The 142,604-nt window shown below is 48.6% G+C and overlaps 3 protein-coding genes and 1 long non-coding RNA gene across 9 annotated transcripts; 2 read left to right on the top strand and 2 right to left on the bottom strand.

The window, feature by feature from the left end:
- Nucleotides 1-47,299: 47,299 nt before the first annotated feature.
- On the bottom strand, nucleotides 47,300-53,140 carry GALP (galanin like peptide). Of its 2 annotated transcripts, XM_069458253.1 has the most exons (5): nucleotides 53,057-53,140; nucleotides 50,588-50,636; nucleotides 49,710-49,790; nucleotides 48,793-48,870; nucleotides 47,300-47,355 (listed from the first exon to the last, which is right to left on the bottom strand). In XM_069458253.1, exons 1-5 carry the CDS (start codon nucleotides 53,138-53,140, stop codon nucleotides 47,300-47,302), a joined length of 348 nt encoding a protein of 115 aa, XP_069314354.1. The 2 variants fall into 2 exon arrangements, with proteins under 2 accessions (XP_069314354.1, XP_069314355.1); XM_069458254.1 differs by lacking the exons at nucleotides 47,300-47,355; nucleotides 48,793-48,870; nucleotides 50,588-50,636 and having other exon boundaries at nucleotides 49,728-49,790.
- Nucleotides 53,141-61,762: 8,622 nt separating this feature from the next.
- Nucleotides 61,763-74,491, bottom strand: ZNF444 (zinc finger protein 444). 3 transcript variants are annotated; one of them, XM_069456878.1, is made up of 4 exons: nucleotides 74,358-74,491; nucleotides 67,969-68,296; nucleotides 66,945-67,053; nucleotides 61,763-65,456 (listed from the first exon to the last, which is right to left on the bottom strand). In XM_069456878.1, the coding sequence occupies exons 2-4, from the start codon at nucleotides 68,272-68,274 to the stop codon at nucleotides 64,873-64,875; spliced, it is 999 nt and encodes a 332-aa protein (XP_069312979.1). In that variant the 5' UTR covers nucleotides 68,275-68,296; nucleotides 74,358-74,491; the 3' UTR covers nucleotides 61,763-64,872. The 3 variants fall into 3 exon arrangements, with proteins under 3 accessions (XP_069312979.1, XP_069312981.1, XP_069312980.1); XM_069456880.1 differs by having other exon boundaries at nucleotides 61,763-65,453; XM_069456879.1 differs by lacking the exon at nucleotides 74,358-74,491 and adding an exon at nucleotides 73,999-74,044.
- A 10,081-nt stretch (nucleotides 74,492-84,572) lies between these two features.
- On the top strand, nucleotides 84,573-114,488 carry ZNF787 (zinc finger protein 787). Of its 2 annotated transcripts, none has more exons than XM_069457225.1 (3): nucleotides 84,573-84,945; nucleotides 99,477-99,565; nucleotides 112,757-114,488. In XM_069457225.1, exons 2-3 carry the CDS (start codon nucleotides 99,487-99,489, stop codon nucleotides 113,824-113,826), a joined length of 1,149 nt encoding a protein of 382 aa, XP_069313326.1. In that variant the 5' UTR covers nucleotides 84,573-84,945; nucleotides 99,477-99,486; the 3' UTR covers nucleotides 113,827-114,488. The 2 variants fall into 2 exon arrangements, with proteins under 2 accessions (XP_069313326.1, XP_069313327.1); XM_069457226.1 differs by lacking the exon at nucleotides 84,573-84,945 and adding an exon at nucleotides 95,160-95,171.
- Nucleotides 114,489-114,795: 307 nt separating this feature from the next.
- Nucleotides 114,796-122,512, top strand: LOC138374688 (uncharacterized). Of its 2 annotated transcripts, none has more exons than XR_011231397.1 (3): nucleotides 114,796-115,047; nucleotides 116,089-116,227; nucleotides 118,711-122,512. It is a non-coding gene; the product is annotated as an uncharacterized lncRNA (long non-coding RNA). The 2 variants fall into 2 exon arrangements; XR_011231396.1 differs by having other exon boundaries at nucleotides 116,086-116,227.
- The last annotated feature ends 20,092 nt before the right edge of the window (nucleotides 122,513-142,604 follow it).

Below are 142,604 nucleotides of genomic sequence, written 5' to 3'. Positions count from 1 at the left end.
TAAGAGCAAGGGTAACTCCATGATAGGCTAGGCTTCCTGGATGTGAGAAGCTAACAGCCTAGTTCTGCTTCTGTATATATGGCTTGCTGGCTTGGTGCTTAGCGTAAGTGGAGCCATGGCAGGCTTCACTAAAGTAAAGGAAAACAAGGTCCCGGGGAGGTAACCACAAGTTACTTCCTGATAAAGGGTTGGAGAGTCCAGGGGCCCTCCAACCAACTAAGTAGATAAGAAGGGCAAGACATGATCAGCGCATGAACGGCTAGTGCAGGGCGTGTGTTCCCAGTATCGCTTGTAACCAAAAACTAGAAGGTATGCAACAACAGCCCCCCCTCCCCCGTCGGAGACCCTCCTCTTCCTCTAAATGACGTTAACTACAACTGGCGCCAGCGAGAAAAGCCCGAAGCTTAGAGTCAACCAATCAGGAGCCAACGCAATCAGCCACTTCTAAAAGAACAAATAAACTAAAGGGGGATGGAGTGCAGACCAGTATGTCGTGTGCAGACTAACGTGTCGTGTGAAAACTAGCATACCAAAAAGTATAAAAGCTTAACCTTTACCCCAGGGCAGGGTCCTAGTTCGTGGAGAGGCCACTGCGTTGGTGCTCTGGGACTTGGACCCTAGCTCGAGCTAGAGAATAAACTCCTTTGCCTTTTTGCAGCCTCAATGACTCTGCCTCTCTGTTCCTGGGGCCAAGGGGAACTGGCTCTAACACTATCAGAGAACCATGTGCTTCTTACTGATTTGGTGATTTTTTGAGATTTTTCTTCTTGTTAAAATCATGTTCATTCTTAATCTTCGGACCCCAGAGCTATTCCATTCCATAAGTATTCAGCAGGAAAATGAATCAGACAAAGGAACTAAAAAGAATTAGTGATGAAATAAATTTAAAATGAAAAACATGACATCCTTAAATTACAAGAGAATTCACGGAACCCACTTTCGCAACTAAATGTATGTTAATTAGAAAATAATGATATGGACATTTTATAAGAAAATATGCTTTACCAGTGAGAACCTGGCAGTGACAGGAAAAGTCTAAACATGAAAATAAACTAAAAGGAAAGAGAACTATTTATACAGTGTCCCTCAATAAAAGCACCAAGATAATTAATTGGCAGTTTCTACCATTATTTTAACTATTAGATTAGCTAAAATGATTTTCTCAATTAATCACCTCTAGGTAGTTAATGGAGTTCTCTGCATTTAGTTTTGTTGAATTACCAGTAAGGATCACCCATCAGTTACGTAAGTAATATGGTAATTTAAAATACTGTAATAAAAATTTGGATTTCACACACCTGAATCCACAATTTGACTTAGGTCCATGGTCCATGATGCTTTGAGACATTTTAGGCCAACTGTGAAGTTACAGAGAACACAGTCCACACAAGAGCAAACTCACTTCTGACACCAAGTGCAAGTTCATGGATTCCCCAGATCACCTTTAGATTTGATAATTCACTGGAATAACTCATGGAACTCCCTGAAACTGTCATTTCCACGGTTACAATTATTACATGGAATGAGGCGGAGAAGGTTGGCTACAGCTGAGCAGGCAGAGCAAGCAGTTACGGTGGCTGGTTGACAAATATCTCAGGGCCTCGGGGCAAAGGGGATATGCCTGGTTGTGTGGTACGTGGCCCTGTGTGGATTTAGAACAGCAGAATATTGGCTTCGTGTGTGAGTTTGAAAAGGAGCTGTCTGGGGCCTGGGTCTGGGTGGATAAAGTTTCCTGTGAAAGGTGACTTCCAGGAAGCCCATTTCTACTGCTAAACATCTCCCAGCCCTGGGGGAGGCTGTCTGTGTCCTGTGTGGGAGGCCACAGTATCAACTGCAAGAACACAGAAAACAAGACAAGGTAGTAAATACAATTGACTCTGTGATAAGTAGATGCCAAGTAGACAAGTACAGAATCTGAGGAAACTCAGTTAGAACAGAGTTTATCAGGAAAAAAAAGCAAGCTCAAGTCCCCAGACCGTACTTTCTCCTTTTAAAAACTCCTTGCCTTTTTTGTCCCTTTTTCATTGCCTTTCCTGAATCTCTATCCGTAGACAAGTCTGTGCAATGGCAGGTCCCCAGTGAAGCCCTGGGTTGACACGACAGGAGGGAGGGAGGACCTACAGAGAAGAGAGAGCTCTGGCTGTCAGAGGTGTCCTTTAGATGCTGGTGCAGGACCCACACCTGTCCTGTGCTCGAGGCAGCGGGGAGCCCTGCAGTCTCAGGAGTGTCCCCAGGGCCTGTCTTGGTGTGGAGCTCCTCCCTCAGTTGGCTCCTCCATGTCCACAGGGCATGCCCAAGTCTAGTTTCTTCCCTGGGACTGGACCAATGTTTGTGTCATTCTCCTGAGTTTCAGACTCTCAGGAGATTCTGATTTTAAGTGGATTTGGATTTTGTCAGAGGGTAACACTGATTTGTCCCTTTTGCACAGGAATTTTCAGGTATTTTTTTACTTCCTGAGGTGAAGTAACTGGTACATACATCCCACTTTCCTTCTGAGTTGAGCTTTTCAAAGAACTTGCTCCTTCTCTGGCAGGAATGGATTTTTCCATGAGTTCACCACTTAGTGAAACACTCGGATTTATCAGGTGCAGGAGATGGAACCGAATACATTGTTTCTTTCCAGCAACATGTGGTTAATACAAGTGTGTACAGAATGCTGCATATCACAGTGAAACCATCCTGCTTATTGAAGCTCACTGTGCCCATGTCGGTCCTCCCCTCACCCAACAAAGAAACCTCATAGCCATGAGGGTCAACATCAGAAAGATAAGCGGCTCCTTCTAAAGTTTTTTTTTTTTTTTATGATGAACTTTATTTATTTATTCTTTTATTGTAGACAGAGGCTCTTGGTCTTACTCAGGCTGCTCTCAAACTCCTGACCTCAGATGACCCTCCCAGAGTGTGTGGATTAAGGTGTGAACCACGGTGCATCTGGCCATGTTTTTGTATAGTCATTTTGAGGGTGAAGAGTGAAAAAACAACTGGTTGCTGTGAAAAAGCATACAATTTACACATTCCTGATAAGCTTTTGAGATTTCTTATTTTTTATCCAGATAAAGCAAAGCCTGAGCTGAGTGTAATCACGGGTCACCACCAGAAAGGGGCTGACACTTGGAAAACACACAGAAATTAGGGTTGAAATCTTCACCAACCACCAACTGAGATCATGAAAAAGAGCAATAGCAATGTGAAAGAGGGAGGAGAGGGTGTAGAAAGATACAAAGGTGCTGGCCAGGATGAGGATGCTCTTGGTGGCTCTAGACTCAGGGCAGACTCTGGGGGAGACATTGCTTCTGTGAATGTGTTGGAGCCGCTGCTTGTGCCTGTACAGGATGAAAATCATAGAAGCGCTGGCCCAGATTATGAGCACAGAAAACGAAACTTCAGGGAATACTATTAATGCTGTATAGACCAAGCCACTGATTTTCTCATCGTCTACAACACAACAGATTCCCAAATCTCTTTTCCTTGTGATGTTTTTGCTGCCCCATTTGCCTGAAACATACAACCCATACACAGGAAAGAAAACATTTTCCACAAAGTTTAGGATCCAACAAGAGGAAATGGAAACACCAACATACTTTGTAGCTTTTACCTTAAGATCCTTCCACCTGGAGTTCATGGGGCTGATTGTGATGGCCTGGAAGACACTCAAGAGACAGATTGTGCCAATGGACACACCCCTGCCCACTCTCTGGACATACTCAAGAAGGTTGCATTTAAAACCATTAACAAAATGTTTCAACCCAAATACTACCATTGTCTGGGGAACTGCTTTAGAGAGAAGGACCATTGAGTTGGCTATAGTCAGGTGCATGAGAATCAAATCTGTGTGCTTCAGCTTGCATCTAGTGTAGGAAAGGAAGAGATAATGGTAAAGAAGAGAGAAATTGCCCACGAATCCAACTGTAGTCAGTGACAAGAACATCATTCCTATAGCCAAGTCCCTGGAGGCTATTTCCTCATTCAGGACGTTTTTCTTCAAATTGTAGCAAAAATCCTTCCTCTGATCAGAAAGGCTCATTGTAGAGTTTTGACACCAGGAATAACTTTGGTGGTCTGTTCTAGTGGGCTTGCCAGGATCTTTAAGGAGTAGAAGGAGATAAGAGGAATTTCCAATATATTTCATGGAGAGTCACCTCTAGGAATGAGGCGATGGTCTGTGGAAGCAATGGCAAGTGAGAGCAAATGGAAAGAAAGCAAAACACAACACATTCTTTTTTTTTTTTTTTTTTTTTTGTTGAGACAGAGTCTCACTTTGTTGCCCAGGCTAGAGTGAGTGCCGTGGTGTCAGCTTAGCTCACAGCAACCTCAGACTCCTGGGCTTAAGGGATCCTACTGCCTCAGCCTCCCAAGTAGCTGGGACTACAGGCATGCGCCACTATGCCCGGCTAATTTTTTCTATATAGATTTTTAGTTGTCCATATAATGTCTTTCTATTTTTAGTAGAGACGGGGTCTCGCTCAGGCTGGTCTCGAACTCCTGACCTTGAGCAATCCACCCGCCTCGGCCTCCCAGAGTGCTAGGATTACAGGCGTGAGCCACCGCGCCCGGCCCACAACACATTCTTATACCCTGAAGTTTTTCTAGATATGTTGGAAAAAAGAAAAACTTCAGTCATCACTCACAGCATAAAACACATTAATTCTGAGTGGATTACTGATGTAAATGTTAAGATAAATAATGAAAGTCTTAGGGAAAAATATTTCCGTGGTCTAAGAATAAGAAAATGTTTCCTGTGAAAAAGAAAAATATTAAACATATGAATGAAATAATACATTATATTAAAATTAAGAATTGTCTCTTAAAAAGACACACTTACATATATACAAAGAAAAAGTAAAAGAGAGAGAAACAGACACACAGAGAGAATGCTCATGCAGAGAGTGTGAGAGGCAGAGACAGAGTGAGAGAGGTTTGTATCCGTCCAGAGAACTTTACACCCCGCCCAACTGAATGGAAAACAGGTAAAATGTTACAATTGAAAGATCAAGAAAGAAGTTATTCAATAGACAATGAATATTTGAAAAGTATGCAATGTCTTCAGTAATCAAGAAAATGTATATAAAACAGCTATCAGGAGCTGTCTTACAACAAACAGAAAGCTAAAATAAAAACAAGAAATATAGAGGTTTGCAAGGATATGAACAAACCAAGAGCTCACACACTGCTGGTGGGTGTTGAAAAGGGTAAAAGCATTTTTAAACACTGTTTGGTATTGTCTGCATAAGCTTACCAGATTCCAAAGAATGTCGCAATAATTTCCCTTCTATGAGTTTACTCAACATACATTCCAACATGTTGTCAACAAGAGACAAGCTGCGCACTTTATATAGTGGCACTATTCTTACTCATAATAGAACAAAACCCAAACCACCCACATGCCCATGAGCACTAGAATAACTCAGTTGACTGTCTCCTATTTAGGTAACAGGATCCTGTAAAGTAATCCTAATGAATACCTTCAATAACATATAATAATAGAGATATGTTCAAGAAGTAACTCTTATGAATTATATGCAAAAGAGAAATATGAAGGAATTCCTGTTGATCTCATTTATATAAGATGCTAAACAGACAAAAGTTATGTAATCTCTTAAATATTACAGTAGATGTAAACCTATATCCCAACAGTACCACTTCTACAAATATACCAAACAGAATTATTTAGTCTTTGGGGTGGTGACTTAGAGGGGGCAGAAGGAGGCTTCTGGGGGTCCTGACAATATTCAGTTGCCTGATCTATGTGTTGCATGAAGAGTTTTGTCCACTGGTGAAATTTCAGTGAGTGTGGCTTATAATGTGTGAAGAGCATTTCATTTTAAAAAAATATATACAATTGAAAAAAAGTAACAGAAGTATCTGGGGAAAATGTTGCTTATGAATTAGAACTGCCACTTGTGTTTGCACAGGATGAAACTTAAGTAGCCACAGGCACAGATCATGAGCTCCAACAAGAAACATGAGGAAATGGTAGCAATATTGTTTACATTGACTCTTTGATTTTGTCATAAAACTCATCACAACAGTATTCTAAATCTGTGTGTGTGATTATTTTTCTCCTCAATTTTTTAATCAAAAACCAAGAAAATTTATATTTATCAACATATACAGGGTCCAGTAGAGGAAAATGGAAAATCCAGTATGGTTGGGAGAATTTATTTTAAGTTCTACATCCCTGGACTTCCTTCGGCTTGTCACCATGGCTTGAGACACTAGAACACAGGTGGTGTCTGTGGTCATACCGTCCCAATTCTGTGAGGATAGAAAAAACATTTGAATCCAAGTCAATAAAAACACTCTTCAACCAAAAATATGCCAGAGTCTTGGTGCTGCATACAGAGGTATCTTGCAGATTACTTTAGAAAGAATGAGCAAGAGGCTGCTCTGTATTCAGGTGCTTGACAGTCTAATCTGTGGTCCTCAAGCAGCAACCAGTTAAGTAAAAAAAAGGGTGATAGTAAGAAAGAGAGAAATTCCCTAATTCCAACTATGTTCTGTGATGAGTAGAACATTATTACTGCCAAATACCTGGAGGCCATTCTGCCAGGTGCCAGGTACTGACATTCATGTGGAGAGTAAGAACATCCTGCAAGGGAACAAGAGATGTGGGCCACAGGGTTCATATCCACTGAAATGAGAAGTATTTATTTAAAGATTTTTTTTCTTAAGAGATCTCTTACAGTTGAATATATAATCTTTGAATAGCATGTATAATATACATTATTCACTGCTATAATGCCTTACATATAGCATCTTCTTTAATTTCAGAAGTGCATGATATTTTCATGGGTATTACTTTTCTAAAAAGACAAGTAAAAATTACATACAGGGACTGTAAATGATCTAACATCACAAACGGCTTAGAGTCACAGTGGAGCGGTTTGCCTGACTAGGCTGGTTGCAAGGACAGTATCCTGATGACTGTGCTGTGCTCACAAGCCACGTCAGCTCTGTTTTCATATAATCCAGACCTAGAATTAGCTTTGTTCATATACCATTCCATTCAATTTTACATACCGATAGTTCAATTTACATCATTTGTATTTTATTTTACAATTTTGAGCAAAACAAGTTTTCATTTATGTGTAACTATTGGCTGTATAGTTCAATATCAACTATGAATAAAGCCTTCTAGATCCTACTAATGTGTAGATGCACTAACCACAGGACAATCCTAAAGGAATCTGTAACATATACAGATCAGGTTTCCTGAATGCAAGATTGGTTCAATATTATTTTGGTGGTAGAAAGACTGAATTGCTGACACAAGAGGAAGATAGAAATTATTGAACAATGTTTCTGTGTCCTTAAACAGTGATGCATGAAAACTGTTAACATGTAACAAAATAGTGTAGAATAGAAACTGAATTATTACCAATTTCTGATTGGTTACTCATCAATATGTTAATGTACTAGTTAAGTAAAACTATTAGTAAGGAAGCCAAATTTGTGAAACAAATTGTAATACAAGAGGCATATGTAAAATGGAATTTGGAGAACATAAAATCTTAAGCATCATAGACGTTGAAATTATAATGAAATTAATTTTTTCATCTCAATAGAAAAAAAACCTCTGCAAAACAAGAAACTACTAGCCCAATTAAAAAATGGGCTAAAGATGTGAATAGACATTTCTCCAAAGAAGCAATTCAAATAACTGAGAGGTATATAGTAATATGCTCAGTGCCACTAATCATGTAGGAAATAGAAATCAAAACCACCATGAAGTATCACCACACGTCTGTCATAGTGGGTATGGGATTAGCAACTGCCAAATACAACTGTGTGGTGAGGATGTGCAGAAATTGGAACCCTTGTACACTGTTGGTGGGAACTCAAAACAGTGCAGCCTATGTGTAAAACAGTATGAATTTTCTTCAAAAACTTAAATGAAAAACTACCATCTGACCCAGTCCTATATCTGAGTATTTATGCAAGAAACTAAAATCAGATTGTCAAAGACATATTAGACCTCCCATATTCATTGCAGAATGTTCAGAATAACCAAGATGTGCAAACAACCAAAGTGTCCATTGAAGGATGAGTGGATGAAGAATATGTGGTGTGTACACACTATGCAATATTACTGAGCCTGAGAAAAGAAGGAAATTCTGCAATAGCTGACAAGATGAAGGAAGGATATTATGCTAAGTGAAATAAAGTAGTCACAGGACAAATCTGCATGATCTCTCTTATCTGTGTGATCCAAATAATTGACCTCATGGAAGCAGAGAGTGGAATGGAGGCTGCTAGGAGCTGGGGAGGGGTTAATTAGGGGTTGCTTATTAATGGGCATAATGTCCCAGGTAAGCAAAATGAAAACCTTCCAACATCTGCTATACAACATTGGACCTATAGTGAACAATGCCAGATTGTGCACCTAAAATTTTGTGAGGTGGGTACATCTCATGTTAAGAGCCGTTACCATAATAAAATAATAATATATTAAAAGAGTTATGTAGAATATCTGTAAGAAAATAACACAGGCTGCATTTGACCCTGATGACTGTTGTCTGCAAGGCTTAATAATAATATAGTATCGTTTACTCAACTGTTTCTTCCCTACCTTCAAGAAGGAGAGCAGCCTCACCCCAATCTCTAGAGCTCAGATGTAATCAGTGGAGCACAATTACCGTCTTTGTTATGTGCATGATATGTACAGAGTTACATAATTAAAAAACACATTTCTTATCACAGAAATGGTTTCAGACACAAGGTTTTTGCCCTGGCTGAGGTAATTCTCACATTTTCATGATCCTCTTTATTGTTCTATAAACATAAAGGCATTACAAATACATGGCTAATAAGACAATGAATTTAGTCTATAATGTAAGTAAGGCTATATGAATGACAGATATATTTATTACCACAATCCTTAAACACCTATATCTTGCATAATTATCAGTCAGAATATTTACCAACAATCACCCTCAGTGAGGAGTCCATTAAATTTCATTAGGAATCATCAGAGATTGACATAAGGTCCAGGACTCTGAACTCTCTTTATTGAATCAGCTTGTAACAAAGGAATTATGCCTCCCCCTGGTCTAACTTTACCACTGGTCTGTTTCTACCACACAGGAATTCCATTGCCAGACATAAGCATTTACTCAGCCCTTCTACCTTTGCAGACTCTGCCTCTGAGACAGCTGAAATACACAGACACTCACCTCTCCCTTTCCCACCACCAGGATGGCTGGCTCAGGGTGCAGGTCACAGCAGCCAGCATTGTGTGGGACTGAGGCAGCCAGACCTGAGATAAAGGTTTGTGATTCTGTGACCTCCCCTCCCCTGCCCTCACAACTGCAATTATCATCTCACCTGTAGCAGCAATGACAGTGCAAACTTGGGGGAATTCAATAACTTTTCTGGAAAGCTTTTTCTCAGTTGCTAATTACCAAAGGCAATTACAACTTCCTGTGAATGTCTCCAAAGAGACTGTGAGGTGAGTGGCGGAGGTTCTTACTTTTTCATGATCCCTGCAGGCTGCAAGGAGCAGGAAATATTGAGGTTTGATGTGTGAGGTCCTAGCAGAGAACCATGTGTTTCTCACTGATTTGGTGCTTTTCTCAGATTTTCCTCTTGTTAAAATCAAGTTCGTTCTTAATCTTCAGACCCCAAAGCTGCTCCATTCCATAAGTGTTCAGCAGGAAAATGAATCAGACAAAGGAACTAAATAGAATTAGGGATGAAATAAATTTAAAATGAAAAACATGACATCAATAAATCACAGTAGAATTCACTGAACTGACTTTCATAACTAAATATAAGTTAATTAGAAAATAATGATATGCAACACCTAAGTGCATATATACTATTAACATTTATTGGGCTTCGGGCAGATGTGGGCAGGGGAGGGGATGGGTGTATACATACATAATGAGTGCAATGTGCACCGTCTGGGGGATGCACACGCTTCAAGCTCTGACTTGGGGGGAGGGGGTACAAGGGCAATATACATAACCTAAACATTTACACCCCATAATATGCTGAAATAAAAAAAAGAAAATAATGATACGGACATTTTATAAGAAAATATGCTTTACCAGTGAGAACCTGGCAGTGATGGGAAAAGTCTAAACAGAAAAATAACCTAAAAGGAAAGAGAAATATTTATAACAGTGCCCCTCAATTAAAGCACCAAGGTGGTTAATTGGCAGATGCTAACATTATTTTAACTATTAGATGTGCCAAAATTATTTTCTCAATTAAACACCACTAGGTAGCTACTGGACTTCTCTACATTTGGTTTTGTTGAATTTCCAGTAAGGATCACCCATCAGTTACCTAAGTAATATGATAATTTAAAATATTGTAATAAAAATTTGGATTTGACACACCCAAATCCACAATTTGAGTTAGGTCCAGGGTCCATGCTGCTGTGAGAGGTTTTAGGCAAACTGAGAAGTTACAAAAACACAGTCCACACAACAGCAAACTCAGGTCTGGCACCAAGCGCAAGTCCATGGATTCCCCAAATCACCTTTAGATTCGATAATTGACTAGAAGAACTCATGGAACTTCCTCAAACTGTGATGCTCAAGATTACAATTATCACATGCAATGAGGTGGGGAAGGTTGGCTACAGCTGGTTTAGCACCAGAGCCTCATCAGCAATCTCCATGTGTTCAGAATTGAGTGATCCATCCACCCCAGGGCAGCCTCATCAAAACATGGAACACTTTACCTGTAGTGCGCACGGCTATAGGAGCAAATTATCTCCACATGACAAGCATGTCCCCCTATTTCATTTTCAACACAATAACAAGGGATGGGTGTCATTCGAAGGACATAAAGTGTATCCCGTTTATGCAGACAGCAGCTGTTCAGGGTAAAGGGATACAGTGACTTGATTTTCTGAAGGGCCCAAAGCTAAATAGAAATAAACATAAATCTAAACCCAAACACATCAGGAACCATTCAGCGAGCACAAGTGACCTGTGAACATTTGACCTAATGCTTTAGCAGGTGGAGGGGCCACTCTCTGAGTCATTGACCTGGAATTGGGTTGACACTGCCCACTCCAAACACAGAACCTACACATTGTAGGGACATCAGGAACAGCTGAGACACATGCCCTGCCTTCACCAGGTAGCCTTCTGGTCCTGTTTCACATGTCGTTGGGATGATGCCTTGAAAATCGCCTGTGGAGGGGAAGGAGAGAAACAGGGAGCTCAGTGAGGACGACACTCTGATCATCCAGGAGAGAGACGATTGCGGCTGACCTGTGAGTGCTGGTAGCTGCCATGGGGGAACCATCAGATTCCGATTTTTCTTCAGGTTTTTAGAGAATAGCCTTTTCTTTTTCATACAGATTTAGAGGTATAGTTGCTATACAATAGGTCACACATATCCAAAGGGCACAATTTGATACAATGTGGAATACACTTCAGCAATAGAAAGGGACCATAGATCACACACAGGAACATGGATGAATCTCAGAATGATTATGAAGGGGGAGAGGGCACATAAAGAAGGGAAGCATGCTGTGTGCTTCTATTCATTCAACATTCTGGAAGATTCTATCACTGATCTATAGTGACAGAGAAAAGAGTTGATTGCCCGGATGGAATTGGGGTGAGGAAGGGACGATGGAGGGTGTGAGGAAATCGTGAGGGGAGTGAATGTGCCCACAGTCTCCATCATGGTGGAGATTTCATGTGCACCCACAGGTGTCAAAACCTAGACTCCACATCTAGGGGCAGGCACTAGAGAGGAGGTGGTTGGTTGCACAGCACCATGAACGTGTTAAATGCCATTGAATTGTAGACATAAAATGCTTAATTTTATGCTGTATGACTTTCATGTCAATAAAGTAAATAAATTAGTTAAGGTACAGGATTTGTTGACAATTTACAAAATAAATAATAGCAATAAAATTACTGATTCTGACAGACAGAAAGTGGTGTGTGAGAGAAAAGAAGAAATCAAGGATAACTTCAAAAGTCTTTTGAACTGATCATCTGGGAGGCTGGAGCCACCCTGAACTGCGACGGGGAAAGACAGTGTCAGTTTGGGTGTGTAGAGAGTGAGATGTCTGTGAGACGACCCAGCCCTGAGATCAAAAACAAACCCCAACCTCAGAGCCAGGAAGAATTGTGGTTGGATACAAATTCTTTAAAAAGCCTTCTTTTATTATTATTATTTATTTTTTAAATAGACAAAATCGTATACATATATGGTGTACGACATGCTATACCTATACATTGTGGAATGGCTAAATCAAGGTAATTATCGTATCCATCAACTCACATATTCTGTATGTGTGTGATGAGAACACTTAAACCCTACTGTCTAGCAAATTTCAAACATTCAATACATTGTTGTTAACTATACTCACCATGCTGTAGAACAGATTTCTGGTACTCGTTCCTCCTTCCTAAGTGAAACTTTGTGCCCTTTCACCAACATCTCCCCAGTGCTCAGTGTACTGCAGCCCCATGTGACCACCTTCTGCTCTACTTCTCTGAGTCGAACTGTTCTAGGTTCCATGTGACAATAAGGTCACGTGGTGTTTGTCTTTCTGAGCCTGGCCTATGTCAGGGGCCTGTTGAGCAGTAGTGGGAGGCAGAACTTCCTGGTGCTGACTTGGACACCCTGTTACCTTCTCCACGTGTGGAATCCCCCAGTGAGAGGACGCGTTGCCTGCGTTCCCCACAGGGACACTGTTGGTCTCACAGGGGACTCTGTGTGTGAATCAGGTGGTGAGTAGATGTCACTGCACGTGTGTGAGGATGCCTATTATAGCCATCGACCATTTGACCTTTTATCCTAATTTCTGATGCTCACAGAATCTGAAATTACAAGACTGAAACAAATGGGCATTTCCTCATCCTCCCATAAAATCCCTGGGCTCCTAATTTCCCACATCTAAACCCAGCTTCTGTCTCCTGCCTTAGAGAGAATTCAGAGCTTGGGACTTACCTAGAAAAGTGACTGACAGACAACTTAGGGAGGGTGACAATATTAAAGAAGACTTTATTACTCATGTTTCCTGGTAGAAGCTGACCCCGCCACGCCACCTGGGCCCCCAGGAACCTTAGGCTGTGGTCAGAAGGCAGACGCAGGAGAGAGGGGAAGCCCAGGATGAGCCTCACTGGGGTCTCAAAGGGAAGCCAAGCAGGCAGAGCAAGCAGTTCGGGTCGGCTGGTTGACAAGTGTCTGAGGGCCTCGGGGCAAAGGGGCTGATCCTGGTTGTGTGGCACGTGGCCCTGTGTGGATTTAGAACAGCAGGATATTGGCTTTGTGTGTGAGTTTGAGAAGGAGCTGTCTGGGGCCTGGGTCTGGGTGGGTAAAGTTTCCTGTGAAAGGCGACTTCCAGGAAGCCCATTTCTACTACTAAACATGTCCCAGCCCTGGGGGAGGCCGTCTGTGTCCTGTGTGGGAGGCCACAGTGTCAGCTGCAAGAACACAGAAAACAAGACAAGGTAGGAAATATAATTGACTCTGTGATAAATAGATGCCAAATAGACAAATACAGAACCTGAGGAAACTCAGTTAGAACAGAGTTTATCAGGAAAAAAAAAGCAAGCTCAAGTCCTCGGACTGTACATTCTCCTTTTAAAAACTCCTTGCCTTTTTTGTCCCTTTTTCATGCCTTTCCTGAATCTCTATCCGTAGACAGGTCTGTGCAATGGCAGGTCCCCAGTGAAGCCCTGGATTGACACGACAGGAGGGAGGGAGGACCTACAGAGAAGAGAGAGCTCTGGCTGTCAGAGGTGTCCTTTAGATGCTGGTGCAGGACACACACCTACCTGTCCTGCGCTCAAGGGAGGAGGAGCCCTGCAGTCTCAGGAGTGTCCCCAGGGCTTGTCTGGGTGTGGAGCTCCTCCCTCAGGTGGCTCCTCCATGTCCAGGGACAGGCCCAAGCCTACTTTCTTCCCTGGGACTGGGCCAATGTTTGTGTCATCCTCCTGAGTTTCAGAATCTCAGGAGATTCTGACTTCAAGTGGATTTGGACTTTGTCAGAGGGTAACACTCATTTGCCTTTTTTGCAAAGCAATTTCCCATTATTTCTTTATTCCGTGAGGTGAAGTAACTGGTACATAGGGCTCACTTTCCTTTTGAGTTGAGCTTTTCAAAGAACTTGGTTCCTTCTGTGGCAAAAATGGATTTTTGCATGAGTTCAGCATTTACTAAAACACTTGGATTTTTCAGGGATAGGAGATGGAAACAAATACATTCACTTTCCTTCCAGCAACACGTGATTCACAGAGTGTGTAGAGAATACTGCTAAGCCATCCTGGTTATTAACGCTCACTGTGCCCATGTAGGTCCTCCCCTAACCCAATGAAGAAACCTCATAGCCATTAGGGTCACCTTCAGAAACACATGTGGCTCCTCCTTGAGGTTTTTTTCTTTCTTTCTTTTTTATTTTTTTTTTTGAGACAGAGTCTCACCCTTTTGACCAGGCTAGAGTGTCGTGGCGTCAGCCTTGCTCACAGCAACCTCAAACTCCTGGGCTCAAGCAATCCTCCCGCCTCAGCCTCCCAAGTAGCTGGAACTACAGGCATGCACCACCATGCCCGGCTAATTTTTCTCTATATATATATTTTTAGAGAGAATAACTTCATATTCCATATAATTTCTTGCTATCTTTTTAGTAGAGACGGGGTCTTGCTCTTGCTGAGGCTGGTCTCGAACTCCTGAGCTCAAACAATCCACCCGCCTCGGCCTCCCAGAGTGCCAGGATTACAGGCGTGAGCCACCGCGCCTGGCCTGCTCCTTGAGTTTTGTATACACTGTTTGAGGGAGATGAGTGAATAAACTACTGGTCATTTTGAAAAGCCTACAATTTAAACATTTCTGATTAGATTTGGGGATGTTTTATTCCTTACCCAGATGAAGCAGAGCCTGGATTGAGTGAGATCACGGCTCACCACCAAAAAAGGGCTGACTGTTGGAAAACACACAGAAATTAGGTCAGTGATGTTCACCAACCACAGACTGTGATCATGAAAAAGAGCAACAGAAGCGTGAAAGAGGGAGGAGAGGGTGTAGAAAGATACAAAGGTGCTGGCCAGGACGAAGATGCTCTTGGTGGCTCTAGACTCAGGGGAGCCTCTGGGGGAGACACTGGTTCTGTGAATGTGTTGGAGCCGCTGCTTGTGCCTGTACAGGATGAAAATCATAGAAGCGCTGGCCCAGATTATGAGCACAGAAAATGAAACTTCAGGGAATACTATTAATGCTGTATAGACCAAGCCATTGATATTCTCATTGTCTACAACAGAACAGTGTCTCAAATACCTTTTCTTTGTGATGTTTTTGTTGACCCATTTGCCTGAAACATACAACCCATACACAGGAAAAAAAACATTTACCACAAAGTTTAGGATCCAACAAACAGAAATAGAGACACCAACATACTTTGGAGCTTTTACCTTAAGATCCTTCCACCTGGAATTCATGGGGCTGATTGTGATGGCCTGGAAGACACTCAAGAGACAGATGGAGCCAATGGACACACTCCTGCCCACTCTTTGGACATAGAGAATAAGGTCGCATTTAACATCATTAAAGAAATGTTTCAACCCAAATGCTGCCATTGTCTGAGGAACTGCTTTAGAGAGAAGCACCAAGGAGTTCGCTATAGTCAGGTGGTTAAGAATCAAGTCTGTGTTCCTCAACCTGCATCCAGTGTAGGAAAGGAAGAGATAATGGTAAAGAAGAGAAGAATTGCCCATGATTCCAACTGTAGTCAGTGACAAGAACATCATTCCTATTGCCAAGTCTCGAGGGGTTACTCTGTCATTCGACATGTTTTTCTTCAAATTGTGGCAACAGTCCTTCCTCTGATCAGAAGGGTTCATTGTAGAGTTTTGAGAGCAAGAATAACTTTGGTGGTCTGTTCTAGTGGGATTGCCAGAATCTTTAAGGGGCAGAAGGAGATAAGAGGAATTTCCAATGTATTTCAGGCAGAGTCAGCTCTAGGAATCAGGTGGTGACCTGGAGAAGCAATGGCAAGTGACAGCAAATGGAAAGACACCAAAACACAACACATTCCTCATACCCTGAATTTCAGTCTAGATATGTTGGAAAAAAGAAAAGCTAAATCATTACTCACAGTATACAATACATGAATTCCTAATGGGTTGCTGATCTACACGTTAAATCAATAATAGAATTTTAGGAGAAAAATAATATTTCTGTGGTCTAAGAATAAGAAAATGTTTCCTGTGAAATGTAAACACATTAGCTGTATGAATGAAATAATAAATTATGATAAAATGAAGAATTCTCTCATGAAAACACACACATACATATATACAAGGAAAGAGAAACAGAGACAGAAACAGAGTGAGAAATGTTTGTATCCATCCAGAGAACTCTTAAACACCACACAAGTGAATTGAATGCAGGCAAAATGTTCCAGTTGAAACACCAAGAACGAAGCTGTCCATGGATAATGAATATGTGAAAAGTAACCAATGTCGTTAGAAATCAGGAAAATGTATATAAAACCACCACCAGGAACCGTCATACAATAACCAGAAAGCTCAAATGAAAGCTACAAGAAATACTGAGGTTGGCAAGGATGTGCACAAACCAAGAGCTCACACCCTGCTGGTAGCTGTTGAAAGCTACAGACATTTTGAAAAACTGTTTGGCAGTGTCTGCATAAGCTTACCAGGTGCCAAATAATGTTGCAATTATTTCCTTTCTATGAATTTACTCAACATACATTCCAATATGTTGTCAGCAAGAGATAAGCTGCACACTTTATATAGTGGAACTATTCTTACTCATAATGGCACCAAATCCAAACCACCCACATGCCCAGTAGCAGTAGAATGACTCAATTACCTGTTTGATATTTAGACAATACGATCCTATAAAGCAATGCTAATGAATACCACCAATCATGTATAACAATAAGGACATGTTCAGAAAAGTTATCTAATCTCTTAAATGTTACAGTAGATGTAAACCTATGTCCCAACAGTTCCCTTCTACAAATATACCCAACAGAACTATAGATAGAACTTAGAAGGGGCAGAAGGAGGCTTCTGAGAGTCCTGACAATATTCAGTTGCCTGATGTATGTGTTCCATAAAGAGTTTTGTCCACTGGTGAAATTTCAGTGAGTGGTGGTTTATGACCTGTGAGGAGCATTTCACTTTTTAAAAATATATATGACTGATAAAATTAACAGAACTATCTGGGGAAAATTTTGCTGCTAATAATGTTAGAAATGCCACTTATGTCTGTACAGGATAAAACTTAAGGAGCCACAGGCACAGATTATGAGCTCCAACAAAATCATCAGGCAATAGTAGCAATATTGTATACATTGACTCTTTGATTTTGTCATGAAATTTGTCACAACAGTCTTCTAAATCTGTGTATGTGGGTGTGTGTGTGTGTGTGATGGTTTTACTCCTCAATTTTAAAATCAAAAACCAAGAAAATTTATATTTATCAGCATATACAGGGTCCAGTAGAGGAAAATGGAAAATCCAGAATGCTTGGGAGAATTTATTTTAAGTTCTACATCCCTGAGGTTCCTTCAGCTCATCAGGATGGTTTTGGACGCTTGAACACAGGTGGTGTCTGTGGTCATACACTGCCAACTCCGTGAGGATAGGAAAAAAAGGTTGAATCCAAGTCATTGAAAACACTCATTGACCAAAACTTTGCCACAGTCATCATGCTGCCTACAGACGTGCATTTTGCAGATAGCTTTACAAAGAATGGGCAAGAGGTGGCTATGTAATCAGGTCCTTGACAGTCTGATTTGTGGTCCTCAAGCGGCACCCAGTTAAGTAAAAGAAGGCGTGATGGTAACAAAGAGAGAAATTCCCTAGGATTCCAACTACATCCTGAGAGTAGTAGAACATTATTACTGCCAAGTCCCTGGAGGCCATTCTGCCAGGTCCCAAGTACTGACATTCATGTTGAGAACCAGATCATCCTGCAAGGAAACACGAGATGTGGGCTATATTTTCCATATCCACTGAAATGAGAAATATATATTTAACGTTTTGTTTTCTCAAGAGACTTCTTAGAGTTGAATGTATAAACTTTGAATAGCACTTACAACACATGAATCACTGTTATAATGCCATGTGTACGTTACCTTCTTTGATTTCATAAGTGCATGATATTTCCGTGGGCATAAATTTTTTATAAAGACAACTAAAAGTTAGATACAGGTACAGCGAAGGATCTAACATCAACAACTGCTTAGAGTTGGAGTGGAGCCTTAAACCTGGCCTCACTGGTTGCAGGTAAAGTATCCTGATGACTGTGCTGTGCTAACGACCCATATCAGCTCTGTTTTCATATAATCCAGACCTAGAGTTAGTTTTGTTTATATACTATTCCATTTAATTTTACATACCAATAGTTCAGGTTACATCATTTGTATTTTATTTTACAATTTTGATCAAAACAAGTTTTCATTTTTGTGTAACTATTTGCTATATAGGTCAATATCAACTATGAATAAAGCCTTTGAGAGCCTAATAATGTGTAGATGCACTAATCACAGAACAATCCTAAAGGAATGGGTGTCATACACGGATTGGATTTCATGAATACAAGAATGGCTCAATATTATTGTGGTGGTAGAAAGATTCATTTCCTGACACAATAGGAGGACACATCATGGTGCCTACAATAGAAATTATTGAACAATGATGCATGAACACTGTTAACATGTAACATGATCCTTAAACAATGATGCATGAACACTGTTACATGTAACAAAATAATGCAGTATACAAACTGAATTGTTACTAATTTCTGATTAGTTACTCATCAATATGTTAGTGTACTAGTTAAGTAAAACCATTAGTAGTGAAGCCAAATTTGTGAAACAAATTGAAATACAAGAGACATATGTAAAATGGAATTCGGAGTACATAAAATCTTAAGCATCATAGATGCTGAAATTATAGTGAAATTAATTTCTACATCTCAATAGAAAAAAATAAAACCTATAAAGCAAGAAACTAGTACCCCACTTCAAATATGGGCTAAAGACCTGAATGGACATTTCTGCAAAGAAGAAATACAAATAACTGAGAGGTATATATTAATATGCTCAGTGCCACTAATCACATAGGAAATACCTATCAAAATGCCAGTGAAGTATCACCACACATCTGCCATAGTGGGTATCAGCAGCAATCAAAGATAACTGTGTGTGGAGGATGTGGAGAAATTGGAACCCTTGTACACTGTTGCTGGGAACTCAGAGTGCTGCAGCCTCTCTGAAAAACAATATGAATGTTCTTCAAAAAGTTAAATAAAGAACTACCATGGGACCCAACAGTTCCATTTCTTAGTATTTATGCAAGAAATTAAAATCAGGTTGTCAAAGACATATTGGAATTCTCTTGTTCATTGCACCATATGCACAATAGCCAAGATGTGCAAACAAGCTAAGTGTCCATTGAAGGATGAGTGGATGAAGAAAATGTGGTGTGTACACACAGTGCAATATTACTCAGCCTGAGAAAAGAAGGAAATTCTGCAATAGCTGAGAAGATGAAGGAAGGGTATTATGCTAAGTGAAATAAAGCAGCCACAGGACAAATCTGCATGATCTCACTTACCTGTGTGATCTGACACTATCGACCTCACAGAAGCAGAGAGTGGAATGGAAGCTGCTAGGAGCTGTGGAGGGTGCAGAGGGGTTAAGGTGGGTTGTTTTATTAATGGTCATAAAGTCCCAGGTAAGCAAAATGAAAACCTTTTAATAGCTACTGTACAACGTTGTACCTACAGTGAACAACGCCACATTGTACACTTAAAATTTTGTGAAGTGGGTAAATCTCATGTTAAAAGTTGTTAGTATAATAAGATAACAGCATTTTAAAAGAGTTATGACAATGTCTTTAAGCCAAAGTAAATAACACAGACTGCATTTGACCCTGACAACTCTTGTCTGCAACGGTTAATAATAATAAAGTTACCTTTTCCTCAACTATTGCTTCCCTAACGTCAATGAGAGCAGCCTCACCGGCATCACTAGAAATCAGATGTTCTCAGTGGAGCATAATTACTGTCTTTGTCATGTGCATGATATGTACAGTGTTACATTATTTAAAAACATATTTTTTATCCCAGAATCAATTTTAGATATATGCTTTTTGCACCTGCTGAGGTAATTCTCAGAGTTTCATCGTCCTCTATATCACTCAATAAGCGTGAAGGCATTATAGGTATATGGCTAATAATACAGTGAATTTAATCTATAATGTATGTAAGCTTATATGGATAATGGATATATTTATTGTCACACTCATTAAACACCTATATCATGTATAATTATCACTGGGAATATTCACCAACAGTCACCCTCAGTGAGGATTTCATTAAATTTCGTTAGGAATCATCAGAGATCGGCATAAGGTCCAGGACCCTCAAATTTCTTTATTGGCTCAGCTTATAACTAATGAATTACTCCTTCCCCTGGTCTAGCTTTGCCACTGTTTCTGTTTCTACCACACAGGAATTCCATTGACAGACATAAGCACTTACTCAGATATTTTATCTTTGCGGACTCTGCCTCTGAGACGGCTGAAATACACAGACACTCACCTGAACCTTTCCCACCAGCAGGATGGCTGGCTCAGGGTGCAGGTCACAGCAGCCAGCATTGCATGGCTCTGAGGCAGCCAGATCCTGAGATAAAGGTTTGTGATTCTGTGATCTCCCCTCCCCTGCCCTCACAACTGCAATTATCATCTCACCTGTAGCAGCAATGATAGTGCAGACAGGGGGATTCAGTAAGTATCCTGGAAAACTTTTTCTCAGGTGCTAATTACCACCAGCCAATTACAAGGTCTTGTGAGTTTCTCCAAAGAGACTGTGAAGTGTGGCGGAGGCTCTTACTTTTTCATGATCCCTGAAGGCCGCAAGGAGCAGGAAATATTGAGATTTAATGTGTGAGAAACTAGCAGACAAGTATGTGTGTCTCACTGATTTTATGCTTGTGTGAGATTTTCTTCTTGTTAAAATCAAGTTCATTCTTAATCTTCGGACCGCAAAGGTGCTCCATTGTTTAACTGTTCACCAAGAGAAGGAATCACACAAAGGAATGCCAAAGCATTAGTGATGAAATAAGTGTAAAATGAAAAACATGACATCAATAAATTACAATAGAATTCACGGAAGTCACTTTCATAACTAAATGTAGGTCACTTTGAAAGTAATGATATGGACAATTTATAGGAAAACATACGTTACCAATGAGAACCTGGAAGGGAAGGGAAAAGTCCAAACAGGCAAGTTACCTAAAAAGGAAGAGCGATATTTATAACAGTGTCTCTCAATAACATTTCTAGAAAACTTTTTCTCAGTTGCTAATTACCAAAGGCAATTACAACTTCTTGTGAGTGTCTCCGAAGAGACTGTGAGGTCTGTGGCGGAGGCTCTTACTTTTTCATGATCCCTGAAGGCTGCAAGAAGCAGGAAATATTGAGGTTTGAGGTGTGAGGAACTAGCAGAGAACCGTATGTGTCTCAATGGATTGTATGCTTGTCTGACATTTTCTTTTTGTTAAAATTAAGTTCATTCTTTTTTTTTTTTTTTTTTTTTTTGAGACAGAGTCTCGCTCTGTTGCCAGGGCTAGAGTGAGTGCCGTGGCATCAGCCTAGCTCACAGCAACCTCAAACTCCTGGGCTCAAGCGATCCTCCTGCCTCAGCCTCCCGAGTAGCTGGGACTACAGGCATGCACCACCATGCCCGGCTCATTTTTTCTATATATATTTTTAGTTGTCCATATAATTTCTTTCTATTTTTAGTAGAGACGGGGTCTTGCTCTTGCTCAGGCTGGTCTCGAACTCCTGATCTCCAGCGATCCACCCGCCTCGGCCTCCCAGAGTGCTAGGATTACAGGCGTGAGCCACCGCGCCCGGCCTAAGTTCATTCTTAATCTTCAGACCCCGAAGCTGATCCATTGTTTAAGGAGTCAGCAGGAAAATGAATCAGACACAGGAACTAAAAAGAATTAGTGATAAAATAAGTGTAAAAAGAAAAACATGACATGAATAAATTATAATAAAATTCACTGAACTCACTTTCATAACTAAATGTAAATTAGTTTGAAAATAATGATATGGACATTTTCTAGAAATACATACTTTACCAATGAGAGCCTGGCAGTGAAGGGAAAAGTCTAAAGAGGAAACTAACCTAAAAGGGAAGAGAGATATTTATAACACTGTTTCTCAATTAAAGCACCTAAATGGTTTAATTGGCAGATTCTACCATTACTTTAACTATTAGGTAAACCGAAATGATGTTCTCAATTAAACATTATTAGGTGGTTACTGGAGTTCTCCACATTTATTCTTGTTGAATTTCCAGTAAGGGTCACCCATCAGTTACCTAATATTGAAATTTAATGTATTATAATAAAAATTTGGATTTCTGACACCCAAGACAACAATTTGACCTAGGTCCATGGTCCATTCTGCTTTGAGAGGTTTTAGGCCAACTGAGAAGTAACAGAGAACACAGTCCACACAAGAGCAAACTCAGTTGTGACACCGAGTGCAAGTTCATGGAGTCCCCAAATCACCTTTAGATTCGATAATTGACTAGAAGAACTCATGGAACTGCCTGAAACTGTGATGCTCAAGATTACAGTTGTTATATGGAATGAGGTGGGGAAAGTTGGCTACAGCTGGTTTAGCACCAGAGCCTCATCAGCAATCTCCATGTGTTCAGAAGCGACTGATCCATCCACCACAGGGGCAGCCTCATTGAAACATGGAATGTTTTACCTGTAGTGCGCACTTGCCAAGCACGTCCCCTTATTTCATTCCTAACACAATAACCGGGAGTGGGTGTCTTTTGAAGGACAAAAAGTGGATCCCGTTTATAGAGGCAACAGCTGTTCAGGGTAAAGGGATACAGTGACTTGACTTGCTCAAGGGCCCAAAGCTAAATGGAAATAAACATAAACCTAAACTCAAACCCATCAGGACCCATCCTGTGAGCACAAGTGACCTGTGAACCTTTGACCCACTGAACTAGCAGGTAGATGGGACACTCTCTGAGTCACTGTCCCGGAATCAGGTTGACACCACCCACTGCTAACACAGAAGTACATATTGTAGGGACATCAGGAGCAGCTCAGACACATCCCCTGCCTTCACCAGGTAGCCTTCTGGATCTGTTTCACATGTTGTTGGGATGATGCCTTGAAAATCGTGTGTGGAGGGGAAGGAGAGAAACAGGGAGCTCAGTGAGGACGACACTCTGATCATTCAAGAGAGAGACGATGGAGGCTAACCTGTGAGTGCTGGTAGCTCATGTAGGGGGACCATCAGATTTTGGTATTTCTCAGGTTTTTAGAGAATAGCCTTTTCTTTTTCTTACATTTTTAGAGGAATAGTTGATTTAACATAAATCACACGTATCCAAGGGGCAGAATTTTAATAAAATGTGGAATATTACTAAGCTATTAAAAGGGACCCTTCATCATACACAGGAACACGGATAAATCTCAGAATGATTATGAAGATGGAGATGGCAGATAAAGGAGGAATGCATGCTGTGCGATTGTATTCATACAACATTCTAGAAAATTCTATCACTGATCAGTAGTGACAGAGAACATAGGTGATTGCCTGGAATGGAATTGGGGAGAGGAAGGGATGACAGACTGTGTGAGGATACCTTGGGGGGAGTGAATGTGCACATAGACTCGATCATGGTGGAGATTTCATGTGTGCCCACAGACATCAAAACCTGGACTCCACATGGAGGGGCAGGCACTAGAGTGAGAAGGTGGTTAGTTACACGACACTGTGACTGAGCTAAATGCCACTGATTTATCCAGAGAAAAAGGTTAATTTTATGTTGTGTGAATTTCACCTCACGAAAATAAATTAGTTAAGGTATAGGATTTGTTGGAAATTTACAAGATAAATAATAACAATGAAATTACTTGTTTTGACAGACAGAAAGTGGCGTGTGAGAGAAAAGAAGAAATCAAGGATAACTCTAAAAGTGTTTTGGACTGAATATCTGGGAGGCTGGAGCAACCCTGAACTGTGATAGGGAAAGACAGTGTCAGTTTGGGTGTGTAGAGATTGAGATGTCTGTGAGAGTTCCTAGCGCACAGATCAAGAAGAAACCCCAACCTCAGAGGAGGAAAGGATTGTGGATGGAATCAGATTCTTAGAGAAGCCTTCATTTGATATTTCTTGTTACTATGATTAATTTTTTAACTTGACAAATCCATGTTGTATACATGTATGGTACACAGCATGATGTTTTCCTATATGTATACACTGTGTAATGGCTAAATCGAGCTAATTATCATATGTATCAATGATCATATGTATGAAAGACCCCAGTGCTCTGGGGCGTGAGAGATTTAGTGTCTGGATATCGACCTACAAATGAGATTTCAGAGTCTGTGGAGGGGAGGAAGTCTGTGAGCTCGTACTCAACCTCCTCGGTGAATGAGACAGAGAAACTGGTCAAAAGAATCAAAGTAGAGAGAAGAATGGTCTCCCCTTTCCCCAGGTCCTCTTGCTCCACAGAGTGGGTGGGGGAAATGGGGAGATGTAGGCCAGAGATTGCATTGGATGCAGGATGAATATGTTCCAGAGATGACGTAGAGCATGGTGACCATAGTTAATGCAGGTGGTCCCCAAATTCTGATGGTTCCGATTTTGATTTTTTGCAGTTGTGATGGTGTTTCAGCTGTGTATGTTAATGATAAATACCCATGCAACCATTTTGCTTTTCATTATCCATACAGTATTCATAAGATTACATGAGATAGTCAACACTTTATTATAAAGTAGTCTTCGTGTTAGATGATTTTGCCCAACTGTGGGCTAATGTAAGTGTTCTGGAAACATTTAAGGTGGGCTAGGCTAAGCTATGAAGTCAGCTAGATTACATAATGTTGAATGCATTTTGAATTCCTATATTTTTAACTTGCAATGAGTTTTGGGGGATTTATTTATTTATTTATTTATTCTGTTGCCCGGGCTAGAGTGCCGTGGCGTCAGCCTAGCTCATAGCAACCTCAAACTGCTGAGCTTGATCCTTCTGCCTCAGCCTCCTGAGTAGCTGGGACTACAGGCATATGCCTCCATGCCTGGCTAATTTTTTCTATATATTTTTAGTTGTCCAGCTAATTTCTTTCTATTTTTTTTTTTTTTTTTAGTAGAGACGGGGTCTCCCTCTTGCTCAGGCTGGTCTGGAACTCCTGAGCTCAAAACGATCCACCCGCCTCGGCCTCCCAGAGTGCTAGGATTACAGGCGTGAGTCACCGCGCCCGGCCAGTTTATTGTGATTTAACCCCATTTTAAGTCAAGAAGCATCTTACTGTATTTTATAGTTGAAATTTGCTAACATGGTAGATCTGAAGGTTTCTCACCACATACCAAAAAACAAATACATAAATAAAAGAAAAGAAAAAAAAGTAAAGGAAAAAAGTGGTAACTATTAATATAGGAGGTGAAGGATATGATAATTAGCTTAATTGTGGTGACTGTTTCACAATCCACGTGGTGACCTCAGTTGTTAGTGATGGATTGAGAAAGCCAGAGCAGGAAATCAAGTCGGAAAGGGAAAAGTCAAATAGTCTCTCTTTGCAGACAACATTATCTTATGTAAAAAAGCTCTAAAAGCTCCACCAAAGTACTCTTAGAACTGATAAAAGAATTCAGTAAAGTTGCAGGTACAAAATTAACATACAAGAATTAGTACTATTTTTACACACCAACAATGAACTAGCACAAAAAAAAATCAAGAAGGCAATCTCATTTACAGTAGCTACAAAAAATAAGATAAAATCCTAGGAATAAATTTCACAAAAAAGGTGAAAGATCTCTACAAGGAAAATTATAAAATACTGATGAAAGAAATTGAAGAGGACACCAAAAAATGGAAAGACATCTCATGTTTATGAATTAGAAAACGTAATGTGTGAAAGTGACCATAGTACCAAAGCAATCTATGGAGTCAATGCAATCCCCATCAAAACACCATATTCTTCAAAGAAATATTAATAGAGGCCGGGTGTGGTGATTCACGCCTGTAATCCTAGCACTCTGGGAGGCCGAGGCGGGAGGATCGCTCGAGGTCAGGAGTTTGAGACCAGCCTGAGCAAGAGCAAGACCCCGTCTCTACTAAAAAATAGAAAGAAATTATCTGGACAACTAAAAATATATAGAAAAAATTAGCCGGGCATGGTGGCACATGCCTGTCATCCCAGCTACTCGGGAGGCTGAGGCAGAAGGATTGCTTAAGCCTAGGAGTTTGAGGTTGCTGTGAGCTAGGCTGACACCATGGCACTCTAGGCCCGGGCAACAGAGCAAGACTCAGTTTCAAAAAATATATATATTAATAGAAGAGCAACCCTAAAGCTCATACAGAACTACAGAATACCTTACATAGCCAAAGAAATCCTGAACAAAAAGAACGAATCTGGAGACTTCACATTATCTGACTTCAAATTATGCTACAGAGCTATCGTAACCCAAACAGCATGGTACTGGCATAAAAACAGACACATAGGCCAATGGAATAGAATAGAGAACCCAAAAAGAAGTCAACTGACTTGCAGACAATTCATTTTTGACAAAGGCATACAGAACATTCAGTGGGGAAAGGACAGTCTCTTCAATAAATGGTGCTGGAAAATGTGGATATTCATACGTAGGAAAATAAAACTAGAGCCCTATCTCTTACCATACACAAAAGGCAACTCAAAATGAATTAAAGACATAAATATAAGACTTGAAACTATAAAATTACTTAATGAAAACAGGCAATCGAGGCAGTGCAAGCCTGTAGTCCCAGCTAGTTGGGAAGCTGTGATTGGAGGATCACGTGAGTTCAGGAGTTCAAGACCAGCCTGGACAACATATCCAGACCCCAATATCAAAAAACAAGACAGAAAAATGGGAAGATGAGCTGAATAGACATCTCTCAAAAGAAGACATACCAATGGCCAACAGGTATATGAGAAAATGCTCAACATAACTAATCATTAGGAAAATAGGTATCAAAATCCTATGGATGGGAGGCCGAGGTGGGTGGATCACTTGAGGTCAGGAGTTCGAGACCAGCCTGAGCAAGAGTGAGACCCTGTCTCTACTAACAATAGAAAGAAATTATCTGGCCAACTAAAACTATATATAGAAAAAATTAGCTGGGCATGGTGGAGTATGCCTGTAGTCCCAGCTACTTGGGAGGCTGAGGCAGGAGGATCGCTTAAGCCCAGGAGTTTGAGGTTGCTATGAGCTAGGCTGACGCCACAGCACTCACTCTAGCCCGGGCAACAAAGAGAGACTCTGTCTCAAAAAAAAAAACCAAAAAACAAAACAAAACAAAACAAAAAAACCATATGGAGATATCATCTTAACCCAGAAAGAATGGCTCTTCTCAAAACAAAAAAGATAACAAATGCTAGCAAGGACATGGAGAAAAGAGAACTTATACACCATTGGTGGAAATGGAAATTGGTACAGCCATTATGGAAAATAGTATGGAGGTTTATCAACAAACTACAGATAGAAATATCATATGATCCTGCAATCCCACTGCTGGCTATATATTCAAAAGAAAAGAAATTAGTATATTGAAGAGATATTTGCACCCCCAGGTTTATTGCAGCACTATTTGCAACAGGCAAGATACGAAATCAACCTCAGTGTCCATCAACAGATGAATGGACAAAGAACATGTGGTATATATACACAATGGATATTGTTCAGCCATTAAAAAGAATAAATCCTCTCATTTGCAGCAACATGGATGAAACTGGAGGGCATTATGTTAGCTGAAATCAAGCAGGCAAAAAAAAAAAAAAGATAAAAAATCACATGTTATCACTCGTGGGAGCTACAGAAAAGTTGATCTCTTATAGGTAGAGAGTAGAATGGAGGTTACTAGAGGTCAGGAGGGTAGTGGGGAGGTAGAATGAAGAGAGGTTGGGTAATGGGTACAAAAATACACTTAGAACTAAGTTCTAGGGTTCAGTATAGCAGTAGGGTGACTATACTTATCTATATGTATCTTATATTGCAAAATAGCTAGAACAGATTTGGAACAATCCCAAGACAAAGAAATGATAAGTGTTTGAGGTAATGGATATGTGAATTAATTTGATCATTACGTATTGCATGTAAATATCAACATACCACAGGTACCCCATAAATATGTACAATTATTATGTATCAATAAAAATATATTGCACATTTCAAAATTGCTAAAAGATTAGATTTTAAATGTTCTCACAGAATAGAATGATACTTTGGCCCTTTCCCAAAGTAGGTGAGGAGAGCGATATATTAACAAGCTTGACCGGGCGCGGTGGCTCACGCCTGTAATCCTAGCACTCTGGGAGGCCGAGGTGGGCGGATCTTTTGAGCTCAGGAGTTCGAGACCAGCCTGAGCAAGAGCGAGACCCCATCTCTACTAAAAATAGAAAGAAATTATATGGACAGCTAAAAATATATATAGAAAAAATTAGCGGGCATGGTGGTGCATGCCTGTAGTCCCAGCTACTTGGGAGGCTGAGACAGGAGGATCCCTTGAGCTCAGGAGTTTGAGGTTGCTGTGAGCTAGGCTGACGCCACGGCACTCACTCTAGCCTGGGCAACACAGTGAGACTCTGTCTCAAAAAAAAAAAAAAAAAGCTTGCTTGAATTGTTCCACAATGTATACATATGTAAATATTAATAATATTTCAAGGTTTTGAAAAAGAAAATTAAAAATTATCACTAATATTCATTAGTTATCACTAACAACAGTCCCATTTTTTCAATGTCATGGAATTAATATGTAAAAGCTTTGCTCAAACTAGATTAAATCATTGATTTCATATTAGTCAACCAACTCTTAGCACACCCTTTACTTGTTAGGAAATTTCTGTGTTGGGCACAAGGGGACCCAAACTGGTTAAAACTTGCAAGTGTATATAACCTGACCACTTCAAACACCTCAGACATAAGATGAATCGTTCAGTAGACCAGGAAAATCGATGTCATTTCCAAAGTAGGCATGTTTAAGAAATTGATTTTGACTTTATTGGGTTTCTTTGGGAAATCTGCTCAACAGGGATTACCTAAAATGGATTATATGGCCTTAAACCAATCACTGTGGGGCGGATCTAACGGAAGGGAGGTCTGGAGCCTTTGGGTCCTTATAAATAGAGACGGTTCATCTCCAGGCCACTCTGACAGCAGATCCCAGACCCAGCAGGCTGAGGGTGGAAGACAGGACGGAGGTGAGTTCTCGGTGGGCATGTCTATGTGGGTGAGTAGTGACCAAGGAGGTGGAGGCTGGTTCCAGACATATTTGGCTTTATATTCCCCACACATGAGCTCTGAGATCCTGTAAAAGCAATGGATCTCTTTGTACCTCATTATTAGCTCGACTGGAGTCATCATTTAACCCTTCTATAAAATGGGGATAATGTCAACGTACTCGTGGGGTATATTTCAGTTTATTTTTCTATTTATTTTATTTTATTTTATTTGGAGACGGAATCTTGCTCTGTCACCCAGATTGGAGTGCTGGGTGTGATCATGGATTTTATGTTTTATAGAGGGTGTCTTGGCTGGGTGCAGTGACTCATGCCTGTGATCTCAGCACTTTGGGAAGCCAAGGCTGGAAGATCACTAGAGCTCAGGAGTTCCAGACTAGCCTTCACAGCATAGTGAGACCCTGTCTCTACATAAAAAAACAAAACAAAACAAAAGGAGCCATCACAGTGGCATGCGCCTGTAGTCCCAACTACTCATGATGATGAGGCAGGAGGAGGGCTTGAGCCCAGGAGTTTGAGGTTGATGTGAGCTATGATGATGCCACTGCACTCCAGCCTGAGTGATAGGGTAAGATTCTGTTTCAGAAATAGAAAAAATAGGCCAGGCGCAGTGGCTCACGCCTGTAATCCTAGGACTCTGGGAGGCCGAGGCAGGAGGATCGCTCGAGGTCAGGAGTTCGAGACCAGCCTGAGCAAGAACGAGACCACCGTCTCTACTAAAAAATAGAAAGAAATTATCTGGATAACTAAAAAATATATACATATAAAATTAACCAGGCAGGGTGGTGCATGCTTATAGTCCCAGCTACTCAGGAGGCTGAGGCAGAAGGATTGCTTGAGTCCAGGAGTTTGAGGTTGCTGTGAGCTAGGCTGACGCCATGGCACTCAAGCCCGGGGAACAGAGTGAGACTCTGTTTCAAAAAAAACAAAACAAAACAAACAAACAAAAAACCCAGAAAAAATAAGTGGGAGGAAGAGTCTCACTGTGTTTCCCAGGCTAGCCTCAAATTCCTGGCTCCTGCAGTCCACCCCGTCAGTGTCTTGAACAGCACCTGGCGCCAGCTGCCTCCAGCCCGTCTGTAAAAGCACTTTTACTTCCTAGAATTTCAGGCAGACTTTTCTCTCTCATATCTGTATAGATTTTTTTGTTTGTTTGTTTTGTTTTTTTAAGGCAGAGTCTCACTCTGTTGCCCAGGCTAGAGTGCCGTGGTGTCAGCCTAGCTCACAGTAACCTCAAACTCCTGAGCTCAAGCGATCCTCCTGCCTCAGCCTCCCGAGTAGCTGGGACTACAGGCATGCACCACCATGCCCGGCTAATTTTATATATATATATTTTTAGTTGTACAGATAATTTCTTTCTATTTTTTTTAGTAGAGACGGGGTCTCACTCTTGCTCAGGCTGGTCTGGAACTCCTGAGCTCAAACGATCCACCCGCCTTGGCCTCCCAGAGAGCTAGGATTACAGACGTGAGCCACCACACCCAGCCTAATCCTATACTTTTAAAATAGTAATTAATATTTATATTTAACATTAAAAATTCTATATATTTATAATGTACAGCATGATTTTGGAAGTCTATATATGTTGTGAAATGGCTAATGAGCTAATTAGCATATGCACTACCTCGCATACTTAGGTTTCTTTGTCCTCAGAACACTTAAAATCTATTTTCTTAGCAATGTCCAAGTATAGATTACATTGTTATTAACTATAGTCACCATGTTGCACAGTAGATCCCTTGAATGTCTCTCTTCCATCTAACTGAAAGTCTGTATGCTTGAACCGCATCTCCCCACTGCACCCCCAGCCCCTAGAACCACCACTCTGCTCTCTGCTTCTAGGAGTCCCAGTGTTGTAGATTCCACACACTGATTTCATTTGTTTGGGTATATACCCAGAAGAGGGATTGCTGAGTCGTATGGTAGCTCTATTTTCAGTTTATTGAGGAACTCCAATCTGCTTTCCATAACGGCTCTACTAACTTCCATTCCCACCACCAGTGTGCAAGGATTGACTTTTCTCCAAATAGTCACCAACGCTTCTTACCATCTGTCTTTCTGATAGTAGCCATTCTCACAGGGGTGAAGTGATGCTTTGTGAGTTTGGTTTCCATTTCCCTGATGACTGGTGGCCTTGAGCATCTTTTCATGTATCTGTTGGCCATTTGTATGTTTTCTTTAAGAAGCATTCCTGTCCTTTGCTCGTTTGTTTCTCAGGTTATGTGTTTTCTTGTGGTGGGGAAGTTTGGGTTCCTTACACATTTTGGAGAGTAAGCCCTTATCTGACGTGTGGTTTGCAAACATTTCCTCCCACTCTGGGCCGGTTCCTCACTCTGCTGATCACCTCCTTGGCTGACTCTCTGCTTTGCACCTATTCTTTCCCCTTCCAGACGCCTTCCAGGAGGCTTGGGGTCTCCATGTCCAGCCTTCTAGGGCCCTTTCCCAAGACCCTCCTGCCAGCTGTCTCCTCTGTGGACCTTCAGGATGGTCTCTGTCCTGTGGCTGGGAAGGCAGGTTGCACTCTAACAGCTGGTGCACTTGCATTTCAGTGTGTGTCTGGAGAGTGGCTCTTGTCTATGGAAGGTGGTTTAGGACCTCCAAAAAAAAAAAATTTCTAAATTCCCACTTCCTAAAAGTTTAAAAGATCATTGGCCTTTAAATCCATTTTCTGTAATGAGATTAAAATAGGTAAATCCATACAGACAGAAAGGAGCTTAGTGGTTGCCAGGGGCTAGGGTGGGTGTGGGTGTGACGTGACTATCTAATGGGCATAAGTTTCCCTTTTGAGGTGATGAAAAATTCTGAAACAGGATAGTGGTGATGTTTGCAGAATCTCATGCAAGACCAATATTGCCATTCCATATGAAAGACTTTAATAAAAAATGAAAAACCAAACAAAAAATCAAAAAAGAAGAAATTTAAAAATGTTTAGAATAAAAACTACTTTTTTTAAAAAAAAAAAGAACATTTCCCCAATTTACAGATGGGAAAATTGATCCCACTGCTGCACATTTCAGGATCACAATCTAGAGGACCATTCAGGCATTTACACAAGTCCATATAGTAACATGTAGACACCGAAGAAAAATACACAGCATGAATTCCCACTGCATTGAACACGGAAGCAGTGGGGGTGGTGTGTAGGATAGGATGAGGATTTAGAAGAGGCGGAGGTGGAGGAAGGAGTTAAACTCATCTGGCTCATTTCTATTTCCCCCCAGACACTTGAACAAACAGTGAGTCTATTACTGAGGAAAGCCCAAGTAGACCTGTTCAGCTGGGTCTCAGTTAGACACTGGCTTCTGGAACAACTTGCTCAGAGACGAAGTGGGAGATTCTCCAGGAAAAATGTCTGCAGACCAGATGTCCTCAGGGGGTCAGGGAAAACCTTGCAACAGCCTTGGGTCACAGTCACCACAGTCAGTGTCATCCCAAGGAACCCAGCTGAGAAATCTCAACTGTGACTCTGAGATTTGGCATGAGAACTTCAGAAGATTCAACTGCTCGGAGGAGCTGGACCCCATCGAGTCTCTGCAGAGACTCACCCAGCTGTGCCATCTGTGGCTGAGGCCCGACCTCCACACCAAAGAGCAGATTCTGGACCAGCTGGTGTTGGAGCAGTTCGTGCTCTCCACACCCCTGGCCCTCCAGGCCCTAGTCAAGGAGAATGGCGTGAAGACTTGCAAAGACCTGGAGGACATGCTAAGAAACAACAGCAAACCCAAGAAATGGGTGAGTAGGACCTTCTTGATTGGTACAGGGGTTGGGGTGGGGGCTGGGATTATAGTCCTAGGGCAGGAGGACTAGAAAAAGCACAGAGTTCTAGGTCAGGGGCTCTCAACTGGATGAGAGGTTGCCCCTCAGGGGGCACTTGGTAATTAATTTCTGGGGACATATTTTGGTTGTCACGACAGGGAGGAGAGGAGACGCTGCTAAGCATTCTCTAGTGCTGTTGAAAACCCACCTCCACAAGGAATTGTCCAGCTTCGACATCCCTTGTCCTAACTCTGAGAAACCCTGGTCTAGGGGAGGCACACACACAAGGGGAATACAGACACGCACAAAATGTGTGAGGCCAGCACCAAAGAGAAAGTTGGGAAAATGTCATGCCTGGTTGGATGTAGGGAGCGAGGGGGAAGAGTGAACTGAAGGTGGCTCCAGACATGCTCACCTGAGGCAGGCAGATGGTGGGACCATGGATCCAATGGCGCATCTCCAGGTCCTCACAGGAGCCCCTCAGCCCCAGCACTGGGGACACCCCACAGGCACATCGACTTGGATTTTTCCCTTTGTGCTTAGAGACCATGTCACCGTGTTTATGTAGGTTCTAAAATGTTCCAGGCACTGGGCAGGTGCTGGAGGTAGAGAGGAAAGCAACTCAGACAGGACTGCTGCACCTACAGAGCTAATTCTGTATAAGGAAGAGCAAATTTAAACAAGCAATTGCAGGAAAGTTTGAGTGTCTTGGCGGGAGAAGTGGAGGGAGTATGAGAGCTGCACTCAGGTTCTCACAGGGAGTCTGACTCTGTGTTTCTCTCTACAGTCCATAGTCAGCTTCCAGGGACAGGAATATCTGGTCCAGGACTCAGATGTTGACATGGCCAAAGGCCAGGCCAGTGACAGGGATGATGCGGTGGACATGTCCAGCAAGCGTGAATCCTGTGTGAACCAGATACCTCTGGAGGAAAGCCAGGTGTGCCGAGAGCTGCAGACCCTGCCAGGGATCCATGAGCCGGCCAGGGCGCAGGTGAGTGTGAGGCTTTGGTCTCTGGGGACAGGAGGGAGAAGGCCCAGGGAGAACCAAGTGTCACCACTACCCCTACAGAGAGAGCTGGCAGAGGGCAGAGTTGGACCCACTTAGCATGGATGTGCTCTGTCCCTAGACACTTCTGAGCCATCGTGGGGAATGAAGCCTCCTCCACTCTTGTAACTCCACTGGGGAAGACTTTCCCATGTAGCGTGTGGACAGAAATAGTGTCAGTGAGTGGAGGCTAAGCCAATGTGCCACAGATGCTGCTAATGTCCTCGTGCTCAGAGAACTGAAAGGGCAAAAAACATACGGGAATTGCTTTAGAGGTACGGTAAGCACAAATTAGGGAGAGTCTCAGAAATGAGGGGTGATGTTCATTTGGGGTGATGGGGGGCCCCTAGGAAGTCTGGACACATCCGCAAACTGTGTTAGAACAGTTGGAGTACCAGGTCAAGAAGAGACAGGGATGGCCACACTCCGCCCAGTGTGGCCGTGGCAGTAATTCCCTATGGTTGCCCATTATCAGGGAGAGGACGTCCTCCAGCCAGAGACCACGTCTGGAGAAGGTGACCCAGAGGGTGTGGGACCCATGCAGAGCTTGGAAGAGGACCTGGAGGAAGACAGGGAAGAGGAAACAGTCGTTAAATGTCAAGAGCCTCGGCGTCCGCAGGATCCTGGTGAGTTGGACACTTGGCACCCAAGGGTCCTTCCTGGGTCAGAGCTGGGCCTGCAGCAGTGTCATCTCCTGGGGAGGTCATCTCCTTGCCAGAGCTCCTCTGTCACTGCCTGTCCAGAGGCCCACAGGCCACTCTCAGGCTTGTGAGCTTGGTGGGACCTTCTCAGGCAACACCAGTATTTTGTTGAGAATAGTTGGATTTCACTGAAAATGCTCTTCATTAAATGTTGTGTGTGGAATTTCTTTTTCTAGCACATTCTGTGAGGGCAAAGGATGGGAAGGAGCCCCAGGAAGGAATGTGTCTGAAAAATGTGGATGCTGACACGCCTTCCCCCCCAGTTTTGGAGAGAGATGTGTCGACTCAGAGCGGGGACAGAGGACATTTGCAGAGTCTGAGACGTTCCCAAAGGAGGAAGCTGGACACCACCTCCACTTCCCAGGAAGGGCCTCAAGCAGGGGCCAGCCATGTGGACAGCAACGAATCCCCAGGACAGGACAGGTTGAGTTCAGCTCACTCCCCAGGCCCTGTGGAGCCCGTCATTCATCCTGCTGGCCGAGAAGCTTCGAGCCCGCCACGCTTTGAATGCAAGAAGTGCGAGAAAAGGTTTCGTTATGAATCTCAGTTCCTCATCCACCAGAGGACACACACGGGAGAGAGACCCTTCAAATGCCCCTGTGGGAAGGGCTTCCTGCAGCACTCAGACCTCCGAGTGCACCAGCGAATCCACACGGGTGAGAAGCCCTACAAGTGTGACATCTGCCACCAGAGGTTCACCCACCAGTCCACCTTGCATGGTCACGAGAGAATCCACACCAAAGAGAGACCATACAAGTGTCAATTCTGTGAGAAAAGTTTCAACCACAGGGGGAACCTCAACGTGCACCAGCGCATCCACCTGGAACTGAAGCCCTTCGCATGTCCGGAGTGTACAGGGACCTTCCGTCAGCTGGGCACTTTCAAACGCCACCTGAAAACACATTCAAAAACCACCTCCCAATGATTCCATAATCAGGTCCAAGTCCTTTGCCCCAAGAGCAAAGTGAACGATGATTTGTCAGCTCTCTTGTATATAACTATGACACCCAAGCACTTACCAGGATCTCTGGGTCACAGTGGGAATCTGTAGATATTAATCACCAGGGTCTTTCAATACATATTTATCCTCCCGGTTGATTTATTTTCCTGTTTCATTATGTCCAGTATTTTCTTCCTTATTGGTTTATTTTGGTTTACATTGCTGTTCTTCTAATGCACAAATCTCGTTTGTGTCGACGTTTTATAACAAAACCTGAGGCTGGATCTGTGCATGGTGGTGGGTGCCTGTAGGCCCAGCTACTCCAAGGCTGAGGTGAAGGATCATGTAAGCCCAGGTGTTCCAGGTCCACCTGGGCAACATAGCAAGACCCCATCCCCACAGAGAGAAAACTAAAAACTGAGGCTGTTGCTTAATCTCCTTTTACCCATTACCCATTATTATTGTAAAGTGGGGTTATCTGAGCAGGGTAGACAGCTTCAACACACAACACCTGCTGAAATTTGCATTTCAGATAAACAACTTGTTTTAGTGTTGTGCTCTAAGTTTTTCCTTCTTTATCAATCTCAACTTGCATTAGCTATTCTGTATTTTTAATACAGAATATTTTAATATTTTATTCTATAAAGCAGTTTTAGGCTCACAGCAAAATCGAGTGGACAGTACAGCGAGTCCCCATACCCCCCTGCCCCATGCACAGCTTCCCCCACTACCGATGTCCCCGCCAGAGTGGAACATTTGTTACAATGGGCAGACTTGCACTGACACGTCATTGTCACCCAAAGCCCACAGGTTTACATTGGAATTCATCGTTGGTGTTGTGCATTCTGTGGGATTGGACGGAAGTCTAATGCCGTGTATCCATCATTGTAGTTTCATACAGAACAGTTTCACTGCCCTAGAAATCCTGGAAGGGGTTTGCAACTGTGTTTTAACCTAAGTGTCCAGCTTGAACCATGAATAGTAATACAGCACCAGCAAAGAGGGGGAAGGACAAACTTCCAGGCAAACGGAACAGAATATGTAAAATACCTGAAGGAGGAAGGTTAGATGTAGGAGGTTCTGAAATAAAACCAACACAAAAGGGGATAAGCTAGACCTAGGCCAGGGAATTTCATCCGGGTCGGCTGTTAAATTACTCAGGAGCTCTCTGAATGCCTTGATAAGCCTTTTGGAGCAGCCGTCCCCACCTTTGGCAGCAGGGATGGCTTTCATGGAGACAGTTTTTCCATGGACTAAGGAGGGTGGGTGATGGTTTGGGGATGACTCAAGTACATTACATTTATTGTGCACTTTATTTCTTTTATTATTACATTGTATTATATAACAAAATAATTATACAACTCACCATAAGTTGGGGACCCCTGTTTAGGAGGGTTTCAGCAGAAGAGTGACGGATTTTATTTGCATGAAATTTATGTAAAGTGTTGATGCTTAATGGATCAAAGCTCAATGGATCAAAGCAGAGGTATGTTGGTTATATGAACTAGTGTTGACGAATTGCTTTTGGTTTTGTGAGACTGACTGAGCCACACCAATTCATAGGGGAATTTTTGTGGGCAGTGCCGAGGGAATTAGCATAACTGATTGACTAGGTCAGGGGGGTGAAATGATTGGGATGTAGAATCTGTATTTTTGTGCTGAGTCAGTTCTTCGGCAGGGTCTGCAAAGTATCTGAGGAAACAGTCTTGGGTTTAACATGGAAGACATTTTCTACAGAGGTGATTACAGGAAGTTATGGGACTGTGTGACAAAGGGCTGTGTGACTCTTAAGCAGTAAACAGCTGTAAGGGAGTGGGCCACGGGGCTAGAGCTAGTTAGTGCTTAGCTGTGCTTTTTTAAGACTTATGCCCTTGTTAAAATCCCAGCAACTTGGTTTTAGTTAATTTTATAAGGATGGTTTCAGAATTTGACCTGCTGAACTGGGCCAATCATAAACCTGCTGAAGAAGCAGCTGCCTGTGTTGGTACTGTGCTGACCGCAAGCATCCCTAGGCGACGCAGTGCCGCATGCACCTGGTCAGCTGTCACTCAGCCATGGCCAGACCTGGACTGTGCTAAAATTTCCCACATGTGTGAACTTGCAGAAGACTTTCACGAGCCCCTGCCTAGCCTCTCCTGTGTTTTCCAAATTGCAGTTCACACACACATACACAAAAAAATTAAAACGCCTTCTCTCTTGTTTGCTGCTCTACAGTGTTGATTTCATTGGTTGACATGTGACTTTTCCTTTTAAGAGGTGTGATATTGTGAAATATATATTTAAAATCCTTAGAATCTCCCAAGTGATGAATGTCTTTGTGTGCTAATGAATGACACACGGCCGGCAGCCCCTAGGCAGCTTCAGGGTGGGGCTGCTCACCAGAAAGACCAAGGGGGGATTGGAGGGTGGGGACTTCGAGCCCCACCCTAACCTCCAGGGTCGGGAGAGGGGCTGGAGGTTGAGTTGATCACCAGTGGCCACCGGTTCATTCAATCAATCATGCCCATGTAATGAAGCCTCCAAAAAACCCAAAAGGAGCGTTCACAGGGCTTCTGGACAGCAGAACAGGACAAGGTTCCTGGAGGGTCTCGCCCCTGGGAGGGCATGGAAGCTCCTTGTCCCTCCCCCACACCACACCCTACACATCTCTTCATCTGTATCTTTTGCAGTATCCTTTATAGTAAACCGGTAACTATAAGTAGGTGTTTCCCTAAGTTCTGTGAGCAGCTCTAGCAAATTAATTGAACCCAAGGAGAAGGTCTTGGGAGCCCTGATTTATAGTCAGTGGGTCAGGAACACAGGTAGACCTGGGGCTGGCGACTGGCATCGAAAGTGGGGTCAGTCTTGTGGGACTGAGACCTCAATCTGTGGGATCTGACGCCACCTCCAGGCAGGCAGAGGGTGTTGGAATTGAACTGAAGGACGTTCAGCTGATGCACTGAAATGAGCGAGTTTTTCCTACATTGTGGGGGGAAGCACATTCATTTATTCATTTTTTTACAGCTTTTTGAGGTGTAATTGATACACACATAATCAATTATAATCAGTTACTTGAATAAACATCCATATATTTAATGTATACAATTTGACAAGCTTGGACATATGCAAACACCCATGATACCATCACCACAGCCAACGTAATACACACACCCATCGCCTCCAGAAGTTTCCCTATGTCCTTTTGCTTGTACATGTGTGTCTGTGTCTGTGTGTGTGTGACAAGAATACTTAACATAAGATCTACTCTCTTCACAAATTTTTAAGTGCACAATACGGTCTCATAAACTATAGGCATTATGCCATATAGCTGATCTCTGGAACTTATTCATCTTGTACGGCTATAACTGATACCCGTTGAATAACAACTCCTATTCCCCCCTCCCCCTCCTTCTGGCAACCACCATCCTATTTTCTGCTTCTACAGGTTTGACTATTTTAGACACTGCATATGTATGGGATCGTGCAGTATTTGTCCTTCTGTGTCTGGCTTCTTTCACTTAACACAATGTCATCTAGGTCCATCCATGTTGTCTAAATGGCAGGATTTTTTAAGTTTGAATAATATTCCATTGTGTATATATAGCACATTTTCTTTATTCATCCATTGATGGACACTTCGGTTGGCTCCATATCTCGGCTATTGTGAACAGTGCCGAAATAAACATGGGAGTGCAGATATTTCTTCAGTAGACTGATTTCCTTTCCTTTGGATCTATATACCCAGAAGTGGGATTGCTCGATCACACAGTTGTTCTCTTTTTAATTTCTTAAGGAGCTACCATGCTGTCTCCAGAATGACTGCAGCATTTTGCCAATCGGAAGTCTTTCCGCTTTAACCTTATGAAGTTTATCTTCATTATTGTTTCCTCAAGTTATTTCCTCCTCTCTATTTTTACAGCCTCCTCTCTTTGGGAATCCTGTCACTTCATGTCTGTTCTAGATTCTTGCTGTCTTCTGGGAGTGTCCCCAGTACTCTTTCCCAGATCTCCAATTTGTTTTTCTGCTCCATCCGTCCTACCAACGTCCCACATATTGTCCTCTTTATTCTAGCTAGCAGATATTTTTCTTAACTAATATTTCAACTCTATTTTTATTGAAAATTTCTTATGTTTCTTATGCTTGTTTCTATTTCTCAGAAGATGGTTCTAATACCCCTGGTCGTGCAGGTTTCTGCAGCCAGTTTGTAGTCTTTTTCTTTCTTTCTTTTTTTCCCCCCATTTTTTTTCTTTTTTGAGACAGAGTCTCACTCTGTTGCCCAGGCTAGAGTACCATGGCATCATCATAGCTCACAGCAACCTCAAACTCCTCGGCTCAAGCAATCCTCCTGCCTCTGCCTCCCAGGTAGCTGGGACTACAGGCATGTGCCCTGCTAATTTTTTCTATGTATTTTTTAGTTGTCCAGCTAATTTCTTTCTATTTTTAGTAGAGATGGACTCAGTCTTGCTCAGGCTGGTCTCGAACTCCTGAGCTCAAGCAATCCTCCCGCCTCGGCCTCTCAGAGTGCTAGGATTACAGGTGTGAGCCACCTCCCCCGGCCTTGTTTTCCCTTTGAATTAGTGTCTCCTTCTTTGGCCAGTGAGTTAGTATCCCTTGCTTAGGGTAGGAATTCTCAACCCAGGGTGGTTTTGCCCTAAGGGGACATTCTGCGATGACTAGAGATATTTTTGGTTGTCTTTTTCCTTTTTCTTTTCCCCCATATTATGTGCAGAAATGATTGTCAAAAGTAGAGCCTGGGTGCTGGTGGCAGGTAGCAAGTGGAGGCCGGGGATCTGCCAAACACCCCGCCCCTCACAGGACACAGCCCACCGGACTACCAGGCGCTAACGGTAATAGAACCCATGTGAGAAACCCTGGCCTGGGGGTATTGACTGTGGTTGATAAACCCATCTAAGTTGTGTTTGGCCAGAGGCTAATCCTGTTTAGCCCCAACACCCTCAGGAGAGGAGTGATGAGCCCACGGTTAATCCTCCCTGTAGTGTAATCCTACCAGGAGCAGCCTCAGATCAGAGGCTCAGTCAAGTCCTCCAGGGAGATCAATGTGGCAGGAGACACTCCCTAGAGCAGAGATTTTGAGCTATCCTAGAATCCCAGGAACATCCCGAACAGACAAAGTACTGCCAGTGCTTCACCCTGCCCTCCCAGGGTCTGACTTACCTGGTCTGGAGGGGGACTTGGTTTTAGGATATTTTCAAACAGCCCACCACCCAGAGGATACATTAGAGCAGATAGTCCTCCATCTCAGGTGCACTTGAAGACCACCTAAAAAGTTTTAACAAGCACTGATGCCTGAGCCCAACCTAAAGGAAGTCTGACTTAATTGGACTTGGGTTTGGCCTGGGTATTAGGGCTTTGAAAAATCCTCAGGTGATTAATATGCATTCAAGGCTGAGCCTCTTGGCTCGAATTTCAGGAACATCCAAATCACCTGGAGAGCTTGTTAAATGCGGATTGCCGGGCCCACCCTAAAGCCTCTGAAGCAGGAGGTCTAGGATGGGGGTCTGAGAAGGGGCTTTTCTACCAAATTTCCATCTGATGTTGGTCAAAGGTACACCACTTTGAGAACCACTACTGCAGAGCTGGGGTTGGCAAATGTTTTCTGTAAAGGGCCAGATAGCAGGTGTGTCAAGCTTTGTGGGCCAGAAGGTTTCTGTTACAGCTAGTCAACTTCACCGTCACAGCCCAAACTAGCCCCCAACAATAAAGAAAATAACAGGCATGGCCATGAGCCAATACAACTTTATTTGTGGATGCTGAAGTTGGAATTTCATTTTCAGGTGTCATGAAATGCATCTCTTTTATTATTTTCTTCAACCATATAAAAATGCAAAAAATCAGTTTTAACTGTTACCAAGTCAGGCTGTGAGCAGGATGGTCTGTGGTGGGCTGTAGCTTGTCACCCCCTTGCTGTGGAGAGTAGGGTGAAAAAAAGTAAAGTCCCAGATAAACATGCAGTTAAGAAGTGACAGAAAGCAGATTTGTCTTTCCCAGGGGCTGAGTGAGAGGACGGGGTGGGGAGTGACTGCTTAATGGGGACAGGGTTCCCTTTTGGGGCCATGAACGTGTTCTGGAACTAGATAGTGGTGATGGTTGCACAACATTATAAACATACTAAAGTTTTTTGCAAATATTTATGACATCATTTAATTCTCACAATGAGGTAGTTTTTCAAAATTAATTCTTTTTTTTTTTTTTTTTTTTTGGAGACAGAGTCTTGCTTTGTTGCCCAGGCTAGAGTGAGTGCCGTGGCGTCAGCCTAGCTCACAGCAACCTCAAACTCCTGGACTTAAGCGATCCTACTGCCTCAGCCTCCCGAGTAGCTGGGACTACAGGCATGCGCCACCATGCCCGGCTAATTTTTTTTTTTTTGTATATATATATATATTTTAGTTGTCCATATAATTTCTTTCTATTTTTAGTAGAGACGGGGTCTCACTCTTGCTCAGGCTGGTCTTGAACTCCTGACCTTGAGCGATCCACCCGCCTCGGCCTCCCAGAGTGCTAGGATTACAGGCGTGAGCCACCACGCCCGGCCCAAAATTAATTCTTTTAATTAACAGGTAAAAATTGTACATATTTATAGTGTACAACATGATGTTTTTATATATGTATGTAACAGAAGTAAGGGTCTGAGAGAGGGCAAAATGTTTTATGAGTCATCTCTTTAAAACCCAGTCTCTCTTTGCGAGGAACCGTCATTCCTGCCCAAGGCCCAGTAATCAGAGGGCCTGAGGAGGGTTCTTTGTTTCTTAGTGTCTTAAACCACAGGAGATGGCTCAGTGGAATTGTCCAGATGGAACTCATGGAGGTCAGGAGATCATCTTCACCGGAGATGCTAGAGTTAAGCATCAATATCTCAAAGCTGAAACCCCCCTTTAAAAACCCTGTATTTCTGCTCAAAGGGGGGATGATTATTCTTTAAGACAAGAGTCTGTCATCTTCCTCATTCACAGGCAAATTAAGAAACTTCTCTTTCCTTTTACTCAAACCAGTTGTCCTCATTCTTCATCCAGCCTCAGGGACAAGTACAGAACATTCAGTAACAGGTACACATTGTGGAATGGTTAAATGCAGATATTTAACACGTGCATTACTTCATATACTTATCATTTTCTGTGGTAAAAACACAAAATCTATTGTCTTAGCAATTTTCAAGTAATATATTGTTATTACTGTAGTCACCATGTCGTACAATACATCTCTTGAACTTACTCCTCCTGTCAAACTGAAATTTTGTATCCCCCTTTCCCCAATTCCTTCACCCTCAGAGTTTGACTATTTTAGATTCCACGTATAAGACGTAGTATTTGCCTTTCTGTGCCCGGCTTATTTCACTTGGCTTAACGTCCTCCAGGTTCATCCATGTTGTTGCAAATGACAGGATTTTCTTTTTTAAGGCTGAATAGTATTCCACTGTGTATATGCATCAACATTTCTTTTTCCACTCATCTGTTGATGGACACTTAAGTTGATCCATGTCTTGCCTATTGTGAATAGTGAATAGTGCTGCAGTAAACACGGGAGTGCAGATATCTCTTCAACATACTTATTTAGTATCCTTTGGAGAGATACCCAGTGGTGGGATTGCTGGAACATATGGTAAACAAACAGTAAATTTTATGTTATTTATTCTACTACAATTTAAAAAAGAAATGTGCTTGCTTGGATTCACTGATATGAAATTCCCTTTTGGAGAACTTTTATGTTGTAGCCAGCATTGACCCTGGGAATGCAGAGGACAGTGAAGGGGGAGCCAGTCCCATGCACGGCAGTCATGGTCCCTCGGTGGGCTGCCAGGAGGACAGGGAGCGCCACCCCAGCCTGTGCAAGCCCGGGGACTGACATACGGGCTATGTGGGGCTGGGAGTCCGGCCCACAGCCAGAGAAGTTGACTTAGCTCCTGGCCCAGGCTACGGGGAGGCAGACAGCAGCCTGTGGGCCACACCGATATCCCATCCTGAACTGAATCTTGGGAAGAGACAAAAGACTATGTTGGTCACAAGGAAATATCACTGCACACCCATTAGCATGGCTGCTGTCAAAATAAAAAGAAAAATATAAAATAATAGGTGTTGACAAGGATGGGGGAAAATGTGGAGAAATCAGAACCCTTGTGCACTATTGGTGGGAATGCAAAATGGGGAAGCCTTATGGAAAACGGTACCATGGTTCCTCAAAAAATTAAAAATAGAACTACTATATGATCCGGCAATCCCATTTCTGAGTGTGTACTCAAAAGAATTGAAAGCAAGACCTCGAAGAGAGATTTGCACACTCACATTCACAGCAGCAGCTCACAGCCACAAAGAGGTGGAAGCAATCAAGTGTCCATCAACGAATGAATGCATGAACAGAACATGGTCTGTCCACACTCGGGACTGTTGTTTAGCCTTGGAAAGGAAAGAAATTCTGCCGCACACTACAACATGGATGAATCTTGAGAACATGATTCTAAGTGAAATAAACCTGTGTGGTTTCACTTAAATGCGGTATCAAGTGTAGTCAGATTCATAGAGACAGAAAGTATTAATAGAATGGTGGTTGCCAGGGGCTGGGGGAGAGGGAATGGGGGGTAGTTGTTTTATGGGCACAGAGTTTCAGTTTTGCAAGAAGAAAAGAGCTCTAGAGATAGACTGTGGTGGTGGCTGCGCTACAAAGTGAATGTACTTCACACTACTGAATTGCACACTTAATGGTTAAGATGATCAATTTTATGTTATGTGTATTTTACCACAATTAAAAATTATTTCTAATTAAAAAATTTTTTAAAGATGAGTTTGGGGAGCTTGATTAAAAAGGGACCATGGCCAGGTGTGTGTCCACTCCCTTCCCCCATGCTCACGGGCACCCCTCCCCAGACCCCTCTGAGCATGAAGGAGAAAAAAATTTTTATTGTTTTAGATTCATTGTGTCCAGGGTTGACAAAGGTTTTTTGTAAAAGGCTAGATAGTGACTACTTTAGGCTTTGCAGGCTCTACCTGTATTCTTCTTCTTCTTCCTTTTATTTCCCAACCATTTAAAACTGAAAAAACTGTTCTTAGCTTGAGGCCACGTGTAAACAGGCGCCCAAACTAGAGTTGGCTCCTGGGCCACAGTTTGCAATCCCGTTACATTACCATGGTCTAGTCTCCGCTCAGTGTTGTATCTTCAGTGGCTCCTACCTGCCTAAGGTTCATGCTCGCTAGGGTGAAGTTCAGAAGTCTTCACAGTTAGCGACTATTTCCTCTCCACCACTCTAGCCGCCATGAACAACCCACTGGTTTCCCTGCTTGTGTAACTATGCCTGGATATTCTTGCCCCAGGCTTCATGGGAAGCTCCTGCACTTTCTACACATCTGAAGTCGTGTGTGTGTGTGTGTGTGTGTGTGTGTGTAGTCTTTTTTAAAGTCAAGGTCTTGCTCTGTCCCCCAGGCTGAAGTGCAGTGGAGTCATCATAGCTCACTGCAGCCTCCAATTCTTGAGCTCAAGCAATCCTCCTGCCTCAGCCTCCTAAGTAGCAAGGACTGCAGGTGCCTGTCACCACACCTGGCTAGTTTTTTAATTTTTTTGTAGAGACAGGGTCTCGATGTTACCCAGGCTGGTCTCAAACTCCTGGCCCCAAGTGATCCTCCCATCTTGGCCTCCCAAAGTGCTAGGATTACAGGTGTGAGCCACTGTGCCCAGCCTTGAGTTCACATATATTATATTAATCTTTCTTGGGACCAATATTTCAGCCTGACCCCAAGTTGGTCAGGTGCCCTTGCTTCATTGCCCTTGAGCTACTTCTTTCAAAGCTCTGTCTCCCTACATTGCATCTGTCTGGTTTTCCCCTCTGTGAGGTTTGTGAAGGCAGGAGCTCTGTCTTTTTTATCCCTCGGGCTCAATGCTGCCTCTCTCTTCCCATTCTGCTACTTTAAATAGCTAAGGGCTTGCAGTGAAATTTTCGATGGTATTAGATTGCATATGGCGAAAGGTCCAGGAGGGTGAGAATCCCGAATTTGCAATCTCCGCCATGTGATGTTGCTTAAAAAGATGTAAATCCAAAGAATGATGGCCAGTTAAAACATATAACTGAATATCTATCTCCAATTCTTCTATTATTTTATGTTTTTAACTGTACACATACTCCCCAGCCAAAAATGACATTTCCCCGCCTCCTCTGTGGCTAAGAATAGCCACGTTTAAAGGTGTGGAGCTAAAATGATGTATGAGCATTGAAAGACATTTCTTTAAAATAATTGAATGCGCCCCCAACCCAACCTCTTTTCCCACTGGAGGCAGATGAAGCACCCCTTCGGACCCGGAGATGAAACTGCATAGCCGGAGATGGCAGAACCATCCTACCGGCCCATGACAGCTTCTTCTGGCTGTTATGAGAGGGTAGGGTAGACTTTTATCTTGTTTGCACCACGATATTTTGGGGCTCTTTGTCATATCAGCTTAGCCATCATGGATGTGGAAGCCCTGAAGTGCCACATAAGAAGTTTAACTGCCTTGAAGCCATCCTTCTGGAGGGCTCCCGTGTAGACATTCTGGTCAACTGCCCCAGCTGAACCCAGCCTTCCAGCTAGAGCCACCAAGACACAGACATGTGAACGAAGCCACCTCGGACCCTCCAACTCTGTCCACCCACCAGTGGTCTCTGTCAAAGCCACATGGAATAGAAGAATCATGCGATCAAGCCCTGGCCGAATCCCTGACTTACAAAATTATGACACAAAATAGTTGTTGTTTTAAGCCACTAAGTTTTGGGGTCATGTGTTATGCAGCAAAGGCATTACTCCTATCAGGTGAAAGAAAATCTAAAGCAAAAGGCATTGATGAAGAAAAAAGAGAGGTTCTTCCAGGAATTTATAACACATAAGCTTAAATGATGCTAATAATATAGCTTCAAAATATGTAAATAGCCCCATAATGAACAGGGGCTAGGTCAGATATCCAGAAATTGCCAGAAATTGGAATTAAGAGCTCTCTCATTAGATAATCCAAAGTATATTACCTCCCACAGGTTGTATTTTCCTAATCCCACAGCTGACTCTACCATCCTTGATTTTGCTACCTCCAACAAATTCCCACAGTAATTAAAAAAAAAAAAAACACTGACAATTTGACAAGAAATATTTTATTCTCCCCATCCTGCTCCAGGTTTCCTCTCCTCATTTCTGGAGGAGACTCGGGTGGGTTGGAAGGAAAGGGAAGAGTTAGCATGGTACTTTGAAGAATCTTTTCAAGACATCCTAGAATCTCAGACTTAAGAGGGGTATTTGTATTATCAATAGCTCACGTCATAATTGGGATGATTCCAAAAGAATACAATTACTTACTTTAAATGTATTGCAGGAATATTTCCTGATTATCCCAGAATCTTCCAAATAGTTCCTGAATTACTCTTGTGTTCATTAACAACACTGTATACTTATTCCAAAGATAAATCAATAAGACCTGAGACACTCCAGGGATTTTTTTTTTTTTTTTAAGAATAATTCTTCAAATGCTTCAAAATTTCTTCATGAGATTTGGTAATTTAATTTCAGGATCTTAGTCTCAGCAAAGGGTTTCTAGATCAAGTTTCAGGGGGAACAGGAGGAGCTGGAGAAAGACGAGGAGGAGGGATTTGGAGGCATCTATGACTTCAGGACACCTTCCTCCTTGGGAACTTTCTCGCCCAGCACACCCAGATCTGTGGGAGAAAAAGAGGTGGATTGTGAATGGTTCTTCTCACCATGACCACCCAAGCCAGGTTCTTGAGGCTGGGGATGAAACTGGGGAGGAAGATGGATTTAGTTTATCTCAGATCCAATGGCTTTTCCTTTTCTGTCTCCCTCTTTCCTTTTTGTTCTTCCTTCTCTTTGTTTTCATCTACCCACATATTTATCTTTTCCACTCCTGATTTAAGATTCACATGCTGGGGGTGGGTGTTTTCAAGAGCCAGAGAGTTGTCAAGTTTGGGTGAGAATTAGTGAATTTGGGGGGTATCATATCCAGCATTGTCCAATATGTGCTTTTGAAATGGATTAGTACAGTTGGAATAAAGGCATGTGTTAGTTTCCAAGAATTGGGCTAGGATTAGAGAAGGAGATGGAATTGGCATTGAACGTGTGAATGTCCAACTGTAGGAAGGCAGGCAAAGCTTGGGGTTGGGCACTGGCTGATCTCATGGGCAGGTGGGAAGGTGGCACGTGAACACTGTATTTGAATAGTTCAATTCGCTCATTTAACAAATATTTACCAAACACCTGCTAAGCATCATCCACTGTGCTAGACAGTGAACCACACAGAGGGGTCCCTGCTCACACAGAGCTCACATAATACGCAAATTAATACGTGAGAAAGAAGCACATAAGTGATAAATGTTACTACTACTAAGAGACAGGATGACAAAAATAGAGAAAAAGTGGATTTATTCTAGGTATAATGGTCAGGGAAGTGGTCACCTCTAAGGAGGTGATCACTAAACTGGCTTTCAAATGACAGGAAGAATCCAGCCGTGCAGAGCTCTGGAAACAGAGCTCTCTAGAGTGTAACAGCTAAAGCAAGTCAGTGCTAATAAAATAAAAATATAAAATTAAATCAAAACACTCTGGACTGAGGTACTAGCTGGGGCAAAGATCCATAAGAGGTAACTACCCGGTTCCTGGAAAACTAGACGCCACGGTTGGAACAGAGAGGCACGTGTGGGTGTGAGTGCAGATAAGTACAGTCCAGAGTAAGATGAACTGTGGGAAATGCAGGTCTTGTTTGGGAGAGAGGTCAAAGTTGGAATTGCACCATGAGGTCAAAATGAGGGGTGTGAGGTCAGCTTGGGGTGACATGGGGGGAGATCAAGGTTTGGGTGTGGGGTCATGGTTGGGAAGGTGTAGACTGTGGGGTGATTTCACACCTGGCTGGGAAATCAGAGCAGGACTGTGAGGCAAGGTCTGAAGTCACCGCACAGAGTTGAAGTGAGCAGTCAAGGCCAGGCGGCTGGGACCCACAGTGAGGGTGTGGACGGGGTGGGGGGTCACAGTGAAGAGGTTCTTGGCTGACCCTAGTTTGCTGCCATCCTCCCTTACCCAAAGCTCTGCCTGCCACCACTTCTTTCCCCTTCTATTTCTCTTCCACCTTTCCCCGTCTTTACCTCCAATCTCTGGTTTGGCAAATGTCTCCACCAGACTCCTCTTGGAGGCCCGCCGAGGGTGGGAATACGGAAGTCCATCTAGGAACAAAAGCTCATCATTAACAAAAATAATTAGGAACATGACACTCAGCTCCGTATTTCATACCACGGAATGTGGTTCTGCTTCTCTTGTTTCCTTGGAACCTTATGGTACTTATGGTGGTTCTCAAATCTCCTGTGGGGATTTGGCCCCATAGGAGACACTTGACCATGTCTAGAGACATTTTTGACGGTCACAGCTGGGGACAGGGGATGCCGCTAGCATCTAATGGGTAGTAGCCAGGAATGCTGCTAAACATCCTACAATGCATGGGAATGGCACCCACAAGCAAGGAATTGTCCAGCCCCGAAAGCGATAGTGCTGAGGCTGAGAAACCACACCGCCAATGCATTTAATCGCCCCGATGGTGAGGAGGCCCAGCTGAAGTCACAAGCTGCACTCACGCTGGGCACGCCCAGGTGTCCAAACCACCCCCTCCCTGTGCCTCCGTGATTCTGTCCCTTGAGGTGGAGGATGGGAAGGAGAGATTGGTCAGGTGAGAAGACGAGACAACAGCACTAGGCATGAGCGAAGAGATGGATGTGGAGCTCGCAAGGAGACAATATCAACAATGACAACCATGACTGTGCTGTTCCTGCCATGTGCCAGACACTTGTAGGAAATTTACACGAATTTTCTCACCGAGTCGGGTAACAAAGTCATGAGGCAGTTCCACTTATACCATTTCACATATGGAGGAATCTGAAGCTCGAAAGAAATGTATCACTTCCCAAGTGCCCACAAGTGGAGCAAGGGATGGAGCCCACATCAACCAGTTTCCAAAGCCCACAAGTGAGCGGCCACAGGAGAGAGCTGGACATGGAAGATGTTCACTCACCAATAGCCTTCCACAGGTCTAGGATCTCGAGAGCCGTCTCCCTCTTCCTGTCCTGGTCGGCCACCTGGGGGAGGTGGAGGACTGGGGAGAGCAAGACCAGGTGACCTGTTAAAAGGTGACGATAGCACAAACCATCCAGCAATCCTACAGCATGATTCATTTGGCCGGGCACCTCCACCAAATCTGTAGGACGGTGTGTATTTTGACCACCCCAACTTACCAGTGAGGAAATTGTGGTTTCGGTAGGTCAAGTCACTGGTTCAAAATCTCACCACTGCTAAGTGGCAGGACTGGGGTTTGAGCCCACCCCTGTCTGGGTCCTGATCTCACGCTCATTCTGCTCGGCCACACTGGCACTGGGGCCTGGGTGTTCCTGCACCACTGAATGAAGCCCAAGCTGCACCTGCCTCGAACATCACAGAGGGTCTCAGAATGTCACGAATTTAATGGTCACTAAGCAGCACGTGGCCATATGCACAACTAGTGCTCAAGGAAGATGCACTCGGGGAAATGGAGAGGGAAATAAAAAGGAAAGAGGAGAGACACTAATTGTTATATGGCACCCACTGCATACAAGGTATTGCTCTAACCCAGTCCTCACGAGGCAGGGCCATTACTCTCCCCATTGTCACAGGTGAGGAAACTGAGCCATGGAGAGATCAAGGTTGCACACCAAGCAGGTGGCAGAACTGGGATTCGAACCCAAGGCTTTGGCTTCAGAGTCCACATGCCCTTCACTCTGCTTAGATGGATCTGGAAATTAATTCACGGGCTGCAGTGAACGTGGGTTGAGTGTCCTTATAGCGTCACAGACACACTCTCTGCAGGCACCGGCAGGCGCAGGCCAGGCGTGGAGAGCCGGGAGCAGGCTCACTCACCAGGACCCAGAAGGTAGCCAGCACTGTTGAGCGTCCAGCCTCCTCGGCCCTGGATGAAGACGGAGAAATCAAGACTCAGGCAGACAGAAGGGGGCAGGTATGGGACACCCTGGGATGACGTGGGCCATTGCGCTGCTTTCCTATGAGCCTGGGAAGCGAGTTTGCTTAACCCCACGTCACTGGTGAGGGAATTGAAGACCCTTAAGACATAGCAACTCGGCATGAAAGTAAAGTTTCAAAAGGCACCGCTGTGAGAACAGAATGTTAGCTGCCAGGGGCTGGGGGGAGAGACCCATGAGGAACTGTTTAACAGGTATAGTTTCAGTTACACAGGTGAATAAGTCCTAGAGATCCGCTGTACAGCACTGTGCCTATACTTAACAACATGGCATTGTGCACTTTAAAATATGGTAAGAGAATAGATCTCAGTTAAGGATTGTTACTAACACACACATACACACAAAAGAACACAAGGAAATTTTGGGAGGTGGTGCTGCTGGGTATGTTTAGTATCTTGGCTGTGGTGACAGTACCATGGATGTATGCATCTATCCACACTCATCAGGCTGTATACATTAAATGTGTGTGGTGCTTTTTGTATATTCAGTATATCTTAATAAGGCTTTAGAAAAAGCACTACTGTAAATTCTTTACCTGTGTCGTATATTATCACCATTCATGCAGAGTTGGGTTCAAACCTAGGCTACCTTATGGGTGGCTTTAGGCAAGTAGCCAAGTTCCTTTGGGAATGATAATGGCTAACATTTATTGTGGGCTTACCATATGCCAGCATCTGTTCTAAGCAGGACTGGCCACAGAATTTGTGGGGCCCAGTGTAAAGTCAAAATATGGGGCCCCTTGCTCAAAAATGATTCAGAATTTCAAGATGGTGATGGAAGTTTGTTAAGCCAAACTCAGGTCGCAGGTGACTCCATGGTGCATGCCCATGAAGCCAGCTCTAGTTCTAAGCCCATGGCATATATATTTAACTAATCCTCCCAACAACTCTACTAGGTAAGAACTATCATTAGCCTCACTGAACAGAAAAGGAAACTGAGGCCCAGAAAGGTCAGGCAAATTGCCTGAATTAACACAGTAAGTAACACAGCTGCGGTTCAAACTTTAAACCCAGGCAGATTCCAGACTCTTAACAACTATGTGCACTGAATATTTAAAGCCTTAGTTTTCCACTCTGTAAAATGGGAAGTTGCAAAATAGAGCCAACTGCAAAGGATGCTGGACGGAATTAGCTAATTCGAGTTGAGTGTTTCACACCATGCGTTAGTGCTGAGAAAGCACTCCACACCCTTGTCCAAATTCCCTGAACATCCCTACAGGGTGGATACCATTATCCCTTAGTTATACAAAAGGAAGGGAGGCTCAAAGAAACTTAAACAGCTTGCTAAGGAACGGCTAGCATGGAGGATAGCTGCTACCTAAACTCAGGGCAGTTGAATGCCAAACCTGGGCCCTCTTTTTCTCTTTTTCTTAGCATTTTTTTTAAATTGACAAATAAAGATTGCATATAAAATATATGCGTAGTATACAACATGATATTTTGAAATACGCATACATTGTGGAATGGCTAAATCGAGCTAATTAATATCTGCATCACCTCACATACCCTTTTTGTGAGAACACTTAATATCTACTCTCTTAGCAATTTTCAGGTGTACAATACGTTGTTATTAGGTATAGTCACCATGCTATGCAATAGATCTCTTGAGCTTATTCCTCCCGTCTAACTGAAATTTTGTATCCTTGGACGAACATCTCTTGATTATTTAATCATCTTGGTTAAATAATGAGCACGGTCTGCTTGCTAAAGTTCCAGGGGCCTCACATGGATTAACCCCATTAATTCTCACAGTGCTGTAATTTGACAAAGAAGGACATTGAGGGACAAGAGAGGTCAGGTGACTCGCTGAGGTCAGCAGCTAGGAAGTCACAGGTCCAGGATTTCAAACTCAGCCTAGTCTCTATGGCCCACACGCTTAATCAGTGTTTCTCAGAGTGTGGTCCTGGGGCCAGCGTAAGCATCAGTATCATTTGGGGACTTATGAGAAATGCCAGTTCTTGGGCCCCTACCCAAGACTTGGGCAAGAACAGAAACTCCTGGGTTGGGTCTCAGGAGTGTGCATTTTAAAGTGCCCTCCAGGTGATTTTCCTGCATGCTAAATGGCTGGAAAACTTACGAGTGACAAGCAACTGCCTTTGAAGGCATCTTTTTGCAGCTCTGGGCAATGCCAGTCATTAGGATGTTTGGGCTTGAATAAGCTGAACTCTGACCTCGCCTTTTTCGCCTGTATTCTACTCAACCTCCAGGGGCAGTGAGATCAGCTCCTGTCTAGTCTCACATTTTCACAACGTGACCCTGTTTCCTGGCTCAAACCATGAAAATTTAAAAAACTTCCCATAGGGCAGTGCCTGGGGATGCTGCTGGCGCTGAGGAACTCAGGGAGGTGTTACCCGGTGGGCAGGTGCCGATGCTGGAGTCTCCGCCAGGCTCAGCAAGACTGAGAGGAGGAGGACCAGGTGGACGGACGGAGCCATCCGAGGGCCGGAAGGACAGGTGCTTATGGCTGCAGAATGCTGCCAAGAGAGAGTGGAGAGTTATTTTCCAAAGGAAAGGCCATGTGCACTTCTGATAGAGACAGAGGAATTTATTTTTTAGATTTATCACGGTAAAATCAATAAACAAAAAATTTCACACATTTAATGTACACATCTTGATGAATTTGGACATTTACATACACCCATGATACCATCACCACAATCAAAGTACTAAAACACATTCATCACCACCTCCAAAAATGTCCTTGTGTCCCTCGGTGGTTGTCTTTTGGTAAGAACCCTTCATGTGAGATCTACCCTCTCCACCTACTATTATTAGTATTATTATTATTTTATAGAGACAAGGTCTTGCTCTGTCACCCAGTCTGGAGTGCAGGGTCAGGATCATAGCTCACGGCAGCCTCAAACCCCTAGCCTCAAGCAATCCTCCCACCTCAGCCTCCTGAGTAGCTGGGACTATAGGTGTATGCCACCACGCCTGGCTAATTTTTTAAATAGTATTTTGTAGAGATGGCTATGTTGCCCAGGCTGCTGTCAAACTCCTAGCCTCAAGTGATCCTCCCACCTTGGCCTCCCAAAGTGCTGGGATTACAGGCTTGAGCCACCACGCCCAGCCCTCCACATATTTTAATGTGCATAATAACGTATTGTTAACTGAAGAGTAACAGATACATACGTCTTCTTGTTTTAAACGTATCCTGGAAAAATAAAAACGAGCACTTCCAAGGTTCCTTTTTTTTTTTTTTAAGTTTTTATGGAGCTTCATTTTGTAACACATGCATTTAAGTAAAACCAGAGAGTTGGTGGAGGGAAAATGCTGAATTAAGTAATAAGATATTGGGAACATAAAATATGGCCAACAAACAAAAACCCCAACTCCTTCCCGCATCGTCTGCCAGGTCATCCACGCCCTCGTCTCATCCCTCCGCAGCTCTGTGCCCAAACCTTTCCGTCCCCAGCCTGCTCCCCACCTTTCCCCACCTCCAATGCTCGCAGTTCCCCTGATCCCCACCTTTCCCGTCTCCCCTTCACTCTGCCCCCAGCCTGGAAGCCCCTCCCGGCCGGCTCTCACCTGGGCGCGCGGGCAGCTCCGGGGCTCAGCGTCGCTGCTCCGCTGGCGCCGGGCGCGGAGCTTTTATGCCGCCCGCGGAGGAGAGAGACGGAGGCGGGAAGGGGGCATTTGGCTGCGGAGAGGGGAGCGCAGGCGGGGGAGGGGGCGGAGATTCATCCACTCGAGGGTCTTTGAAGAGCTGGCCCGTGAGGTCAAAAAAAGGGCGTATCATTGCAGGGAAATGTTTCCCCGCCTCAGTTTCCCCGGGAGGACCTCTAATCCGAGGCATAGCTGCCCTTCCTGGGGTGTCCCCAACTTTACGTTTATTCATCACGCCCCCCCTCCCCCGCCCTGTGTGTGTGTGTGTGTGTGTGTGTGTGTGTGTGTGTTTGGCCTCCCTGTCTCTCCGCACCTGCAGCTGGGTGCCCTGTCCCCTCCCTGGACACCTTCGCTAGCTCTCGGCCCTGCAGCAGCTGGCTGAGCCCGGGTCCTTCTGTCCTGCGTGACAGACCCTGTTTGCGCGTTTCCTCGGTTGTGGTCTATCCCCCTCCTTAGAGCATAAACCCAATGAGGAGAGTCCATACCTCCGGCTCGTCCTTCTGTCTCTAGCCTAAAGTTCTCAGCCAGGGGTGATTTTGTCTGCCCCCGCCCCTCCACTTCCTGGGGACATCTGTCCACGTCTGGAGACGTTGTTCATGGTGACTTGGGAGGGGTCCCGGCATCCGGCACAGACAAGGGGAGGCTGCGTCGGCCCCCAACACGCTGCCAGGAACTCAGTAAATAGTTGTTGGAGGAACAAATGAAGCGCGTGCTTGTATCTCCCTCCCTCCCTGTGCCTGTGTTTTGCTTGTGTATCTGTGTCTTCGGTTCTGTCCCTCTGCGCCTTGGACAACGCCGCTGTCCCGGGAAAGATCCCCGGAAGAGAGGGAGCCCACGCCACCCTCTGCTTCCGACGGGCGGGGTCGAGTCCGGGCTTTACCGGGAGAAAGTGACAAGCAGGTGCGAATGGCTTTGCCGGGAAAGCGAGCGCAGGAGGAGGGAGAAGGGAGGAGGGAGTGATGCGCCAGGCGGAGACCAGGGCCGCCCTGGGGAGCTGAAAGCTGGGGGTGGGGGTGTGAAGGGGGGAGCTGTCACCGGTCGTGGGCAGTCGGAGAAGCCATCCTAAGACCTTGCTGCCCAGTTACCTGATTTGCAAAAAATAAACCGAGTAGGTCCAAATCTCTCTCTCATCTCCTCTTTGTATATATGTACATACAGATACTCAGAGTAAGTTGCAAACTTTGTGCCCCTTCACCCCTAAATCTTCAGTGTGTTTTTCCTAAAATCAAGGGCATTCTGTAAGGTAACCACAGTAACACTGTCAAAAATCACAAAACTAACATTGATACAGTACTAATATCTACAGGCCTTATTGTCCCGGTAATGCCTTCTACTGCAAAATTCTTAATTAAAATTTTTAAAAAATTCCACAACATACCTCTTTAGTGTCCCTTAATCTGGAATTCCTCCACTTTCTTTGACTTTCATTACCTTAACACTTTTGAACAGTAAAGGTGAGGAGTGAGTCATTTCGTGGGATGCTCCTCAACTTGTGTACTTGTGTTTATCTGCTCATCATTAGAGTCTGGTCGTGCACGTTTGGCAGAAAACCCACAGAAGCTGTTGTGCCCTACCACAGCTCTGGTGATGTTAACATTATTTCTTTTGTTTTTTTACAGACAGGGTCTCGCTCTATTGCCCAGGCTGGAGTGCAGTGGTGTGATCAAAGTTCACTGCAGCTTCGACCCTCTTGCCTCAAGCGATCCTCCTGCCTCAGCCTGAATTCTCAGGTTTTCAAAGAGGGATGGGTTGGTGAGGTTGAAAATTCATGATTTCAGAGTCAGATATTGAAAAGGTAACAGGACAGGAATCTGCAGTCAGGAAGAGACATTTTCAGAGGTGATTGGAAGGACATCTCTGTGCTAAGTCCAGGTGAGTCAGAACGGAGCAGGCCGAGGAGGCATATGAGTGCTGAGAGGCGCGTGTGAAAACATCGCGGACGCTGAGGCTGCATTCACACGGGCGCTCCAAGTGGATGACGCGGAGCTGACTCACGAGAGCTGTCCAGGGCTGGAGAAGGTCCTGGGGTTTGGCTAAGGACAGCGGCGTCAATGGGGAGTAGGTGAAATAAGCGATGCCTCAGCCTTCATAAGGCAGCAGACAACAAACTGTGAAAAATGAAAAAGAGGGCAGAGGATGTCTGCACCCTCTCTTGATTGTGAATCGGAAGGAGTTTGGGAAATGGCCCACACTGGAGACAATCATGTGGGAACGGAGGGCTCCTTCATCTAAAAGGGCTGAGTTGTACCTTTCTAGCTATTGTTTTCCCTGCAGGTGCACAGATAATATTAGCTGAACTGAAAAGAGAGTAGGATATTGACAGGAATGGGAAAGAGAACTTTCTGCTGCTGGCTCTGCCTGGAATGTTCTTGCCAGACAGTGCGTGGATGACGCCCTATCTTCTGCTCAGGGACGTTTAGGATGGGCACTATTTTATTCATTTTTTTACTCATTATTGATTCATTTATTTACTCATTATTGTCTTTTTAAATTTTTAAAAAAATTTACAAAGGCAAATTCAATATATTTATGGGGTACAACATGATGTTTTGATCTACGTTATGCTGCGGAATGACTAAATCAGGCTAATTAACATACCCTGCACCTCACAGACTTTTTTTGGTGTTTAGTGAAAGTATTTAAAAATCTACTCTCCCAGCAATTTTCAAGTGTACGTTACCTTATTATTAACTTCAGTCACCATGCTGTACAATAGCACACCAAAACTTATTCTCCTGTCTCCCTGAAACTTCGTACCCTTGAACTACCGCTCACACCCCACCCGCCTCCACCTGGAAACCACCATTCAGTCTCTGCTGATATTTTAAAAACTGCAAATGTGGCCGGGCGAAGTGACTCATTCCCGTAATCCTAGCACTCTGGGAGGCCGAGGCGGGTGGATCGTTTGAGCTCAGGAGTTCGAGACCAGCCTGAGCAAGAGCGAGACCCCCGTCTCTACTAAAAAAAATATAGAAAGAAATTATATGGACAACTAAAATATATATAGGAAAAATTAGCCAGGCATGGTGGTGCATGCCTGTAGTCCCAGCTACTTGGGAGGCTGAGGCAGGAGGATCACTTTGAGCCCAGGAGGTTGCTGTGAGCTAGGGTGACACCACGGCACTCTAGCCCGGACAACAGAGCGAGACTCTGTCTCAAAAAAAATAATAAATAAATAAAATAAAAACTGCAAATGTGCACACCCAGTATGCTATCAGTCCCCCTCGTTTTTTCTAGTGAAATCAATCGCATCATACTGTAGTAATCTGTTGATCCATTTTATTTTTTGATTCATTGTCTTCTATTAGTTACACTCCCATCGTGACAATTGCATATGCGGCATCGCTGATGCTGCAGTGCTGCCACCACCTGGTGCCGCTACCGCACCAAGATCCTGCAGGTCCCCTGAAATCCTGGAGCCCATTTCAAGGGTAGCATCTGCCTCCACCTTCCCAAGCGCACAGAGAGGAACTGGTGCAGAGCCCTGACAGAGCTGGTGCTTTCTTACAAATACACACCTCAAAGCCCTTGTGAATTCGGTGTCCTCTGGCCCTCCTAGACAACAAAGGAGGTGAGGGGTGCCTGCTTTACTCCAATTTCTCCCCAAGCCTTTGACTGTCTTCTGGATCACAACCTCGTTGAATGTCAGCCATCACTGAATCCAAGTTTCAATCAACCAGCCAAGGGAACTCAGAACCACCTCCAGCTTCCTGAGTGAGCCCATTGAAACCAAAATCTCAGGTAAGTGTGTGCTTATCAATCAGTTTGTCCTGATTAAGCATTATATTCCACCCTCCTTGGTCTGATGCCCTGATGAGCCATTCCCAGAAATGTCCCCCACGTTCCGGCAGGTATAGCTGGCAAGGCCTTGCAACATCCTGTGTGTAGCATGAGACATCTCCTCCAGAGAAGACCTTGCCAGGAACCTGGCTCCAGCTATGGGCTGATGCAACATAGTCAAAACCCTCGTTCTTATCCTCGACTCAGATAGATGCTCAACAATTGCTGGATCTTCTCCCCTCATTGGGAAGAAATATCATAGCTGGGAAGCAGAAATCTGAGTCTTGAGGAAAAGAAAAAAACACCTAATAAAAATAAGAAAAAGGCAAGAAAGAGACTAATTACAAAATCATCCTTGATTTGTCTGAGCAGGATTGAGATCTTCTTACCAGGTCAGGATCCCCTTGATGTTTTATGGACTCTGGCTCAATTCCAGAAATATCCGTGTGTTGGTGTCCACCGAGTAGAAGGAACAGAAAGGAAAATTTCAAATGTCTTCCAGCATTTCCGAGGATGGGCTCACTGTAGTTCCTCCCCTGCTTGCAGCAATGGGATCAGTAAATCCCATCCCTTCTGCCACTTTCCCAGATGACATGATCTGCTTTTTTAGGGGACCCTTAAAATTTGGGAACAATATTTCCCAATGTGTGACAGACGTCATCCCTGGGGATGGTTTAAATTATTTTAGGTAATGCATGAGTAACCCTTTTTTCACTTTGATAGTTATGTGTGTCTTTTACGTGTATAAACATACATACACACACACAACTAGCACCACAGTATCAATGGACATTGTTGTTACAACAAGGAGAAGTAAAATAAAATACCGTGCATACTCAAAGGAATATTTCCTGACATCCTTATAACTAAAAATAACAACAAAGGCTCAACCCCACCTGTCTCCATTTCCGAAACCAAAACTCTCAGGGAATAACTTTGATTAGGCAAGCATGGAGTCAATCACTGCAGGCAGGAGAATGGGGTGCTATGATTGGCTTAGCCTGGTTCATGTGAATAATCTTCCCTTCCAGAATTGGGGGAAGGGGGCCTGGGCAGACAAAGTAAGAAGTGTTTATTATTCCTTGTGTTGTAAACATGATCCCCACTTTAAAGATGGGGAAAGAGAGAATTAGAGAGTTCAGTATCTTACCCCAGAGCACTTAGGGGGTTTGGGTCAACGTGAATGTTCTCTGTGCTCAAATTCTGGGTCTGACTTTTGTCACTGGCTTGTTCTTGGGCAAGTTGTCTGGGGATACTGTTCTGGGCATGAGACAGAGGGTTGAATTTTTGTATTTGATTTGGGTTAGCTGGCCTTTGATTCTCAAACACAGCCTGGACTCAGCCTCCTCTAAACAGGCAGCAAAGGTTGTCCACCCAACTGATGATGAAAGAAATGAATGGACAAATAGGTAATGAATGGGTTCACAAACAATTGCTAGGTGCACAAATGAGTGAACAAATGGCCAAATGCATGAGTGAATCCATGATTGCAATCATTCTTCTCTCACCTCAGTTCTGTGAGCTTTCTGTGGATCCAAATGCGTCCTTCCATTCATCTCCAAGGGGAGGAAACACAATATGTGAACCAGCAGAGGGTATGGGTCTTGGCGCCCTTTGTGTTCCACGATGGAGAATTACAATGTAGGTAGACAATGGACATATCGCTGCCTTTCAGGTAAAAGTGTCTCCTTTTTAGGGCATCTGTGCCCAACAGCTGGGGTAGGTGTGGAGGTCGGGTGGGGAAGAGCACAAAACAGGACAAGAGGATGAGAATGACGCAGAGGCTGATCCTGGAAGACTTGGTGAGAGGAGAACAACAGAGAAACCAAGTGGATGGAGGGGGATAGGACAAGAGGGCCATGAGGGCTGTCAGAAGAGGATGGTCAGGAAGGCATCTGAGTGGCCCTTGGGCAGGAGTATTGGTGCTATGTGGGCTGGATGGGACGAGTGAGGTTGGCAGAAGCCAGAAGGAAAGGAAAGATGGCTTGGACAAGGGCCTTGGAAATTCATGTTTATTGATGGCCAGCTTTGCAACTGGTAGAGAAAATGGGAATGGCAGCTGCTGCAGAGAGAGGTTCAGAACGAATTGCCAACAGGCTATGTAGAAAATGGAGCAAATGTACAAGCTGAATAGGACCTCAGAGCTCACCTAAGCTGTCTCCCCTGACAAGGCAGGAATCATGCTCCAAGAAACTAAATGTGACATGAAGATATTATTGTGCAGTAGAAATTAGAATTCCAGTGATGCATGGTCACTGGAAGATCAAATGCAACCTTCCAAACTACCCACCCCCACCCTCTCTCCTCGAGTGATTGGTTGGTTACCGACTTACATTATCCCCATTCAACTCTCATAGGCAACACTCCTAACATCATTAACGTAGCTTTTTGTCCATGTGCATTCTTGTAAACATGTTTTTCTTCTTTGTGTGCACGTATTTCATGTTCATGTAAGTGGCACTGTTTTGACTTTTTCCCTTCAGCACATGAAGCTCCACCACGTTGCAATGTGTACACCTAGTTCCTGCTTCTAACTAATACACAGTTCTTGGTGTGCAATGACCACACTTAAAAAACAATTTCTCCAAACATTCATCATGTGTATCAGTGAATCTGCAAATAGCTCTCTGAGGAAGTGGCACCGACACTGATGTCTGAGGAATTAAAGGAGAGGGTGAGGCAACAATCGTGGAGTGAGTATTTCAGCAGAAGAAATAACAAGATGAGGCCCCCAAACAGGAAAGAACTGGGCACACTGGAAGTACTAGAAGAGGGTGATTCTGGTGGAACTCACAGGGACTAAGGAGAAAGGCACAGGGTGATCGTCAGAAAGAACCTCGGCTGAGTCCCGACAGGTCCCTCCAAGAGAACCCTAAGGAGAGGAAGGGAAGGAAGCCACCATTGGGGCACAATGTGGAGCCTCTGGCCACCAGAAGGTTCCCACAGGGAACTTTATGGGCAAGAATTTCATCCTTGTCAACAAAGACAGAAGCAAGGAAGTCAAGGCCCAGCCTTCGAAGCCACAATCCAGATTTCCTGGTCTGTGGTGTTGGGGTTGATATAAAAGGACTGTAGATATGACAGTGGCCACAGATTTGGTGGCCTTTGGGTCACAGGAGGGCTCTCATGCCACCTGGCTCCATCACAGTGGATACCGGCAGGAAAAAGTCATTGGTTTTATTTGCTTATTTTTCTTTTCAGATGCAGATGTGGGTCCATCACATCCCTCCAGTCATGGCTAGTGCTCTGTGCAAAGCCCTTCTTGTTTTAGATTTATGACATTCCTCCCTTGTGTTTCCATTGCTTGTTCCATTCTCCCCTTCCCACAAGCAACCACTTACGTATTGGATACGTACCCTTGAATTTTTACTACTTTTAGATAAAGATCTGCTGTGTCACTTTGTGAGTGGGGTGGCACTACAGATCTCCTTATGTTTCTTTTCCTTTTTTTCCCCCTTGCACACAGCACGACGTCTTAAAGATGTGCTCACATCGCTGTGTGCACCCATGGTTCGCTGCCTGCAACTTCTGGTAGTACTCAGTAGTACTGTGGTAGTGTGGTAGGATCATAATTTTTAAAAGCAATTCTCATAAAAACATAACAGGCATGTGCCAATGTTTTATTCAGCGCATTTATGACAAACCAGCAGAACATCAGTGCACATCCCAAGAACCCGGGCTTCGGAGTCAGTTGGTGTGGAAACGGTGTTGAGGCAGCCCACTGCGTTAACACTGGCTGATGTCCTGCACAGCAGTCTAACCGTGACCTCCAGAGTTATCTTCTCTGCCGGAATAAAACTGTCACCGCACCTTGCCAGTTTTGTCCAAGCTTCAGAGTGGTGAACCACCCAGCTGCCAAGCACTTATCAGGCAAAGTTTCATTCCCCAAGAGCAGTATGACCTTTAGGCTGGACTGTTTTAAAAACAATCTAGAGTTTTATAAAGTTGCACAATTGACATTTTGCCTATTCCCAAATTTTCAGACTTTTCCTGAACGTGTGCTCCCCCTCTCCCAGTAACGGACGTTTACGTCGCCCTGATTCTCTGCCATCCCAAGCAACACTCAGAGGACCAGCCCCTCACACGCCTTCCTGTGCATGTCGTGCGTCTCTGGACAGGGCTGGGGGAGTGGGCTCACTAGGCCATGCCGTGTAGAGTTTTGACAAGTACTGCCAGACTGTTCTGCGTCAGTCTGGGTCCCGCCAGCAGGGCGTCTCAAAGCTTCCTACTGCCTGTGTGGAGGGTATTTCTTTGTTTTGCAGGGACCCCCTCCCCGTGCAAGTCTTGACAAAGGCACAGCCCACCACGCCCACCATCGGGTGTTGGACCAAAGCTTCCCCTGGCCTGGGGCTAGGGGGCAGGGAGCGCACATGAAGGCTTCTGATCTTCATCCTCCCAGGAATGTTCTTCCCCAGCTCCTCAACACTAACCACGATGGAGGCTCACCGGACTTTCCACAGAACAGCCTGGCCGAAACTGTCTCTCCAGGGCTGGACGCAGGAAGTGTGTGTGTGAGCACACATGTGTGTTGCTGGGGTCCCCAAAGGGAAACAGGGGCCCGGAGGAGGTTTTCAGAAGAAAGGGATGGAGTCTGAACAGCCCAAACCGGCTGCTGTGCTGTTAGGAGCTGGAGTAAGTACTCTCACTGCCTGTGGGGTTCAGATCCACTAACGTGGCCCCGGCATCCTGCTCTGTCGGTGCCTCAGTTTCCCGATCTGCCCTGCAGGTCACAGTGCACTTTGGGCCACAATGATGGGACGACAGTGCCTGCCTCACTGGATGGTGAAGAGGAATGAACGAGCTGACAGATTTAAGCATTTACAGGATCTGGCCCACGGTTCTCACTTCGTGTCTGCTGTTACTATCAGAGCCTGTCCTCAGACTCGGCCAGGCCCAGTGTCCCCAACCTCTCACTTCCCACGGTCCTCCCATTCCCCTCCTGAGGACCTACAGCAGGTGACATCGCTTCTCCAAGCCTGCTTTCTCTGCTACACAAGCAGACATGGTCACAGGGACCGCCCAGTGCAAAAAGAGAATGCCGCGATAAAAAGGCCCTGAGCCAGGGTAACCTCTTTATGTTTGGTTACCTTACGTTCCCAAAAGGGCATTATTAGCCCGGCTTTACAAGGACACTGAGGCCTAGCAGTTTGCCTCAAGTGCCTGCAACTGTCACCTGTCTTCCTTAACACTGCCTGGCACCCAAACCCTTTCCTGCCCCCGAGGCTTGGAAGGTAGAGCCAGGCTCCAGCTGTAAATGCTGGACAGTCCAGCTGTTGCTTTCCCAGACTCTCTTGCAGCTAGGGCTTGGCCGTAACCTGGTTTTACCAGTCAGACACACCAGTTCTGGACTTTGGGCCAAGAGCTGAGGATGCAAAGAGGACAGCAGCAACTCGTGAAGAGTTCGGCCCCAGCACTCTGGCCAGGCTCAGGCACTGGAAGCACAGGAGCCAAGAGACCAGGTTAAAGCTCGACTCAGGAGGGCTGGTCACACATCAGTGAGGAATGGTCAGACTCAGATCTCTCCTTTTCCACTTTCCAAAGCCACTGCACCCAGTAGAAGCTGGAGGTTTCCTACCTGGAGAGAAGGAACCAGGGTCTGGACTCTAGGACTCCATGTTGAACCAAGGACAGGGCAGAGATGGCACCCTAAAAAGACAGGGCTGGCCAAAGCCTGCACCCAACAGTGAGCCACCCCCAGGCCCCCCACACCCGACCCACAGCTGTCAGGCTGCACCTTGCCCCCAGGTGGAGAACTCCTCTCTTAGCAAAATGGGCCACCAGAGAGACCTACTGACACTGATATTTGGGTTCCCCAATGAAATGGAGTGACCTAGCCAAAGTAACACCCTTAGCACAGGAGGTGGAGAACCACTATTATTACTGATGGATGTGGAAACTGACCTGCATAAAGGCACATGGCCAGGAAGGTGAGGGGCTGAGATGTAGACCTGAGTCCATTTGGTGCCTGGCCAAGTCCCTTCTTTGAGCCTCACTGTGCCTCTGGATGATGCAGGTGGGGATGGCCCACTCCCACCCAAGCATCCCTGAGCTGCTTCCCAGGGCTGAGCCCAGACTCCAGGGCCTCCCTCACACCAGGAGGGTCTGAGAGGGGGACAAGAAAGGGAACCCCCGAGCCCCTGCGCCCCAGATGCTCAGCCCTGGAGGGCAACCTTGTCAGACAGAGCCTCGGACTTGGTCTACACACTGGGTCAGTGACTTTATTACTCTCTGGATGCTGGTGAATTGTCCCCAACGAGCAGGCATGTCTGTCCGACTCATGTCTCTGGGTCACAGGGAGGCCAGGGCAACCCAGAGTTCACAGTCAGCACAGAGTCAGAACCAGCGCAACTCCCCTCCCCTGACCCCACCTGCCCTTGTTCACCAGGCAAGATCCAGACCCCTTTCTGTCATCCTCCCTTCATCAAGGGGGCCAAGGCCCCTGCCCTCACCGAGTTCCTCTTCTCCGTGCTGGAGCCCAGGGCCTCCATCTCAGCTCTCCAGGGAGGGGCTGAGGGGGAGAGGGAGGCTGGGCTGAGAGAAAGAGAGAGACAGAGAGAAAGAGCGGGGGGAGATCATCCGAAGGAGGCACCCTTCACAGGGCGGAGAGGAGAAACCAGGAAGGGAGAAGAGGAGGGGTGGAAGTGAGACAAGGGACAGGACAGACTGAACCAGAGCCAGCAAGCGCAGCCAAGCTCAGACAAGAGGAAAAGAGGAGAGGGGCTGAGCAGGAGCAGAGAAAGCGCTGGAGGGAAGAGGGAGGAGTGGCCCCTGGTGCGGGCCACTACCCCAGGGGCCAGGGTGGGAAGGGCCCCCCACCCTCGGGGCTGGGCGCTGCCGGCGCCTGCACACTGGCACTGGCCGCCGCCCGGCCGTGGATGCGCTGGTGGCGCAGCACGTGCTCACGGCGCCCAAAGCCCTTGCCGCACTCCCAGCAGGCGAAAGGCCGTGCGCCGGAGTGCGTCTTGCGATGGCGCACGAGGTGCTCGCGCCAGTAGAAGGTCTTGCCACACTCGCAGCACGCGTGTGGCTTCTCGCGCGCAGGCAGTGGGCGCAGGGCCGGCCCGGGGCCGCCGGGGTGTGTGCCGCGGTGGCGCCGCAGGTGCTCCTTGCGCCGAAAGGCCTTGCCGCACTCGGGGCAGGCGTGTGGCTTCTCGCCAGAATGGCTCTGCCGGTGGCGCAGCAGGTGGGCTGGCTTCAGGGACGTCTTGCCGCACTCCGGGCAGGAGGTCCCGCTTGGGGCTGCCAGGAAGGCAGGCAGGCCAGGAGCCAGTGGAGCCAATGGGGGACTGCCAGGCTCTTGCTTATAGGGGCGCACGAGCTGGGAGTCCCCCGATGCTGGCACCTCAGCCCCAGGGGCCGTGTCTCCTGCCGGGTAAAGGCGCAGAGTCAGGGCTGCATGAGAGAAGAGCCGGCGCAGCTGGGGAATGCTGGGGTCCTCTGTACCGAGCACAGCGCCTGGTGTACAGTCAATGCCTAATGCACAGTGGATGGATGATGGATGAATGATGGGATGATTGATGACAAATGATGAATGGATAATGGATGGATGATGGATTAATGGATGATGGATGAATGATAGATGAACAGATGATGACTGGATGACAGATGAATGGATGATGGATGAACAAATGGATGGATGGATAGATGGACAGATTATGGATGGATGGATGGATGGATTGGTGTGAGGAGGGAGTGGGGGTGGGGATGGGTGAATGGGTGAAGAAAGCGGGTAAACAGATGACTAGCTGGGTGGAAGGGTAGATGGCTAGCTGGATGGCAGGCAAGTGGTGGAGGAACAGATAGGTGGGTGGGTGCTGTATGAGGCAGGGGGTAAGGGGTGGGTATCTGGGTAGACAAATGGGAAGTGGGTAAGTGGGGATGGCTAAGTTGGGTGGAGAACATTTCCTTTTTCCTGGCTTTCAATCTGCTGTATGGAATTCCAGGGAGATAAGCCAACTTTGCTTTATCTGTTGAACTTCCTGAGCTCAGCTCAATCGATGCTCTCCCATCTGAAAGGCTGCAACTGATCTACCAGCACTCAGCTCCACACCAGCTGCCATACTTTGTGCCTTCCACTGCCTGTTTTGCCTTCTTTTTTAGAGGTGCACCATGGTGCTCCCCTCTCCCCTAGTGAGGGTGCTAGGATGGAGCCAGCTCCACCACCAGCTTCAAGGGCGGGTATGGGCGCCAGGTGCGGCCACTGGCACAAGAGCACAGCACCCCCAGCAGCAGCGAATGGGCCAGGAAAAGCAAGTGACTCCACTGGAGCCAATGAGAGCAATTCTGGGACGTTCCTGCGACAGTGAGAGGCTGCCCCTTCATTGAGTATTGGATGTAAATGCTCAAACTACCTAGGTAAAATCCTAGCTGTGTCAGCACCAGGCAAGTCCTTTCATTTTGCTGTGCCAGGGTTTCTGTAGCTACAGAATGATAGTAGTCTACGGCCATACCACCCTGAACGTGCCCGATCTCGTCTGATCTCGGAAGCTAAGCAGGGTCGGGCCTGGTTAGTACTTGGATGGGAGAACGTGATAATAATGCCACGTCTCTAGAAGGGTTGCTGTGGGGTTTCAATGAGATGGCCGGGCAGTCCCTGGCTCACGCCCACAGGTGATACTCATCATGGGGCACTCATCATCCTGTAACTGACCTGCCCTCCTAGCTCTGACACCACATGCCTGCCATGAGCTCCTTCAGGACAGGGGACGTCTATGTCAGCTCTAGCCCTGGTGCCAGGGTCATTCACTGAACAAGAGAGTGATAGCAGGTCATCGATCTCTGGCTCAGGTGAGAGACAAAGGAGCTTTGGTGCTGGAGACGGTAAGAACATGGGACAAGGGAGCAGCCGCTCACCTAGGGGAATCATCCCATTCTCTTCCTTTCCAACACCAACCCCAGAGCCTTCTGCCATATCCCGAGGTGCCCCCGTCGCTGAAGACTGTTCTGGGGAGGTCGCTGGTCCCTGAAATGAGAGACACCACATTCCAAATTGAGAAACCTGATACTGGCGTGTATTTCTCTCCCCTCCCTCCCCACCACCTTGCACCAGCCATCATATCCTATCATTTTCCCTGGGGGAAGCCAGCTGCCGTGTTGGAGGCTCAAGCCCACCTATGCAGAGGCCACGCGCAAGGAACTGCGGCCTCCTGCCCACCGCCAGGCAAGGGAGCCCTCTTGGAAACAGTCAGCCTTCCGATGACAGCCCAGCCACACCACAGCTGTGACCTCGTGACAGACTGTGAGCCAGGCCCTTGAGTCTAAGCCGCTCCCAAACTCCTAACCCACAGAAACTTCTGAGATGACAGATGTTTACTGTTTCAAGTCCCTAAGTTTGGGATGGTTTGTCATGCACCAACTGGTAACTAATACACCTGCTTTAAATCTTACTTTAGCTTCTTTCTGCCCTTTGGATAAAGAGCAGACTCCTTAACAAAATGCAGAACATGTAAGCTATTTTTAACTCTGAAAAAAAGAAAACTAAGTTCAGAAACAGAATTTTTCCCAGCTCAGACAGCAGGACAGCTGCTGAGCAGGACCACACCAGCCGGGAAGTTAAAGAAAAAATTTCAGACTGACTCTGCTTTGGGGTTCTTCACACTACTGTAATCGTTCCTCAAGCCCATGCCCCCAAGAAGAGAAGATCGGAATTCTTCTGGTGCCGATGGATGAGAGTTGGCCTGTGAGTTATGCCCCTCAAACCCGTTCTCCCATTTTACGTGTTTCAAATCCTTTTGGATGATCGTCATAGGTAACTGGTGTTGGGATCGAGGGCGTCTCGCATGGGCTGTTCCCTCTGAGCTTGCGCTAAAGCTTCCCCACCGTGGTGTGTCTCTGGTCACTTCTTCCACTCCCACCCCCACCCGGCCAGCCAGCTCACCCAGCGCTCCTCCAGCAGGGCCACGGCCTCCTCACCGCTCTGGGGCCGCCGGCTGCACACCCAGGCCTGCGTGTCCGCGGGCAGCGCGTTCAGGAACTGCTCCAGCACCAGCAGCTCCAGCATCTGCTCCTTGGTGTGCACTTCGGGCCGCAGCCAGTCCCGGCACAGGGCGCGGAGCAGCCCCAGCGCCTCGCGCGGGCCTGGCGCGTCGCCCAGGTGGAAGCGGCGGAAGCGGTGCCACGGCGAGTCCAGAGTCAGGCCCTCGGCCCGGGCCTCCTGCTTCACCGGCGGGGCCGCGGCCTCCATAGCGCCTTCGTGCGACGGCAGCCTGCGGAGTCAGCAGGTTGAGACGCCCGCGGTGCCTCAGTTTCTTCCCTGAGCAGACCCATGAGACTGGGCTGAGGAAAGAGTGACTGCAGCTCCCCCTCCTGGACCAAGCAGAGTCAAGTTCTGGGCCTGCCCCTCCCCGGGGACACCCAGGCACCTCTGTGCCTCAGGGTCCTGCGGCCTCGGGTGAGGACTCAACAAGAAAATACACAAGGGCTCACAATGGATCTGGCGCAGCGAGTTCCTACTGGCACGGTCCATATTAGACTTGTTCTGCCCTGACTGTGGGCCAGGCCCTGTGGCCCCTGCGGCAGACACTTTAGGGTGCCTACTCAAAAACTACCCCCCAACCTCTTCCTCACTAACTGCTAGGACTGAACTGTGTCCCCCCAAAATTCAAGTATTGAAGTTCATCCAGTGTGACCATCTTGGAGATGAGGACCGTAAGGAGGTAGAGTTAAATGGGTTCATAAGGGTGGGGGCCTAATCGAATAGGACTGCGGCCTTACAAGAAGAGGAAGAGACACCAGAGATCTCTTTCTCTGCCAACATGAGTGCACAGGGAGGAGGCAGTCTGCAACCAACCATGCTGGCACCCTGACCTTGGACTTCCGGCCTCCAGAATTAAACAACAGTCTGTTTAGGCTGCTATGACAAAGTACCACAGACTGGGTGGCTTACAAACAACAGGCATTCATTTATCACAGTTCTAGTAGCTGAAACTCCAAGATCAAGGTGCCAGCACCGTCGGGTTTGCAGACGGCCACCTCCTGTGTCTTCGCATGGCAGACAGCAGAGAGACTGCCTCTTCTTATAAGGCCACACTAATCCCATATGTGAGGGCTCTGCTCTCATGACCTCATCACCTGCCAAAGGCCCCACCTCCTAACACCATCACAATGGAGATGAATTGGAGGCGGAGGTCACAAACACTGAGTCCATAGCACAGCCCGAACATGCCACTACAATGATGGATCCCCAATCATGTTTGAGTGTTAGCAAATGTGGCAGACTACCAAGAGTTCCCCAGCATCCATCTGTCCCTCTCCCCTTTTTGTGATACCGCCATGCCCCTAGGAAGCCACCTGCCCTGGTCTTTCTCCTTCCCCTTCCTGAAGGCGAGAACACAGACTGGCCATAGCTTTGCCTGAGAAGATAATGGCTACAGCCTAGAGCAGTGGTCCTGACTCCCTAGGGGACATCTGGAAAAGTTTGGAGACATTTTCTGACTGTGGGGACAGTGGATGGGGGGGAGTGATGCTGTTGGCATCTAGTGGGGGGAGGCCAGGGATGCTGCTCAACACCTTACAAAGCACAGGACTTGCCCCCCACAGCAAAGAATGACCCAGCCCCAAATGTTAATAGTGCCAAGGTTGAGAAACCCTGGCCTAGAACAGTGGACCTGGGATGGCCTGGGGACCCCTGGAGTTTCTGTGACATCAGAACTGTTTTCATGATAAAACTAAGAGGTTATTTGCCTCTTCCACTCTCATTCTCTTGCGAGCACACAGTGGGGTTTTCTAGAGGCTATGTGGCCACAGGTTGAGTGCAGAAGGAGATACAAGACCCAGCTCTCTTCAGAGTCAGACATGGAAGAGATGTGTAAAAAAATAATGCCATGTTTTTAATTTTTTGTTTTGAAAAACATGGTTATTTTTCATTTAAAAAATATTATGTATGTTAACATGTGAAATGTTTCTTATTGCTATTTTTAAATGCATTAATACTTTGAAATTTTCTCAGTATTAGTTTCTAATATGACACATATCAATAGATATAACCCCCATAAATAAAAGCGCTTTAGGGTCTTCAATAATTTTTAAGGGTACAAAGGGGTTCTGATTTCTAAATGTTTGAGAACCACTGGCCTAGCAGCCTGCCTTTTAAAAATAAAATGTTATTAGCACTTGGCAACACCCATTTGCTTACACATAGTCTGTGGATGCTTTGGAGCTACCAGGGCACAGCTGCAACAGAGACCCTGTCACCTGCAAGGCTGCCCACGAGGCCAAAATATTTACTATCTGGCTCTTCACAGAAAAAAATCTGCTGACACCCGATTTCACGGGCAGTGGACGACCAGGACAGAAGAGACACCAATGACTCCATGGGGCTCAGGCACCAAACCGTCCCAGAACACCGCTGGACAGTTAGGAGAAAAGAGTAAGTTCTATCTTATTAATATTTGAGGCACTGTATCTTGGGGTCTCTTTGTTACAGCAGCTTGCCCTGTATTATAGGACTCCAGGGAAGTCCCCCTGACCACAAGGCAGAGGGCTGGACACGTGATCTGGTTCCGGCCAGTGAGATCTAAGAGGAAGTCTGTGTTTGGACGATTTTCCTCCTGATACAAGGTGAGCTAATTAGGGCTCCCTCTGTCTGGAGCTCCTCCCTGTGGGGGGAAGGCACTGTGTGGACCCCACAGCCATGCAGTGACCATTAGAGGAAAGCCAAGAAAACCAACAATGTCTTACCTACAATGTCCATTAGACTCATAACAGAAAGGTCCACTCCCTGCTTTTGTTACATCAAGGAAACCTCTATAGGTCTGGCCCTGTTCTGAGACCACTGCTGGAGGATGGAGAGCCACTCCACACCTTTAGCGTCACAGTAACTCCGTGGATGGGTGATGCTCACAAAGGTGGAAGTTAACTGACCGCGTACTTGCTCATGACACCTCTTGGAATCCTTGCAGCTGCCCTTTTCCAGGAATGTTCTGCTGCCAACTCCATTTTGTGGCAGATAAAAGATCAAGAGAGAACATCTTTTAGCTCAAAAGTACAGGGTATGCAATGGACTGAACGGCTGCATGCCCCCCAAATTCATGCAGAAATCTTCACCCCAAGGTGATAGCATTAGGAGGTGGGGCCTTTGGGAGGTGATGAGGTCATGAGGGTGGAGGCTCATGAATGGGATGAGTGTCTTATAGAAGAGACCCCAGAGAGCTCTCTCACCACTTTCTACCACGTGAGGATACGACAAGAAAGAGGCCTTCTGCAGCACAGAAGTGAGCCCTCACCACCACCCGACCACGCTGGCACCCTGATCTCAGACCTTCAGCCTCCAGAACCGTGAGAAGTCAAAAGTTGTTCATAAGCCACCCAGATATTAGTCACAGCAGCCCAGACTAAGACAGGCTGTGGGGGCAGAGCTGAAACGGTCCCTTAGATAATCTAACTCCAGAGCCTGTGCTCTTGACCACCATGTTGTTGACCACAGACGTCGTCTCATCACTGGGATGGCCACCACAAGACCCCCAGGTGTCTCTCTGCTGCTACCATCCTAGCGTAAAATCACTCCACAGTAATCACAAAGATTTTTTTCTTCAACGTAAACCATATTATGTCACTTCTCTGCTCAATACCCTCCAACTGCTTCCTGTGATACTCAAAATAAAACCCAAACTCCTTACTATGGCCACAAGCCCATGCACTATCTGGCACCTGCCCACCTTGCTCATCTCTTAGCCCTCTCTCCTTGGTTCTCTGGACTGCAGCCACACTGGCCCCTCTTTATTCTCTGAGACTTGAGGCCAGCTCCTCCTACCTCAGGCCCCTTGCACTTGCTGTTCCCTTCCCCTGGATGCCTTTTCCCCCGATCTTTGCTCAGCTGGCTCCTTCTCATCATCGAGGTCCCAATGCAATTATCCCCTTGGGGAGCCTCCCCAGCCCAGCTGTTCTAACGCTGCACCCATGCCCCCTTCCTCCCAGCTGCTCTCTACCATGCACCCTTATTAATGTTCTTTTAGTATTTAAGAAGATCTGGAGTTACCTTACATGTGTGTCTTCCCTCATGAGAATTTAAGCTCCATGAGGGGAAGAGACCCATATTATTCCCAGCCCAGTGTCCTGGCTGGCACCCAAAGAGAGTTTATAGGATGCCCAATCCCATGAGGTTGGTATTATTACCCCATGTTGCAGATGGAGAAAGTGAAGGCATCTTGCCCAAAGTCACTGAGCTACTAAGTGGCAGAGCCTGAACTCACACACCCATGTCTGTCTGGCTCCAGAGCTAGCCTACAGCGTCACCTCCCACCAACCCTTCAACTCTGGGATTGATTAACCTGGGAGCAGGCAGGAAGGGGCCAAAGTGAGTCTCAAAAGCTGCACAGAAACCTGCTCTGCTGTGAAAAAGATCCCTCTGGAACTGGAGAGCAGTTTGAGCCAGAGAGCAGGGCCACAAGCATCAAGCTGACCAGGCTTGCAATCTTGGCAGGGAACACAGGTCCCCACATCCCAGGCTGTCTAGAAAGTGTGCTCTTTGGGGAAAGGACCCAGTTGGACACTACTCTGGGTCCCTGAGGTCACCCAGCACAAGGCCTGCCCCCAAGAAAGCACATACTAAATGATTAAATAAAGCCATTCCACCATGTAAATCCACCCCATTGTCCTATAGGTGCCCTGTGCTACCTGCACTGAAGCAGCTGTAACCCCGCATAGCATGATCCAGACCAGAGCCAGGAGCCCTGGAGCCAGGAGTCAGCCAACGAGTGGCATGTATCTTACATTGCTCCACCAAACCTTCCCAACAGCACTGTGAGTTGGGGAGGTGGGTCCCACTTTACAGAAGGAGAATAGACACTCAAGAGTGAGAGAGCCAGGAATCAAACCCAGAGCCAACTCCAAAGCCCATGGCACCAGTACCTATGCAGGCTGGATTAACATCATGGCTAAGACTCAGGCTCTAGAGCTTGGCAGCCTGGCTTCAACTTTTAGCTCTGCCACTCATCAGCTGTGTGATCTTGAACATGTGACTTGCCCTCTCTGAGCTTAATTTCTCCACCTGTAAACCTGTCATATAGGACTAATCTCAAGAGGGTGCTGGGAGCATGAGTTAGGAGTGGTGCAGCAAAGAGAAAGTGCTCGATGAAGCCTGGTTCATATACTCCAGAGTTTGCCAGCCTCGGCATTAATGATATTTGGGACTGGACAATTCCATGTTGTGGGTTGCCATCCTGTGCAATGTAAAATGTTAAGCAGCATCTCTGCCTCTTTCCACTAGATGCCAGTAGCACTTCCCCAGTTGTGACAACCAAAAATGTCTCCAGACATTGCCACATGTCCCCCAAGGGACAAAACCACCCCTGGTTGAGAGCCACTAGCCCATTGGACAAATATTTACTTACAGCCCAAGGGCTCTGGAGCAAATTCCACGTCTACCTCCTACCAGCTATGTGTCCTTGGACAAGGTACAACAGCACCTTTTACACACTGTATCTCCATTTCCTTGGCTGTAAAATGATATAAAGAAAACAAAAATGCTGAGAACAGTAGCTGGCTAGTGAGTAATCGCCAGCCAGTTAGCCTCACTTTGTCCCAGCTCACCGTGAGGTGCTAAGGGACACTACCGCAAACAAAACAGATTAAAATATAAGTATAAATTGGAATAGTCGTTAAATATAAAAGAAGGTAACTCCATCCTGACTGGGGTAGAGGTGGATGGTGGGCAGTTTCAGATGATAATAGCAAACGCAGTCTTTAAGCACTTTACACATACTGACGAATTTAATCCCTCGCAACAAGCTCATAAGGTAGGTGCTCTTAATCAATAAAGAAATAAAACAGGGCAACGATTATTATCCTCGGGAATCTCACAACTCTATAAAAGTGCAACTGCGCTTGTAAAAACAGCGCTCCAAATGAACACCTGCACCGTACCCATCTTAGACAATAATAACCTTCCCCGAAGCCCCTTCCCGCAAACCTTTCCGAAGGGGTCTGGTCCCGGAGCCCCTTGACTCCTTTGTAGGGTCCAGCTTCCCACCCAGCTTTCATCTCTCGACCCACCCCCTGCTGGGATCCCCTCCCCCTCCCTATGCCCTCCCCCACCCCCTCCCTCGGTTTCTCTCTCCCGCTTTCACTACCTCGGGGATCCACGGCCCCCTCCCACGTCCCGACCCTCCCCCTCCCCCAGGTCCCCTCCCCTTTCACTCAACCACCTTCTCATCCCCTCCCCCAACTCCCCCATCCCTCCCGCCTCGGCCCCGGGACCCTCTCCCCACAGCTGGTCCCTCCCTCGTACAACCGCCCCCCCACCCCTCCCTCCTTTTCCCCCCAGCTCACCTCACTCTCCCAGGCGAGGCCCCCCAAGCCCCCTCAGTTTCTCGCACATGCGCACAAAGCTCACCGGGACTCCATGCCCCGGCAGGCTTTGCGCCAAACTCACTCGTCCCCCCTCCCCCAGCCCAACACTTGGAGTCGCACATTCCGCCCGACAACCTCCTCCCCCGGCCTCGTCAGGAACTACACTTCCCAGGAAGCATCGCGGCAACGGCAGCTTCCCTCGCGAGGCGACCGCACACGCCCGTCCGTCCCCGCATGGCGCTCCCGGCAGCGCCAAAACTACATTTCCCGAGATGCATCGAAGCTCGACCAGTGGCCCATTGGCCCTCTCGGGGGCCAAGAGGCGAGGCCGGAGCGCGTCAGGCTTCGGACTACGTTTCCCAGATTGCATGCGGGGCTTCCCAGGGGCCTGCGTGCGGGCCTCGGGCATGCGCAGACGTGCCGGGACGAGCAGAGAGACAGCGATGCCATGGCGGCGTTGTCGTGGAGACTGGAGGAGGCTGGGCACTGCCTGCACTTGGGAGGCAGGGCCTCCGGGACTCGAGAAGCGGGCAGGCCAGGAAGAGGAGGAGGAGGAGGAGGAGGAGGAGACTGGCCAGAGTTCTCCGCCAATCAGGAGTGCAGATAGGTCTCCTTGACAACGGGTCGCGTTTTTCGTTCTCCTACCCACTGGGGCAGAACTAAACAAGGTTGGTGCCAGGAATCTGGACGTAAGCGGGCGGCCCTCCGGTTCTAGGGTGAGCAGTGGCTCAGGAGGGGCCGACCTGGGGCGCCGGTTCGGTTCTGCCTGTGTGAACCTGGACCTGACACCGTCCTATCTCTGGCCTTGGTTTCCCTTCCAGTAAACGGGAGTGGCGGGGGGAGAGAATCTTGAAGTGCCTATTGGCCAGGCTACTGCCCCATCCCGGGGCCTCAGTTTCTCCATCTCAGAAATGGGAAGAAATCCTAAGAGATGAGTTGAAGCTCTGAATCCAGACGGTTACTGGCCTGATTATGGCTCATAGTACAAGCCAAGTGTTCCAGGGCTGGTCCTACCCTAGCCTGCAGCGTGTTTCCTCCTCTGCACAGTAAGGGATGAGAATCCCCCTCCTCCACTTGCTGGACTCCTCATCATAAAAAGGTTGGCAGTGGCTGGCACATAACAATTGTTCACTAAACGGAAGTTCTTGTTCTTACCAAATTCACAGATGGACAATAACTTTCCCCCCAGGTTTCACAAGTGATTAGTGGCTGACTCAGAACTTCCTGACTAACCTCCTTATGGTGGCCTAACCTGCCCTGGCCCACCTGTCTGTCCCCTCTCCCCTCCTTGCTTAATGTCTTCCACTCACACTAGCCTCTTTTCTGCTCCTAGAACACGCTGATCTTGTTCCCACTTATATCCGATGGCCTACTTGACATCTCCACTTGGATTTCATAATAGGCATCTCCAACCTAAGGAGGGCAGTAGAGAATTTTTCACTCCCTCCTGGCCGTGCAAAGAAACTTGTTTCTTCCCACTACTCTGCCATCTTAGAAAGTCCATCATTCACCTAAATGTTCAGGCCCAAAATGGAAAGGTGCCCCTTGATTCTCCTTTTTCATCACTCCCCACATGCAATCTATCAGCAAGTCCTGTTTGCTCTGCCTTCAAAATAGAGTCAGAATTTGTCCACTGCGCTCTCGTCTGCTGCTACTACCTGGTCTAAGTCCCCATGGCCTCTCTGGACATTGTCCTGCTTCCACTGTGGCCTCCTCCCACCCCTGCCCCTCAGTCCCTGCTCCACTCAGCAGCCAGGAGGACCTTATTTTTTTATTGTGGTTATATACATATAACATAAAATTTACCATTTTAATCATTTTTAAGGTTTTAAGTGTACAGTTCAGTAGCATGAAGTACATTCACATTATTGTGTAACCATCATCCATCTCCAGAACTCTTCATCTTCCCAAACTGAAACTCTGTACCCATTGAACAAAAACTCCCCATTCCTCCCTCTCCTGAGTCCCTGGCAACCACCATTCTATCTTCTGTTTCTGTGATTTTGACTACATAAATATCTCATATGAGTGGAATTGTACAGTATTTGTCCCTTTGTGACTGGCTTGTTTCACTTAGCATAATGTCCTCAAGGTTCATCCATGTTGTAGCATGTGTCAGAATTTCCTTCTTTTTTAAGACTGGATAGTGTTCCACAGCGTGTGTAGACCACATTTTGTTTATCCATTCATCAGAGGAATCTTTTTAAAAACTTAAATAGGGTCATGTCACTCTTGCTTTAAACCCTCCAGTGCAAACACTTGACCGTGGCCTGCACAGTCCTACATGATCTGCCTTCAGACCCAGAGTGCCTCTAGCTTATATAGTCCTTTGTGCGTCTTAGACAAGGGCACCCTCAGGAGCACTGCAGACTTGCGCCGGGGCATGGAGCTTGGCAAGCAGATGGGGAGGAACATTTCAGCCACCACTTCCTGCTTGGCCAGGTGCCCACAGGCAGTACACAAGGCTCACACAGGCCTTCAGCCCAGCACCACTTTCCCTCTTGATAACCATGCTGCAACACATTGCCCACCTTTAAGTTCCTCTAATGCAGTGGCTCTCAAAGTCCGATCCCCAGACCACCTGCACAGCACCACCTGGGAACTTGTTAGAAATGCAAATTCTTGGCCCCTACCTGGGACCCCCTGCATCTGAAACTCTGGCGGTGGCCTAGCAATTTTTTTAATGAGCCCTCCAGGGGATACTGATGCACGCTCATGTGCATCCATGCATCCTGCCTGCACACTAGAATAGTCATAGGGTTCCTGTGAGGATTCGTGTGTTAATACATGCAAAGCATTCAGAACACTGCCTGGCTGAGAGTAAGTATTCAGTAAATATTAGCTATTTTTACTTACCCTTCAGTTGAATAACTAATAAAAAAAAGTCCAACCCAGGTGCGAAATTGAATATTCCCTTCTCCCCTCAACATACATGTAACAAAAATAGTTTATTTTACCACGATATTGTCTACTCATCATTTGTTCAATTCATATGCATTGGGTACCTGTTATGAGACAGATATTGTGTGTGCACAAAGGATACAGGGGTAGACAGGGCAAACTGAATCCATACATATCACCTTGATGATGTGTGCAGTGTCCACACACCACCATTCAGGACATGGCCTAATAACATGCAACATGTATATTGCTAAGGAATGGAACAAAGGAACGACTTTCTGGAATGTCCTTCCTCCACTGCTTTACCTAGTAACACTGTATTGCGTTGTAATATAACCCCAGGAGATCAGTTCAGATATCACTTCTTCCAGGAAGCCTTCCCAGACCACCCTCACCCCAGTAAGTCTGGACCAAGTGCCTCATCGGAGCTTCCACAGAGCCCCCTCTTTCTTCATCTTGTGCTCTATTTTTTTGTAACTGCTCCACCCACCACCTGGTGAGCAACTCAATCATATGAAGACCAACTCTGACTGTGGCCTGCCATACCCCAGTTCCCAGCTCAGGGCCTGCCTGTGAATGAGTAAATAAGAGTTGAAAGAAAGAGGTTCTTACCCTACTTCCCAGGCCTGAGGGCGAGAATTCCTTTGGCAGCAAATTTAGCTCATACCTTCCTAAAGCTTCTTGGCTCCTTTGTAGCAGTGCTGTAATTATTACTCCAAATAATAATTAACGTTCTCTTTGTCTGGTGCTTTGAAGCATTGGGATTCCCCCAGGGCAGGGATGGGGTTTGGTGCATCTCTGGGTCTCCAGGCCCTGGTGCCCTGGAGGCTCAGCTTCTGTTTATTGGATAAACGGAGGAAAATGGAGGATGGATGAGCGTGTAAGCGTGGGAGGGAAAGAATGAGCAGAAGGAGCAAGTGTCACATCAGTGTCAACCTGTGCCCCACAGTGGGGACTCCTGGGGGGCTGGATTTGAACATGAGTCATCTTTGGGTTCGCAGCCCCTATGAAATGTTTGAAAGTGGATCATTAAATTAATGAATGAATTGCTTAATGATGGGATCACACTCCCCCTTGGGAGGTGGCAGAGCAGATCAAAGCATCAGCCTATTTTACAGTTGGGATTACGGAGGCAAGTGCACTTTCCCCAAGTGACACAGCAAAAGAAAGGCAGAGGTAGGACCAGACCCAGGTTTTATGGCCAGCAGCAGATGTGAGCCTTATCTCACAGATGGGGAAACCAAGGCTCAGGGAGGGCATCCTGAGGCCCCAGCCCAGCCCCGGCAGCAGGTTTTCCACTGGCCTGGATAGCTGTTGTCTTCCTCAGATGCCCAGGGAATGAGCGGGGCCTACAGTAGGAGGGCGTCAAGCCTTCTCACCCTCACTGACAAGGCAGAGAATTCCTTGGAAAGTTCTTCCCAATTGTATCCTGCAATGCCTGGCCAGAGTAAATGCGGTTCCTCAGAGGTGGATCCTGTGGCTTCCATCCCACTCCCATACCTGCTCTTCTTCTCTCTGGAGAGGTTGGGAATTGAAACTGCATTGCCCAGACCTCCTGACAGAGTTTGGGGGTGAATTGGGTTTTGCTAATTACGTGTACTCGGGTAAGATGTGGAAAGCTGATCAAGACCACAAGAACCACCTGCAGTCAAACAAAGGCAGGTTATTTAACTGTTGCAGCAAGGGAGGCACATCCCATGGGAGGTTGGTGCAGGGAGTCAGAAGAGGCCTTTTAGAGCGTTTAGGCTTGAGGAGATGGCTCTACAGGGGATGCGGGAAGTGGGGACCAGTTCCATTGAATGCAAGAAGTAGGGACAGCACAAGGATTGGATTTCTTCATAGTTTCTGTCCTGGAGGCAGGAAGATTAGCCAGGGTCGGGCTGTCAGTGGCAAGCAGCAGTACAAAATGGGGGTGCTGGTCAGGAGAAGGCTGTTAATTTTCGCTGCAGTGGCGTGGCTCTGTGTCTTGTATAGGACCTCATTCTTGCTGCATTGGAATGTGGCCTGGTTGTCATTTCCTCAGTTTTCCTGCCCGCATCAGGCTGTTTCTCCTGGCAAGAAAAAACACAGAATGTGAGGTTTCTCTGCAGCAGTGGGCCAGAACCCATTCTCTGGCTTCCCCGGTGGTATGAGGCAGCTTCGGTGGGTGGCAGCTTTGGGCCCTGGATCACAGCTTTGGGGATATGTTCTGGAACTCAGAGAGAGCTACACAAGAGGCCCTCAAAAATGGGTGGCTCCTTGGTGGGACCATCCTGTGGGGCTCTGAGTCATCTCAAGAGGCTCAGCCCTTTCAACAATTTTGTGAGTGCTTAATTCCCTGTACTAAATCCCTCAATAGATAAAATACCTGGAGTGTTGTCTGTGTGGCTGTGTCCTCCACTGAACCCAGACTGGACACTTCTCCATCCTCCTTTAGGTGATCATAACAATGGTAATTACTACTCACATCTACTGAAGGCTTCCTATGTGCTAGAACTGGGTTCAGTGGCTCCATGTTTCATTTAATACTGGCCACAGCCCTGTGAGGTTGTTACCCTAAAAGGGTGAGAGAGTGAGGGGGCACATTATCCAAAGAGTCATCAGCCAGATCAGTTGGTCCTGAGGCAGGGGTGGAATTGTCCCCCTCCTTCTCATATCCCCAAACCCCAGCACTTGGCGTGCACAGAGTAGGCGTGGAAATCTGGGGAAACAGGTGAAGAAAAGTGGACGTTATAGGAGACATCCACAGGGTCCTCCATATAGGGTTGGCAGATTAGCAAATATTATAAGATGTTCAGTTATATTGTATTTCAAATAAAATAACAGATAATTCTTTTTTTGGATAAGTATAGGGACATACTAATTTTCACACTAAAAAATTACCCATCATTGGTCTGGAGTTCAAATTTAACTGGGCATCCTGGAATCTGGCACTAAGTCTTCTCAAACATGTGGGTAAGAATCCCTTGAGGATTGGGTTATAAGGCAGATTGTGCCTCAGTAGGTCTGGAGTGGGGCCTGGGATTCCACTTTTCTCATGGGCTCGTGGGTCATGCCAGTGCTGTGTGCTTGGGGCCCATGCTCCCTCATGAGAACAGATGAAGATTAAGCATGTTCATCAAAGCAAAGCACTCAGCATTGTGTCCAGCACATGATGAAAATACAAGGAGTGGTTGCTAAGTGTCATGCTAATGATGATAATTTGAAAAGTGTGATTATGTGTGTGTTTCTCTGTGTATCGGAGTCTTCTAGGCAATTGTATGCGAACAGCTGCACACTTTCCATCTCCAATCTGCCAACTGCAGCTGTTTCTGTCTCTCTTGTAAAACGATATCCTCAGGAGGAAGCGTAGGGGGTTATAAAGGGCTCTGCAGCGGGAGCTGTCCCTTGGGCCCTGCACCGGATCTCTGTGAGCACAGCAGCACTGAAGGCTCCCAGATCACTGCAGAGATACCTGTTCACTTCCCTCACCCAGCACTTGAGATGCACAAAGCGCAGTGGGAGATTCAGGGCTCTTTTGGTTACAAGTGACAGAAACCCAAGTGGAATTCGCTGAGGGCCAAAATGGGAATTTCCTGGAAGGAGTCTGGAGAGACTCACTCAAGGGAAGGAAGAGCAGAACAACCAACCTTCAGGAAGGTTAGGGGGCACTGGGGGCACTTGAGTCTACAGCCTGGGCACCTGAACTCAGCCGGGATGGTCTCTCTGTCTCCATCTCTCACCTCTCTGTGCAGCTTCATTTTCTCCTGCAGACTGGCTCCCTCCACTTGGTGGGAAACAAGGCTGCCACCGGCTCCCGAGCCTCTCACATCCCAGCACCTGTGCCAGACAGAGGTGGACTCTCCGTTCTTCCAGAGAGAAGAGCTCCAGGGAGGGCTGCTGTTTGGCCAGCTTGGGTTGGGTGACCACAGCTGTAGCTGTCTGCTCTTCTCTCTACACTCAACTCCCTTCCTTCTCATTCCTTCTCTCTGTCTCCTTCAGTCTCATGGCCTTAAATTCCATCTCACTGCTGATGAGTCCCTCAAGGGGAGCTTTGTCATTATTTTTACTGCCTAGCATCTGAAAACCCTGTATTAGGGTAGGGTGAAGCCACCCTAACAAAATAACCCATACATTATAATGGCACATTACATTAGAAGTTTCTTTTTCTTTTTTTAAAAAAACATTTTTAATTGTGGCAAAATACACCTAACAGCCTCGTGCAGTGGCACAAGCCTGTAGTCCCAGCTACTTGGGAAGCTGCGGCAGGAGGATCACTTGAGCCCAGTTATGCTGATTGGGTGTCCGCACTAAGTTCGGCATCAATGTGGTGCCCTCCCTGGAGCAGGGGACCACCAGGCTGCCTGATGGAGGGGTGAACCAGCCCAGGTCAGAAATGGAGCAGGTTTCCAGTGCTCATCAGGGATCTCACCTGTGAATAGCCACTGCACTCCAGCCAGGGCAACATAGGGAGACTCTATCTCTTGAAAAATAGATAATAATAACAATAATAATAAATACATATAGCATAAAAGTTGCTATATTGACTACTTTTTTTTTCTTTTTTTGGAGTCAGGATCTTCCTCTGTTACCTGGGCGGGAGTGCTGTGGTGTCAGCCTAGCTCACAGCAACCTCCAACTCCTGGGCTCAAGCAATCCTCCTGCCTCAGCCTCCTGAGCAGCTGGGACTACAGGAGTGTACTACTACGCGTGGCTAATTTTTCCATTTTTTTGTAGAAATGGGGTCTTGCTGTGTTGCTTAGGCTAGTCTCGAACTCCTGGCCTCTCCTTGGCCTCCCAAAGTGCTAGGATTACAGACATGAGCCACTATGCCCCTCTCTTAACCACTTTTAAGTGTACAGTTCACTTTTAAGTGTTAATTATATCCACTTTGTTGCGCATCCATTAAAACTACTTTCATCTTGCAAAACCAAAACTTTGTATCCACTAAACACTAACTCCCCATCCCTCTCTCTCCCAGCCCCTGGAAGCCACTATTTTACTTTGTGTATCTGTGAATTTGAGTGTCCTAATCACCTCATATAGGTGGAATCATACAATAATTTTCCTTTTGTAACTGGCTTATTTCACTTAGCATGATGTCCTCAAGGTTCATTCATGTTGTAGCATGTGTCAGACTTCTCTTTCTTTTTAGGGCTGAGTGATATTCCATTGAATGTGTAGAACACATTTTGTTTATCCACTCATCTGTTGATGGATACTGACTGGGTTGCTTCCCCCTCTTGACTATGGTAAATAATGCTGCTATGAGTATTAGGGGTATAAATTAGATGTTTGTTTCTTGATCATGTAACAATCTCAGGATGGGTGTTGGGTGACAGAATGTGTGTCCACAAGGTAGTCACACAGGAACCCAGGTTTCTCTGGGCTTTTTTCTCTAGAACCTTGTTATTGTCTGTATCCAGCCAGCAAGAGGGGAGAAAGTGTGGAGCAGGCATATATGTCTTTGGCCTGGAAAGGGCCTGTGTTACTTTCACTGCCATCTCATTGGTGAGAACCAATCACAAGGCCACACCTAGGTGCTAAGAGGAGTGGAGAGTATAGTCCCTGGATGGGAAGCAGCATCCCAGGAATGATACTGTGGAAGGCAAGAACAGGTATTAGCGGTGAATTAGCCACCTCTGCTGCAACCCCACGCCACGTTTGGGAGATATCCCAGTATTGGTTTGGTTGTCTGAAGAGAGACTCAACTACCAATGGTGAAATGAGATAGAAAGTTATTTCTTTCACATAGAATCTCAGCTGCCACGGAGCCTCTTTCACAAAACCATCAAGCAAATGTCTGTCTGGCTCCTTCTATCTTGTTACTCCTCCATCCTCAATGTGTGGCTTCCATCTGGTGAGCTGACCTAGATCTTCCCGTTAGGTTGTCAATTTGGCTGGGAGGGAGGGAGAATAGGATGGAGGGGGAGGAGGCTGTTCCCCCACAACCAGGCCATTGCAGGACACATAGTGATTGATCTGATTCAGAGGAGCACAAACACATGACTTTCCTTACACACAGCTACCCAGACCTAGAGCTCGGGTATGAGCTATGCTCATGACATAGAGCTCATATAAAAAATTATAATTTTTATTGCCATTATTATAGCACATTCCCTCTGTTCTAAGATATATTTAAAAATTTACCTTTGTGGTATTTCTGAAGGTAGGACACAGACATATCTTACTATTGCCATGTACATTTAATACAGTACTGTTTCTTTCCGCCCTAGAAAGATGTTATTAATCAGCAATGCACATCGATGCCGACTTAGACTTCAGAGTATACGATGGCCACAGAAGTAGAAGCAATACTGCCAATAGGTAATAAAAACTGCTACCATTTTTATTTTGTTTAGTATTAGCCAGGTATTGAACTAAACAGCTTTCACATACATTACCTCATCCATTATTTTATTTTTTCCCATTTCACAGATGCGAAATTCAGGCTCAGAAAGGTGTTATTCTGCAAGTGAACTGTTTCTCCCCATCTTTCTAACTACCGATAATAAAGTGATTATAAATAATAATGATAAATCATCTGCCACTTAGGTGAGATTACGCCAGAGCAAGTGCAGGATGGGGGTGGGCCCGAGGACCAGCCTGCATGAACACTGTGGTGTGGACAAATATTTTAAAATATGTGTTTTTTTGCAAGAACACTAACAATAACAGCTAACATCCAGCGAGTGTTACTAAGTGCCCACCTAGCATGGGGGAAATAGTGAATTTCCAGCTGCTGTGACCAATACTGTGTTCTAGGAGACAGTGTGTACACTCATGGTTAAATGCACGAATTTAGAGCCAGACTCCACCTGTTCAAGCCCAGGCTCTGCCACTCCCGGAGTGTGACTTTCGGTAAATGACTCTCCCCCTCTTCATCTGCAAAGCGGGCACAGAACCCACCCATCACGAGGCTTTAGTTATTACCAGGACCTAATGGATGTGAAGCACTTGGAGGTGCACGTTGTGTTCCTATTCCTATAGAAAGCAGGAAACTGAGGCCACGAGCGGGGCGGTAGGGAAAGACTTTGACCCCGGGCGGCGCCTGAAGCGCGGCACTCTCGGCCCAGTAACTGAGGGACCGGGGTCGCAGACGACCGAGCCCTCTGGGCGCCCGGACGCCGGCCACCGGGAGGAGTCACGGTAGGGAAGGGGTTACGACGATAGAGACGACGGGAGGACCCGGGGTGGCACGAGCGTCCCTCTCCGCCACTTTCCCCCTCCCCGAGGCTGGCTCGGGGAGCCAGCCGCGCAGGCGCGGGGAGCCCGGCCGGGGGGCGCCGCCCTAGACACCCGGAAGTCTCCGCCTAACGGGCCAGGCCCGCGCCTCCGGTCCGGGAAGGGGGCGGGGCCGAAGCCCCCAAGCTCCAGGCGCCATAGAGCATGGACGGAGGACCCATGTCCTAGAGGCGTCCGGAAGTGTCTCCCTCGGGCGCCCGCCCGGCACCATAGAGCTGGGGGGCGGCGGCCAGGGGTCGCGGGGCTCGCCTGCCTAGAGCGGCGAGGACAGGGTGGCGGCCCAAGAGGAGGGGGCAGAGGGAGGGGGGAGCAGCGCGGGCGGAAGCGGCCGGGAAGGTCACTTCCGGCCTGGGCGTCCGTCCCCCTGACCCCAGGGTCTGAGTCGCCGCTGCCGCCGCTGCCACCATCCGCGAGGCAGGAGAGAGGAGGAGGAGTGCGGCGCAGCGGCCCCAGGACCGAGGAGGTGAGGGGTGGGGGTACGGGCAGGGGGCGTATGCCCGGGACCAAGGGGGGCGCGCGCTTCGGGAAGCGGTCTGGGGACTGGGGGTGGGAGGGCGAGCGCGCCTGGGCGGGCGAGTGCGCGTGCGCGCTGTTGGGGGGGGCGTGAGTGGGCGCGCGGGTGGGGGAATGCGCGTGCGCGCCTCCGGGCGTGGGGCGGGTGGCGGCGGGGAGCGCGCCTGGCGGGTGCTGCGGGCAGCGCGCGGCCCCGGGAGAGGGGAGAGAGAGAGAGATGCGCGTGCGCGGCGCCGGGGCTGGGGCACGCTGTGGGGCGGCGCGTGCGCGCTACGGGGGGCTGGAGCCCAGGTCTCGGTGGGGGCGACTGCTGCGGCCTCCCTGGGGCGGGCCAGCTCTGTCAGTCCCCGAGTCTCCAACTCCGCCGCCCGTCGTGGCCGGAAGTGGTGGCGACTCCTGGGGGAAGTTGAGGCTCGGGTGGGGGAAGGGGCCGCGCGGGCCGGGCTGGTCTGGCCGGATGCGGCCGCCGGGCGGGGGACAATCTCGGCCCCCAGGCCTCCCCACTCCAATCCCTTCCTTCCCCTTTCCGAGCCGGCCGGGGCCCGTTGCTGCCCCGGGCGGGCTGCGCGTGGCCTTTGATCGGGCGGTTAATTAAAGGGATTCCGGCCGGCAGGAGGCCCATTCATTCGCTGTCGCGCGCCGGCGGGCGGCAGGAAGCGCGTCCCCAGGAGGGGAAGTGACTGGGCCAAGGTCAACCACCGCGTGGCCCACGGTGCAGGGCGAAGGCGGTGGCTGGAGCCCGTGGCCATTCCAGAGGCCTCCCTGGTGCCGGGCTTGAGCGAGTGGATCAGATGGCGAACCCCGCCCCTCTAACACCCACCCCACCCCCAAGCCCGGGGGTACCGGGGTTCATGGAGATGAGTGCCTCAGGACCTTCAGAGTCAGCAGAAAAATGACCCATAGACACAGGAGGCAGGATCGAGCGTAGACAGAGGCTTTCTCAGTGCCAGGCCCTGTGCTGGGCACGAGGGACGGGAGCTGAAACGGGCCTGGAGTCTGGGTGGAAGGCAGAGACTGAGACCTGGAGACGCCTCCTGGGGTGACCAAAGCCCTGATGGCTCAGGGAGCTGTGGGAGCCGAGGGAGGGCACCTTGACCCAGCCCAGAGTGGGGGGTTGGTCAGGATTTTAGGGAGGGAGCCAGTTGGTTTGTTTTTTCTGTGCAGTTTCCTGGTGCTGGGCCCCATGTTGGGCAATGCTGAGGATCCAGTTGGGGATCAGATCTGGCCCCAGCCCTGGGAAGCACAGTTGCCGTTGATCCTGGCTTAGCTTCTCTGTGAGGCTGTTAAGCCTCTTTGGCTAAATGCAGCTGACTGACATTCACCTGCCTGCCTCTGCGCAGTCCCCTCTTGCCCTCCTGCCTCAGCCCCAGAGAACATTCAGATCAGATTCCTACTTGGGTTATCTCATGTCTTATTGATCTCTCCCTGGCTTTCGGCTTTCGCTGAGGGGTTTATCACTGTGCCTGGCCTCTGGTGAAGGGCCAGAATGTGCGCAGATGCTGAGGTATATTTCCCAGGAGCTCCAGGGTCAGGCGGACCTCTGTTCAAATCCCAGCTCCACTACTTATTAGCTTCACAGCCTTAGATGGGTAACTTCAACCTCTCAGTTTCTGCCTGGAAGAATGGGGGTGACAGTAATAGTATTGACCTCAGGGGGAAGGCCCTTAATGCTTTCCTCTTACAGCCAGAGCAGACCTCGAGTGTGGGTGTAAAGTGTGTAGAAAGGGCTCTGGGGCAGGCATTCCTGGGTCTCGGTCTTGGTGCAGTCTTTTCCAGTTCTGTGGCCTTGGACATGTCACTTCCCCTTTCCCAGGCTCAAATTCCTCTTCAGTTTCCTAAAATGAAGAGCACGGTCACAATTCCCTGAATAAACCTGGTCCATTGAGGCTGCCACTCATGCCAGGCCCAGTACTGGGCATGTGGACACAGGGTTTTGGCACAGCGCCGTGCTGTGAGGGCCCAGAAGAGGTGTCTGGCCCAGTCTGGGTGGAGGAGGAGGAGGGTCCCAAGGCCCCACTTGCGAGGCCAGTGGTGGGTGATGCTGGGCAATGCAGCAGGAGTCATACAGTCCCTGCCCTAGAGCTGCTCAGACCGTGGGGGGATGTGCTCACCTGTAGGCACCAGACAGAGGGATGGGAGGTTTGCCAGAGTGGCTCCAGGAGCTCTCGGATCCCAGAGGAAGGGGTGTGTGGTCGGGGAGGATGTACAGGCAAGCGTCATGTCTTGGGGGATAGAGAGGAGGAATTGGCCAAGAGGACCATAGGACTTCTGGGAGGGTGACATGAGGTCTGGGTGGGGAAGGGCAGGAGTCACAGCCCAAGGCCTCTAGCAACTAACCTGGTTGCCCTGGGGGGCTTTCCGCTGCTAGGCACTCACAGCTCTCAGGGCACCAGTGCTCAGGTGCATCTCACAGGCCTCGCCACTCGCCATTCACTAGTCCTCTGGCGAATAAAGGCTTCCTGAGGCCTCCAGCCTGCCGAGGCCTGTGCAGGGCCCCTGCGGTGGGGAGAGACTCACCACATTCAGTTGCTGAGCACTTGGCAGGTGCCTTGGCCTTGTGCCTGGTACTCACTGTTCTCGAGGCCCTGGGATGGGGGTGATCACCCCCTTTTAGGGGGATGAGATAGATGTGGTTACCCTCATTTTAAGGGATGGGACAGAGGTCCCAGCTGGCACTTGTGAGCCCTGGGCCCCACAGCAGCATCATAGGATGGGTTTGTGTGTAATTCCAGATGTGAGTGGTACCCTGACCGTGATGCCACCCCCTCTGATGACTATTTCTTTTGGCAAAAGTTGGGGACTAGGGAGACAAAGGGTGTTCTGAAGTCCTCTTGGGTGCCAGTTGTTGGGTTAGGGACTGGGCTTCTTGCCCGATGGGGCACACTGTTATGGGGACTCCCATACACAAGGCCACTGGTGGGTTCAGGGGACCCTGAGACCTGGCCCTTGTTCCAGGGGACCTCCAGCACAGCAGGAGAAGCAGGGGCGTGGGTGTTGGGCACTGAGGTCATGCTGGCCACCGAGGAGGCTTCAAGGAGGCTTCGCTGACCCAGTGTCAGGGAGAGCGAGCAGGTGGGGGAGTCCGGGCAGACACGCCGCTAATGCCAGTGGCCCTGTTCTAGGAGCACAGAGCTGGTGCCTCACAGCCATGCAGAAAGCAGCCAAGTCCTGAGCCTTGGTGGGTGGTGCGAGGCCTCCGTGCTGGGGTGTCCCAGTTCTGTCTCTGCCTTGCCCTCATGCCCTCTCCCTTTGGGCTCACAGAACGTGAGCTGCTGTCCTGTACTGAATGGGGTGCCCACCTGACCCCCATCTTCCAAAGCCCCTGGGGTGCTGTGCCTTCCAGTGGTGACGTTGGGGACCCAGAGCTCAAAGCCAGGGCCAGACGTGTTAGAGCCACGGGTTCCTGAGGCTGCCCTCTGCTGAGTGGTGCTGGGGGAGTGTCTGCCCTCCTTGAGCACACAGTCAGTGGGACGCTCTGTGGTGGTGTCAGGGACCTGCAGTAGGTGCTGTGGAGGTGAGTAAGACAAGGAACTGCCAGGGACATAGGACTCATCCACAATGGTGGACATTAAAAGGGAGCAAATGCCAGTGTCCCAAGAGTTAGTGGGGAACAAAGCTGCTTTTGGCATCTGGCAGACCCGGTCTGACTGTGTGCACTGAGGCTGTATGATACGGTGTTAGCCGCTCACTCGTCTACACCTCAGCTCCCACGTCTATGCAGCAGGGACAACAGTGGCAGTCAGTGTTTACTAGGCAGCACTTAGCCTGTATCATCTCATTTAATTTGGACACTAACCCTGTGAGGATGAGGCTGGACAGGCAAGTGCAGTGCCTCGCTCAGGCCACATGGCTGGTCAGTGGTGGGGCCGGATTCCGACCCTGGCCTGTCCCAGAGCTTGCCCTCTTGCCACTGTGCCACTTGAGTAGTTGTGGGGATCAGGATTGGCGCTGAAGTGCTTACAGCATCCAGGGTCTGGGGCATGATTTGCGCCTGACGACTGTGATCTGTTACTGTTGGATAGGACAGCGTGTTACATCCGAGGGGAGGGTGCAATCCAGGCAGGCTTTCTAGGGGAGGTGCTGCTGATGCTGGGTCTGGGCAAGTGGATGCATTGCACCAAGCAGATCTACAGAGAGAGGGCAGATGAGGCAGGAGGAAGCCGCCCTGTGAAGGGCCTGGGGAGGGTACACACCCATCCAGAAAATGCTAGCAGTTAGCATGCCCTGTCAGCCCAGCCCAGGGGAGAGGTGACAGAATGTAAGATGGCCTGTGGGCAGAGGGGGCGGTGTGTGTGTTTCATATGAAGGTTTTATTTTTAAATTTTATTTATTTATCTTTGAGACAGGGTCTCACTCAGTTGCCCAGGCTATAGTGCAGTGGTATCATCATAGCTCACTGCAGCCTCAGACTTCTGGACTAGAGTGATCCTCCCACCTCAGCCTCCAGAGTAGCTAGGATTACAGGCGCTCACCACCACACCCAGCCATTTTTTCTATTTTTAGTAGAGACAGGATCTCACTATGTTGCCCAGCTGATGTTGAACTCCTGGCCTCAAGTGATCCTCCTGCCTTGGCCTTCCAGAGTCCTGGGATTGTAGGCAAGAGCCAATACCAAGATTTTATTTTTTTAGAGCAGTTTTAGGTTCACAGCAAAGTCGAGTGGAAGGTACAGAGAGTTCCTGTACACCCGTCCCCCACATCAACATCCTGCTCCCACTGGCACATTTGTTACAATCGATGAACCTGCATGGACACGGTGTCATCATCCAGGGTCCATAGTGTGTGGGGGGTTTTGTTTTTTTGGTTTTTTTTTTTGCCTGAAGACTGTTTTGTTTGTTTTTTAAAACAATTTTCAGTTACTCACAAGCTTTTAAGAATTGGAAGCCTTCACATATGATCTGAAGATCTTCAGGCCCCAATGTCAGTGGCTGCCGCTTGAGGGGACCTGCGTCCCACTGGCTGCCGGGCCCTGCTGCCCCAGTGGGCTGCAAGTTGACAGTATAAGGTTCTAGTTGTTGTGGAAGCCCTCCCTTCCCCCTTCCTCCCTTGTGGAGAAAGTGGGGTGTGGTGGCTGGGCCATGACCTGTCTCTGCCCTGGCTGTGCTGCTGCCCCTGCCAGCCTTGGGTTGGCACCAACTGTGCTCCGAGGAAGGCAGCTCTGCCCGGGGTGTGGCGTGATCGCGTGGGAGGCCTGAGGGAGGCCTTTAGGAAGGTGCTGCGCTAGTCCAGGTGTGAGGTGGTTGGGAAAAATAAAGCAGCAAAATAGATGTCTCACTGGTTAACCTCAGGGAGGAACAGAGGAAGAAAGGGACGGAGAGAGAAAGGGGGGCCAGAGGGAGGTGATGTGCTCTGCTCTGCTCAGCCCTACATCCGAGTACATCCAAAACCTGCAGGGAGTGCAGATAGCCCTCCAGGAGGACTTGATCTGCCCACACTGCCTCCGGACGAGGTAGAAGAGTCTCCACAGAGCTGCCACTGTAGCATGAACAGGAAAGGTTGACAGAGAGCTCCTTCACTCACCACCCTCAAGAAAGGCAGGCATGAGATTCTGATGGTATCACAGAGGTGTCTCCCAATAGTCAAGCCTTGCCAAGGGCTGAGGGCTTGATGCTGGATGCAGGGTAGACATCACCTCACCCAGCCTGGGATCCAGGAATCCAGGAATGGGGTTTTCAGGCCTGGAGCGAGGGGTGAAGTCGCCCACAGGAAAGGGAAGTGGGGAAGGAGCTGGCAGGGCAAGCGGAGGGGTTGCCCTGTGGGCAGTGCCGAGGAGGGGCCTAGGCGGCACCAGTGGTCCCTGGCTGGTCAGCTGGTCTGAGTATGAGCTGTGGGCACTGGGGTGGCAGGTCCAGCACACCTGGCACTTGGCCTCGGGGAGCATGGTGCCCAGGAGCAGATGCAGACCCTAAGGCAGGAACAACATGGTGATGACACTGGCCAGGAAGCAAACCCTGCCATGTGTAGGGCGTGGGCGGCAGGGAGGAGGTGACATTTGAGCAGACCCTTGAAAGGTGAGAAGGAGCGAGCAGGTGGAGGACCAGGGCGGGGCTCTCAGGAAGGGCCGGGCCTGGCCAGGGTGAGCATGTTGGTGTGTCAGGAGCAGTAGAGGGAGCAGTGGGTTTGCAGAGTGTGAGGCCAGGGTAGGAATTTGGATTTTGGACTCAGTGCAGTCGGCGGTGTGGAGGGGGCCGTTTAGGCAGGGAGGGAATGTGAATGGAGTTGCCTTTTGTTGTTGATAACAGCTTTACTGAGCGACGACTCCCGTAGGGTACAGTTGGCCCATTTAAAGTGTGCAATTCAGTGGTTTTTAGTATATATGCTGAGTTGTGCAGTCAGTCACCACAGTTGATTTTAGAACATTTTCATCATCCAAAAATGAAATTCTGTAGTTATTAAGCAGTCACTCTCCTTCCCCCGTCCACTTTCTTTCTCTATGGGTTTGTCGGCTCTAGACATTGCGTATAAATAGAATCGTGCACTCTGTAGTCTCATGTGTCTGGCTTATTTAACTAAGCATAGAGTTTTCAAGATTCATTGTGTTGTAGTGAGTGTGAGAACTTCACTCCCTGTGATGGCTGAGGAATAGTCCATCATAAGGATGTGCCACGTGTGTGTATCCTTTTGTCTGTTAATGGGTATTTGAGTTGGCTCCGCTTTTTGGCTGTTACAAGTAATGCTGCTATGAACATTGGTGTACAAATTTTCATCCGGATGTATGTTTTCACTTTTCTTGGGTGTATACTTAGGGTGGGATTGCTGCTTCATATGGTTACTCTGGGCTTAGCCTTAGTAGGAACTGCTTTCCCCAGCGTACCGCCGTTGTGCATTCCCACCAGCAGTGCACAGGCTTGCCGTTTCTCCACATCCTCACCAGCACTTGCTATTTTCTGTTTTTTGTTAATACCCAGGCCAGTGGGTGTGAAGTGCTTTCTGCTTGAGGGTGGTTTTGATTTTTGTCTCCTGGTGGCTGCGTGATGGAGTGTCTTTCCATGTGCTTGTCAGCTGTTCTTCTGTCTGGGGGTGGGGGGTGCCTGTGCCCAGTGCCACAGGCTCTGCCTATGCGAGCCTTTGCCCAGTTTTTAATTGGGTTGTTTGAACCGAGTGACTTTTTACAAAAATTAGTTAGTTGGTCTGTGGTTCGGGGAGGGTACTTTCAAGGGACAGGGTGGGATTGTGGTGAGAGGGAGCGAAGGCCCCAGGGGAGTGGGGACTGTGAGTGGGGAGTGAGGGTGGACAGGTTGGGGGGAGGGAGGAGCAGGGCTGTGGGAAGTCAGAACATGTGTTAACTGAGCGATGAAGATGGGAGTTGCTCAGGGCTGCTAGCAGAGGGAAGGGCATCCGAGGCTGGACGCTGGTGGGGAGCAGGCCAGTGGGTGCGAGAGAGGGGTCTGGGCAGAGTGGGGGGCCGGGGTCAGGAGGAGTTGCCTACCGAGCTACTGAGGAGCGGCACCGAGCTAGCTGGGGGAGGAGGAGGTGAGATTGGCAGCAGAAGAAAGGGGCTAATTGGCAGCAGTCCTCAAGGGGTGGGTGGGGCCTAATAACAACAATAATAACAATAATTTGTCTTCTGCTTAATAACCCTGCCAGATCCCCTGCTAATTGGATCGCTCAAGGGCCTGGGCTGGGCCGGGCCAGGGGAAGACACCCCTGCCCTTTTTCCATCTCTGGGGGTGGAGGTCAGAGTGGGGTGAGCACCTGCAGAGCTGCCGTGAGGGGGGCTGAGGAGGCAGGCAGTGGCTGGGGAGGGGCAGGCACCTGCCACTTTCAGAAGTCGTTCAATTCCCAACCATCAGTTAGATGCTGCGAATTGCCCAGGGTTTTTTTGAGAGCAAGTTGGGAACCTTCCCTTCCAGGGAGCGGCTTGAGGGCCCCCAACTCCTGGTGCCGACTCCTCTCCCTGCCCTCACCTCTGCAAGTGACGGTCTGCAGGCCCCCAACTCTGAGATCCTAGGGTAGAACCCAAAGCCCACAGAATTAGGACAAGAGGCCTCAGCAGCTGTTTGAATGAATGAACTAATGAACGGGAGAGGAAGGGAGAATTAAGTGAACACCCATCTTAACTTTTTTTTGCAAGAGTCCATGGTTAATCCCTCCAGCCCCCATTCAGTCCTCACACAGCTCTGTGAGGACCTATCGATCCTGTCCCCGCTTTACAGAGGAGGCAGCGGAGGCCCAGAGAGGCCAAGACACTTGCTCAGGGTCACAGAGCAAGCACTGGCACCAGGGATGGTTACTACTGTGGGGCCACTCACAGGGTGGCACCCCAGCTTGTTTGTCCTGCATGTCCCCATAGGTGTCACCTCCCTCTGCTCACAGCAGGAAACCAGGATGCAGAGCAGTGTGGCCCTGCCTGGCCAGGCCGCCCTGCCCACGAGCCATCCTGGTGAAGCCTTCCCACTTCCTGCTGTCCCGGCCTGCTGGGTACAGAACTTGTGGGTCCCAGTGCAAAGTGAAGATGCCCCTTGTGCAAAACGGTAGGAGGAAAGCTTTTTCCTTTCCTCCGAGGTCTCTATCTGTCAGGATGGTTTTCATTTGGCATTTCACCCGTGGTATGGGTGCAGACCTTCCTCGAGCCTGGCTCCAGCCAGGTCGGATGCTGTGAGGCAGGACCCATCCTGAGCCGAGCTCTGAGCCCCAGCACCTGCTGCTATGCCATGGGACCCCACTCACAAAACATGGCTCAGAGAGAAAATTGCCAGGAGTTTCAGGGCAGCAGCCGCAGAGCATTGACCCCTGAATGGGCCTCCCTCTGACTGGCTGCCTGGCCTTGGCCCCTGGCCTTGGCTGAGGCCGGCCTGCCCCCACCGTAGCCATCTGTGTGCGAGGCCCGTTCCCAGTGCAGCCTTGGGCTCACTTCGCTGGCGCCCACCTCTGGGCCTCGCCCGTCTGTTTTTCCTCAGCCCAGGAGGCTTTCCCCACACCTTGGCACCTCTCGTTCTTTTATACCAGAGTCAGCAAACTTTTTCTGTAATGGGCCAGATAGTAAATATTTTAGGCTTTACCGACCAAGAGCCAGAGTCGAGGCTGTGATTCATGTAGGTGTTTTCATGTAGGTTAAGTAACGCACATCGTTTAACATGTGACCATTTAAACTTGTAAAAGCCATCCTTGGTTGGAGGGCAGTTTATGGCCGGTGGGTGGGCACAGCTTGTCGACTCTCCAGTCAATCCTACAAGCACACCTTTTCCAACCCTCCCAGCTCAGGGTCAGCCCCTCCACCCACTTACACTGCCTGACTTTATTCCTGGCTGTCACCTGTGCAGGAGCCACATTTGTGCTGTGGTTCCCATCTGGCCCCCAGGCTGGCCATTCCGCCGCTTGGGGAGGATGGGCAGGGAGGACAGGCCTCCCTGCCTCCCACCCCGCCTGGCCAGGCCTCCCTGCAGGAAGCTGAGATGGAGGCCTGGGAAGCTCTGAGCTGGGAAGTCCCTGCCTTTATTGAGTTACACACATATCATCTCAGTGGAAACACTTCTCACCACTTGGCAAACAAGTTTCTGCAAAGAAAAGGGCAGAGAGGAATACCCCTCTCCTCCCTCTCTCTCCCTACAGGTCTTCCTTTTTTGGGATGTGTTTTTAGTATTTACGGTGTTGTAATCAGAAGGCCTGTACAATTTTTTAAAGTTTGTTTACTTTCTAATAGAGATGTAATTCCCATAGATTAAAATTCGCTTTTTAAAAGTATACAATTTGATGGTTTTTAATATATTCACAGAGTTGAGTTGTGTAACCATCCTTGCTATCTAATTCCAGAACATTTTTATCACCTCCCGGAAAGAAAGCCCGTACCCGTTAGCAGTCACTCCCCATCCCCACCCGCAGCACCCCATGAGCTGCTTTCTTTCGGTGTGGATTTCCCATTTAGGTGTTTCGTATACACGGAATCCGGCAGTATGTGGCCCTTTGTGTCTCTCTGCTTTCGGTTAGCATCTGGATTGTTTCCACTTTTTGAAGAATGCCGCTGTGAACATTCGTGTATGTCTTTTTCTGTGGACTTACGTTTCCAGTTTCCATTTCTCCTGGGCGTGTAACTGGGAGTGGAATTGCTGGGTCACGTGGTAACTCTGTGTTGAATCATTCAAGGAACTGCCAGACTGTTTTCCACAGAGGCTGCACCATTGCACATTCCTGTTGGCGGCGTCTGAAGGTTCTTCTGAGGCGTTTGTCGTGTTTATGGTGGGTAATCTGAAGGCCCCGACAGTTTTGTATCCTGTGTAGGGAGGCAGAACTTTTCCTCTTCCTCTCCCCTCTTAGGGTCTCCGGCAGGGTCTGAGAATTAAGTCGACATAAAACAGATTAACAAGAGAAAAGCACACCCATTTTATTTTTACATAGACATGGGAGACCTCTCAGGAAAACGAAGATCCTGAGGCGGTCAGGCCTAAGTGCTTCCACTCGAGGTTGAGCAAAGGGTTGCAATTGTGAAAAAGTAACTAAAACATACGAGGAGGCTGAGGAAGATAAAGTTGGTTTGTACAGATGTCTCTGGCCCAGGCTCTGGCTCTGGTGATAAGAATGTCCTCGTGATACAGGGAGGCATTTTCCGTGCAGTTGCTTAGCTCTGCTCTCAGGAGGAAAAGGGGAGGTCCGAGCACCCTCCTGCGTCTGCTGTCTTCCAGGTGCCTTCCGCTGAGAACGGTCCTTGTGCCGCATGTGCTCTGGGGGCCAGTTCTGCCGCCCCCACTTTCTTTGCCCTCAGCACCAGCGACCTTCCCGTGAGAAACTAGTCTTCACAGCTGTCAAGAAACTCCTTTCACCTTTTCCCCTTATTGCAGAAGTAATTATTTGCATTTTAGAAATTAGGAACATGAAGGTAAAAAGAAAAAAGTTGAAGTCACTCCTCATGCTGTGGTGGTCCCCACTCTGTGACCCTGTGAGGAGTGGATGTGGAGCAGATGCCTCCTGGTGCTCTTGCACCCGCTCCCATGATCAGGCCCATGGGCTCCTTCCAGTTTTCCCCTGTTCTAAACCTGACTGATGAGTGTTGTTTTTCTGCACGAAGCATTTCCTGAACGAAGCATTTCCTGAGATTGCGTTTTCCCCCCAGCAGCTTCTAGGGAAGCAGAGCTAAGCTAGTCGGGGGCCGAGAGTGTGTGCAAGGCTCATCAGCTGCATTGCTAAATCCTGCAAGTTTAACCTGAACTGTTCGATCTAGCCCCTGGCGATTTGGGGGCTTGCTGGGGCCTGTCAGAGGGGAAATGTGTCCTGAGAGGGATGTGGGAGGGGCCAAGTGTCATAGCTGTGCTCAGATTCGTTCATTCATGTGTTCCCCTGCCTGCCTGCCTGCCGGTTCTCCGGGAGCACCTTCCTGTTGGGTGCTGGGGACGGCCAGGGGGCGGGGAGGATGGACCAGCTAAGCCAAGACATGGGGGGGCGGAGTGGTGGGTAGGAAGAGGAAGGAAGCCAGGCAAGGGGGTGGACAGGATGGGGGGCTTTGAGGAGGTGACCCTTGCCTCAGCCCTGGAGTCCAGTGGAGGCAGCTGGGAGGATCGGAGGAGGAGAGCTCCAGGCAGGGGAGGAGCCCCAACATGGTTGCCTTCAGTGCTTGCCCCTTGCCGGCTGCCTGAGTTTCTTGGGAGTCATTGTAGCCCTGTGCCGGGCACCTATATGCAGAGTAAGTCCTGGCTGCTGTTCAGGTGCTGCAGGGGACCCTCAGAGCTGGCCTCACCTGCTTTGTGAGCTTAGTCTACCCTGCCTACTAGCAGAGCCTCTCCATGAGGCAGGGGTTCTAGTGTTGGGAGCAGCTCCTGGTTCTTGGGGAGAGTCCTGTGCCTGTGGGGGGTCAGGTGACGGGGTGGGGCAGGGAGAAAAGTGCCCACCAGCCCTGCCTCTGTGTCCTCGTGGGCAGTGTGGGCCTAGTTTCGTTCGCTGCCTTAGGCTGTAATAAGGATCGAGTCAGACAACAGGTTCGTGGAGCTGCATTTTATGAGCCGGGTCTGCAGGGGTGAATCCTGTAATTAGCCGGGCCAGATGCTGTTGCTCCCATTTCACAGAGGGAGAAGCTGAGGTGGGCAGCGATGGAAAGCCCAGGGGAGCTGTGGTGCTGCCAGGACGGCTCAGAGGAGTCCCCCCTCCTCTACCATGGAGACTGTCCCCACGTCAGTGCCTCATTCACCTTTAATCACTTGCACAGGATGCTCTCAGGGCCTTGAGGGGGGACAGCTTCTGGGACCCGAGCTGGTGGAAGCTGACCTCAAGCCTCTCGGGGCCTCTGTTTTCTCAGGTGTGAAGCTGACGGGCATGTACTACACCCACTGCCAACCCTGGGGTCCCACCAGGGCCTGGGCGCCCTCGTCTGCCCCCATTGTGGACTCTGGCCGGAGCTTATGCACTCTACAGCTAAAGTGTCCCCCACTCCGCCCACGAGCGCTTGTTCCAGCCCCCCCCACCTCTGAAGCACCACCCCCTTTCTGAGTGGCCCAAGTGGTCAGTTCATGGGCAAGCTGTGCCTGCTCGGGCAGTCCCAGCTCTGGTGGTGCCCTGGCCCTGCCAGGCTGCTCCTCAGGCCTCCTTGCCCTGCAGACAGGTTGGGCTGCCCTTTTTTATCGCACCCTGAGTCTTTACAGGGGCCTCATGGTGGTTTATTGAATGTCAGGATGACAAAGCCGGTAGGAGCTGGGGCTCCTCGGCCACAGTTGTGTGACCTGGGCCAGCCACCTCTCTTCTTTGTGCCTTGACTTGTTGCTGTATGGGGTGTGTTTGCGGGCAACACGCAGAGCTGTGTCTGGCCGGGAGAACTTGCCCAGCACAGTGTCCGACCCTGATGGGTGGGTCTGGTCTGTTGTGTTCATGCGGCCCTGGGCACCCAGGGGAGCTCCAGGTAGGTGCTCAAAACCCGCGGGACGGTTGCACATCTGAGAGTGCTGTGGGGCAGGGCTGGTACCTCCTGGGTGCCCCTGTCTCCTGGACTTCGCGGGTGCTCAGTGGATGAGGACACGAGAGAGCATGCGCCTGCACATCCCATGCAGGGGTTTGAGTAGAACATCAGCCGCTCTGTCTCTGTTGGAAAGGGACGCTCCCTGGGTGCACCAGGGTCGAGATGTTGGGCGGCAGCAGGGTGGTTTTGGGTGTAGACTTGGGGCCCTGACGGTCTGTCCAACTGTGGCCACCCCTGGCAGAGAGACCTTGGGCCTCAGTTTCCTCATCTGCGTAATGAGGACAACAGTTGTACCTACCCAGAAGGCCACGGTTTGTAAACCATTTAGAGCAGGGCCTGGAACCCACGACGTGGGGTGTCCAAGTGTCACCTGAGTGAACCACATGGCACACTTGTGCATGTTCTCTGTGTTCCGTCAGACAGCTTGGGATGCTGGTAGGGGTTCCTGAGGGCCAGGTTTACACCACCCCACAGTGGGCTGGGCTCCCTTCGGCGCCTGCGTGGTGGTGAGCCCCGCATCACTGGAAGGCTCAAGGAGGGATTTTCTCTTCTTTTTTTTTGAAACATTTTTTAAGACTAGTCAAGTGAGGCAGTGGGAGTGGAGAAGGAACAAAGACAGCGTAGCTGGTTGTGATCAGTTAGTTGTAAACACCACTGCACTTGTAGCAGCTGGAAATTTTTTTTAATTGCCTTTATTTGGCTATAGAAGTTGGCAGCCCTGTGTCAGCCCCACAGAGTTTCACCGAGATGTCCCTGGTTTGTGAAATCCCAGCATTTGGAAGCCAGGGGAGGGGACATTTGCCCTGGCTCCACCTGGTGGCCCTATGGTTCCTCGATCCCATGGGATGATCTGAGTCCCCTTGACCCCTACATGCCAGGTTGTCTGGCTACCTTCTTAGCATAGATGCCCCATGAAGGCCACTGGCTTTCTTTTCCCAGGGCCCCAGTGTGGCTGGCCTTGGAGCTGCCCCATGGTGTTTTAAAAGAAATTAGAGCGTGAACTCCTTAGACGACACGTGCTCGTCAAAGGCTCTGCCGCCTGTGCTAGCCAAGCACATGCCTGGGCACGGGTTGTACTGTCCCGTGTTATGTGGAAAGGCCTTAAAAGGGGCCTGGCATGTGGAGCCCTCCATGCCTGTTAGGGCTGCGCTGTTTCTGCTGAGGAGTCAGTTATCTACCTGGGGTATGGGGGCTTCATTACAATTCAGGGTCCCCTCCTCTGTGACAGGAGCTTCGTGTTCACACCATCTCGCTTACACTGGATGGTTAGGTGGTTGTCCTCTGTCTTGCTGATGAGGAGACTGAGGCAGGGGGTGGAGTTGCTCACCCAGCACCCGCCCCCCTCCCCCTTCCCCCGTCCTGGCTGGCCGGTGGTGGGGCTAGGACAACAGCAGTGGTGGCTGCAGGTTGCAGAGGGCCCTTGAGCTCCTCCCCGAGTGTACCTTCTCCTGGGGAAGGGCCAGGCCGACTTCAGGCCACTTGCCCGCGGTCCTTCGGGTGTGTGCTGCACGCCATGCATGTCCCACATAGCACCTGCCGTCTGGGGCTTTTGTCCCGTCTGGCATCCTGTCAACTCTGTCCTTGTGTCTCGTTCCCTCTAACAGGGACCCGGACATGGAACTGCGGGAAGAGGCCTGGTCTCCAGGGCCACTGGACTCTGAGGACCAGCAGATGGCCAGTCACGAGAACCCAGGTGAGGTGGCCTTGGGGAGTTCTCAGCTGAGCCCGCCACCCTGCCCTCCCTTCTCCCTTCCTGGGCCGCTGAGACTGCCAGGAACCCCCCCCCCCCACCGCCCCCTAACCCTCTCCATCCCTCCCACCCCTTGCACTCCTAGCTCTAGAGGGAGGGGCAGGTGTCCGTGGCTGCTTCCAGCTGGACCATCCTGGGGACCTCTGGGGCCACCTTCTCTGTCTGATTTCCTCTGTCCTTAAGCCTCCAGCCGGGCAGCACCCCTTCCTCTCCCCACAACCCTGCCCCAAGTCCTGGACTCTCTGCTCCAATTCCAGGCAGCTCCTTGACTCTCCCTGGCAGGAAACTCCTTAGACCTGATGGTGTGTGAGTGGAGGGGCAGGCGTGGCTGGGATCAAGGGAGCCCCAATGCCACGTCCTCACGTTTCAGTAAAAGCTGGGTGTTTGGGTTTTTGTGTGAAATCATTTACTTTATAAACACTGGCAACAAGTTTTGTTTGTTTAATAAAGGTTTATTTGGGTTGAATAAAACTCATTTGTGGGCCGTGTGGGCCTGGGAGGTTTGTTTGCTGAAACCCCACCCCACCAACACCCTCATCCCATCCCCTCTATTGAGGCCGAGTCCCTGTTTCCAGGGGCTTACCTGGCAGGGCCGTCTTCGGGCACAGGAAACAAGGTGTAGACCTGTGTGTTCATGCTGCGTCTGTGTGTCCGGTGCTGGGCATCACCCTGGCCCGGCTCAGCAAACCTTTTCCGCTGAGGGCCAGAGAGGAAATAGTAATACTTCCTGCTTTGTAGGCCACATGCCATCGTAGCTCAGATGGATGCCGCCATGTGCCAGGGGGACTTGGTTTACAAAGACGGTAGCAGCGTTTGCCTGCCGTGCCAGTGTGTCACAGTCCCAGAGGAAGATCATGAGGACCTGGGGAAGGTTGGGATCAATTTTATAATGCTCCTTCGCCCCTTTTCCGCTTGTTTCGGAGATTCACAGAAAGGGTATGAAAGAAAGCCCCTGTGGGCAGAGGAGAAAGTGAGATTAGGGGGTTGTGAGCGCTCTGCCGAGGGCACACATGATGCCTGACGCGCTGGCGGTGAGCACCGCCCTGTACGGTCCTCCCCTCTGTGCCTGCTCCCTCCTCTCCCCTGTGGTGTGTCCTTGGCCTTTTAACCTTTTTTTTTTTTTTTGAGACAGAGTCTCACTTTGTTGCCCAGGCTAGAGTGAGTGCCGTGGCGTCAGCCTAGCTCACAGCAACCTCAAACTCCTGGGCTCAGGCAATCCTCCTGCCTCAGCCTCCCTAGTAGCTGGGACTACAGGCATGCGCCACTATGCCCGGCTAATTTTTCTATATATATATTTTTAGTTGTCCATATAATTTCTTTCTATTTTTAGTAGAGACGAGGTCTCGCTCTTGCTCAGGCTGGTCTCGAACTCCTGACCTTGAGCGATCCACCCGCCTCGGCCTCCCAGAGTGCTAGGATTACAGGCGTGAGCCACCGCGCCCGGCCCCTTTTAACCTTTTAAAAAATTAATTTTAGAATTTTTTTTCACTGTGGAAAATTAAAATGTATGTAGGTAACTCGTCCCTCTTTCCCCTTTAGCAGTTAGCAACACTTTGCCAACTAATTTCTGCCTTTTTTAAAATACTGGAGTGTGTTTTTTTTTTTTTTTTTTTTTTTGAGACAGAGTCTCGCTCTGTTGCCCGGGCTAGAGTGAGTGCCGTGGCGTCAGTCTAGCTCACAGCAACCTCAAACTCCTGGGCTTAAGCGATCCTACTGCCTCAGCCTCCCGAGTAGCTGGGACTACAGGCATGCGCCACCATGCCCGGCTAATTTTTTTTTTGTATATATATATTTTAGTTGTCCATATAATTTCTTTCTATTTTTAGTAGAGACGGGGTCTCGCTCTTGCTCAGGCTGGTCCCGAACTCCTGACCTCAAGCGATCCACCCGCCTCGGCCTCCCAGAGTGCTAGGATTACAGGCGTGAGCCACCGCGCCCGGCCAAAATACTGGAGTGTTTTAAAGAAAATTCCAACCACCAGATTATTTCACCCATAAATGTTCTGACATGCAAGGACTCCTTTTTAAAAAAAAACAAAACTACATAATGCTGATTTCACCTAACGAAGTGTTATTCCTTAACATTGTCTGGTTCCCAATCCCTGTTAAAATATTCCCAGTTGTCTCCAAAACGAATGTTTGAGTAAGTTAATTTTTAATTTTAATCATCCATAACTTCATTCTCTTTATAAAAGGTAGGTGTCAGGTTCCCTTTATCCAGCCCGTGGTCCCTGCCAGTTCTCCCCGCGCCAGCCACCTGGAATCTGGAAAGTGTCCTCCCCGCGGGCAGCCCTTCCTCCTCTATAGAGGGTGTGCTGCGGGGGTCCCGGCTGCCCGTGCTGGGTCGGCCTGCGCAGCCCCTGTGACGTGACAGAGATGGATTCCCGCCCTGAGAACCCCCCTCGGGACGTGCTGGGTGGGGTGGGGGCAGCAAGGGCTTGGCTCAGCTACGCGGTCCGTTTTCCTGCCGCCTGTCCCTGAGGGATGGGGGCCCAGGGACAGGCACGTGGAGGGCTCCCATCCCAGCACATCCTGAGCCTGGGCCCCGCCCTCATGGCCCCCAGCGCTGTGGACGGAATAAAGTCCGGCTCCTCCGCCTGGTTCTCGGGGACCTCGGACAGAGGCAGAAGCTGGCGACTTCACCGTCTGCGCGTGGAGAGCGGGCAGGCGCGGGCGGCCCTGCTCCAGTCCAGGTGGACCCAGGGGCCCCGGATGTGGGAGTCCCAGACCCTGTGGAGCAGAGAGGGGCGGCGAGGGAGGCGCCGCGGGGTGGGGCGGGCGTCCACGGCCAGTGCTCCAGTCAGGAGGTGATGGTCCGAGCGCCAAGGAGAGGGGGTCTCCCTGGCCCAGTCGCGCACTAGGCACGGAGGCCTCCGTGTAGACACCTTTCGCAACGGCGGGAGCTCACCCTGGAGTCTCCCTTGACTCCTGACTTCCCCGTGCATCCGTTACCTGCTCTCCAGACACGTGCAGAGTGGGGCCACTTCTCCCCACTGCAGCCCTGGCACCTCCTGCCGGGATCTGCACTGACCTCCCCAACGGTCTCTGCGTCCACCTCTGCGCCCCCCCTCCCCCCAGCCTCTGGGCACGGAGGAGAGATCACTGCGCTGCGCTCTGAGCTGTCGAGGGTGTCCTGGCTCGCTGGAGCAAAGCCCAGGTCCTGACTGTGCCTGGACCTGCGCCCTGCGTCTCACCTGGTCTTGGCCTCCCCAGCCCACAGCCTTGCCTGGGTGTTCTTCCCCAGATAGTGTGTGTGACTCACTGCTTCCCTTCCCTACATCCAGAGCTCTGCTCAGTGTCCCCATGTTACCACCTCTGTGTGTTGCGACTAGAAATTAATGTGCCTGTCCCTAGCCGCCTTAGAGCTCACTTCCCCCAGAGCTCAGGCTGCTCTGCAGACTGTCTAACCAGAGGTCCCATCTCAGGGACCAGGGAGGGCTTTGCTGAGGAAGAGGCTTTGGGCTGCAGCTGGAGGAGATGTGGCAGTGTAGCTGAGGGCCTGGGAGGCCATCGGGCAGTAGGGATGTTCTCTTTGCCTGGAACAGGGAACACAGACCCAGTGGCTTAAACGAGAAGGACATTTAATGGTCTTGGGCAGCCAGCCTGTAAGCAGGGTGGATCCAGAGTGGTTAATTCAACCTCTCTTTGAGCCACTGGGCTCTGGCTACCCTCTCTGTGATGTCTTGACCACACTCCTGAGAGGGCGCCTCAGCCCCAGGTGTCATGTCCTCCCAGGAAACTGCCTGGCCATGTCCCGCTGTGCCACATCTCAGGGGCCGCCTTGTCCTCAGGTGGTGACATCTTTCGGCAATGGGGCATCTCTTTTTTGGTGAGGGGGCAGTGTGGTTTTCTGAAGGCCGCAGCTCAGGCGTCACTATGACTGGCCCAGAAGAATCCCAGCCAGCCCATGCTGGGGGTTTTCTGGTGAGGAAGGAAGGAGGAGGACTGGCTGGCGCCGGGTAGTGTCCCCTGCTCCGAGAAGACATAGCAGGGGCTTCCTGTGGCCATGGTGGGGAGGGGTGGCCTGGACCCCTGCATGTTTTCCTTCCCTGGAGAGTGGCCAGGCCACTACCCCTGCGCCATGGCGTTGCCTCAGTGTTCCTGGAGACCCTGGGTCAGGTGGGGGGGCCTTGGGTGCTGACGAGGGGGTGCGCTTACTGGGCTCAGCAGACCAGGCTTCAGCTGAAGAGGTTATCTGAATAAAAGTTTCCATGCCCCTTCTTCCCCCCAAACCACCACAAAATTCCCAAAACTTGAACCTCCCCACCCCTGCACTTACTGCTATAAGATATGGCTACTGCTGATGACAGGAAGGCCCTGAGAGACCTGGCACAGTGGGACACTGTCACCCAGGGCAAGTAGCTTTGTCCCATGGGGACTTGGCTTCTTCTCTTTACTAAACTGGCTCTTGGTACCTTACCTCGGTGTCCTCAGACTTTAGTGTTGAGGCCCAGAGCAGTTTGTACAGGTGCACATGGACACAACTGCGTGTATTTATTTATGTGGGACTGAAATAAAAGCTTCATAGAACAATTGTTAACGTACTAGCAGCATGTGCTGATGTTACCTTTCCTCCTCGTCCTGCCCTCTATTCCACTTTTTTTAAAACGCTGACCACCATCCACGAAGTTGATTTGACCACCACCAACGAACTGTGGCCCACAGGTGGGAACATGCGTGCGGGGTGGTGGGTATTCAGGCGCCAGGCACAGTGCTTCTCAAGTGGATGCTCAGTGAATACGTGAATATGAGATTTAAAAGAACTAAGAAGTCAGTTTTCTTTCCATTTAGTTTGATTTACCCAGAGCACTTGCGAAACCTTACAAATTTTAGAATTTTTTTCTGTATTTGAATGTTTCGTTTTAAAAATTTTTTTTTAACATGTGGTAATCAATTTATTAAAGCAGTTGACTCAAGCATCTGCAGTGGTTTGACTTCAGCTTCAACAGGGCTCAATCCTGAGGGAGATGATCCACTTAACAGTCTCAGGACTGTTCTCAGCAGGAAGTGATCTTGTGTCCTTGGAACCTCCACCACCAGGATTTTTTCTTTCAGTGATTCTCAAAGTTTTTTTGGGCATTTGAGCTGGTCCTTTTGAGAGCCTTTTCCTCTGTGTCTCTGAGTGGGCACACACCTTCTCTAGCGATTTTGCAGTGCAGCTGTAATTCTAACTCGGTGAATCGACGCCTCGGGCTCCATGAGTGATTTTTGGTATCTTTAAAAGCCATAGCTGCGGCGCAGCTTCTGGATGGCCTTGCGAGTGGGAGCGGCAGCAAGCCAGGAGCAGGAGGGGGCGGACCAGAGCTCTGTGGCACCAGCCACCACATCTTCCTCAAAAAGCTGTATTTACATATTTCTGGGAAGTGTGTTCAGATCCTCTGAGCTAATACTGTTTACGAATAACAGCCGGCACTGCGTAAGCACCTCCTGTGCGCCCACAGTCAGCGCCAGCCTACATAGGTGGGTTACATCCTGGAGTTCACACCAAAACCACGTGGTCCGGCTGATCAACCCCCATTGAAACCATTGAGAAGATTTCGGGGCAGGGAGCGAGAGAGTGGGGTGCACACTCGCTGTCTGAGACTGGAGCCTGTACCTCGGTGCCGTACGGATGCTCCCAGGCTGGGGCAACTTCCTAACTTGCCTCTTTGGGCCTTTTCTCCTCTCACCCTGGCTCAGAGTTCCCGATGTGGTGTGGGCAAGAGGTGTGGGGCTGGGCGGTGGCCGGGGAGAGTCACCCAGGCTGGCTTGGGGTCTGAGCTACAGGACATTCAGAAAGAAGAGCAGTCCAGATAACTAACCAAAAAGACATTCTGATTCTGAGGAGGTAGCTTTTCCATCAGGGAAGAGTTTTCAGCTGCTGTCTTTGGAAAGGTGGTTCCACCTTCCTGTGCTGAGCACGGGCTCTCATGGTTCAGTGCACCTTAGATCACCTGGGAGACCTTGCTTCAAATGCTAGTGTTTATTTTATTTTTTTATTTTATGTATTTATTTTGAGACAGGGTCTCGCTCTGTCGCCCAGGCTAGAGTACAATGGCCTCATCACAGCTCACTGCAACTTTGAACTCCTGGGCTCAAGTGATCCTCCTGCCCCAGCTTCCCATGGAAGCTACCAGGACCAGCTAATTTTTCTAATTTTTTTGTAGAGATGGGGTCTCGCTGTTGCTCAGGCTGGTTGATTTTTATTTTTTAAGACGTGGGGTCTTGGTCTGTCACCCAGGCTGGAGCGCAGTGGCATAATTGTAGCTCACTGCAGCCTTGAACTCTTGGGCTGAAAGGATCCTCCTCTCAGCCTCCCGAGTAGTAATTGGGACCACAGGTGTGCACCACTACGCCTGGCCAAATGCTGATTGAGTCCAGAGTGACGGTAGCAGCTACAGTGTGGCCCTTTACTCTTCCCGAATTCCCATGTAAAACATAGCAACCAGACAGCAAAACCCAAGTCTCCTGGACCACACTGCGGTGTTACTAGGGCCTAAGGTATTCCTGTGAATTCCAGGATACAGATGGATGGGGATAAACCAAGGCCTTTGTGGTGTTAGCATCTGGCTGGGAAGAAGGAAGTAGAGGAGGAGTCCAGAATAGCCACCAGGTGTGCAGTGGGACACTTGGCAGAAGAGGCTTTGAGACCAGCAGCTGAAGCAGGAGGTGTTTTGTATGGGAGCAAGAGGCTGATGGAAGGTCCAAATGGGCTGGAGCAGCCAGGTAAATCACCCTGCATGGCGGGATCCCACTCAAAGAATCAAAATTGAGCAGGGCTGTCATCCATAACAACAGGGAGGAAAGAAAGAGAGGGTCTATGTGGAAATGGGGACAGCAAGTGGAGCCTGGAGATCCAGGTGCTCAGATACAAACACCCGACAAGTTAGAACAGCTGCCCGGACCCAGCCTCCTCCTAGAGGTTCAGGAAAACTGACACATAAAAATGAGCAACAAAAAAATACTTGAGTTCAACACCCCCCTCACCAAAAAAAGTTATAATAAAAACAAGGGACAGAATGCGTCTCCACAGACAGGCCAGAAGTGCATCCCCTGACGAGGCCAAGGTCATTCCGTGTGAGCCGAGCTGGCACAGCACGTGGAAACAGCAAGCTCAGAAGAGGGCACTGGGTGAAGATTTAGAAATAAGAACAAAAGTCATTTCAAATTGAAGACCAGAGTTGGAGCTCAGGAGTGAATAAAAACACATTATGCCTTTAAAAAATTGAAGGTGAAAAGGGTCATTTTAAAATGGAAAAAAAATGAAGGATTAAAACGGAGTAAAGAATATTAAAGTTAGGCAAAGAAAATCCAACACGTGGCTAGGCGGAGTCCCTGAGGAAGAAATCCAAAGCAAAGGAATAGAATAAAGAGTAAAAACTGTAATTCAAAGAAACATCCCTGAAATTTGAAAGCTACACATTGAAAGAGCAAATCACAGATCTGAGCGATGGAACCCAGATGCACACCAAGGACTCGTTCTATTAAAGTCTCTGGACTATAGAGAAAGTAACAGATGCTTCAGGCGTCTTAGCAAAAAGAACCGATGGGAAATAAGGGAAAGTCAAGGAGATTGTGATGAGACTTTGTCAGTGACATTGTATGCCAGAAGAAAATGGTATCATATTTATGACACTCAAGAAAAGAAGGTGAGTCAAAGATTCTGTGTTCAGCAAAACTGTTCCCTATGTCTGTGGGGTGTTCCAACTCTTGTCCCCTGTGTCCATGGGGTGTTCCAACTCTTGTCGCCTGTGTCTGGGGGGGTTGTTCCAACTCTTGTTCCTTGTCCCCTGTGTCCATGAGAGTGTTCCAGCTGTGTTGTCTCCTGTGTCTGTGGGGTGTTCCAATTCTGTTGGCCCCTGTTATGTTGAGAATCAGTATTCTCTATGAAGAAGAAGGGAGATGCAGATGTTGCATAGAAAAGGCTAAATAAAAACCTTAGTCCTGAATTTGTATGGGAAGTTATCAGTGTGAATTCATAAGGAATATATCTTACCAAAAAAAAAAAAAAAAAGCAATGAGCATTTCCAGATTTTCTAACTGAAATACCATCTCCCACTGGGCTTCTTGGAGAAACAGCCCCTGCAGCTCCTGAGCAGGGAGTGCAGGAGAGAAGCCCACGGCGTCTTGTTAGGCCGAGAGCTGGGAAACTCTAAAAAACCCCTCAGAGGACTCGCAGCCCACTTGAAGAGGCTCCTGCTCTCCAAAGATGGGACAGTTTTAGCCTCAATAAGTATACTGTTTGCAGTAGATTGAAACCTATCAAATATGTTTAAATCCTTAAGTTCATAATTATTATTAGGTCATTAAATATGAAATGTCCAATTTTGAATCAAAAGTTCAGTTTATTAAATCTCAAACAAGAAGCAGTACACTTAAAGTATGTCCCTAAACGATTGACACAGTTTTGCCATCTTAACAGTTGCTTGCTTATGCCAGCACCGAAGCCTGGGGAGCGAGTGGCGATGAAATCGTGAAAGGAGTTTTCCACAACTTGTTTAGAATTGAATATTTTTCCTTGCAAGAAGTGGTCCAAAGCCTGGAAGAAGGGGTAGTCGGTGCAAGGTCTGGTAAATACTGTGAGTGACACAGAGAGTTTTCAAGTCCAGCTTCCGCAGTTTGAGCAAGGTGGTCTTTTGTGACATGTGGTCTTTCAAGAGGATTGGCCTGTCTTTAGTGACCAATCTCGGCTGCTTAATTGCAAACATCCTCCTCCTTTTGTCCAGTTGGTTGCAGTAGACATCCACTATAATCATTTGATCAGGTTTCATGAAGCTGTAGTGGATAATACCAGCGCCAAACCACCAGACAGACAGCCATTATCGTTTTTTGATGAATATTCAGTTTTGGACTGTGTTTCTCGGCACTTCATGTTTATTCAGTCATTATGCCGAACACTTGCGATTGTCAAAAAGAATCTGTTTTTCATCACATGTAACAATACGGTGCAGAAATGGTTCGCTTTTATGTGACAGTGAAGAAAGGCAAGCTTCGAGATGATTTCTCTTCCGACACATTTAATTTATGTGGAACCATCTATCCAGCTTCTTTACCTTTCTGATTTGTTTCAAATGGTCCAATATTGTTGGAATAGTAACGTCAAACCTTGCTGCTAATTCACAAGTAGGTTGAGATGGATTCACTTCCACTACAGCTTTCAGCTCGTTATTATCCACCGTGGTCTCAGGTCACCCAGGTTGCTCATTTTCAAGATTAAAATCACCAGAATGGAACTTCTGAAACCTCTGATGCATTATGTGCTCATTAGCCGTATCCTTCCCAAATACTTTGATGATATTTCGAGCTGTCTGCGCTGCATTGATTCCATGACGGAAATCATATTAAAAAATAACATGAATTTTTGACTTACCCGTGGTTTCACAAAAATTGCTCTAACAAAAAAAAATTTGAAAGATGATCACAAGCCAAAACTTGTGTGTTTGAAAACATGAGGATGTACCTTCACAGTAAAACAAAACAAAACACACACACAAGAAGTGTCAAAGTGAAATGTCAGATATCAACCGTCAAACTTAGTACTTAATAACCTAATGAGAAAGGAAGGCCTCTGGTCACTCTGGTGGAAAATTATAAGGAAAAGCAAGAGGCACGTGGGACCTGTGGATGCAGCAAGACTTGCAGACATACCCAATTAAAGACTGATGACCAGAGTGTCGTGCCTGGGATGCACCCTTGGATGACAGAGCCATGAAGAAATGCAGGAAACCAATTCATTATCTTGAAAACTAGGCAAATAAAGGAAAATGAGCATCGTATCCTGCCATCGCTGCCTGAAATTTATCACTGAGTACCAACTAGCAGATGATGGGAAGAGTCTCTAGCATTTATTTCAGCTGTTAAGGCAGAAGCAGCAGCAGAACCGTACCATTCTGCACTCCCAGTCCATCAGTGGATCTACGTGTTGAGTGGCAGTGGCCATCGGCATCACAGAAAGAAACACCAGCAATCACGTGCCTGTGGTGAACGCCCAGGACACCGCCTCCAGGATGAAGGCTGCGCTGGCCCTGGGTCCCAGCAAGCGTCGGGGTCCAGCTGCTGGCGGGCAGGCGGTACAGGGGACAGAGGCACCTGCTGAGCTGAACTGTGAACGGAGCGTGCAGTTGGCAAGACCCAGATGGGTTCTTAGGAAAAGTTATAAGGAAAAGCAAGAGGCACAGGGGAACCTGTGGATGCAGAGAGACTTGGAGACATACCCAGTGGATGAGTAATGACCAAAGGCCATGCCCAGGGATGCACCCTTGGGTGACAAAGCTGTGAAGAAATGCAGGGGACGGTTATGAACTAAGTTAGAGTGTTGGTTACAGCTGGGGCTGGGGAAGGGCTCTGGTGGGACAGGGCCTGATCCTTCCTGGCCTTGCTTTGTCTTACTGCCCTCAGCTCTTCAGCTCTTGCTAGAAGGTGGATGTCAGTGAACCTGCAGCTCCCTGGGCCAGAGGTTTTGCCTGGGGAGGGGGGGTCTGGAGTGGAGGCCTCCCCCCCCTCCCCGCCGAATGCCCTCAGGGACCACAGTGAATTCTCCTTCGGTGAGAGAAGGACAAGGACAGCATCTGCCATGGGATTACATGTGGTAATCCACAGACTCGTTTAGCATAGGGCCGGTATCTGGGGACACTGCCCTCCCCGAGGGTAGCTGCTGCTGTCATCAGAGCTGTCGTCCTAACTTCTGTTCTGTTTTTATTGAGTGGGTACTTAGTGCTTCTCACCATGCTCTGCTCTTTCTGGGAATTGGTCGGACCCTTTCAAAGATAAAACTCTGGGGTGGGGAAAGTTGTTAGCCTCTTCTCCTTTGAGGAGGTGAGGCCGAGGGAGCTGGGCGGCCCTTCTCTGCCCGAGAGTTGCAGACTCAAACTAATGTGCAGAGAAGCCGCAGGCGTGTGTGATGCGCAGGGCCCAGGGTTGTGCCAGATGGAAAAGAGCCCTGCCTTTGAGAGGACTGACCTCATTCGTGAACAGTGTTGGACACCTCCTTCAAGAACAGTAGTGCATGAGGGGACCAGAGCTGCAGGGTGGCCAGACAGCACACCCCTCACGCCTTTCTCACTGCCAAGCTTCCTTCTGGAGGCAGGAGCCCCTTCGCACTCTGGGTTTCTCTGCCGGATTCTAGGCGAGGCGCTTGTGCTTTGCCGATGTCCCCAGATCTGAGGGAGATGAGCCTGTGCTCCCACACTTCTCCTCCTCCCCCCGCGCACTCCACCCGCCAGCCCCAATTTAGTTACTGCTGCATCGCAGGTTCTGATTGTCTGTATTTGGGATTCATGTCATCGCAACTGTGAATACCACTCAGCTGATTCATGGGGTGCATCCTTACACTTTCTTTCATTGCAACTTTGCAAACAAAGTAGTTACTTTAATTAAAGGAGTACAGGCACTTGTAAGGGGCAGAGTATAGCTCAGTTACAGACCAAAGCAAGTCTCTCTCCTGCCTGTCCCCTTCCCTCTCCAGTCGTACTACCCGGCAGCAGATAGCTCCTGATGTCTCAGTTTTTATTCTCTTTCTGCATGTCTAAGTGATGAGCTTAGAACTCAGAACTTCCTGGTTTATGTTGACAACGGAATAGGCTCCATGCCATCTCTTCAGAAGGCACCCGCCTTCCTTCTACCTGGATTCTTCTGCCCAGGTGTTTCAAGGGTCATATTCTAATACTGGGTGTCGATTCTCAAGCTCCAGCTTGCATCAGAATCCCATGGTGAACTTGGCCAAGCACAGCCGCTGAGCCCACCCAGCGCTGCTGATGCTGTGGGTGCCAGTGAGACCTAAGTGTTTCTAGTAAGTTCTCTGGTGACTCTGCTGCTACTGGTCCCAGGACCTGACTTTGAGGAGCACTCCCCTGGGGTGTGGGGTGCCACATGTGGGCCCTGAGTGGCTGTTTCATGGAGCCAGATGGCTCATGCACATCTTGATGTTGCCACTTTCTGGTTGTATAACTGTGGGCTGTGACTCGACTTCCTGGTGCCTCAGTTTCTCAGCTGTAAAGACAAAATTTCATAGCACCCACCTTGCGAGGAATTTACTCCTAAGTGCAGAGCACCATCCTTGGACTGTCATAACCCTTTACGTGTTTGCCACATTATTTCAGACAGTATTTGAGCCGTTCGTGCTAAGTGTTGGGGCAGAGACCCACATTTAGGAGCTTACAGTCCAGTGGGGGAGGTAACTGATCTCTGCTTTGAAGGAAACCTGCGGGGTGTCCGAGCAGGTGGGGTCAGGGATTGGCCTTCTGAGGCCCTGGGCCTGATTGTATAGCTCTGGGCCAGGCCCCAGGAGGAGAATGAAGGTTGTGGAAAGTGCACACAGACCAGTAGGAAGAGCTGGAGGGTTGTGAGAAGGTTCTCTCCCTCCCTGGGAGGCCACTCGGGCAGGCGTGGTGCAGAGGCATGGTGTGGCAGGCTTTGTTGGGCTGCTGTAGAAGGTGGTGGTGTCCTCCATGTGCAGATGTGGTGACCAAGTCTTGCGTCCCTTAATTGTCCCTCCCCCCCGCCCCCACCCCCAGCCGGGAGCCGATGTGAGTGCATCTGTGATAGAGGCCACTTTCCATGGGGTTTTACTCCCAGGTAATGGGCCTGGGGGGCGGGGCACCCATCCCGGTCCCATTAACTGGTCTAGTTTCCCCTCTTCGCTGTTCTCCACCCTGCAGCCAGGACTGCCTTCCTAGATCCCAGATGTGACACCAGCATGTGGCCGCATTCAGGTCTTGCCCTGCAGCCCCTCGCCAGTGGGCCTTTGCTTGGGTGTGCTCTCCCTGCAGACTCCCTGCCACCAGCCTGGGGCTTTGCGTTTCAGGTGTCATTTCTTCCAGGGAACCTTCCTTGAACCTCCATCCCTCACCCACGTCCTTTGTGGAGGCCCCCCTGTATCCCAGGCTTAGCTCTAGATGTTGGGAAGAACATCAGTGGACAGAAAGTCCGGTCATTCAAGGGCTCAGGTCCTAGTTGGGGAGAAGGGTAATGAACGGAAATATTTAGTGAAATGCCAAGGAGTGATCACTGCTCAAAGGAACCTAGGGCGAAGTAATACACCCCCTGCGGCGGGTGGGTCAGAGGGGAGCCTAGAAGTGCCGGGCACATGGGCGCGTTGTTGGGTCCCCATGGAGCCTCTGCCTCTCTGACTGCCTCCCTCCGCCCTCTTGCCTTCCAGTGGACATCCTCATCATGGATGATGACGACGTCCCCAGCTGGCCTCCTACCAAGCTATCCCCGCCCCAGTCTGCACCACCGGCCGGCCCCCCACCCCGGCCGCGGCCGCCCGCCCCCTACATCTGCAACGAGTGCGGAAAGAGCTTCAGCCACTGGTCGAAGCTGACGCGGCACCAGCGCACGCACACGGGCGAGCGGCCTAACGCCTGCAGCGACTGCGGCAAGACCTTCTCGCAAAGCTCGCACCTGGTGCAGCACCGGCGCATCCACACGGGCGAGAAGCCCTATGCCTGCTCTGAGTGCGGCAAGCGCTTCAGCTGGAGCTCCAACCTCATGCAGCACCAGCGCATCCACACGGGAGAGAAGCCCTACACCTGCCCCGACTGCGGCCGCAGCTTCACGCAGAGCAAGAGCCTGGCCAAGCACCGGCGCTCTCACAGCGGCCTCAAGCCCTTCGTGTGCCCGCGCTGTGGCCGTGGCTTCAGCCAGCCCAAGAGCCTGGCGCGCCACTTGCGGCTGCACCCGGAGCTGTCGGGGCCCGGGGTGGCAGCCAAGGTGCTGGCGGCCAGTGTCCGCCGGGCCAAGGCGCCCGAGGAGGCGGCGGCTGCGGACGGCGACATCGCCATCCCAGTGGGCGACGGCGAGGGCATTATCGTGGTGGGCGCACCGGGCGAGGGGGCCACGGCGGCCGTAGCCATGGCAGGTGCAGGGGCCAAGGTGGCGGGGCCCCGGTCGCGGCGCGCCCCTGCCCCCAAGCCGTACGTGTGCATGGAATGTGGAAAGGGCTTTGGGCACGGGGCAGGGCTCCTGGCTCACCAGCGGGCCCAGCACGGGGACGGGCTAGGGGCGGCGGGGGGCGAGGAGCCTGCCCACATCTGCGTGGAGTGCGGGGAGGGCTTCGTGCAGGGCGCTGCGCTCCGGAGACACAAGAAGATCCACGCCGTGGGTGCGCCCTCGGTCTGCAGCAACTGCGGACAAAGCTACTACCCGGCTGGGGGGGAGGAGGAGGAGGACGACGACGACGCAGCCGGCGGGCGGTGCGCCGAGTGCCGGGGAGGGGAGGGCCGGTAGGGGCGGGGGAGCCCGGGGGGGTTGGGGCAGGGCCCCTCGGGCTTGGCTGGAACGACGATGTCCAAGACCCAGAGATGGACAGGGGGTGGGACGGACCTCAGCATCCTCAACTTCCCCCTTCCCCCGACGCTGTCCACGTGGTGCACTGGGGTCTGGTGGGTTATTAGGCCAAGTTCACTTCGCCTCAAGACTATGCCAGCCCCTCCTGAGCCCTGCCCTACAGCCTGGCCTGCCTGCCTAGGTTCACGGCCGGGAGCCAGAGACGATGTGAGAACTGTAGAGACCAGAGGTCGTTTCCCCCTTTTCTTCCACCACCGGGTGGGTGGAGGTGTTGCAAGGAATGGAGAGAAATTGGGCCTTTTGCATTTACAGGGGTCTCCGAGAGGGAAGGGAAGTAGCGGCCCTTTTCTCTTTTAGAATTTTCTTTTAATCATACCCGCCTTCCTGACCCTTCCCATCCATTATTTTTTCTGCCCTGTGGGTTCCATCTTTTTTTTTTTTTTTTTCCTCCCCTAGCCGAAGTCGTTCTTCCCCCTCCTGGATTTGGGTAGCGGAGGAGTGAAGCAGAACTAGCCCCTGCTCCAAACGCAGCCCTCCTGCAAGGGCGCGTGCCCGTCTCTTCCCTGGCCTGGCGCGGTGGACGAGGGTGCGGGGGCAATAAAGCGCACTGTTCAGCGGTCCCGCTGCGTGGTTCTTGAGTCTGGGAGGGAGAAGGGCAGGAGGGTGGGGGGCCCGAGGGGCAGCTACAGCAGCAGTGCGGGGCCGGGCCGTGGGCAGAGGCAGCCGGCGCTGCGCCTCTGCGGGAAGGGTGACCCGCCAGGCCTCAGGTGTAGCCGCATCTGCCAAGTGTCCTCCCCGCGGGGCGGGGCAGGACGACTGCGGTGAAAGGGCCCCGCGACCTCAGGCGTTCGCGGGTCGGGGCAGCTTTCCTTCATTCTGCTGTCATGTGGCTCCTCGCCCAACCCCCAAACACCTTCCTCTTGCCTCCAGCTGCTCGGCGGACTTGGCCTGGGGCTCCCAACACGCCCGTCCGGCTACCCGGGCTAGTCACGTGTTCTCACTGCGAGGGAGGCTGGAGCCTCAGGAGCAAACTAGCCCACAGCTGCCTCTGCTGCGGGCCGAGCGGGGGGAGCCAGCCAGGGGTGCTTCGGGGCACTGCTGTGTTAGGCAGGTGTCCTTGCCTGGCGACACGCCCCCGGAATCGTGGAGTCCTCCTGCGAGGTGAGTACTGTTGCCAGTTCATAAATCAGAAGGGGCCCCTGAGGCCAGTTCTGGTTTCCTGAAACCCACACCCCCAAGTCCCTAGGACCCGTGTTGCTGGGGTCTTGGAGGCTGCAGTGGAGGCCCCCAAAGGGGTATTTTCAGGCTGGCTGAACAGCCCTGATGACGCAGGCAGTGATTGGAGGGGGAGGACCGCAGTCGTAGAGGGGAGGTTGAAGGAGGAAGTGGGATTTCTAGTCTGAGCCCCGAATCTGCCCTGTAGGCCCTGCCGTGTGTGGGCAGGTTTAGCCCTCTGGGGGCCTCGGAAATCAAGGCCAGGGATGGCCGACTGGTGGGCCGGGCATGGCTCCCAGGAAGACTTACCAGAACTGGGAATGATTGTAGGTCAGAAAAGCGTACTCCCAAGTGGCCTTACCTTGCTGGGTTAATTGGTATTGCTGTTCAGTTTATTTTGAAATTTCAGGTCACTTGAAAGGAGGGGGTAAAACTTTGTTTTTTGTTTGGGGAGGGCACAGGTCAGCAAAGATTGAGAAAACATTGCTCAACGCCCTAGGTCCCTTCTGCAGCCTGCTGACCTTGGGCACCTTTGGAGACCTGGGGCAGGAGGGGAAGTGCCTGTTACTCTGATAGAAGGGAGTGGGTGGGTGTCCTGGCCCAGGAAGTGGTGGCAGGAGCAGACACCCAGAGAAAGATTCAGGGCCAGGCTCCACCCTGCCATTTAGGGCTGCGTGACCCTGTGCAAGTGAACTAACCCCTCTGACCCTCACTTTCCTCCCCTGTGGGAGGAGCCTGGGGCTCAGTCCTGCCTTTCCAGGCAGGAGTGTGACACAGGTGAGGAGCCAGGATTCCCCACTCCACTTAAGAGTATGGAGTTAAAGGAGCTAACATGACCACACACTTAGACAGATACCCTCCAGTGCTGGAAAATATCAGCCTGCACTGGCCCAGGCCCCTGACGTGTGCTTTGGTGTCACGTGGTGTCATTTATCTATTCATGCATTCGGGTGGTCAATCACCTGCTCTCACTCACATATTCAGCAGATGTTTTTTGAGTACCAGCTTCGTACCTCTCAGGCGCTGCGTTGGGTGCGCAGGTGAAGAAAGGAAGGCCACTCTGTCCTCGTGGAACTTACCATTGGCCTCATGATTCTCCTGCACTGTAGCCTCACCCACTGCACAGGTGAAGTTGGGCGATCTTTATTGAGCACTTATGTAGCGCCAGCGGCTCTGCTAAGCGGGGGAACATGGCAGTGACCTGGAAGGCACGGTTTCTGCCATCATGGAGGGTGGGGACGGTCACACAGCCTAGGATAGAAGGGACAAGAGAGGTTCCTGGGAGGTGGGACGTGCAGGCAGTGCCAGGGGTGGGGAGATGTGACAGGCAGACGCTGATAAGAGGAAGGGGCCTCCACTCAACTTACCGCCCAGTATGAAGGCGCCACTCATCTGGGAATGTTTCTTCCATGTGTCCCCGTTTCCCAAAGGGTGTCCTGGAGAGTGTAGGTTCTAGGGAATATTAATGACATGTTTGCAGAAAATAGAGTCCTGGGTCCAGCTAACTTGTGAAAATACTGGATTCAAGTTTTCTAATACAGAGAACAGTGCTTGGCATGTGGAAGGTGCTGAGTCAAGACTTTGGTGATGGGATGAATTATAAAATAAGCCCCTGCCCCTATAGCTTTTAATTGTGAGTCTATACACCTGGGTGGAGGAGGGGACGGGGGTAGGTTATAGCATGCAGCATTTTCTCAACTTAGTCATGAAACCTGTCATTCATACAGCATACTTAGAAAAGTGCCTGTGTGTAAGGTGTCATGCATGTGTGTGCATAGGCATGTCTCTGGTGAGCATGTATATGTGTCTCTGTATGTATCTTTGTATGTCTGTATGTCTATGTATGTGTACATGTACCTGGATGGATGTCTGAGTGTGTACATGTGTCTCTGTGTATGTGTGTGTATATGTGTACACGTGTGTGCATGTCTATGTGTCTGTGTCTGTGTGTGTAGGTGGTAAACATCCACCCATCCTTCTCTTCTTACCTCTCAAACAGGTTGTGGGTGGGGAGGGAGTTGTCTCTGGCCCCAGTGATTTCATCTCTCCTACCTCGATGGATAAAAGTCCATCTGCAGATTCCCCATCTTCTGGTGGCTTGGGGTGGGGTGGGGGCAGTCAAGTCCTTCAGCGCCACGGACAGGACCTGCCTCTCCTCCACTCCCACCCCCACCCCCAGCTGGATCTCAGATGGTAGAGCTCAGCTCTGTGATCCACATGCATTATTTTCTGAAGCCTGCCAACCACGTCACGAGGAGGGTATTATCTGCATTCTACGGGTAACGGACGAGGCTCTGGTGGTGAGGAGCAGAGCATCGTGGTCTGAATCTGTTGCCAGCACTCAGGCTGGCTGTACCTAATGGACGCTTGTGATGTGGGGGTGGCCGCCAGCTATGAGAGCAAATAAACTATGTGGGTGGACACAGTTATTCAGTCTGGTGGGGCTGTGCTGTGCTAGGGGGATTTGGGCCAGAAATTGATATGTTTAGTCACAAATAAGATTTTTTTTTTTAAAAAAAGAGTAATGGATACTTGGAGGAAAAGATTACTTTTTTTTTTTTTTTTTTTTTGAGACAGAGTGTCGCTTTGTTGCCCGGGCTAGAGTGAGTGCTGTGGCGTCAGCCTAGCTCACAGCAACCTCAAACTCCTGGGCTTAAGCAATCCTACTGCCTCAGCCTCCCGAGTAGCTGGGACTACAGGCATGTGCCACCATGCCCGGCTAATTTTTTCTATATATATTTTAGTTGGCCAGATAATTTCTTTCTATTTTTAGTAGAGACGGGGTCTCGCTCTTGCTCAGTCTGGTCTTGAACTCCTGACCTTGAGCGATCCACCCACCTCGGCCTCCCAGAGTGCTAGGATTACAGGCGTGAGCCACCGCGCCCGGCCAAGATTACTTATTGAGTCTTTCTTTTAGACTCCAAGATTTCTCATTCCTCTCCCTACACTACCCTTTGAAATACTCAGTGAATATACAAGTGGGTTTATAAAATTAATTTATCAAATGGGAGCATGCCCTGCATGCCATTCTGCCACTTGTATATCTATCTAATCTGTCTATCTGTGATCATCATCTATGTGTGTGTCATCAATGTATCTACCAATTATCTACATCTGTCATTGTCCATGTGTATGTATCTATCATCTATTCATGTATCTATCAGTCATCATACATAATCTATCATCTGTCATTGACCTATCATCTATGTATGTATCTGTCATCACCAGCATCATCTATTGTCTATTTACATAAGTAGTTAATATGTATCTGTCAATTATCTACTTATCATCTACCCATATACTATGTATCTATCTGTCATCTATGTTTTATGTTTCTGTCATTTATTTGTCATCATCTGTCTTTATTATCTGTGCATCTATCAATGTACCTATCTATGGTTTTTCCAGAGAGGCCTATATACATCTGTCTTATATTAAAAAAACATTTTCTTTTGAGATAGGGTCTCAGTCAGGCTAGAGTCCTGTGGCATCATCATAGGTCACTGCAGCCTCAAACTTCTGGACTCAAGTGATCCTCACACCTCAGCTTTCTATCTGGGACTACAGGCACACGCCACTACACCTGGCTAATTTTTCTATTTTTTGTAGAAATGGGGTCTTGCTATGTTGCCTGGACTGGTCTCAAACTCTTGGGCTCAAGCCGTGCTCCCACCTCGGCCTCCCAAAGTGCTGGGATTACAGGTGTGAGCCACTGCACCCAGCCTATTTTAAAAATATTCTCAAGACATTCCGTTGTGTGGCTATACTGTTTTATTTAACTAATTCCTGATTGATGCGCAGTTAGCTTGTTTCTCGTCTGCTACTGTAACAATGCTGCCGCCAGAATCTTTCCACTTGTCTCGGCATCCAGCAACCATTGGAGAAGGGGGCCGTGCCTTTGAATTCTGACAGAGAAGGCTGCATCACCCTCCCCAGAGGTCAGACCAACTTAACCGCGTCCCGACAGTGTGTGAAGGGCTGTCTCCTGCCTGCCCTCCCCAGGGAGGGTTTTGACATGGCTGACATCTGAGAGATGCTGGGAAGAGAGATGACGGCGGTGTGATGTGCACCTACCGTGTGCTTGGTGCTTCACAAACATCATCTATAATCCTCCACTTGGCAGGTGGAGCAGCAGACTCAGAGAGGTGAAGGGACTGACCCTAAGACTTACAAGGAGACACAGCCGAGTTTCAGCCACTGGGCCTTGCCCCATGCTGTGTAGACATGGCTGGATCTTGTTAACCACAGAGGAGCAAGTGGGGGCTCGGAGAAGTGAAGCCACTCACCCTGGATCACAGCCTTCGGAAGTGAGGAAGCCTGGAGTCAAGCTCGGGACTGTCCAAAGCCCGGCTTGTGCCGCTGCTACCACTTCATGTCACCCTGTGGTGCCCATCGTCCATTCCATCGGTATTTGCTGCCTGCCCACCATGAATTAGTTCCAGCCACAGTGAGGGCAGGACACACAGGGTCCCTGCCCTCAGCGACAGGTGCCCCTGCCTTTAGATTGGGCAAGAAGTTGGGCAGAGGCCCCTTCCTCTCGCCCTGCATCTGCCTGTCATGCCATCCCTGGGACTGTCTCCCCATCCCACTTCCTGGAGCCCCTCTTGTCCCTTCCATCCTGGGCTGTGGGTCCCCTTCCGCTCACTGTGACTTTGAGGTCACCACCGTGTCCCTGCACTTAGCAAAGCCATCGGCAGGTAGTAAGTGCTCAGTAAACATGAGGAGTAAGTGGACAATGGACTCTGGGGGGAGCTGAGCGATGATGTGACATCAAGAGGAAAGTCCAGGCAGGGGCGACAGCAGGGAGAGCTCTGTGGGGTGGACAAGCACAAATTGAAATGAAAGAGTAGCCACAAATGCAAACCACCACAAATGCACACCACTAGAATAAAGTTGAGCTGGGAGGAGGTGGACTAGTGTAGAAACCCCACATCATCATCATCATCACTGCCATTATTACACCCAAGGTCATTGGAATCAGGGGTTTCAGATGGGGCTCCCCTGTCCCCACTGGCACAAAGAGAGGGGGCGTGTGGGCAGTCTAACCACCAGCCCGCTCCCTTGGCTCAGTCTGCTGGTCCCACCAACACCAGGACGGCCCAGGCACTTCTGCATCTCAGCCCCGAGCCTGGGCTGAAGCCACTGTGCTCACCATCCCATTGGCTTCCTCCGGCTGGACAAGGGGTGTAAACGATTGCTTATGTGTTGGATCTGGGGCTCCCAGGGTCAGGGAGCACCCTGGGAGCCACACATCTGCAGGTGCGTTGCCACTCCTGGTGGGATAGAAATATGGCCAGAACCACAGCTGGTTCTGCAACTTCCTCCATCCCCCTTCCCCGCTCTTTAGCTGCATTCACTACTGGGAATAAATAGAGAATGGTTCAGCGACAGCCCTCTTCAGAGTGCCACGCTCCGGACAGCTGCAGCACAGAAATGCTCATCGCAGCCTGGCTGGGTCTATATTCCTGTTCTGGACCTTCCTTTGGGCCCCCCAGGAAAATGCTGGTCTCTGCCAGCTGTCTGCTGTCCCAGCCTGGGTTCTCGAGAACGGCAGTGTCTGAAATCACGCAGAGACACGGTCCCGCATGAAGAGCGGTGGAGTGTGTTATACACCATATCCTTTAAATGCATGGGTCTGAGTTAGAAAGACTTTGTTTTGTTTGTTCATTGAAGTAAAATTCACATAGCATAGAGTGAACCCCTTTTAAGTGGCATTTGGTTCCTTCACAATGTCGTACAACCATCACTTCTATTTAGTTCCAAAACATTTTCATCTCAGAGGAGACCTTGTAGCTATTAAGCAGTCACTCCCCATCCCTCCCACCCCAGCAATCACTAAGCTGATTTTAGACAGACCTTGTGTTAAATCTAGGGCAGCGACTGCTCCAGCAATCCTCTGCGGGAGGAGCTTAGGTTCAGCCTTCTGTGTGGTGGCAGGGCTGGGGGCTTGTCTGGAAGATGAGCTTCCTTCCATAGCAAACACTTCACTCTCATCCATGTGTTTGAGTTACTTGGAAAACGATGGCTCCTGAAGATTATGGTGGTGTGGGCTAAATTCCTTTTTTAGGATCCTGGTCCACATCTTACTGGTCTGACCATCTTGTTCAAGAGATTGACCTTGTCAAGCGTGGGCTTTTTTTAATCCGTTAAAGGGAGCCATATTTGCTTTGAAGATGGAAGGAGATGACTTAAGGAACTGAGCCCAGTGACTGTGGGATGGAGCTCCTTCTCCTCTCCTCTTCCTCATCGTTGCAAATCCTGAGCCTTGACGAGTCACCCTGGGGGCTGAACAATAGCAAGTCCTCTGTGATTTCCAGCTAGCGTCAGCAACCGTGAAAACACTCAAGGCATTTGGCTGCTGCGGTGGCTCAGATGATAGGGACGGGGTCATGCCAGTTTAAGCAACCTATTGGGGTTTTCCCGAGAAACAGAACCAAGTGTGCTGCGTGATGCTGCTTCTGTCAGATGGACCCCATGTGACATGGTGGCCCCATGAAAGGATAATGAAACTGGAAAATTCCTACCACCTAGTGATGTGGCTTTCAAAGTGTGGCTCGAAGACCACTCGCATCAGAGCGGCACAAGAAGCTTGTTCAATTTCATGTTCCCAGTTTTCACCTGGGTCCCACTAGCCCTAAATCGGCCGTGGGGCCCAGGAATTGAATCTCCTCCCTAGGTGATGTTCATGGTCTGGTTCCCTTTCCTACCTTTATCCTTCTCGTTCATCTTTTCCCGCCAGATTTCTTCTCAGATTCCCTCTGCGTTTTCAGGCTCACGACAATTTCACAAGCCCTGGGTATAGTGCCCACGGTACTCCCCACATAAAAGTACGGCCCCGAGCTCTCTCTACATTGTGTCTTTTTTACCTCTCGCCTGCAACTGCCTCATTCCTCAGGAGTTCTGAATCATGTCTTTGACAGAGGGAACTATATTGGTTCATTTTATCTTTTTTTAAACAGTTTTATTGAGAAACAATTTACATACCACGCCATTCACCCATTTAAGGTGTACAACTAAATGGCTTTTTAGCATAGCCATGTGGTTGTGCATCCATCACCCCGAAAAGAAACCCTGTCCCCGTTAGCAGTCACTCTGCATTCCTCCCTCCCTTTTCAGCCCCTGACAACCTCTAACCTGCTTTCTGTCTCTGTGGGTTTGCCTGTTCTGGACATTTCATATCATTGGAATCCTGTAATAAGTGGCTTTGTGTGCCTGGCTTCTTCACATAGCATAATGTTTGTGAGGCTGATGCCCATCGTAGCATATGTCACTGCTATGTTCTGTTTCATGGCTTGGCAATATTCCACGGATGGGCATTTGTGTCATTTGCACATTTTGGCTGCTGTGAATGATGACACCTTTTAACCCAGCCATCACCCCACAGGGCATTCAGCAGCCTAAGGGCTGGCCGTCCTTGAATCCAGTTCTTGCTCTGGTCCCGTCCATGGGGGCCAGGCCCAGCTTCTTGGGTGTTCAACTTGGGAGTCGCCCAGGGCCCAAGCCCAGGAGGACCTCGAGCTCCCTCTGATGATTTGCTGTCATCACCTTGAAATTCTCAACAATTTTTGAACAAAGCGCCTGGATGTTCATTTCACACCTGGCCCCACGGATTACATAGCCGACCCCAGTTATGGTGGCTGGGGAGGGTGGATGGCCACAGACACAGCTGTGCAGCCCACAGGCATCCTTCATGGGGTTGTGGACCCAGTACCCTTTAGAGATCATCCCCAGGTACATTGATAAGGAAATGGATTTTCATGATGTCGATATGCCAAGAATATAAAACCACAAAGTTGCAGAAGGAGCTTTTCAAAAGCTGCATGCTGACCAGGATTGCGTGTCAACCAGTCCCCTCCAGGGGGGTGAGCGGAAAACCGCTGGGGGCGCTCATGGGGGAGGGTCCCCTGCGGAAAGTAGGCCAGCAGCTCATAGGCCGGACACTGTGTGCCTTGGTAGCATCTGGCTGTGTCTGGAGACATTTTTGATTGTCTTGGCGAAGAGAGGGTGTGGGCAGAAGCCAAGGATGCTGCTCCACACCCTACAGTGCACGGGACGGCTCCACAATGCAGAACTGGCCATCCCTGAATGCCAGCAGCACCTGGGATGGGACGAGCATCCCCGTAGCAGGGACACGGTCAGGAGTCACTTCCTCCATTGGAGACACGATATGCTGTGGTTCCCTGTCAGGCACCAGGGGAGATGCAAGAGTGTCACAGAGATTCGGAATCCTCCAGCCGCAGAGTTAACTGACCCTGGAACTGCCTGTCCACGTCGGGTGCTCTGTTACGCGCACGTGAAAGCATCGGAACTGATACTGCCTCCCACACAGAGCACTTTACAGGAAGGGCGGGGCGGGTGGAGGCGGATTCTGTGCCACTCAGTGTGGGGAGGAGGAGAGGGCACTGCTGTGGACGATGGCAGGAGCAGACAGGTGCACCCCCTACTCCCCACACAGGATGTGCCAGGCCAGGGCAGTGCCCTTGAACTCGCCAAGGTCACCCTCCAGGACCGGGTCCCCTTGTCTTCCTGACGCTCCTACTCCCGTGGCACACATGTAAAAATATAAACATGTCCCTGGGGAATGAACGACTGGGGCATAAGCCCAGAGCCGTCCCAGTGTAGGTGTCAGCCCTTGGGAGGTTCTCTGAGGACCCCAGTTGCTTTTCAGAAGTCAGTTTTGGCTGCCGGGGGAAGAATTGCTGCTCCCATGGGGATTGCGGTTCGAGAGCCAGCCAGCCTGCGGCCGGGCAAGCCGGGCTTCTGGGTCCTCTTGCCGACACCCCGCTCATCCCCCCCCAGAGAGGTGGGAAAGTGACTTAAGTGCTGAGAACTTCAGCCCTGATGAGAGGGCTCTACTCTTACCTTACCCAGGGGGCTTTGCTGCTTTTAGAAACAACTCCAGACGCAACTGGATTCCGTCCGCGAGCAGGACCTGCTGGACCTGCAAAGATACAGCCACACTCTGTCCCACTCTCCTCCACTGCCACGTGGGGACAAACTTCTCTAGTTTGGGGGGCATTGGATGACTGCAGGTGCCTCTCACCTCTCTCTGCACCCTCCTCACACCTCTGACCATCCTGTGTGTTGCTCCTTTGCCCAGACTCTGCCATGGCTTTCCGCTGTGCTCAGAGCACTTGTCCCTGCCTGCGCTGAGTCACACGCCACCGTGCCCGCTTCTGCTCACACACGGGCTGTCCCTGTGCCTGCAGCTCCTTCCCAACGGCTCTGCCTGGTGGGCTCCTCGTCCTCATTCGGGTCTCGGCCTAAACATCGATCTTTCAGAGCAGCTTCTTCCAGCCCAGCGGCTGGCAAGGGACAAGGGCAGGGGAGGAGCTGACTACAAACAGGCAGGAGGGAATTTTGGGGGGAAGATGAACTGTTTTGTACCTCTTTGTGATGGCCACCCAAGTATTTGTAGCGCCCAGAACTGTACACTAATGAAGGAATATTTTTACCATAAGTTATACCCCAAGCCCAATTTAAAAATATAAGCAGTGCAGAATAAAATGACCTTCTCAGACCCTATGGTCAAAAAGAGCCACCCTACTCTCTTGCTAACATTTTTTTTTTTCCTCTGTGAGCATTTGTGGTCCATGTATTTATTTGTTCCCCCGCTAGAATGTGGTAAGTTTAAGAGAGCAGGGACCGTCGTCTCTCTGGTACCATCAGCCGCAGCCCAGAGGCCAGCTCACAGGGCTGGGGGTTTTACAGAATCGTCATTACCTTACTGTCTACTTTTGGCATTCGGAACCAAATAAGATATAAGGAGTTAGGTATAAATCCGGATATTATCTCTGTGGCTGAGAGCTCTCTTGTGGCTGGCAGCCTGCACCTGCGGCTTCCCAGCACTTTTCGGTAGTCAAAGTCTTCTGGCCGCTGGGATCCTGCCTCCCGGAAGAGGGGAGCTTGCATATATCCTAAGACAGGCGGCTTGGAAAGAGCGCCCAGGAGGGGCTGAGACACGCAGGTCCCCCTCCACCACGCAGGTCCCCCTCCACCAGGGGACTCAACTCCCTCGTCTGCCCTTGGAGATGGTGGCTGAGGGGCACAAGGGACAAACTGTCCCTTCTGACAGGCAGACGTGAATAGAGCAGGGCTTTCCCCAGTAACCAGTAGTGCCTCGGACAGACTCTAGGGCCCATGACCCCCTCCTGGTGTCCCTGCCCTAGTGGGACCCCCTCCCCTTGAGTGTGGGAGCCACTTGTGACTGACTTCCGGCCAAACAGAACATGGCAAAGTGGATGTGATCTCACTTCCATGGTACATGAGATTGTAAGTCTTGCTGAGAGACTGACCCTCTCCCACTGGCCTTGAAGAAGACATCGGCCATGGGAAAGGTCCGGGCTGCACAGAGCCGAGGGTGCCTGGGGCTGGCAGCCGAGAAACCGAGGCCATCAGTCTGCCCGCCAGAAAGAAAGAAATGCCTTCAGGAACCACACGCACTTGGAAAAAGTTCCTCCTCTGGCTGGGTCTCAGATGAGACACCGCCCACGACAACACCTTCACTGCAGCCTTGTGAGACCCTGGGGCAGAGGGTCCAGCTCAGTCATGCCTGGGCTCAAAAGCTGAGATAGTAAGTGTATGTTGTTTGAAACTGCTGTGTGTAGTAACGTCGTAAACAGCAAGACAACTAATACAAGTCGGTGCTCAATATGGGTGGAGTGAGTGTTCCAGCCACTTTGGGAACTACTTCACAGGAACTCACCTCCGCTCTGTACTGTCCCTGTGAGGTGGGTATGCCTTTTCCTATTTTACAGATAAGAAATCAGAAGCACACGGAGGTTGACATTTGTCTAGGGTCACAAAAATCATTTAGTAGAAAAGCCAGGATGTGAACACAGGTCTGCATCAAAACCCTGAAGCTGGGTGCGGTGGCGCTCACCTGTGGTCCCAGCGCTTGGGAGGCTGAGGTAGGAGGGTCTCAAGACCAGCCTGGCCAACATAGCAGGACGGTCTCTAAATCAAAATTTTGAAAAACGTGGCTTCTTCCTTTGACCTTCCCTTTTAGGCTCTAGTTTTACAAAGGGGGATATATGTGACTGTTGGGGGGTGGGGTGGATGGGCGGTGCTTAAGACAATCCACTGGGCACAGAGACAGGCATTGTTTTCAGCTATATGTAACATGATATATCTTTAAAAAGACTAGAATAGTAATGCTTTATTAGTACTTAATACAGCATTAATGGTGGCTGTCTCACCCCACCTGCATGTCAGATAGTGACACGTCCCATGTGAGAGAAAAGCTACTCTGAATGGAGAGGGAGGCTTCTCTAACGTGGAAGGACTTTGGCACCCTCCCGCTGTACCTCGCAAACCACGCCACGCTGGTCCAATGTCCAAGCGTTAAACAAACTAACTCTCCCAGACCATGCAAGTGTTCCTGCAAAGAAAACGGCATGATAATGCTGATGATATGAGCACAAATTAACTGCAGGGCTGACATTTCTCCTGCACCTGAAAGACTTTTCATCGTCACAAGGGGATGGGGAGGGAGGTGGACCAATCTCCATCTTACGTGCTCTGATTGAGAACGAGCCTAAAAAGTTTTCCAGGTTTGAAAAATGATGCTTGAATCAAGGATTTACATGCAGTACAGTGGGTGGCACCTGGCAGTTTTTGTGTGGTAGGAAGGTAACGTCGCAGTTAAGAGAACCGGCTCCAGACAAGATCTAGTGTTTGGTGGCACAACAGGGTGACTGTAGTGAAAATTTATTGTATGTTTCAAAATGACTGAAAGAGGAATTAGAATGTTCCCAACACAAAGAAATCATAAACGCTTGCGGTGACGGATACGCCATTTACCCTGATTTGATCGTTACACATTGTATGCTTGTATCAAAATATCACACGCACTCTACATGTGTATAACGTACAGACCCGTAATTAAAAATAAAGGAGAACAGACCCCAGGAGTGGGTTTCCTGGGTTTGAATGGCAGCTCTGCTGCTTCTTGGCTGTGCATTTTTAAACCTCTTGTACCTCAATTTTCTCATCTATAAGATGGTACCTACTTTTAGGGTGTTGTGAAGAGCAAGAGGGTTAATTGTAAGTAGCGCTTAGCCTGGCACACAAAGAGGCCTATGTGCATTAGCCATCATGGTTCATCATCACGGAGTAGAAGAATAAATACAAGAAATCATAAAAAGAATGTGTTGGTAAGAACACAAATTTTCACTCTTCTAGGAACACACTGGTTGTTCTGCAGCCATGGTAACAAGTGGCTACCCAGACAGACTTAAACCCATTCAGTGGATCCGAGACAACTTGCCTCAGTGAACGTGCTCTCAAGGCGACCCATGGCCGCCCCTTGCTCCTGACGCTCAGCCAGTCGGGGAGCGATTCACTCCGATGAAGACACGTGTGAACGCCGATCAGCCTAACTGGAGTAACTCCAGGTTCACGTACACCTTACAGATTCAATCCCTGAACCCCACACTCCCCCACATCCGTATCTACAAAGATCAGAAGTGTGTTCTGCTCAGAGACCATGGTAGACCAGCGAGGGAACAGCGCAGGTTCCCCCTACATGCCAGAAACGCCGTGCCAGCCAGAGTGCTCAGCAGAGCTGTTACAAAGTAGACTAGCAGCTACCAAGACAACTACTGGCCCTGGGCGGGGAAGTGCCCAGGAGTTTGTCTTGAAGTGGCCGGCTCAGACCAGCTCTGGCTGCTTTAAAACTGCTTTGGCCGTCCTGTCGTGCCCTTTACCACATTGTAACACTAAAATCCCCACCTAGTGGAAAGCTAATGTCATTGCCATGACTTGGGTTGTGTGAGGTACAGGATGGCAATGCTCGCTGGTGAGTGTGATTCATTGTAAACAAGCAAGGATACAATGTATGTAAAAGCCCTGAGTCACTCAGCAAGTGCCCTTGTAGGTGACACCTCTATATAAACTAATCTAACTTGTCAAGCTGGACTTGTTTGAGTCATTCTTTGGTCTCTCCACTCCCTCTCAGTTTGGGGGGTGGTTTTTCTATACTGTCCTGGGATTTTCCCAAAACAACTAGCCCTTTATTACACTAAATAAATTCAGCTTTGTGTTTATAGTTGAGATATTGAGTGACAGTCACACCATCCTTTGATATTTTAGGTGGGTGCTTTAAAACCAGCAAGAGTGTTCTCCAAATTTAGGGGCCCTCCCAACCTCTTTGATCATTAATTGCATCCCCACTAGTCAGGAAGACCACTTGATCCTTTTTCCAGATGTGCTCAGTGTTTATTTTATCTGATTCTCTATGCTCTGAGGTAGGACAGATATTTCACAGAAACTGAGGTCCTGTGTCTTGAAGGTCACGCAAGCCTTTGAATGCAGTAACCCAGTTATACTGGACACAGTATCATCACTACCACTGGGGGCTTTGAGAGAATCAGGACTCATTCTCCTCTGAGAAGGAAATGGGTGTGAGTGGGGAGGGTTTTTGTATCTTCAGTATTTCCACCAATACCGGTTATCCTCGTCAAAATCGTACCAATTACCATCAATCACGAGCTGGGGCTTGAGTAGCCGCAACTCCTCCAGCATCTTTTGAACTTGCACAGGAAACTGGCCCTTCCACAGCCTGAGGAGGGAGGAAGACGGCACGTTACTCCGCGACTTTGCTTTGGACTCCTCTCTCTTCCTCTATGTTCCTGGAGACCCTGTCGAGGACCTCAAACCCTTTCTTATACTTTTACGGGGCAGCAGTACCTTCCCCATACCATAAAAGTAAATCCCTGCGTGCAAAGGCACTCTCAGATGTGGCAGACACCCCACTGAGCTTTTATAGGCATTTGCGCCTCACAACAATCTCAGCAGGCGTGCGAGATTACTCCGTCCGCCCATGAATTCCTTCTCGAGCGTTCACTTCATTCCGGGTCCTGTTACAGGGTTTGGAGGTACAGTAGGTCCTTACTTAACACTGTTGATATGTCTTGGGAACTGTGACTTTAAGCAAAACGACATACAGCAGGTTCTCCAATAGTGTAGTTTCCTTAGAGTTGTTTTGTTATGAGGAAAAAAAAAATCAGTTTTGTTATACGTGGTTTTGTTTAAAACTGCAGTTTCCAAGAACCTATCCACGATGCTAAGGGAGGGCTTACTGTACAGTGACAGACGAGGCAAAGTCCCCACCTTCACCAAGGACAGTCCTGATTCACTTCCTATGAACCCCACCAGCCCAGAGCTGTTCAACACGGTGGCCCCGACCTCTCATCCAGCGGACCTTGACCCTCAGCACCGGGTGTATTCTGACACTGTCTTAACAAAAACCTCTTGACTTGAGCCTCCACCACCCCCCAGCCCTACCCAGTCCCTTCTCTCTCCTCCTGTGCAAAACTTTTCTCAAATAGCTCACGCATGACATTTCAACGTCCTCTTGCATTCTTCAGTCCGCCCCAGCCTGACTTCTGCTCCTCACCACTCTACTAGGACCACTCCGCGAGGTCACTGAGCCCCGAGTTACCGCGGTCAGCAGATGCCCTTCTCATCTCATGTCACCTCTCAGCAGCAGCAGACACGGCGGCTCACTGTCTTCTCTTAGCCTGCGATGCCACATTCCACTGGCTCTCTCCCTTGAGCCCTGCTACTCCTTGCCCTGCCTCTGGCTTCTCTCCTCATCTCCCGATGACAAGAGACGGCACTGTAGTGTTTAGCATGTTCTAGGTACCGCCTAAACTGCTCCTTGTGTCAGCTTGTTACGTTCTCGTGGCCACCCTAGGAGACGTGCCCCATAGCACAGCTAATAAAGTAGAGACACAGAATAAGAAAGCAAGACAAGACCCCCAGCCGCCCAGTAAGGGTCCAGAGCTGACCGCTGTCTTACGTGGCCCCTCAACTCTGAACTTCCAGGGGTTCAGTCAGTCTCACCAATAATCCCTTCCTAGGGATCGTGACCAACGGCTTTAAAAGCCTATCCCCTTTTGTCGATGGTGTGAAAATTGTATCTCTAGCTTGGCCCTCTGAACAGAGCTATATACACGAGGAGTTATATCTTAGCCAGTTAAAAACCTCTTCTTGGATGAGTGAACATCTCATACTTTTCCAGAGTTCACTTTTGAGCTGTATAAAGCCTAACATCTGCCCCTCCTGCATCTTCCATTTCAGCAACTGGCACCTCCATCCTCCACCCGCTCACATCGGGCACCCATGTGCTCACCACTGGCTGGACCACCCCACCCAACCTGTCCAGTCCCGCCCGTCACCCTTCCCTTTCCACAGCTGCCGCCACTGTCCTCAGCTCAGGCTAGCACCGCCCCTCCCCTGGGTTATGGGGACAGCATCTTCACAGGTCCACCTGCTTTTAATCCCTGCAGGTCATTCTTCACCAGGTAGCCAGAGTCAGCTCTTAGTAACTAAACCACGTCCTCTACGCTGCTGGTTAAACTGTGCCGGCCACTTCCAACCACACTGTGGGTTTTACTGTAGCCCTGGCCCACAGGTGTCACCAGCCCCTGCCTACCTCTCCTTGACCTCCTTGCTCCTGCAACCTGGTTCCAGACACACTGTCCCAGGGCAAGAAACCAAAGGGCAAATTCATCTCAGCTCTTTATTCATAGACGGTTAAATCCCCAGATATCGAAGTCTCCACTTCAAATGCCCTGTCTTCCAAGGAGCCATTCCTAAAACCTCCAGACCACACAGGCTTGCTGTTCTATGTTCCCAAACCATACCCTGTACTTTCCCTTCATAGCCTTGGTCTCCGTATAAATTGAAGTGTGTCTAAATCCTTTGCTAGATCATACTTTCCGTGAGATTGTTTTTGTCACTGCCTCCCCAGGACCTGGCTTGTGGATCAAAAGAATCCTGGAGGGTGACGGTTGCCCACATATTAACACAACTTTGTGGGACATCACTTGAGTCCCTCTGAGGGCGCACCCTGTACCAAGGGGGAAGGAGAAGAGGAAGAGCAAATACTCTCATTTCTCTCGGTCACTGGGATGGCTTCCTCCCGTACCCAGGACTAGTGAGGGGCAGAGCTTGGCTCTGAACCAGGCACATACCCCACGGCCCTGCTGTACCACCGTCTACTCCACTCATAAACAGAAGTCGGCTCAGATTGGAAGATGGTGCTAGAGAATCTGATATCTATAGTCTTTAGGGGGTGAAGGATATTGAGGGGAAAGAAAATCACCTGCTTCTTAGAAGGCAGAGTATGGGCATCTGTGGTAAACATTACGCTATGTTACTGAGGTGAAATTCGCATCATGCAAACTGAACCATTTTAAAGTGAACAGTTCAATGGCATTTCTCACGTTCACTACGTGTTGTACAACCACCACCTCTATCTAGTTCCCAAACATTCTCATCTTCCCACAAAGAAATCCGCACCCATTAAACAGCTGTTTTTGACTCCCCTTCCCACTCTCCAGCCCCCCTATGGATTGGCCTACTCTGGATGTTTCATAGAAATGGAATCATACAATGTGTAACCTCTGTGCCTCATCCATCCACACTGCAGCCTGTGTCAGTCCTTGGCCCCTTTTCATGGCTGAGTAGCGTGCCCTCGTATGACCAGACCACACTTTGTCCATTCATTCATCCCCCTGCGATGGAAGTGTGGCCTGTTTTCAGTTTTTGGCTATTGTGAGTAGCGCTTCTGTGAACACATATACATTTGTACTTGGCTGTGTCTTTACAATTCTTTTGGGTATCTATGTAAGTGTGGGATTGCTAGGTCATACGGAAACTGTCTCTTCAACCGCGTCTTTTGTCACTGCTCCTTCTCTCACTCCAGGCCTGCTGCTCTGGGAGTCTCTGCCCTTGAATCTCTCAGCCAGAAAAGGGCCTGCCTCATCTTCATGCAGCTGCCTTTGTGCTTGAGGACTCAGATCAAATACCTGCTTCTTAGTGAGAACTTCTGACCACGCAATCTAAATTCATCCTGTATTGATCACTCCCTCATACTATTTAGTTTCTTTCTTAGTACTTACCACCTGTAGTCATCCTAAACATAAGTTTTTAATTATGATAAAATATATAACATAAAATTGACTATCTTAATCATTTTTTTTTTTGAGACAGGGTCTCTCTTTATCTCCCAGGCTGGCAATCATAGCTCATTCTAACTTTGAATTCCTGGGCTCAAGGGTACCCTCCTCTCTCAGCCTCCTGAGTAGCTGGGACTACAGGCACACCTGGACAACTTTTAAATTTTTTATAAAGACAGGGTCTCGATATGTTGCCCAGCCTAATCTATGAACTCCGGGGCTCAAGCAATCCTCCCGCCTTGGCCTCCCAAAGTGTTGAGATTACAGGCATGAGCCATCATACCCGGCCATTAACCATTTTTAAGTGCATAGTTCAGTAGTGTTAATTACAGTCACGTTGCTGTGCACCACCATCCATCTTCAGAGCTCCTTTCATCTGTGAAACTAAAACTCTGTACCCATTAAACACTTCCCCAATCCCTCCCCTCATCCCCTGGAAACTACCACTCTACTGTCTGTCTCTATGAATTTGACTATTCTAGGTACCTCATATACACATAGAATCATACAGTATATGTCTTTTTATGACTGGCTTATTTCACTTGGCATAATGACCCTAAAAGATCATATATATTGTAGCATGTGTCAGAATTTCCTTTTTTAAGGCTGAATAAAATTCCATTATATGCATATGCTACATTCTGTTTATCCATTTGTCCATGAACACCTGGTTACTTTCACTTCTTGTCTCTCCACCCTCCCCAGCCCACCCAAACAAGCAAGCTCCATGACATCAGGCACCCTACCTCCATCTCCCAAATCCTGGTCTCTCCAGCATCCAGCAGTGTTCAGAGCATAGTGGGCACTCATCGGTTGTACAAAGATCTGGTTGCAAAGCCACACTCTCAACTGCTCTCATGAGCCGCTTCTCCACCAACTAACACGACCATAAGAGAAGGTTTGTATCTCCAAGGACAGTTGCCTGGGACTTACCCAATTATCCGTAGCTTACAGATGGGCTGTGCAAAAGTTGAGCACAGCTTCACCATTCCTTCGGGACTGAAGCTGTTCTGCACCAAGTTCAGACTGGTCAGGCTCTGGTTGCAGGAGAGGGTGGAGGAGAGAATGTCACAGCAATTGGAGGTCAATCCACATGCCTGCAACCTGCAGGGTCAGGACATCCAGGAAATAAGCCCAAAGAACAATGATGGTGCCTTCATTCGACCCAAAGGAATTTCACCTCGATGTTTAAAAAAATAAAGTGCGGAGCTCTATCCCCAGAGTTTCTGGTTTAGTAATTCCCAGGGAAGGACTCAAATATTTGCATTCCCAATGCATTCCCAGGTGACACCACTGCTCTTGGTTCTCACTTTGAGAGCTGGATGAGACTCAAATTATAGTTGTGGAAAGAATGAAAGATGAAGACTAAGAATGCTTGTAACAAAGGAATGTAACAAGGAACGTGGGGAAAGACTTGCTGAGAAAGTGAGATTGTTTCTCAAACTCAAAGCCAAGGAGAAGTAGGCTAGGAGAAGGGAGGATATATCACTGTACGCACTGACATGAGAAACTGCCCACACCAGGCTGTGGAAGGAGAGGAGGGCGCATCTGAAAAACAGAAAGCCGACCAGACGGCCAGAGCACAGTCCGAGACAGTGGTAGGGAGCGAGGTAGGACGTTTTAGGCCATATTAAGGATTTAGGATTTTATCTGAAGAGCAACGGAAAGCCAAGGAACATCATTACATGCAGTAATGGTATTGTAGAGGAGTGTTCTGCTATTTTTGGAGATGCGTGTGGAGATATTTTGGGGGCAGAATGTCAAAATACATAACTTGCTATGAAATAGTTCACCAGAGAGAAAGAATACTGATGATAATGTAAACTAGGTGGTGGATGTATAGGTTTTAAGTGTCTTGATTGTTCAGGACTGTGCATTTTGCAATTCTCACAATAGAGTAAGAACATGGTGAGATGCAGCTCAAGTCGTTTCAGCCACCTATAGCTAGACGGTGCGATGGGATCGAATGAAGGCTTACTTTCTTTCTGTCTGGTTTTGCTTCTAAAATAACATCTAAGGCCAGGTGCGGTGGCTCATACCTGTAATCCTAGCACTCTGGGAGGCCAAGGCCGGAGGATTACCCGAGGTCAGGAGTTTGAGACCAGCTTGAGCAAGAGCGAGACCCCCATCTCTACTAAAAATAGAAATTATCTGGCCAACTAAAACTATATATAGAAAAAATTAGCTGGGCATGGTGGTGCATGCCTGTAATCCCAGCTACTCGAGAGGCTGAGGCAGAAGGATTGCTTGAGCCCAGGAGTTTGAGGTTGCTGTGAGCTAGGCTGACGCCATGGCACTCTAGCCCAGGCAACAGAGTGAGACTCTGTCTCAAAATAAATAAATTAATTAATTAAATTAAATAACATCTAAGCATTTATAAAGACAGAAAATATCCAGTAGGGAGGGCTGAGGATCTAGGCAAGGGGCAGGTAAACCAGTGATGGTATAAGGTGCTGCGTAGACAGGGGACTGTGAGATCCCCAGTGGGGGTGAAATCAATTACTGCGGGGACGCTTTCTTCCTTGATACAGAAGGAGGGGCATGCGGCGCAGAGAATAGTTGGTTTCTTGACAGAAAGTGTAGGGCTTTCCTAGTAAATGGCTTCAGATTCATTCAAAGGGGTAGGGTCATTCGTTAAGTACCAGGAAGAACAAGGTGGGCCCCAAATGTCTCCAGACGATGCAGCTGATTTGAAATCATTGTTTCAGGGAGTGGGGAAACAAGTGGAGTAGAAAAACGTAACACTGGGGAAACAGACTTACATCAGTGACCACTGACTGCATGTGACCAACTTGTAGTTTTTTTGCTCCTGCCACTCTCAGCGACCTCTGAGGGGGTGGAGGAACTGGGTTCACTGGAGCTTGGAGGATTTGTAGGTGGACACACTCAGGCACGAAAGCTGAGAGACAGACAGCACTTATAAGACTGACAAAGATAACAGAACATGGAAGTAAAAGCAACAGAACAGAAGCTAGGGATGGGACATGATTGCACAGAGAGACATCGAGGGGACAAAGAAAGTGGCAAGGAGCTTGAACGATGTGTGACTTAGAGAAGGAAATGGGTCCTCAGATCAAGCCCTTTGCCCAACAAAATAGGAATATGACCTTCCCCGGCGTCTCGGAGGTTTACAAGCCACGTGCGTGCGGTGCTGGCACACGGTCAGTACTCGGCACGGGGCAGCAAGTGTTACGTTCTAGAGTAGTTCACAGCGCTGTGCAACCACTGCCTCTATCTAGTTCCAGAACATTTTGTCACCCCAAAAGGAAACCCTATACCCATTAAGCAGTCCCTCCTCTGGCCCTGGCAACCCCTCACCTACTGTCTCTATGGATTGGACTATTCTGGATGTTTTCATAGAAACGGAATCACACTCTATGTGACTCTTTGTGTCTGGCTTCTTCCCCTTAGCATCACATTGTCTAGGTTCATCCCTGTTGTAGCGTGTGTCACGCTTCATTCCTTTTTGTGGCTGAACCACAGCCCATCGTATTGGAGCCCTGGGTGATTCTGATGTTCAATACAGTTCTAGAACCACTAGTGTAATCACCTGCTTTTGCCCACCTTCCTCACTGGACCGTATATGCCACGATGCCACACTCTTCACCGCGCACGTACACCGTTCAGCACCACGCCCAGCACACGGGGCTGTGCAATGAGTACATGGCTCTCTACCTCCAGACCTTGCTCCCGCCAGAGCACTTGCTGTTTCATTCGTCTCGTACGTAGGCGTGGAGCTGGAATTTACACCCAGGTCTGACTCTGCCAAGGGTAAGTCCTGTCTAACTTGAGGGAGTCATGAGAACGTTGACCTTGTGCAAGCAGCTTCACGCTTGGGCCCCCACTTCCTCCAGCCCAGCCCTCACAGGGGTGATCCAGGGGGTTACCCAAGTCTCCTCAGAGAGCCCTTCCCGTAATTCAGTCCCTCGCAGAGCGCCGCGACCCCGCTGTCACCCAGGGCGTTGGCGGTAAGGTCCAGGCTCTTTAGGTGTTTGCCTCTCGTGATCACACAGGACAGATTCGTGCAGCAAGCGGCGGTGAGGTGGCACCCCACCAACCTGCAAGACACAGGGGAGTGCACGTCTGTGTCGTCTGAGGAAAGTGCTATGGTGGGATAATGTTCAGGACCATTAACGGGGATCCCCCTCAGTCCTTCCTGACAAGGGACATTTCCGTCCCTTCCTGTGAGTGTCTTAGACTGTGTGGTGTCTGTTGAGTCAGGAAGAGGGTGGTGGTGGAGGGTGGGGGAAATGTTGGGTGTGATTGACGGTATCTTTGGAAAAAGAAATGAGCACACCAGAGTTTGTTTCCCACCTGGAGTTTGCTTCAAGACCTCCATGACAGGGGAGGAAGAGAGGAATGAATCGTGAACGAGTAGAAGTTGGTAGAGCACCTGGCAAAGTGGCAGAGCCCTGACGGGGAGACAGAAGGCAACAGAAGTTACAGAAACACAGATGGGGTGTGGGGTCTGAAAGGGGGGAGTCTCCTGCTTCTATTTCCAGGTAGAGTGCGGTGGAAATGGCCCCCACGATAATGGCTGGATGGTTTACCTGAGTAGAAGTGACTGAAACCATCTAAGTCCCACATCCCTATGCTCTTAGTTTGCTAGGAGCAGAATGACACCTTTGGGGCTGAGAGGCATGGGGGGCTCCATCGTGAGGGTTCACACCTGGAGACCCTGGGGATGACCTAGTCTTTGATGCTAGCTTGGATAAATGATAACACTCTACCTGGGAAGAGAAGCACAAGGCTCCCCCTGCATCTGACCCCAGACCCTACCTGTGTTTCAGTAACTTCTATCACCTTCTCTCTCCCTCTCAGGGCTCTGCCAATTTCTACTCATGCACACTGCATTTCTCTCTTCCTACCTCATCATGGAGATCTTGAAGCAAACTCCAGGTGGAAGACAAACTCTGGTGTGCTCATTTCTTTTTCCAAAGACACCATCAATCACACCCAACATTTCCCCCACCCTCCACTCTCATCCCTTTCCTGAGGGACCAGATAATCTCACATTTAAATGCAACCCCAAAGAAAGGACATCTCTAACTAAGATTGTTTCTATACTTTGCGGAAGTAGGGCTGGAAATGCCAGGTTAATTAAAACAAATAGGGGAATCAGTACTTGGGGCACTCAGAAATTTGTGAACTGTGATCTATATTCAACTCCTTTATTATTGGGAAGGGAGCGATCTCAAAATGGCCCCCTGTTTTGGTCCATTAAGCCTACCTTCGTCATTGATAAAAATACCACCAAGTGCACAAAGAGTGACAAGGCGCTCGTGACTAAAACGCTGGACATATGCCAAGTGTCTGGCTGGAGATAGATATTTGACATCACGAAACACCATTACATGGAATACCATCCGTGTTTCATTTATTATAATCTGCATATCCTCAGAGACGGAATGTGATATCAAAGCCAAGGTTTTGGTTCTTAGGGAGTTCTAGTTCTCCGCTAGATACAATTGGTGGTGGGGTGACTACAGGAGATTAGACATGAACTATTTAGAGTCCTGTGCCTGCCGCCTGGTTAGAATGACCTGACTACTGGCTACTGCGATTCCTTCTTTGTAAAACATTAAATGCACGTATACGTCTAGGAGAGAACCCCAGGAGACACCCAAACTACAAACAGCGATGACTGTGAAGCTAAAGACGTATCCCTGCTCATTGAGATCTTTCAGCTTTTCTAGTCTGCGTAAGGATGGAACACTCCTATCAAACAGACGCATTCCAAAGAGGGGTGAAGAAATTTGAGCCCCAGAAGAAAAGAGGTTGAGAGAGAGACAAGAGCTCCCCCATTCCACGTGCAGATGAGCAGCTGGAGGTTAACTGCAGGCAAGACCACCTCCTCTGAAAACCAGCAGGTTTAGGTACCAAGGGTGATTCAGAACTCACAAGTGTTTTCTCTGCCCTTCCCAGGACTGTGGCAACGTCAACACATCAGCTCACCTAGAGCATCCCCTGGCACATCACCACCCACAGACCCTGGGACTAGCTTTTGGTTCCACTCTATTGACCTTCCAGGACCCCTAGGCCCCGATGCGGAAGCCTCATCCCCAGCCCCCGCGGGGAACTCACTCCAGGTCCTGCAGCTGACACCATGGCTTCAGCATGACCTTGCACAGAAGGCTCACGCCCTCGTCCTGCAGCGGGTTCCAGTTCAGGCTCAGGTGTGTCAGGTGTGCATTGCCCATCAGCGCTATTGCAAGGAAATCAGAGCTGGTGACATTCAGGCCGCACTGGTGTAGTCTGTGGGGCACACAGGGGAAGGAGAGAGTCACGCTAGTTCCCCAGTGTGACCCTGGGCAAACCGCTCAACTTCTCCCGGCCCAGCTGCTCCCGTGCAGGGAAGGGTAGCATGTGTGTTTAAGGCGCTGTGGGCTTAGACGATGGGCCCATCACAAAGTGCCTGGCACAGTGACTGGCGTGTTGCTCAGGCCGGAAGCTCATCAAGGTCCTCAGATCTTTTTTTTTCATACTCAATGTAGTTCCTATGGCTGCTATAACAAATGAGCACAGACTCAGTTGCTTACAACACGTATTTGTTATCTTACAGTTCTGGAGGTCAGAGGTCAGTCAAGGTGTCACAGGGCTGCCTTCCTACTGGTGGCTGGAGGGAGCTGTTTCCTGCCTTCTCCAGCCTCTAGAGGCACCTCAGCCCTGACACCTGGCCCCCAGCCAGCAGGGGCCTCACCCTAAGCTCCATCGTCATGCCCTCTGCTGCTTTCCTTGTCCCTACAAGGGCCCAGTGACTGCACTGGGGCCACCCAGAAAATCCACCAGGGTAATTTCCGCACCTCGGGATGCTTAACCACATCCACAAAGTCCCTTTTGCCATGTAAGATCATAGTTACAGGTTCCAGGGATTAGGACATGGGCATGTTTTGGGGGCGGGTCACTATTCTACCTATAATAACTCAGCATCTCCCTGCCGTCCCCTCACTGGGGGACCTTGGAGCTCATCGTTAGGCAGCCACACACATTCAGGTTATGGTCTTTAATGGCATTTCTGGCTACATGTGTAGCATTAACACAAGTACTTTTTTGCTCATATGAAGTTATCATAGACTAACTGGTCAATAAAGCAAAGTGACCCCAGGGCAGAGTACGTGGGGGGTAGAGCTGGCCCTCTGCATCTGCAGATTCAACCAACTGTGCATCAAAAATATTTTTAACTGCCCCCCAAATATGACAATAAAGAATAATACAAGTAAAAACACAGTATAACCATTTACATAGCATTGACATGGCATTAGGTATTAGCAGCAATCTAGAGATGATTCAAAGCACACGGGAGGATGTGTGTAGGTCATGTGCAAACATTTCATATGAGGGACTTGAGCATCTGTGGAGGGAGTCTGGTATGGGGGGGTGGGTCCTGGAATCAACCCCCCACAGATAAAGAAGGAAAGATTTTTGAACAGGAAAAAAAATCTCTCATTCTCACAAACCAAAGATTTATGATAAAAGAGTAATTTGGCAGCATGAAGAGGCTTTTTTTTTTTTTTTTTTTTGAGACAGAGTCTCACTCTGTTGCCCAGGCTAGAGTGAGTGCCGTGGCGTCAGCCTAGCTCACAGCAACCTCAAACTCCTGGGCTCAAGTGATCCTACCGCCTCAGCCTCCTGAGTAGCTGGGACTACAGGCATGTGCCACCATGCCCGGCTAATTTTTTCTATATATATATTTTAGTTGGCCAGATAATTTCTTTCTATTTTTAGTAGAGATGGGGGTCTCGCTCTTGCTCAGGCTGGTCTCGAACTCCTGACCTCAAGCGATCCACCCGCCTTGGCCTCCCAGAGTGCTAGGATTACAGGTGTGAGCCACCATGCCCGGCCTGAAGAGGCAGTTTTTAGAGCAGCTACGCAGGCACCTAGTTTTACAATATCGAGAGGACGCAGTTCACGTTGGTCTGTGTGTGGGGTTGGTGCTCCTTGGAGTCACGCAACAGTCTCTGTGGCTGTGGCTTTGGCCTGGGCCACCGCTGTCACCCGAATGTCTCATTATCTCTCCCAAACCAGGATTTAAACTACGTAGAAATAGGAACCGTATCAGTCTTTCACCTCCGTATCACTAGCAGCTAAGTGTTTGCCTATTAGCAGGTGCTTAGTAAATACATCCGATCCTCATTGGTCACGGACTCTGTATTTGGGATTTTTCCTGCTTGCTAAAATTTATTGGTAACCCCCCAAAAATCATCACTGGTGGCACTCCCGGTCCTTCCGAGATGCCCGAGTGCAGAGCAGGCAGAGTGACCAGTCTCACGCTCCAGTTGAGGTTGAACTTGTTTCGGCTCACACACTGTAAACAAGTACAAGTATCCTTTTTGAGGGGTATTTAGTGCTGCATTTGTTGATTTTTTTTGTGCTTTATGGTGATTTTGCTGTTTAAAATGGCCCCCAAGCATAGCGCTGAAGTGCTGTCTGGTTGTGATATCCCTTACACGTGTTAGATAAACTCTGTTCAGGCACGAGAGACAGTGCTGCTGGTTGGAGCTCACTGTTAATGAATCAACAATATGTATTAAATAAGATGCCACTGAACAGAAGCATGCAAAACAAGATGAAGTATTTGATCAGTCGATGACAACGTGACCAGAGGCTCACAGAAAGCTAAGCCCACATCGCCCCAGGGCAATGGCTCAGTGTTGGCTAATTCAGTGTTTGGGATGACTTTACACAACATGATATCCTCAAATTACGAGAATTGGTTGTTTGTATGACAACTTCCCACTGCAAGAAAACAAATACAGGTTGGGCGTGGTGGCTCACACCTGTAATCCTAGCACTCTGGGAGGCTGAGGCAGTAGGATCGCTTGAGACCAGCCTGAGCAACAGTGAGACCCCATCTCAACCAAAAATAGAAAAAAAATTAGCCAGGCATGGTGACACAGCCCTGTAATCCCAGCTACTCAGGAGGTTGAGGCAGGAGGATCACTTGAGCCTAGAAGTTGGAGGTTGTAGTGAGCTATGATGATGCCATGACATTCTACCTGAGGCAACAGAGTGAGACTCTGTCTCAAAAAAAGAAAAAAAGAAAAACCAAAAAGAAAAAACAAACAAGGAAACATAAAGACAGAGGTGGAATTTTCCAAGGTAGGATGAGATCTGGGAGATGATTACCAGGACAGGGTCCAGCACATACCAAGTCCCTCCAAGACGATTTCCACTCTCTCCACTGCTTTGTGCTCTGAGCACAGACCATGCTATTTGTTAGAAAGTGATGAAGCCGCCCCCAGTGAAGCAAGCGCAACTCACATCAGCCTTTGCAGACCGCAGCTGGGCAGGCTTATGGACTGGCACAGGGGGTACAAGCCCTCGTTCCCCAGATGGTTGTATGACAGGCACAGGTGTGTCAGGCTCTGGTTGCTGTCCAGGGCTAAGGCCAGGGCATGGCAGCCTGCAGCTGTGAGGCTGCACCTCTCCAACCTGCAGGAAAAGAGCCCCAAGCGGGAATGAGGAAATGAGGGGAGTCTCACCCTCTCCCCTCTCTGCAAGGAGGGGAAAGAAACATCACCCATGTTGACCCGTCCCTGCAGATGAATGGTGAGGTCACAACATGTCTGCCTTTAACTTGCAAACTCAACTCCAGTGCTTCTGCCCCCAAATACCCTAAATCGTATCCTGGGTGATGACGTCTGCCAGTCACAGCAGGGAAATGGGTGGGCGACGTGCACCTGCTCTCTGCTATTTCTAGTACCCACATGGCCTATGATGGCAGCCTGCCAAAATGAGTGATTTTCCTATTTAAAAGTATGACATTTAACATGTTCATCATGACCCTTAGACATAAGTTAGACATAAGCTCCATCTGTTTTGTCAAAGCTTGAGAAGCTTTTTACATAGCTTTGAAATGATTCCAAACACTTACATAGTTTGCTACGCGAGTGACGTTTTGCTGCAACAAGAACTTAGAGTGATCTCTCCCTGGAGACCCCTCCGGCCGCGAGAACGTGACCAGATCTCAGCGGATCCCACAGGTGAGTTACTGACCTCGACTGCCAGACTTCAAACTACAAATAAACCCGAGAGTTTGACAAACTCGGAGAGCCCGGCCGTGGCAGGCTACACTGTCAGCGGCTTCTCCAAGGAGGACAACCCAGGCTGTGACGGGGCCACACCCTGTTTCCGTTTGACTCAGAAGCCTCGCGGCCAACACCAGAGTCTCACTCCCGTGTCCAGGGACCTCACACGTCGTCACAGAGATCACTGTGTCCATCGAGCCAGTTTCTCCGATAACCGCTTATATCCACCATGAAATTTAATTAGACTTGACTTTCCACAGAGACCTGCTTACATCCGAATTGAGCAACTTGACTTTAATAATTTTTGAACTTACTCACCATGTGGCTAATATACCTCATCTATCGAGTATATTCCTGGGAGGTTTTGTTCTTGTTCTTCTCCCTTTAAGCATTGTGAGTCTAAGGGAAAAAAAATTCTTTGTATGGTAATCAACTGACTTGTAGAATCATACTTGGATCATCTCCTTCTTTTAGGCATACAAAACAGAGCTATCGTACTTGAAAATAA

Source organism: Eulemur rufifrons, chromosome 24 (assembly GCF_041146395.1).
Source record: "Eulemur rufifrons isolate Redbay chromosome 24, OSU_ERuf_1, whole genome shotgun sequence".
In the NCBI taxonomy this organism is placed as follows: Eukaryota; Metazoa; Chordata; class Mammalia; order Primates; family Lemuridae; genus Eulemur; species Eulemur rufifrons.
The sequence above is the reverse complement of the archived record's forward strand: the minus strand, read 5'-3'. Positions and strand labels throughout refer to the sequence as shown.

Coding starts and splice junctions, on each gene's coding strand:
- GALP (XM_069458253.1), bottom strand. CDS start 53,140: ATGGCTCCGTCCGTCCACCTGGTCCTCCTCCTCTCAGTCTTGCTGAGC. Junction 50,637..53,056: donor CATCGGCACCTGCCCACCGG/GTAACACCTCCC, acceptor GTCTTCATCCAG/GGCCGAGGAGGCTGGACGCT. Junction 49,791..50,587: donor TGGCTACCTTCTGGGTCCTG/GTGAGTGAGCCT, acceptor TGCTCTCCCCAG/TCCTCCACCTCCCCCAGGTG.
- ZNF444 (XM_069456878.1), bottom strand. CDS start 68,274: ATGGAGGCCGCGGCCCCGCCGGTGAAGCAGGAGGCCCGGGCCGAGGGC. Junction 67,054..67,968: donor CCCTGCTGGAGGAGCGCTGG/GTGAGCTGGCTG, acceptor CTCTCATTTCAG/GGACCAGCGACCTCCCCAGA. Junction 65,457..66,944: donor GAATGGGATGATTCCCCTAG/GTGAGCGGCTGC, acceptor TTTACCCGGCAG/GAGACACGGCCCCTGGGGCT.
- ZNF787 (XM_069457225.1), top strand. CDS start 99,487: ATGGAACTGCGGGAAGAGGCCTGGTCTCCAGGGCCACTGGACTCTGAG. Junction 99,566..112,756: donor GGCCAGTCACGAGAACCCAG/GTGAGGTGGCCT, acceptor CTTGCCTTCCAG/TGGACATCCTCATCATGGAT.